The 144,179-nt window shown below is 46.2% G+C and overlaps 2 protein-coding genes and 1 pseudogene across 5 annotated transcripts in view; 1 reads left to right on the top strand and 2 right to left on the bottom strand.

The window, feature by feature from the left end:
* Nucleotides 1–36,951: 36,951 nt before the first annotated feature.
* LOC146184596 (uncharacterized) lies at nucleotides 36,952–104,289 on the bottom strand. Of its 4 annotated transcripts, XM_084609431.1 has the most exons (8): nucleotides 104,166–104,289; nucleotides 102,248–102,505; nucleotides 101,219–101,339; nucleotides 96,902–97,072; nucleotides 92,070–92,164; nucleotides 67,318–67,438; nucleotides 54,519–54,761; nucleotides 36,952–37,346 (listed from the first exon to the last, which is right to left on the bottom strand). In XM_084609431.1, exons 6-8 carry the CDS (start codon nucleotides 67,383–67,385, stop codon nucleotides 37,328–37,330), a joined length of 330 nt encoding a protein of 109 aa, XP_084465557.1. In that variant the 5' UTR covers nucleotides 67,386–67,438; nucleotides 92,070–92,164; nucleotides 96,902–97,072; nucleotides 101,219–101,339; nucleotides 102,248–102,505; nucleotides 104,166–104,289; the 3' UTR covers nucleotides 36,952–37,327. The 4 variants fall into 4 exon arrangements, 2 of the variants coding, with proteins under 2 accessions (XP_084465557.1, XP_084465556.1); XM_084609430.1 differs by lacking the exon at nucleotides 36,952–37,346 and having other exon boundaries at nucleotides 53,504–54,761; XR_014708897.1 differs by lacking the exon at nucleotides 36,952–37,346 and having other exon boundaries at nucleotides 54,626–54,761.
* A 7,286-nt stretch (nucleotides 104,290–111,575) lies between these two features.
* On the top strand, nucleotides 111,576–116,316 carry LOC146184595 (DNA (cytosine-5)-methyltransferase PliMCI pseudogene; annotated as a pseudogene).
* A 25,179-nt stretch (nucleotides 116,317–141,495) lies between these two features.
* LOC146184594 (uncharacterized) overlaps nucleotides 141,496–144,179 on the bottom strand; it is a 7,880-nt gene continuing 5,196 nt past the window's right edge. The window contains exons 4-5 of the mRNA XM_084609429.1: nucleotides 141,923–142,142; nucleotides 141,496–141,672 (exon numbers count right to left, since the gene is read on the bottom strand). Coding sequence (XP_084465555.1) covers nucleotides 141,551–141,672; nucleotides 141,923–142,142 — 342 coding nt within the window. The 3' untranslated portion in view covers nucleotides 141,496–141,550. The remainder of the gene's footprint in view (nucleotides 141,673–141,922; nucleotides 142,143–144,179) is intronic.

Genomic DNA, 144,179 nt, shown 5'->3' with positions numbered 1-144,179 from the left:
ACATGTTAAGGAGCACTGCGAGAGTGAAGCGTACTAATTCACGTTTGTACTCGTATCATTGTTCATGTGCTTGATGCTCGGGCATGAGGCGATTTCGTGATCTGCTATTTCGCGAGAACGCTAACAGCGCACACACCACCGCCGCTTCCGTCTTCGTCGAACAATAGCGCGTTGGCGGTCGAAACAGTCCTAAACATGGGAATAACCATAAGATCCAGTTTTTCGCTGATAATTTCGCATATTCATAACCGAAATGAGTCCGAATTGATCTACCCCGAGCGCGGTAGCAGAAGCCGTAAAGGCGCGAAAGTCGGCTCTTCGTTCAAATCTCGTTCGGAGGCAGGTTTGTCGTGAAGCGAGTCGCATTCCGGTGTGAACACTCCCTGTTGATCGACGATTGTCGCAGGTCGCCCCCTCCGTGACGAATCGAGCCGCGCGACCTCCGCGAGTCGCCAGTGTGAACCAGCCTTAAGGCTGTTAAAGTTTATGAGGCTGTTGAGGTCGACAACGACGAAGAATATGCTTAACAGCGTGCCATTTCCGGTTATGCTGGTTAAAGGGGCACCTGTTGGAGACATGGCTGCCATTGCCATGGAATCCCGGTCCGGACTCTCCATAACGGTTATAGAACAAGGCATACACCTCCACAAGGTTAATGGTGGATAACTGCATAGGCGTGCTGAAGAGCCGCTTCCGGTGCTTGCAAAAATACCAGACGCTCCTCTACCAGCCAGAGCGTGTAGCATGTGCCATGTTGCATAACTTCTTTGGATGTCTTCCTGCCTGCAGACGAGGCGGGTGCTGCTGGCTTGGACAAGAAAGGGTCACATCTGTGCACTGGCTACTTGGAAGTGGGATCACTATTGCCATGCATACCTCTAGAGAAAAGCCATACAGAATCATGTTGTGAGCCTGTTCCACAGAACCTGCCACCAGAGCTGGCTGGCACAGCTGCCCATGGTGCGGCAACAGCTGCGGCTGTAATCCCAGCCAACAATCGGCCGTGATATACCACACGTAGCTGACCAACTCATCACAGGCAGCCAAGTGCAGCGCCTTCTCGTTTCTTGTCTGTGCCAGAAACCTGTTGTGATAAAGATGAATTTTCTCGAACCATGCGTTCTCGAACCTCATCTGTCAAGTCAAATTTGTCTTCGTACCCCCCCCCCCTCTCATTCACTGTTGCATGCAACCGTGCATGTTGGTGTTTGTGTGTGTTCATTTGTTTCAGTACATAATTAACGTGTTTCACAACGAGGAAGCAATTGTGATGCCTATTGGAAAGGGAAAGTCTTACAGAAGTTTTTTATAAGCACGTGTATCCACTGTGCACCTTTATTTTCCTGCAGCATTTCACACGCTTGAGTATGCAGCAGTGAAACCAACTGCCTGCAATAGCACAGGCAGTTATTTGCACGTGCTGCACAATTAAGCTACACAGAGAAGACACAAAAGAATAATGTTTAGAGCCTGTAAGCTGGCACAGTACTCATCGCAGGTTTGACACACTTCAGAAACAAAATGAAAGTATTGTGCATAAAACTTCGACTCGGGGGCAAGACACAAAAGAATAGTTGCTTAATGATTACAGGCTTGCATAGTAGTTGTCATAGGTTTGGCACATTTCAGAAGCAGGAAACAAAGTATGGCACTGAACAGTGCAGAAACATGACACAAGTAGTGCTATGTACAATGTTTGCATAGGGTAGGCTCCATTGTGAGCCTTTCTGGACTAAAGGCCTGCATACACTGTTAGGACGCATAGGAAGCACTTGCTTAATTCTCAACAGTGTAATGACACATTGAATGCATAATATTGCGAGTTTTAGTGCTCACAGTGATTGTAACATAAGTAGAAAATCCCATAGGTATACAAACTGGCGCAAAAACATTACATATACATCAAGCAAATGGTGTGAGGCAGAAGGCATCGCTCAAAAGCAGAGCAACCCAGTCATGGAGAACAAAAAAAATACAGAGTACACTACAATGAACGCTACATCGAAAGCCCTGTCACGGTGGCACTGCAGTGAATGAAAGCTTCGGGTTCAGTCCCGGCAGGGGTGGAAGCATTCCCATGATCATGTTCTTTCCTAAACTACCCAGCTACATAGAAACAGATGATCATGCAAGGACAGAGCTTCATTTTGGCCCACACTACATGCTTCACAGTCGTCTTGTATTTCCTAAAGAGAAACAAATAGAACCGCAGAGCCTGCAGCACGTTTCTCATCGATACTAGTAGGCGCCGACCGAAAACACCTCCGCTAATTGTCTTTGTCCATTTCCGTGTCAAGCGCTCCATGAAATTTTATCGCTGCAGGCCCTGAACTTCGACTGCATTCTATTAGATTTTCAGCAAGCTCACGGCACCCGCACGGTACTTCGATTTCCGACGACGCTAAGAAAAGCAGCACCTTCTCGGGGAATCAGCTGTTTACTTGCAGGCCGCCATGTGCACGCCATGACGCCGCCGGCGCACCCTCGCGGCAACCAAAGTTACCTAATAGCAAGTATAACTACAAAAATAAGAAAGCTTCTACTTGAGCTTAATGTTATTCAATATTAAAAACAGTACCTTGCCAAAATAAACCTATGTTTGTTTTATTTATTGCGTATTAATTGCGTCGTGTTACAAAAAGTTAGGAGACGGTCCCTGCTCAGTTTTGTGCTACACTGTGGCAACAGCGGTTTCCGAGGATTCGTTACTACCGGGGCGGAGCCACTCTAAAACTGACTGGTAATTGGACGATTTCGTACTTCGTCACGATTTACATCCCAAGGCTGCGTCACAGCTCCGTAATTTTGACGTCACGCTCACAAACTTGTGAGCGGAGTCCGTAATTCGGCCCCGAAGGGCTACACACTTAACCTATCGCAAGTTTCCGCTCTTGTTTCTGAATTGCCTCGAGCAAGTAAACCTATACGCTTTGGGGAGCATGTAACTAGTTTATCATTTCTACTATCATTCTCAAGAAATTGCGAAGAATTTTCACTTTCTGAGACATATCCTGCAACACAAGGTTCAGTATATGAGCAAGACAGTGTAAAGCATTTGTCAAAAGTTTGGAGCCCGGAGAGTTTGCTTTAAAGCCGTATGTCTTGGCTTCTTTAACAATCTTAGAAGTCCTAGACACTGAAGAGGGTAGGACGAAAACTCTTCTTACCTTCAGCAAGTTTGGAAACCTAGGAATGCATTATGGGCCACCTAATATGGCTCAGAAACAGACCCCCTGGGCTCTAAACTTTTGACAAAAACTACACATACAATGTTCGCTGCTTCTCTTGTTGTATTGGGGCTTGCAGTCCACCGTGCTGTCCTCTCGTGTTTGCAGGGCCATCATGGCATTGCCCACAACTGCCAATGCTAAGATAAAAGGATAGAGAGCGTCATTGATAACAGCAAAAGCACTGACGGCTCTGGTTTCAGGTGTTATAAATCCACAGGCCAGCTGATTTGTTTCGCAGTTACATTGAACAACGCGAATGCAGATCGACTCTCGCTCCTTTGCAGGTGTGTCCAATGTCTCGTCCATGATCACGGTATGGTGCCCCGCTGACCAGAGAACGTCAAGAGCCATTATTTCATGTGCCCCTGATGTGCACCGAATCAATGCCACCAGACATCTTATCGCATATCTTCCAACAGATACCTTCGATCCGGTTTCGTCCCGCAAGAATGGAAAGTAGGCGAGGTCATTCCAGTCTCCCTAAAAAAAGGGTATTTCACAGTCAACCCTTAACTCCCACCCTATATCTCTTACTTTCGTTTGCCCTAAACTAATGTAACATGTAATTAACTCACATGTGGTAAAATTTCTGTTTTGTAGTTAGTTTCATCCGAACAGGCATGGGTTTATAAAAGGTCGCCCTTGCGAGCCACAATTGGCATTCTTCATAAATGATTTTAGTTCTAGCCTCGATAATAGCATTCCAGTTATAATGCAATATTTTCAGACTTCGAAAAACCCTTCAAGGTTCCTCAAAAGCGTTTATTTCCTAAACCTTCCCACGTTAATCTTGACCCGCAGGCCTATGAATGGATGTGTGCCTTCTTAACCAACCGACAGTAATTTGCTTATGCTAGTAACACTGCTTCTTCCAGGTCTGCCGTGCTTTCAGGCGTGCCTTAGTGCAGCGTCGTCGATTCCGTCATCTTATACATAAGTGACATTTAATCCACCATTCACTATTTGCTGTAGATCGACTGTTTTTTATCGCCGTATTAAGAACGCCGATATTTTTTAGCTCCAAAGTGACCTTTTTCGTATTGAATATTGGTGTAATACCTGCATGATTAGTGCATTTAAGTGTCAATATAACTTCGCTTATAGTTTCATTTCATCGCCTACACTTCCATCCAATGCCTAACTACGTACTCTGTGGCCGTTATTTCTTCCACGTCTGCATATAAGCATGTTGGAATTATTGTCGTAATGCCGTAGGCGACAAACGAAGGTTACACTGGTGGAAACTCTTTATTTGGCTGACTTGCGCCCGCAAGAAAATCCAGCAACATGGCGGCGTCGATAGCTGCAATCGTGCTGGTCGAACTATCAATGAATGTTGCACTCGTAAGCGCTCAAATTAACGTCGGCGAAGAGGCATCTCGATCAAGCCGTGAAATATTACTAGCACAACCTCGACCACAGTAGAAACAGACGCGAGTGGCCTCAGTCATTCAAGACACATCTCAGCGCACCTTGCGTAACAGCGAAAATGATGAAGCCGCGACTCGGCGACACTGAGCGTAAATAAACAAATAACACGAGACTCTTCCTAATTGCGATAAGGCCAGCAGCAACAAATATACATTATAACGGTTCTCGGCAATATCGTATGATCTTTGTTGGACCTCCAATATTACAGCAATAACTAACGAAGCTAGCCGTATGTGTTCTTATGACGCAGCTTATCATTACCCTCTTCTTCTGTTAAGCGCTTCACCTAAATACCACTGCTTCATCCTAAGCTCGAATATGCATGAGCAGTTTGGCACTCTCATATTGCTTACCTGAAACATCTGAATCAGTTAAGAACCGCGCAAATTTAGCCAATCTGATCTTCTGTCACTGCCATGAAATCTAAGGCTAACCTACCGGACCTCGAGACACAGCGCAAATTCCACAGGCGTAGCCTTTTTCACAAATTTTATCGCTCATCCCTCGCAGATTTTACACCAGCTCAATACGTCTCCCTTCGCACGAACCACGCCAAATCAGTCTATCCACTTCACACGCGTACTACTGCGCGCCTGAATTCTTTCTCTGTTTGAGCAGCAGTCCACTGGAATGGCCTGACTGCTCCACACTAGCAATGTTCATATTAAGAACATCGCCGAGAATATTGTTCGCTGACCCAAGTGTCATTCAAACCGCCGCAGTGGTGCAGTGGTTACGGTACTCGACTACTGTGCCCAAGGATGTAGGATCGAATCACGGCTTCCGTCCGTCGAGGTGAGAAGCTGTCCGTGGAAGTGAGCGGGGAGGGCAAAGTAGGGCCCCCCGCCGCCCAACGACAGCGCCATGCTCTGCCTACACCAGTACTTCTCATCCCGCCCTGTTAGCAGTAGCTCCAAGGGAAGGAAGCCAGGAGGGGAGGAGTGAGAGCTCCCCTAGAAAGGAGAGGAGGAGGGAGTTCAGTGCTTCGTGCTGGCAATGAATGTCGAATCCCCGCAATGTCATCGAAAAGCCACCTGCACTTGGTTCGAGAAAGCCGTGATTACAGTTCTGGAATGTCGTTGGCGCGAAGCTCCAGAGCATAGAACACTTTCTGCATCACCATGACCCCGCACTGCCATTTCCTGCCACGCTAATCACTGTAATAAAATTAACGTCGTTATCAGGGCTTTCCCTGCGTCTTTCATTTCCTTTTGCTTCCCAATTACACACGCGTATGTGCACTTCACCCCCATTTCCCAGCTGTTTTCGTTCATGGCCACGCGATGCAGATTCGAGGCTTCGTAATTCTTAAATGTTATAAGACCTTTCTTCCAGTTACAAATTCGTTTTGCACGAACGTCAGGCGAGAGTACTTATCGCTGAAGGTATTTGGAAGAAATGTAGGTCCTCTTATGCGTCGTTTTAAAAAGCCATTTCAAATTAAAATGTGCGCCTGTTTCCAAGTTGCTTTCTACGTCGCCCTTGTTCCGCATTAATATTACGAACCGTACACTCACCAATAATTTGCACGCATGCCGAGGCAGTGGTTAGAAAGACGTTTAAGGTCCCTGCGGCTACTCGCATTGAAGGAATGCGTAAGAATTGATCCACAGTAATCCCCACGTGGTGTAACGCTGCAGTACACTAGGCCAGCGCGACGCTTTTTTTACCGGTGCGCGTACTCTCCCAACCATGCCGTCACCGAAGCTAGCGGCGCGCCATGGCCTATTTTTGCCACTGTACGGCGGCACGTTGTTGCTAGGGGCGCTATGGCGGCGCCAGTAATCATGGCAACGTCGTCGAGCTGACGTCACCACGTAACTGTCTCCATTTATTCTTTTGCTTGCTCCTCCTGGCTATATATTGGCCTAATTATATTTTCTTTTAATTAACTTATACTCATTAATAACTTTTTGATCTCTATCAGCCATTTATTGCCACTTTTTCACTCTAACGTCAAAACATACACCGTTTTCCGGTTCCATGACGTCGGCTTGGACGTCGACATTAGCTCGCTCGGCTATTTCGATGTCTGATTGTTTTTCTTAACTAATGACTCCACTTCGACCTCACGATTTCCCTAGCGAGATTATTTGGTCCTCTTTCGCATACAATTCTTTTTCGTCTATTATCAGTTCACCTTAATCGTTATGACAAACTCTGGGCACAGGCTCCTTCAAACATAGCCACTCATGCTTACGCATTAATAACAATGTGAGTGGCAGATGTCGGTACTGGGCCGCTAAGGTAAGCTTCGGCAGGAATTAAGAAGCGGTCGTTGAATGGCCCATGCCGGTTGCTCCCAGCGACAACGCTGACATAACTTTCTGTGAGCTTACCAGGTGTTGAGGTGCGACATCAGTCACTCGCGGGATAAGGCCGTTTCACATGATGCGATTTCAGCCGCACAGCGACAGAAGGGCTTGCCGCTCCCGTCGCAGAGCGGCTGCGACAGACTTCCAACATGTTGGTCGCACGCCGCTCCCGTCGCAGCGATCGTTGCGAACGAGACGGGCGCCAGCTTATGGAATTCAGCCTGATGTGACGGTAGTGTACGGTAGTACGTAGTTGCATACAAAACGAAAACGTTAAAAATGTCTATTTTGCATAAAGTGTTTTATATTTTAATAAAAAAAAACATAAATTAAATACTGCATTTATTCTTACGCATGTTCTACCTTTATTGTTGGTAAAATATGATGATGCCGCCGCTCGTGCCGCACCGACAGAAATCGCTGGTGCCGCAAGCATGTGAAAGGGCTGTTGCGATTTGCGCCGCAACGACAACGCGACTGGACCGAAATTTTTCGTGCGCGTCGCATAATGTGAAACCGCCTATATGCAGCTGTCGCTTGTCGATTCTCGGCGGTTACGGATGTCGACGGAGCGCTCGATATTTTATCACGCGACGGTTGAGATCCCGACATTTGGTGGCGGATTTCAATTTCAACTAAAGCGGGCGCTCTTAAATCACATGCTGCCCTCAACTCCCCACCTTTTTTCGCCATTGAGCAGGGCTTTCTCATGAGCGCTGCCTTCAGATGCGCTCGTCCTGTACCCTGTCTTGTGTGGGTCTTTGTTCGCGCAACTTAAGATGTCTGAAGTACTGCACCAACTAGGCCGACAACACATCTTACTTCAGATAGGACCCTACGGATGCTGATAGGCCCAAACGCGTTGCGTAGGATAAGAGGTTTTTTTTTTTTTTTTTTTTTTTTTTTTTTTTTTTTAACGTGCCTTCATTTGTTTTCTTCGGCCAGCATCCCGGGCGACCTCTTGGCCGTACTCGGAGCCGCCAGAAACGGCATCATGCATGGAGGCCGTCGTAGCTTGTGTAGGTGCCAGGTTACGTCCGCCACAGCTCCGCGGTTGAACGCCCACGTTTTGTTTTTGTGGGTTGAGCGTCGGAAGAGCAAGCGGTCACTCTCAAGTAAGAAGAACCCGCTCTTCTGGGGGCGAACTCGGCGGGCAGCGTGGTGCATAGCGGAGAACGTCTCTGATGACATGCCGAGCTCCAGAGAGGCGAGCAAAATCGGCTCGTGATGGTCTCATGCGCGAACGATCGTGTGTCACATGTGCGGCCCCCAGTACCTTCCCAGAACGTACGGCTATAAGATACCAAGCATTTGTTGGCAGCTGCAGGCACGTTGAGTCGTTCACGCCGGAAAGTCTAGACAGGCTCCCCTCATTGGCGGCCCTCAATCTGTCTGGCGCTGAGCGCACAACCGTGCTGCCTCATTTCGTGCCGATGGGCTCCTGTGACGCTTCAACTGCCACGGGTCCATTCCATAGCGGATGGGGGAAAAATTAAAGAGCACTGCAGATTCTACATTGGAGTAATGCGAAAGCACGGATGCTGCTGTTCGGTGCTTCTGGTTGCTTCTAGTTACTTAATTCATTTCTTGTTTACCCATTTTAGTCTTTGGTATATTCAAATTGCGCGCCAATCCATTGCTATGCCCTTTTCGGCTCTATTTTCGTTTTCGTGACGTCACATCTTCTACGTAACATTAATTCACTTCTTGTTTACCCATTTTAGTCTTTGGTACTTTCAAATTGCGCGCCAATCCATTCCTATGCCCTTTTTTGGCTCGACTTCAGGTTACGTGACGTGACATCCTTGACGTCACCCTAACTGACTCATTTAACTATTTTAGTATTCGGTACATTCAAATGTGGCGCCACGCCATTGGCTAATAATGCCATTTTCGCCTTTACTTTTACATTTTTTAGATCTAATTATTTACCTATTAACTTATTGGCCTAATTATTTTTCGCACACAACGTTACGCCACCCTCTATCAATTGATAGCGCTCATTAACATCTACCACTTCTCGTGCAATTACAACTGCTGGGGACAGCTTTTAGATTTTTTGCTTGTAATTAAATACCTCATTCACTTATTGGCCTAATTATTTTTTCGGGCACATTATTACGTCACCCTCTATCGTTTGACACCACTCATTAACCTCTACCGCTTGTCAATTACTCATAATTGCAGCAGACACGATTTTGCGGACACGGTCTGCGCGGACAGAAATCTGTGAACATAGTGAAGTAATTTGTTTTCGCATTAATTAACGCCGGAACGGCTCCGTTACAGACTGTCATGCCGCAGTCGCGATGGCCTCACATCGAGGCCGTGGGGAAAAATTCACCGTACATTTACCTTGGACGAACAAATGAATTATCTGTCAATGTTAAGCTCTCCGAGCACTCTTCAGAGGCCGGTAGGTTCACCTATATGAAGGGGTGGCTATGGATTAGGCGAGTACGGCCAATTCGCTGACGACACATGACTATCTCGAACCATTCCCGATTCCTGCCCTGTGGATTTTGTTATGGAGCTCAAAGTCCCACTCCTTTTGTTTAAGCAAGGATGACGTGTAGTCTCTGGACGGTGTGTTGTTGATTCTTCGCTTAGTGCTCTATTCGCAAAGGTACTAGCTGTCCGGTTAGCTTCCTCGTTGCCACCTGTTCCAATGTGACAGAGAAAGCATAACTGATATTCTGTATTTGAGTTGAGTTGGAGTTCACAGCAAACCAAACAAGTTCGGCTGAGAAAGTAGCTAAGTTTGCGTTTACCCGTTCTATTGATCGCAAGGTATTTCCTATGGCCGCGTAGCCAACATGATCAGAGCTTTTTTTTTTTTTTTTTTTTTTTTTTTTTTTTTTTTTTTTTTTGTTCATCCGTAAAGAAACTTGCGATCCTAAAACAATGTCGTGAGGTCCATGAATTCCTGTTGAATAGCATGTGCAGCGACAACCTTCCTTTTCTTCCTTTCTGGGGAGCGATGAGGGGTACTATGTCTAATTTCGTGCGGTTTGAGACAAAATTTCGCGCAAAAGGCAGCGGTTACATACATCAAGAAACCAATTTCAAAGCTCAACCGGCCACGGTTATCTATACGCGCGATGCAGCCACCTTTACTATTATAATACCCTGGTCTGCCTAAGGATCCCATACGCCCATACTTAATTGCGCAAAAACACGTAACTGCCAGCGCAAAGCAGTTCGGAGATTTGGGGCTTCTCCTGTATTCTTTCCTGCACGTTAATAACCAACCGAAAGTGGGGAACGTTTAACCTCGCACCCATATGATTTCACATTATGTCCACAGCGCGCATAAATAAGTTTCATATATTGGCCATCGGTTCCTTTTTTTTCTTCTTCTTCTTCTTTCAGCGGAGTATCGTCAACATTGTAGTAACACTCCGCCTAAAGAAAGCTGCAGTGCTGTCATTTTTTCCTCGAATGTTAATTCGCCACATCAGCCAAAGGGTACATATACCCAATCGACGCAGCTCATCTTGGCGCATAGCCTCTCCCTGCAGCCTTCGTGAAAAAGTCCCGACGTAGGCTTGTCGGCTTTAAAGAGAAACACGACCCGAGGGCATAAAACGTAAGCACGCATTGCCAGCGACATTGTTAGTGCTTTGATCATTTCAGTAAAGATATCTCATCTATCCCTTTGCACCAAATAAACGCGCATCAATTTCACCAAAATAGGAAAACTTACAGCGCATTGCGTCCCTTGCGGGCAAATCTCAAGCAATTTTCAAAAATACAGAATTGCAAATACCCAGTTGCAGTTTGTTTCATACTCCATAGATGGCGCGACATCTATGAATATCATACTCTTACCACAAATTTTGGGTCGAGGTTGGACTTTACTTTGGGTGGAGTTTCACTTGTACTCATTGCAAGGGCGATACGGAGAGTGCGCAGTCCTCAGCAAGGGCTACGAGTGGCGCGGGAAGCGTGGTTTCAAGGAGGCTCCGCACGACTGAGTAAGTATGAACGCTTCCATGACGCGATCCTGGCATTCATCGCACGACGTTTGTTGTCGCGTTCGTGCCTGCCTGCTAGCACAATGCACCGTTTTCCTCCGCGCATGATCCGTCGTGATGTTGAAGCGAGTAACTCACCGATGTCGACCTGGGATACTATAATTTGGTTGTGCGCACCAATAGAATCCGTTGCAGCGCAGGATATTGTTTCCTTTTCACTCGTGCTTCGTATTACTCATATTTGTGTGTTGCCGGTTTCTTTCGGTGTTCAGTCTTGCGAAACAGATGGGGGCAGGTCAAGTGTTAATGCGAACGTCCCGATAAGCTTGCGACTGCGCACCGCGCCGTATTTATTGCCTTCTTTCAACATTAACGACCGTTATTTTCACATCGCACGATTACTTAGCATGCTCAATTACGAGCGCGCGATCGCCACCAATTAAAATAGGGCAGCTGATCGCGCCCAGCTAAGTCTCCGGCACAGTTCATGTTCGCTAAGATGCAGCGTAGTATAGCTTAGAAGCGTATGTGTAGATGAAATTTGTCTCCAATTGTTCGATCTATGCAGCTGTTATGCAGTACAAAATTGTGAAAGCAACGAAGCGAGCGGCGCGGACAGCAAGTTATTTCGAAGCTGACAGGATCCCAACATAACAAAGTAAACACGGCGACACGCAGACCGTGACTCGGCGTCTCGCGTTTTGCAGCTCGGACAACCGGCAGCCATCGCACGCCAACGACGGCCGGCGTTCTGGAGAGAACTGCGTCCAAGTAGAGGAGGCGTCCTAGTGGCGTGCAGGCATCGCCTACCATTTGGTAAGCCGGTGTCTCTCTCCTTTTTTTTTTTTTTTTCTTTAGGGCGAGCGTCCTACTCTGCTCATTTGTGGCGTCCATAGGATGTCTCCGCAGAATGTGTCCGCAGGTAGTGGCAACGAATAGTAGTATGATATTAATGGAAAGGCGCACTATCTGTCGCACTTGTTCCGTGGACAATTGCATCACGCCGTATACGAAAGGAGACACCGTGGATGGAAGGAAGGTGGAAGTGAAAGTGGAAAGAGAGCAAGAGGAAAGGCAGTGGAATGCTGCCGAGCAATTCCGACCACCTGGGAATCTTTTACGTGCACTGACATCACACAGCACACGGACGCCTCTCCGATTCGCCTCCATCGAAATACAGCGCCGGCGGTCGGGATCGTACCCGGGTACTCCAGTACAGTAGTCGGGCATGGTTAACACTGCACTACCGCTGCGAGGCGCAACGGATAGGCATAACGTGATTCATGTCATAATTGTGATGAAGTTGCTGCTTGTGCAGCTTCAAGGTGGATTCATGCCGTTTCTCCGCATTTATCATACATCTGCCAGTCAAGTTGGGGGCTATACTTCGCGAGGAGGATTCAAACCGACGACATATTTATCTCCGATTGTATGCCGTTAACTGTAAGTGCAGATTACCATCGAGAAGTGACAGATACTTCCTTTCACAAAAAAAAAAAAAAAAAAGACAATGAACCACTTTGCCAATCAGTGGCGGTCTCCAGTGCTAAACCGCTGAGCAAAGCCATGCCAAATGCTTTCTTACGTTGATTCAGGCGGAGTGAAGCCCAGAATAATTTTCTTTGCATCGCGATCAGGACTAGCCAGTAGGAACTGGACCAGCCCGCATGCGTTCGTACGACAACGTCTATGCGTTGAAGATCGCGAGGCGAATGCGCGCTTCGAGACGCCTTCCGATCCCACTCACTTACCTTTATTTGTGCGACTTGTGATCCTCCTTGCGTACGTGGCAAGTTCATGATCGTCGGCTCGCTAGGAGAAAGGACAACAGACTCCAATGCCAAATAACATTAAACGCTTTGAGGCCTGGAAGTGGCCGGAGAGTCCCGTTGTACGGTCTCGCGGCGCTGAGCCCCCTCACCTCTTGTTCCCCGGCCCAACTGCTTGCCCTCTGCTGGCGCGCTCACTGTGCGCAACCAGGCTCCTATAGTTCAGAGATGGTCTCAACTACAGCTGCCAAATACTTGGATTGGAGGAACTTTATTGGCCGAAAAGATCGATAGGATGAGATCATTGGCCCCCTAGCGGGGAGCGACTTCTCCCACCCAGTTCGCCAGCTTTGTTTTTGTGTTCTTGTCCCTCTGGAGCCTAAGCCAGCCCTCCTGTGAGGGTGCCGATAGGAGATGTTTTGGTGGTGAATTTTCCTTACAGGCTCTTAGAATGTCTTCTTCTGTTGCTATGCGACCGTGATGTAAGAGTTTTCGACCAATATCTGGGGGTCATGACTGTCCCAGTTTTGGCTCTAGGTAGGTTTCTGGCCTGTTTGCTTGTAAGGTCCCAGACACTCCTTGATCCCTTTCGGTTTGCTCGTGTTCACGCATATCGGTTCGCCTCCTTTCCCGCATTTCCTTGTACTCCGAAGTATGCTGCAGTTCTCAGGAGTGCGTGCAGATGGCCAGGGATGGCAAGGGGTGGACAGGGCCCCGCGGCCCAACGACTGCTAAAGGTGATCGTCACCATATAAAGAGCGCTGTTGAGAGAGGCTTAAAAAAATGTCCAGTACCTTTTATCCTGAGCAGACCGCGCGTGCAGTTTCGAAAGGGTGTAAATGAAGAGGAGATAGAGAACGGCAGATTACCGTGTGCGGCAAAGGTGCCATTTCACACAGAAACGTGGATTATATGGGCGTTTATGAAACATATCTTGCATATCGCAGTGCGATGACGAAAGATTATTCGGTTTCGTCGCTTTGGTTTCATTATAAAAAAATGTCTTACTGAAACAACATCACTCATATCGATGTTGTTTTGCTTTGGATTATGCAGGTTCGTCGGAGCTTACAGCAGGAACGATTTTCAGCCAAGGCCATCGAGCGTGAGATGGCGTCGCAGAGGGACCAAAGTTCTTACGCATCGCATCCCGCCACGGCCGATCCATTGACGCTGGACGAGCCTGCAGCAACCGAGGACGCGCGGCATTCCAGCGGATACTCCGGTATACCGACAATTCCTTTTAGTTACGAACCTATTGATTGTCAACCTCACATCGTCCCTCCGTTAGGCCAACGCCTCGAACCTTGTGAGTGTAGCGCGAGAGCCTGGTTGAAAGACTCCTCCAGCGGCGGATCTGTCTCGATGACTTGGGGCCTTCCGCACAAAGCGAAATGCTCCATGACGCCCCCGCCCCTGGACCTTTCCACACGTCACTGCACGGAATTAGAGCGAGTAGTGCCTTTTAACGCGTTTGAAGAGACTGAGAAACTGTTGATTATTCGCGACTTGGCGGAAAAGATGTCTGCTGAACACTCTACAGTAAGCCAGACTTGTCCAGCTATGGAACACCAGTTGTCTTCGTCCTCTGAAGCGGCGGCGACGTCCCCATTGAAACCCACTGGACTTATACTGCTGGCCGATGTGGCGACAAGCTCAGATCGTGCTCCTCTCTTCGATAAGAGATGTGAGGATGAGCACGCGACTTCACGAGTGCGACGGTCCGCCAGCCCCGAGGGGGCACCGACTTTTCGGGACAGTGATGCCGTCGTCACGTCCGCTAACAACGAAACGCCTCACCGATCATCGACGGAGGTGACTTCGAGGCAGTGTTGCGGTCACCGACAAAAGGCGAAGCCACGCAAACGTCCCATCACTGATTATCATAACTTCGAGTCTTCGTCCTCGGTGGCTGCGGCACTAGTGTCACCGCTGACAGACGCTGCAGACAGCTCAGTTCGCCCCCTCGTCTTCGCCAAAACGTCTGATGGTGAACGGGCGACTTCGGACAAGAGCTGTTGGGAGACCTCACGGGTGGGACGATCTGCCAGTCCCAAGAGGACCCCGCCGAACAGCAAAGCCGTCGCCAATTCAGCTAAGGAGGCCTCTCTACAGTCTTCAACGGTGGCGACTTGGACGCCGTGTTGTGATCGCCGAAAACAAGTGAAGCTGCGCAAGCGCCCCATAACCGAAGACACTAACTTCAAAACTTCGTTCTCGGAGGCAGTGCCACTAGTGTCACCGCTTTCCGATGAGGCGAAGAGCTCCGCTCGCGCTCCTATTTTCGCCAAGACATTTGAATGTGAACAGGCGGCTTCGGGCAGCAGCCCACAGAAGACTTCACAGGTGCGACGTACCGCGTGCCCCAAGAAGACCCCATCGAACAGAAAAGCTGTCGCTATGTCCGCTAAAGCATTTGAAGGTCAACAGGCGACTTCGGGCAAGAGCCCGCGGAAGGCTTTACAGGTGCGACGTTCCGCCTGCCCCAGGAATACCCAACCGGACAGAAAAGCCGTCGCCAAGTCTGCTAACGAAGGGTCTCTGCAGTCTTCGACACCGGTGACTTTGAAGCAGTGTTGCGGTCGCCGACAAAAAGCGAAGCCACGCAAGAGTCCCACCGCCGACGATCCGAATTTCAAGGGCGCCGTTGTTCGGATGCAGCTCCTGATTATTGACGGACAGCCGCAGCTGAAGATGGACCATTACTTCAAGATGGGTCATTCGTCTTTCTGACTTGTATCTTAATTTTACACTTTTTTTTAGAGCGACGCACACTGTACATTGCTGCGTACAAGAGAAAAAAAGAACGCAAATCACAAGCAGTCTGCAAGCCGGCAGACAGTGTACTTATACGAAGTTTGTTACCTTTAGCGTTAAACGACACGCCTGGTGTCGAAATAAAATGAGTGAAATGGAAAAAAAAACTGGCCTGGTGTATTTGTCTTCGCTCAGTTGCATCGGTGCTGTAATCGCTTATGTGGCGCAATGACAAGTGTAGTGTACGGTTATTTATTTTATCTACATACTGCAGCCCCCTGAGGTGCAGGACATACGGATCCACTCTTAGTTTGTCGGAGACATGTTGGAATAATTGCAGTCATAACTGGACCCATGTCATGGGTCCAGCAATGACCGCAATTATGATTGACCATATTCTGTGCAAGTTCTAAACTTGCGAAGCTATCAACGCTAATACCACGAAAACGAGCCCCTATGCTCGCTCATTCGTGTGGGTAATCGTAGGGGGGGAGATGTTTATCGATACACAAAGCCGAATAGTCATATCTGGAATGTAACCTCGAAAGCTTTTATACCATTCCTATATCCACGGGAGGGGCTCAACCGCTACGGCTCAGTGGTTACGGCTGTCGCCTACAGAGCCCGCAGACCTGAGTTAGACCCCTCTCGCGGAGGCCGTATTTCTGTGGAGGCGAAACGCAAAGCGCCAGTGTACTGTGCGTTCGTCGAAATTATCCGGAACCCTGCACGACGGATCCCCTTGTAGACTGAGTCGCTTTGGGCCGTTGAATCCGACAAACCATTATTGCCAAGTTCTAGGAACATGATAAAGCTAATTCTGCTGTTTAGTGGTATCTCCTCGATTTTTATACGTGTATATATTCAGCCTATGCGTGTTCGCGAAGAGATCCAGCGCTAGTGTCGCAGTCATTTACTGGGAGATAAGAATCTTTTCTTTTAGGAAAATAGGCTCTAATCGTTTGCCTTCCTCACCTCGTCTTGCAGCGCTGTTCTGGCACGAGCATTTGGTTTGTGCTTCGTTTAATATTTCTGGTAGAAGTCACAACGTGTAACGACGTTGTTGCTCGTTTCAGCTACAAGCAACTGCGACGGTTCGGTGCACGGGACAGCAGTGAGGCCAGCGATCCCGAAGGCGACTTCGCGCCCGCCGGACGAAGTAAGAGCGCACTGTCGCCTTGTGTTTTCTTAGTGGTCGCCGTCTCTGTATGTTGCCGCAGAGGCAGGGAGCGCTGGTTCAGCAGTGACTGTTACGGCGATGTATTTACAATAAAATTGGACAGGTGCATGCCCGAAGCCATATCCCTTGCGCTATATACGCTCGGGGAGCTGGGTCGAGACGACTCGGGATGCAATTGCGTGACATGGCGCCACTGCAGAAGCCGCGCTTTTGGATGCTGTAGGTGCGAAATCGGTTGCACCTGCGCTCGCAGCTCAGTCGCCGCTTGGTTTGTTGTGCAGTTTTCGAACCTTCGCTCGAAGGCCTCCGGATCTAAATCTTGTATAATCTGTTTCGATGGAGGCGAAACGGAGAGGCATCGAGGCATCCGTGTGCTGTGCGATGTCAGCGCACGTTAAAGGTCCCCAGATGGTCGAAATTACTCCGAGCCCTCCACTACGGCTTCTATTTCTTTCTTTCCATTTTCACTCCCACCCTCCTTCCTTGCCTTCGGGCACGGTGCAGGTGTCCACAGAACAATTGTGACAGGTCCTGCGCGTTTCCTTTCCTGTGAACCAATTATTATTATTATTATTATTATTATTATTATTATTATTATTATTATTATTATTATTATTATTATTGTTGTTGTTGTTGTTGTTGCTGTTTACAATTTGTCGTTAACGTTCACGCAGTTACGCCATGTCTCGGCTGCGGAACGTTTCCGTTGCAAGCATGCTGTCATATCAGCACGCACTCTTACGATTGCGACGTCCCCAAGAATCGAGTTCTCAAACCGTGCTCTTGCGTTGAGTTGCTTTCAGGAGGCTGTCCAGCGCACTCGTAACCAATTCTCCGAATTCGCCTTTAGCTCGAGAACGTCCTCTCGTTGTGCACATGTGGTTGCAAAGCGCGGTTCATAACTGCAGCCGCACCAATGTTCGAAAGTAGCCATGACCAACTGTAAGGTTCAAAATAGTTTGCAGCAGTTTCAAAACGCCCCTTTTCTTAAATCTCCTCGGAGCGAAACAGAACACAAATAAAGAGAACGATGGGGCCTCGTTATGACATAAGGAGGTAGGCAGCAGCCAGTGTGTGTGCGTGCGTGCGTGCGTGCTTGTGTGCGTGCTTGTGTGTGTGTGTGTGTGTGTGTGTGTGTGTGTGTGTGTGTGTGTGTGTGTGTGTGTGTGTGTGTGTGTGTGTGTGTGTGTGTGTGTGTGTGTGTGTGTGTGTGTGTGTGTGTGTGTGTGTGTGTGTGTGTGTGTGTGTGTGTGTGTGTGTGTGTGTGCGCGTGCGTGCGTGCGTGCGTGCGTGCGTGCGTGTCGACCACAACAAAAGATAGTGCTGGACGTCGCTTAATTGTTGTTTCTGCATTAACGTGAGAATAAGTTTCGAGTTCATCTGATATGTAAGTACCTCGAACAATTGAAGCTCATGCTTCGGGCTCGTAGTTTGGACCTTGTCACACACACTGAGTAGTGCATTTACTGCTTCTGAAGGGGCGTTGGCACCGACAATATAATTAATTATCCGATCGAGCAAGGTTAATAAAATGCTGGAGAATGGCGCGAATATCGACTACACTATTATTCCAAACAAATGCTCCACAGGGTCTGCGCTCGAACGTGAATTCATTACGCACTTAAATTTTTCCCCGTGTCTCACGGCAGTGCAACATATGAAAGGAGTGCTCAGATGGAGGTGCAAATTGCACCGCAAGTCACTGGAAATGACAGATGCCGTTTGTGAGCTCCATTTTGAACAGAAATAAACATTAAAAGACTACGTATATGCGCATATCATCAGCGGCCATGAATTAAGTTGCATACAACGTACGTGGTGCTAGCACCCTCTTTCGCAGGATGTACTAAAACCAATTGCTTCAGGAGCGATAACTCTAGAGCATTCCGATATCGGATCCACCAATGAAGCTGCAGTACCCGGTACCACAGCCAAGAACAAAGCAATAGTTGCTTCGCCGAGGTTTACCCATTTAGTTACTTGTGGGATGCAGAGCGCAAACATCGCCAGAGAAGTTTACAAAGAAATGCGCCGGGGCGATCTTGTTGCAAATACCTTGCTGGAATCGATCTTGTTGCAAATACCTTGCTGGAATAGGTCGCAGGTGCGGCGACGTGCTACATGCAAAGCTCCGCATGCAATCAGTACATGGAACTGTCAGCAATTGCATTATTTCCTTATCCTTCTGAGTCGCAACTCTTTCCACCCCGCTGCGTCGTTCGCGTATTGAATGACTGCCTCTCGTTCCTGGCAATTCTGAGTTGCTCTCTTTATCCGACGCCATCTGAGTTCCTCCATTTTTGCGTGTGGCATTGGGGTGACTACGAGTGCGGTGGTGACGTGGGAACTGTGTGTGTGCTTGGCGTGCTCTGTGCCGCCGCCGTAAACATTCGGCTACAAAAAAAAAAAAACAAGAAGTGGACACGATGGGTTATAATTCGCTGATAATCCACCCTTTCCTAAACAGCTGCCTTATTCTTCTAGAACGTCCTCGACAGTAGCTCGACAGCGCATTTATCCAAGGCAGAGCTATAGCGTTATAGAAAATTGGACAGTGGTCGATCGAGGGGGTGACAGCTCCAAGATGATGATGATGATAATGGTCTAGTGGTCAGTCCCTTTGTAACGGGTGGACACTTTGGTAAAGACCCGGTCGAAAAACAGATACTAAAGAGAAGAGAAAGAAGGCAGAAAAGAAACAACAACAACAAGGAAAACACCCAGCGCACCACACACTTTAAAGCCCCTCTATAAGCTAGAGGGATTTTAACACATTTGAGCAGCTAGTGCCCGTTATGTTCTGCAGCTCGGGGTACGCTCGCTCTTGGTTGCATGCCACGCACCAAAGCTACAGTGGCTACAATAACTATTCCAGCTACTGTACCAAAGCCCACCATATTGGGTCAGCCATCCCTTGGTGATGGTAACGGCCCCTGGTAGTGGTAAACCGTCTTGGGCATCCTCGCTGGGCAGAGGAGGGGCGAAGCTCAGCGCCTGAGGCAAAGTCGGTGGGGCGCGGGAATAGCTTGTCACATGCGAGAACCAGGTGTTGGACGTATTCATCGGCTCTACCACACACCCGACACATAGCTGCTTGGACTTCGGGGGAAGAGTCGTATCGGCGCCGATACACCAGTGTGCGCAGGGCTCCTGCCCGCGTTTCAAACAGTAGCGTGCTGCCGATGCCATTGTCATACTGGTGTTCGGCCCCGACAATTGTCTTGTGTTGACGGTAAGTAGTAGCGTGGCCTTGCATCCGTTTCAACCAAGCAGAGAATTCCTCCTCCTGGACACGACGGCGTACTTGCATGGTTCACTGTGATGCTGATTCGGCCGATACAGTGTTGCCACGTTAATCAGCTGGATTTTCCCAATAAAATTCATAAGTACCGCAAGAAAACAGATCCTTCGCATATCGTTAATCAATGGGATAGTTCTCCTACCGTGAGTTATTCAAGGCGCCTTCATAAGTACCGCAAGAAAACAGATCCTTCGCATATCGTTAATCAATGGGATAGTTCTCCTACCGTGAGTTATTCAAGGCGCCTTCGAGATGCTAGATGCCTTGAAGAACTCCAGCCACCCTAGCGAAGCTATCTGTGCAGGCTGACACAGACGTAGAGTTTCTAAAGCGGCCTGCGCTAATCCCTCCCCCCTAGCGACCCTGCACCATTTCTATATACTAAATTATCCCCTTCTCCCCTCCGCACCACTGAACCGAGGCATGGTCGTGTCCACGGCACAAGGACAAAAATCTGTCTCCTCCCTGGCCTTGGCTGCAGAGCGGCAGAAAGTTGTTCGGAATGTATCTGAATTCGTTTCGGGAATCAGTATGTAGATGAAGATATCACGCACTTGACTATGACAAAATGAAACTGTCCCCTTTCGACCTTCCTAAAACTGAATCCGAAATGCCACACTCTGGGCATTTGTGCGGAGTGCCACGCGCGCATTTCATTGGCTTTGCAACCAAGGCTAAGCAGGAAAGGGAAGACAGGCCGGAATTATGGTGCCCAAAAAATCTCAGCTCGGCGTTTTCATCGCGTGTCTACATATTTTCCCGAGGAAACATATATGTAACAGCAGTTTCTAGCGACAGCCGAAATTTCCCACGTTTTCAATGGCCCGAAAATAAATTTCCTATTTTCCTTTAGAGGCTTGAATTTCTCACAAAATGGAAAATTTCCCACGGCTCGGCTCGTTGGGACGAAAAGCCGTCGGCGTATAGTTGTAGTCGTCTACACCTCGGGTTGGAAATAATCAGGGCTAAGTAAAAAGAAGCGTAACTTGGTAATTTGTGGTTCTATAGTGATTGATGATTGACTGGTAGTGATAGGGGACGAAGAGTTAAGAAACTTAATTCAAGAAATGAAACAAAATTGCGAAAGGGGGTGAAAATTGGTTAAAATGGTCGCAATGTAAAGCCAATGCTTGATAATGCTAATTAAGAAAATTTAGAGTGCGTAATCGATCAATTAGGCAATTGAAACAATCTCAAAAAATTGGAAATTTGAAAAAGGGGGTTCAAAGGTATCAAAACGCTCAAAATGAAAAGCCAATGATTGACAATACTAATTATGAAAATTATGAGTGTAATTAATCAATTCAATGAAATAATCGAAAAAATGAAAAAAAAGAAAAAATTGGGTTCTAAGGGGCCAAATGCTCAGAATGAAAAACCAATGCTTGCCGAGGCAAATTAAGAAAATTCAGTGCACAACTTAACGTTGTCACCTAAAGTAAATAACTAATTAGCGACTGGTAACTAAGACCAGTATTTAGAGTACTGGAATCCTACTCGACATAAGCTATCTCGTTACATATGATGACGTAGCCTAAAGTTCAAGTGCTAATCAGGATTACCTAATTAACGGTTGTTAACAAAGACCGATAATTAGTGTATTACAGTCTTACTCGTTATAAGCTATCCCGTGATATCCGACTTGACGTTGTAGCCTAGTTATATTGTTAATGACAATTAACTAATGATCAGGTATTAAATAAGACCTGTACCGGAATCGTCCTTGACATAAGCTGTACTGTGATATACGAGTTGACGGTGTACCCTAAAGTGTAATTGTTAATGACAATTAATTGATTGGCTATTAACTAAGATCGGTAATTAGTGTTCTGGAATCATACTCGATGTAAGCTTTCTTTTGATAATGACTTACGTTGTAGCTCACAGTTCAATTCCTGAGCAAAATTAACTATGTAATTACTCGCTAACTAAAGCCGGCAATAGACCGATCCCACCGAGCGATCTGCCCATGCGCCGGATTTCCAGACGTTTCTCCTCCGCCATGTTAGTTGTAGTCAGCTGGTCAGCGCGCGCACATGCTCTGCACTCCTGTAATCACCTCTTCACACGAACTTATCGTACATTTCTCAGACTTCCCCGCCGAGAAAAATTTGTCAATATTTTAGAAAATTGCGCTGACTGTTACATGCAAGGCAAATGTTCGAAACGTCCTTTTGTTCATTTTGAAGGTAGCGCGAAAAACGAGGACCAAGAGTAGAAGGACACAACAAGAGCGCTTTTTCACAACTAAACTTTTTATTGAAAAGCACGGAATAAATACCCATCTCGCGAAACTAAAACACAAGAAACAAAAGTGATAGCATCAAGTACAGGAAAAGTGTAGGGCATGATACAGCTGGTGGGGTGCTTACTGACTAAGATAAGATAAGACGTAAAACAAAAGCACAAAAGCCTCATAGTCACGAAAGCAAACAAGTTTGTTCTTTTAGTATGGTAAAAAAGGCGGCAACATAGTCGGCACCGCATGTCGGAAATAATCGGGGGCTGAATAAAAATAACATATCATGGCAATATTCCAGTGATTGATAACTGATTTATGTGTGATAGGCGATGGCGAGTTAAATACTTGTATAACTAGTTATTTGACGAATTAAAGAAATGAGGAATGAACAAAATAATTTGAAAAAGGGCTTTCAAAGGTGTTGAAATTATCGGAAGGAAAAGCCAATGCTTGGTGATACACATTAAGAAAGTTCAAAGTGCGTAATTTATAAATTAATTCAAGTAATTGAAAAATGAAAAAGTGGAGAAAGGGGGTTCAGAAGTGGTCAAATGCTCAGAATTGTGACTGGCTGATAGAAAAACTTTATTGACAGATAAGGGAGGTTGATGCCCTCAGAATGAAAAGCCAATGCTTGATTATTGTAATTAAGATAATATAGAGCGTGCAATTGCACGCTCTATAATATCTTAGTCAATTATTTACTTCAATTATCTTAATGTATTATTTACTTCGAGAAATTTTAAAAAGTGAGGAATAGGAGAAAGGAATTCGAAGGTGTTAAAATGTTGAGAAATAAAAGTCAATACGTTATGATTAATAAAGGAAATTTAGAGTGCGTAATTAACTGATTAATTGAAATAGTTTGAAAAATGATAAATTCCACAACCGGGGCTTCGAAAATGTCAAATTGCTCTGATTGAAAATTATTGATTGATGATGTTAAGAAAATTTAGAATGTGTAATTGATTAATCACTCTATTTAAATAATTGGAAAAAAAAGAATAAAAAGAGAAAGGGGCTTAAATGCGTCAGAATTATCAGAATTAAAAGCCAATGCTTGATTATGCTATTTCATGGAATATGGTACGTGTAATTGATCAACTAATGAATTAAACTAATCGAAAAATGAAAAAGTGAAAAGAGGGTTCAAAGGTCTCCAAATAATGTCAATGAAAAGTCAATGCGTCAAGATAGTAGTGAAAAATTTTTAAAATGTGCGTTATGAATTTATTATTTGAAATAATTTAATACAATTAAAAATGCTTTCAATCGTATCAAACCGCTCAGAACGGAAAACCATTGTTTGCTGGTGCTAATTAATAATGTATAAAACGCAATAAAAACAAACAAAAAACTGAAAACAAATATAACAAAACAAAAATATATGAAACTAGTTTAGGTCTTGATGTACCATCACGATAATAGTTAATTATTTGATCAATTACGAACTCCAAATTTTTTTAATTAGCATCATCAAGCACTAGCTTTTCATTCTAAACTTTTACACTTACGAAGCCCTTTTTGTATTTTGTGTATTTATTTTAGTTCAATTAACTAATTGGTTTGGTTTGGTTTGTGGGGTTTAACGTCCCAAAGCGACTCAGGCTATGAGAGACGCCGTAGTAGAGGACTCCGGAAATTTCGACCACCTGGGGTTCTTTAACTTGCACTGACATCGCACAGCACACGGGCGCCTTGCTTTTCGCCTCCATCGAAAAGCGGCCGCCGAGGCCGGGATTCGATCCCGCGTCCTTGGGAACAGTAGTCGAGCGCCGTAACCACTGCACCACCCCGGCGGGGTCAATTAACTAATTGATCAATTACATTTCCTGAATATTTTAAATAGCATCAACAAGCATTGGCTTTTCATTCTGAGCATTCTGACAACTTTTAACCCATTTTTACAATTCTTATATCCCAAATTGACCAATTAATCATGATTTTATTAATTTGTCATCGCATATCACACACGAATGTGTTATCAATCACTGCAATCAAATATCAGCAGGATAAAAATTTTTTGCGGAGCCCCTGAATATTTTCGATACAAGCTGTCGACTACGACGATCACAGCGCCGAAGGATTTTCGAACGAACGAGTTGAAAAGCTACACTTAAAACCAGAGTTGCTTTTCCCTTGTGCTATTGTTATGGCGCCCAGGAACGTAACAGGCGAATTGTTTTTTAATGCACTCGGGCATACACACAAGCTAAAAACCATTCGGAAACGCGGCACGCCGGCACTCAGGCGGGCGGAGTGGCCGAATGACTACATCTACCAGCATGCATCGTGGCAGCGGCGGCGTCGTGAAACTGGCCGGTGGGATCGGTCTATTAGTGTAGTGCAGTCGCCCTCAGTATAAGCTATCCTACGATATATGACGATGTTGCATGAAGTTCATTTTTCTTCACCATCAACTAATTAACTATTGAATAGTTAGTGCCTGCCATAACTTTCGTGTAATTATATCCGACATAAGCTTTCCACTGATATATCAATTGTGGCACTTTGATTGAAATAAAACACAGCTACACAGCTACTGCGGACACTTTCCGTACAAACCGTCTGTACAAGACGCTCACCAGCCAAGTAATGCTACGCATTAAACAGTGCGTCGGCGAACGGTACTTCCGAATAAGATATGTCACTTCGGTTTAATTACAAATCTGTGATCTCCTAATGAGATAATACGGCCAAATTCTTTTACCTCGCCCTGGTTCTACATCTACAGAGCGAGCAACGCGTAAGCTGGGGACCAAAATGACGGCCCACAAGAATGACGGCCGTTTTTGGCCAATATAGGCTACCCTGCTCAGTCAAAAGGCGGAATTCAGGGGAATGTAGAGTGAGCGTCGATTCTGTGCGTTCCCAATCTTTGCTTTCATTCTTTTTCTTTCGGTGGTTTGGTGGGGTGGCTGGTATTCGAAGCGACGCAGGGACTCGGAGTCTTCGCGCTGAAGAGATCGTGCATTTCCTTCCTCATTGTGATGACAACATGCAAGAATACTGACCCTATGCGGGGCTGCAGATATATTGAGTACGTGCGCATCAATTATTGGCGCACATGCAGTTGTGTAGTGGCGGAAATTAAATAACTGTCAAGACTGAGAGCATTATTTAAGCGAGCGTAAACGTTCACGTTTGGAATTAAGCTGTGAAGTTATACAGGATGTTCTTATCTTATGGACAGACAAATTTTCGTCACTAGCCGTTTCACGTAAGAGGCGTAATTTAAGGTGTAAATGCGGCCGATTGAGCGAAGTACGTGCGCACAGAAGTCAAACCTTTAGCGCTACCTCCGCTGTCGCTCAGGCCAAAGCAGTCCATATCTCACTGATAGGAAAAAAAAAGCGATAGGCAACAAGCATGCATGCTGCTCCTTGCACGGTGGCTGTGCTTTGCCAAGGGCAGCTCCAAGCCGTCACTAAGCCGCACTGTCTACGTTGGCTAGCCTGCCCGCCTCTCCTTTCATCCTTTCCGCACTTCTACGAATAAAAAGGAAGAAAACGTGCGTGCTGCTATGTGGTTTGCTCGCAGGACGGCTATACTTGGTTTTACAAGATGTTTGCAGTACTGTGAAAGGCAGAGGCACTTCGGTCCAATCAGGATAGTGCGCACTACAATAGGTAATTGTGCTCCTGCGCCTCTCGCCCTCGAATTGACGGGGGTGACAATAGAAGTACAATTCTCTATTTTAGTGCGCAGGGGCGAGAGGCGCTTAGGAGCACAATTGCAAGGGCTCCTCTGCCCTTCGCAGTGCTGCAGATATCTTGTGAGACCAAGCACAGACTTGCAAGGGTGGAAGAACAGACTAGTTGGTAGCTCAACTTAGGAAAACAAAACAGCGCACTCCTGACACGCGGACAAAAGAATAAACTACAACATAGCGCTGTGTTGTAGTCTCTTCCTTTGTCCATGTGTCAGGAGTGCGTCGTTTCGTTTTCCTAAGAAGTATAGACGCTACCCCTCCTTCAGTTCGAAGCCGCACTCCGATGGTCAAGCGCCTCCTTTCATCCTTTCCGCGCATTGGACTTGAGAGACGTCTTGCAGCCATCCTCTCACTCCCTCCAGTAAAACGGAAAAAGAAACACAGACAGAACACGCAAAAGTTACTTTACTTTTGTGTCACGTGATTGCGCGCCCAGGATCTGCAAAAATCCTCCCCTGGGGTGGTACTCCGGCGACAGACGGGAAAATGTTTTTGCAGATAGTCGATGCGCAATCACGTGACATGTGAGTGACGTAGCCTACACGTCACGTACGCGTATCTCGCGGAGTCTTTTTTTTTTTTTTTTCCCTTGTAAGACGAAGCGCTCGCGGCAGTTTGTTTTGTCCGTTTTGTCAGAGCCGTTTTGTCCACGCCATGGCTCCTCCTCCAACACAGTCTTCTCCCCTCCCCCATGGCTCCAAGCAGTGCTGACATAACTATGGGCAGCAGAAAAACAGAATTTTCCTCCCTCGGGGGAATGAGTGAGCGCAGATTTTGTGCGTTCGCAGTCCTTCTTTTTCTTCCGGTGGTCTGGCGGGGGTAGAGCTGGTATTCGAAGCGACGCAGGGACTTCGAGTCGTGAGTCTGCTTCTTCGCAGCGCGCTGCAGGGATTGTGAGTTCGCTTCCTCACTACAATGAAAACGTGCAAGAGTACTGACCTTATGCGGGGCCTCAAATATATTCAGTACTTGCGCATGAGTTATTTGCTGACGCGCGAGCCCACAAACATGTAGTTTTGTAGTGACAAAAAACAAATAACTTTAACTGCATGAGAGCAGCGTACGCGCAAACGTTGACGTTTTTAAGCCGTGAAATTATACAAGATGTTACTTAGCTTACGGATACTTTACTATATATATATATATATATATATATATATATAGTTGTTGTATATACATTATTGAGGCGTAACTTTTAAGGTGCAAAAGCGGCCAAGTAAGCGGCACAGCAAATCTTCAGTACTCCCTCCGCTGCCTCTCAAGCCAAACCAGCTCATACCTCACAGCTAGCGAAAAAGAAAAAAGGAGGGCAGCTCCAAGCCGTCACTCATTTGAAACCACGCTGTCTACGTTGGCTAGCCTGCCCGCCCCTAAAGCCCCTTTATTGAGGGGCCTTACCCGCCCCTCCTTTCAACTTGCCCCCACTGATAGGAAAAACAAATACAGAAGAAACCGTGCGTGCTGTTGAGTGCGGACAGCATGGACGGCTAGATGCTATCCCTCCGCCAGCTCGAAGCCGCGCTCCGACGGCCAAGCGCTTTTCTCACTGCCCCAGTAGAATAAAATAAAAATAAAAAAACGTCGACAGGACACACACAAGTGACGTAGTAGCTCCACGTCACTTTTGTGTCACGTGATTGCACGTTCACGACCTGCACAAATACCCTCCCTTTCACAGCATCCTGCACCTTGGGCGGTTCCTCGCTGCTGTCACGTGCCTCGACGTCCCATGACGTCACCGCTAGATTGAGCGCGCGTCAGTAGCAGTGGTGGCTGCTCCAGCGGAGCGCGTGTGTCGTCTCCTTGTACGCTGCGCGCAACAATGCAGCGTAGGGCAAAGCTCAAGCTCGGACCTTTCCTAACAGACTAACCTTTCTTCGCCGGGTACTCTAATTAACGGTTCCAATGTCCTTAGTTATTTTTTTCTTCTTGCGTGCATTCGTGACGGAGCACAAGGACGCCTCGACCAATTTGATACCACTGGTTCAACTTACCGAGATGAAGCCGACCTTGCATGTATACCTTGCGGCGCTGGTTGTGCGCCCGTTGTTACTTTTTTTTCGTTAATTCCTAGCTCCTTCATTGAAATAATGTCAACATGGTTTCAGGTAGATGAAATCGTCAACTCCAGTCGTCACAGAAATTATCTAAAACGGCATTTTTACGTATAACGGAAACAGTTTGCACGCTTAAGGCCTCATTCTCACAGCCGGTTTTTCTCTCCTCCGTCGCCTCCGTCGCGCCGGCGCTCGCCCTAGAAGGGGAGTTAATGGTGCCAGTACTCCCCGAAATCGGGTGGCCGGCGCCGTGGGGTTGCTCCAAGGCGCCGCCGGTCCGGCGAGCGGCGGACTCCGCCCCACGAAAGACGGACCAGTGAGCGCGCTCGCTTCTCTCACGTGCCTCTACGTCACGGCTTGTGTGTCGCGACCGAGCGAGCGCTAGTGGAGCGGCCGCGCTGCCATCGCGGGCTCGCATGCAGACGGCGGTGCGCGAACACAGAGAGAGAGAGAGAGAGAGAGAGCGAAAATCGGGGGTTGCCCTCCTGTTTAGTGCCCCGCGAAGCGCGCGCTGACAAGAGAACAGATGCCGTTTCTTTTTTCTTTTTTTTTTCATTTTTCAATGCACCAGGTGTCGCAGCTAAACATGACCTCCTGCAAAACTTTACGATATTTCAGTTGTATGTTTGAATGGGTGTATCAAAATAAATCTTGCAAGTTCTGGCGACCCATTCCTTTATTGATGACAGAGTTATATATGTTCCTATAGTTTTCTTCGATTTCACTGACTGCCATGAATAATATTATAGATGTGCGCATTTATGCTGAGCTTGGATACTGGCTTGATATATATCCGTACCCATTTGTTGTTCCGTAGTACGTGCGGTGTTTGTACTGAGGCTGACATAAGAAGGCGTTCCAACCCTGAACTGCTGCGAGAAGTCGCCACACTAAAAGCGGAATATAAGAGACGGGGATTTTTTTTTTTTTTTATCTGAGATGCTGAGGTAACACTATTTTCAAGTAGTAGATTTGGAATTTCACTCCCTTTCATTTTGGAGCTACGCAAACAGTACCTCGTTGCAAATAGTTAATCTGATAGTTTTTCTCGCCAACCTAAGTCGATCCAAACGCAGAACAGGTTCTTGACAAATTGAAATCATGTAAAGCATGTGGCTCACAAGTTGAGCTAAGAGCCATTATATAGACACAACCAGAACCAAAAACAAGTACGGAGTGGCAAACAAGGTTCGAGGCAGTAAAGATTTGGATGGACGGAAAACCTGCTGGCTAGGCAGGCAAAGAAGTCAAAACGACTGCCGCACAGGTGAAGAAGGGAAAGGAAGAGGTAATGAGCGAGGTGAGGAAAGGAGCAGAGGAGAAAACTGAACAAAGAAAAGAGAGAGAGAGAAAAAAATGCAAACAGCGGGTAAATGGCGCGGCAAGGAAACTTCGTCAAGGGGAGGAGGTAAGCAAGTAAAGAAAAAGCATATCAATGGCGAAAAGAAATGTAAGAAAAGGTCGCAATCTCCCCGCAAGACAGAGAACCCTTAAAAAAAAAGAAAAAAAAAGCTGTGACGAAACTGCGTTTCAAGAGGAAGCCACCGCTTTTGAAGGCGCATTGCTTGCACTTGCAGGTGATAGCGAAATATTAAGCGCTACCTTAATATCACGAATGGTGGTATCGACAAGAACGTTTCATTGCTGGTGAACAATGCTTATATTGATAGCATTCTTGAGTTGCGTGGAGTTGCGTACAGCTACTGAAGCACCAAAGCACAAGAGGGTAATAAAAAATGCCGATTTTATTTAATTTTGCGATATGCAGGACGTCACATCTAACCTCGACTTCCGACAGATTTGCGTGAAATATTATTTCAGTCGGCGCCATTCTAACTTGATTTTTTAGTGCTTGTATCAAAACCATCTTGCCATGTTGTCGCGAACAATTCTTTTATTGATAGAATAGTTCATTACGTTTTCTGTGATTGTGCTGATTGCGAAGAATAATTTTATTGGAGTGAGCATAACTTTCTGCGGTTTAATACATGCTTGCTATAATTATACTCATTTGTTTTGGCGCAGTACGCGTGGTGTTTGTACCATTGCCAAAGCTGATATGAAAACGCTTTCTAGCTCCAAACTGCTCTAGAGCACGTGAGACAGCACGCTTTTTTTTTTTTTTTTTCCCGTACAGACGCGGACTACACGACTTCCACTGCTGCAGAGAGGGCAGCCGCCCTCCGTATTTTTTTTTTTTTTTTTCTTGCAGGAGAAAAAAAAAAAAAGCGCTCTGACGTAGTCACGTGGGAGCGGCGAAGCGCCGCCCGAACAGGTTTGACGGCGTCCGGCGGCTCTATGTTTGAACATCGCGCCGCTTCATCCGTCGTGCGGTGTCCCCCGCCGGTGCCGCAGCGACGGAGAGGAGCACCGGCTGTGAGAATGAGGCCTAACACCTTACTCCCTTTTATCTGCCTCACGAACAGAACAATGCATTGCGAATGCAATAAACGAAACAATGCCGCAACAAATTTCTTTAATTAGAGTGCTCCAAGGAAGCTCACGTAATACATTTTTAAATGTTGCGCCAAACATTCCTCAACAGTTCACGCGGATTGCCCCAACATCCTATATTAAGGTCATTACTATGTTCTTTCGAGCAAATCATCTCCATAAATGTTTGTACGGTATGGCTTTGCATATGCCGAAGATTCAACAGTGGTGTTTTCTGGCAAGAAGAGTTATTTTGAAACAGCGCTAGAACACGGACAGATATGAAGAGGAAAACACATATCGCGCTGAATTGACAAGTGAATTTTTAATCATGAAGCGTTTCTTTTTATAGGAAGCGGCAGATAAAAGTCGACAAACAGACCCGTCACACGCTTTAATACGTCATCCTCTCTCTTCCAAATGCCCTTTCCTTCGCTCAAGGTGCCAGGGACGTGCTGCTTACGCATGTTTCTTTACAATCTGCTATGTTTACTGTCTCAAAATTTTCTCTTGCTATTTGGTCTCGGTTTCGGCCTATTACTTCGGTCCTTTGGAAGCACGGGTCATACTGGCAGTCCAGATAAAGGTCGAGTCTTGTCGAAAAAAAAAAAAAATATAGAGCAGAAAAAAAAAACGGCCTGCTCTTTTTTTTTTTTTTTTTTTTTTGTGCTCAAGGATCCTACCATTTAAACATCGTTCCGTTCGACGAACGTATGTCTTTCCGCATGTCAGCGGAATCCTATACACAACTGCTTCACTCTGTCCGTGTTCTAGCGCTGTTTTAAAATGATGTTCAACCAACTCGCCCTACGAGTCGCTCTGCTTAAATAGAGTTACCATGTAAAATGAGCGATATGCAATAAATGAGTCGATGCCAGAAAATTACGTCAAATTTCTCAAACACAACCTGTAATCACCATGCCGGAAACTAAATATAAGTGTTATATAGGTTTGTAGGCAACACGAAGTAGCAGTCAGTAAAGCAGACATTTCTGCGAGTTAAGTATTCATTTCGCTCACAGTGCACCAAGACGGTTTGTTTTGCTTGTTTGGTTAGTTTTTTTTTTTTTTTTTCACCTTCGTCTTTCGTTCCGCTTTGGTGGGCTGTGACTCTGAGCGCAGTGCATTCAATCGTGGCGGTACTGTGGCGTTGAGTAGTTTACAAACTATTAATGTTGGCTTGATCGTTGCGTTCCATATTAATTTGATTCCTTGCACTTTCGCAACATTTAGGCAAATGCAGAATGCGTTCGCTTATTTCACGGTGTTTTTGTGTCTCATTCTTTTTTTTTTTTTCTTGCCTCATATTATTTCTATGTACCCTGGTTCCAACGTCCTAGCTGGGCAGAAAGCCAGCGCTCGTGCTCTGTCAACAACACACTCAGAATTTCTCGCGTCGCATCTTGTTCGTCGTGGAGTGCGTGGCCACGGCGGCCTCGGCGACCTATCGAACGATGAGTGACTCGCCTGATCAACAGCAACTAATCTTCCAAAAGTACCTTTTGAAAACTTTTTTGGAAAAGCTTTTTGAAAGATCACTGGCCGCTGCAAATGTAAAGCACGCTGTATTAGGATATATATCGTCTTTAATATAATGAAGCACCACTGCTATAACGTCGCACGGTAAAAAGGGCCGTGGTGGTACTTGTGACTTTGGAGCAGTGCTATATCTATACTGTTTTAAACGCTGCATGCCTTTATTGGATGTATCTCTAGTTTTTTTTATGCGGCTCTTGGAAGTTTTCGATATTTTGTTGGGCCATCCATCTACAGCAAGGTTATTTTTATGCTGTCTCGTCGACAAACCCACTTTCCCGTCGTGGAATAGTATAGGGGGTACTCACATGACGTCACAGCTGACGTCAGTATGCAGCCGACGCCTTCTTTGCGTCCTGTTCTGACTAGTACTAGTACGGGGCGGCGGTTAGCTTAGCTGTTCGTGCGCGTCTGTTTGCTCTGTCACTCTGCCTCTTGCCAGCACCATTGTTATGAAAACTCAATCGTTATCATGAGTGACAGTTCGATTTATCGGCAAAGTGTGCGCGATGCGGACAGAGATCTGTACGAAACAACAAAACTTTGGTACCGACCCGTGTGCAGTCGATATGCGCAACTGCACGGTAAGCGTCGGCCTGTGTCCACGCATAAATATGTGCGACATTCATGAATTCCTTGTCATACGGACGAGCTTCGTCACAAGAAACCAATCGCAAGCCTACTGACCACTCGAAGAACGCAACTACGTTACAAGCGGCTGGGTTTAGAGCCGCGGTTGAAGCAGACGAACTCGCTCTTTCTGCAATTATGTGCGTGCTGTCCAACGTTTATACCAACTAAACCGCTGCGTTTTTGTAGCTGATATTCTGCATAGAAATAGCGTTTGGTAGTCAGTATCTATTATACAAAACTTGTTTGGTGCACTTGCCTCAATCATTAATAAGTCGGATGCTTGCATCGTCTGTGGCGGAAAAAAAACCGCTGCCACAGGCCACAGCCCCACAGCGATGACACCGGTGGCGCCACCTCGTTGCCTTGCGGGCTCGAAATAACTTTTGCAACAGATCTCTTGAAATACAGCGCAGTTTTGGCCAAGCTAAACTTGATTTGTTATTAGAGATAAACAAGTTTATAAAGATCTTCAAACCTTCTGCAAAACAAGTCTGCCCGCCTACGTTCCTTCGCAGAATCTGCATGCGGTCTACTTTGATTAGCAGCCAACACAGACTATGCGAACATCCAACTTCTTCTGATCGAATGAGGCAAGTACGGCAAACACAAAGTTTAGCGAGCCCTCTTTGAAGGATTTTATTGCAGCAAAACACGACGAGGGGGTGTTAGCGGCGCGCTGCATGCATGCGCATGACTGGAAGCGATACATTGCTGCACTGCTCTTTTACCGGGAATGTGTCCTCCGAGTGCGTGAAGAACAGTCGTGCACGGATAGTGACAAGAGCTGGCTGCTAGGGCACATCCAGAAGATTCCAGACCAGCCCATTTTGGCATACATTTTTCATATTCCATGATACTTGTGCGGTTGAGCCGTGCCAGCCATACGTGACGTCACATCTCGATGAGGTGGCTCGTTCGAGTGGAGTTCGTGTGTACTTCCGGAACCTTAAAATGCCGAGGTCGTTCGCGCAGCTCTTCAGCTTCCGTTGTTTACACTGTGCACGCGTCTATAACAGTCTACGATAGCTCAATAAACAACATATGTAGCTGCGGATGCCACTGCTTGTAGAACCGCACGACAGCACTTGATACGTACGTTCGCCCTGTTCGTTCCGTGGACACAAAAATGGCTGACTGCGCCTCAATTACCCACAATGCACCGCGGACAGCGGGTCAGTGAATACCCCCCATAGGAGGCACATCAGTTATGATCTCTGTGTTTGTGCTAACATAACTTGAGGTGGTAGATGTGAAAATTCATTTGGGGGCGTCAGCAGGTCGAGAAACGCGCCTTGGATTTTGAATTCCATAATGTCGCAGTGGACCCCAAGACTGCAAAAATTAACATTTACGGATGCTGGAACATTGAAATACTATAAAGTCTGCTCCGTGCACAAAATATATAACCGAATATCCTGAGTCATCGCCCTTAATCCAAATATCGAGCCAAAAATCGAGTCACCGCCAGCCCCTAGCAAGCATAAATCCCGGGCCTAAGACGAGCTCGCTCGTCAGTTTTCTTCGCTAACGACTTGCTTTCTTATCTGCTTTCGGCATGTGGCATTTTGCCTTTTGGTCTGTTTCTCTTTGCTTTTTTTTCTTTTCTGTGTTTGCTTTTGAATCAATGTTTTTCTTTATTTTTGTTTTTCCTGCACTCGCTTTTGGGCACAGGCTGATCGCAGTCATGGCTTCGAGTTGGGCTCTTCTGGAGCTTCCCTTGGATTTTGCAGACAGTAAAACATCGTTTCATGAGCCTTGCGAGGTTAAGATCCCGTGATTGAGATTGTCAAACTGCACTAGATGCAAAAAAATATATATAGTATGCATATTCTCTAGCTTTTTTTCTCATTTTTTTGCTCCGGATGTTTGAAAAATGAACCTCCTTGGCTTTATGGCTCACTTAATTTTTTTTAGTGGCATATCATGCCTTGTGGTACAAAATGCTTAGTTACCAAAATACCCGGATTCCTAAAATATGCCAAGCGCCGGTTATAGGTGATCCTTGCTATATTTCTTTTGGATCACATTCATATAGTCTAATGTTCACATCTCTTCACTTTTTTAGTTCCGAAGCACTTTTTAGTGCTTTTTTTAGGTTTCTTATCTATTTAACGGCTTCGAAATTTGAATTCGAGCTTCATAGTGCAGGCTTCTTTCCTGCGAGCCGCTCCAAATATGAATTTCACTGCTCTAAAACTAAGATTTTGCTGCTCCAAAAATTGCTACAAATCCTATTTCAGCTGTTGCACCCCTGTACTGACGATGCATATTCGAGTTTTGAAGAGTAGAAGTTTCAAGTTAGTTAATATTGCCAAAAAATTCCATCATAAATATGCAAGTGTTCAGTTTGCATTACTTATGTAGTCCGTATGTGTTTGCCAGACAAGGTTACTAGAGATACGTACACCAAGGTATTTGCAAGAGGAAATGTGTTCGTGGATAGTCATTAAACGAATTATTCGCAGTGTGGTTCATTTGATGCAAGATGGGAAACCTTCACAGGCTTGCATTTAGTGACAGTAAGCATTATTAGGCAAATTTTACACCATGATGAACTCTTATTAAGGTTGCATTGCAAAGTGATGTGGTCTGCATGACTTGTTATTCGGCGATAAATAATGTGATCATCGGCAAAAAGTTATATGGAAGATATGCTATTAGGCAAGTCGTTAATCTGTATAAGAAAGAGCAACTGTCCCAGCACTGATCCCTGTGGAAGGCAAGAGATCACATTACAAAAATGTGAGCTATGGTCGTTAAACGTAACAAATTGTGTGCAGTAAGACAAGAAGCATTCAATCCATTGCAAACCACTTTTACCATTCATTTTTATATTCTGAACTTTGCTCCTGCCTTCTTTTCTAACAATCATGAAGAATGTATTGCCAGTTTTCTTTTAACGCTGCATGCTTTGCATCTACCGTAGTTTTTTTTTTTACTTTGTGCATGCATGAAATTCACTTCATTTTTTTGCTTTTTTTTCCTCAGGCAATTTCATAAAATGTCATTGTCTGAGGGCTGAGTCTTTACATAATGAGCAAGCTCTCATTTTTTTCTGTGGTATTTTTGCCTGCGAGAAGGTTCAGCAGAGAGGGGCAAACTGCACCACTGCTAATGGATGTCTACACAGCGAATATGGCTCAGTGTAATGGCTGTGTTTTGCAAAGCATTCCATTTGGTGCGCAATGTCTCAAGTGGTTGAAATTCTCCTGGAGCCCACCTCTAGTCACCTTTTTCTCTCTTGTTTCACTCCTTCCTTCATATTTTCTCTCAAGATGCGGTTAAGGGAGCCACAGAGACATTTACTATGTCTTTCTTTAAAACCAATATTTTTGCCTCAGGCACTCAAATTAGACTTATGAAAAAAAACTTACTGTGCTTATTCCACTCGTCTGGTTTTACATTTGCCTTCTTTGGCAACTTAAGGCTTTTGTGTTGTGACGTCACTAGCAACAACATTACAGACATGAGCACAGACATGAGCACATTATTTTGGCAGAGCACCACTCTGTGTGGCTTGTAAAAGCATGTGGTACTACAGCCCACGGAAGATACTTCCTGCACATACCACCAGCCAGTGTTGACACAAGAGGCCGGGCTCCAATTATAGCCTTACAGAGCTTTTGTGATAGGCTAGCTCTAGGTGTACCAGTGGGGACAAGACTGGTGTAGGCTACGTGCCACTGAATTCCTCACTGCTTTTGTAGTGACTTTCGATGCTGTCATTGGACAAGAATGTAATAAAGTAACAGCAGCAAATTCATATGTTTCAAGATAAAAATAATCGCCTGCTTGCTTATCTTGGCAGATCTTGGCAACTGGTGCTGCTGCCAAGAAATGGTGTGGCAGTGCTGTGTGAAGCTTCTTAGCAAATTCTACATTTGCTCCCAGCACTACATGTCAGTATGACATGCACTTCAGAAACCTGTGGACAGATCAGAATTAATGGTGTAATTGGCATAAAGCAAGAGTGTATAAATAATGGTAGAAGTAAATCAGAAAAGTCATTATTTTGTTGGCAGCAGTTTTCTAGCCTAGAATTATCTTACAAATTCTACTTTCATCCTGCACTTCACAATGACTTGTTTTCTGGTCTGCAACCTTCCTCTGTCATGACCATGATTGCAAAGTAATCTGCATAACATGCTGCTAATTGGTTTATGATTGAACATTCATGCCAGCGTAATAATAGATTGTAATAGCTGCAGTAAATAGACTGTAAAACAGCAAACATTTATAACTTCATGATATTTTGCTTGATTGAGTCGCAAGTTCTTGTGGTGTGCAGAGTAGTGGGTAGAAAGGGGATACATATGTCTTGGTTGTGTGTCCACACTTGATTGGTGCAAACAGAAGCTAGGGCCTTGACTTTGCCTTCTAGACCTTTGTGACTAGGGGTCAGGTGGTAACATGATCTTGGTGCAGGGTGGTGCCCAAAATGTGTAGGACAAGTTCATGGCAGGACGAGAACCAACCTAGTGGGAGGCGACTGTATTCAAGTGTGAGACAACAATGATGGAGATGAGAGCACCTAATGTCACTAGTGCAGCATGCATGCTTGTGCCTCTTGTCTTGTCACACCGTGGCGAGGCTCTTGTCAATGAGGCTGTGATAGACACCCTCCGTCGATCTACATGAGTTTGGTGCGTGTCCTCTGCTCTACAATGGCCCCATGAGTGCTATGTGGTGGGCCACCTTGATGGCACACTGTCGGTGGCTCACAAAAAGACATGCATTCTCTCCCAGGCCATTTTTCACTGCCTCCAGGACAGCCTGTAACAAGAAATACCACAAACTGAAGAGCAGAACTGTTAACAATGCAAGCAGATCACAGCCTAAAATGAGAAGCAACAGGTGAAGCTGACCTCTTGAGAGTTTAAAACCTCATTACTCCTGGTTCTCTTCAGTTAAAGAATTTAAAACCTCATTACTGATGGTTCTCTTCAGTTAAACCAAGTCTTGAAATTTCGGTTGTCCACCGAGCTTCCAGTGCATTTTATGATTGTTTGAATAGAGCTTTCAGTTCATTTGAATGTTTTTCTCCTGCTACTGCAATAGTTATAATAGGACTACTACTTGATGAAATGGCAGGCTGGTAGGGTAGCATATGCGCTTCTGGCATGAGCCCAGTGGACCAACAGCTGAGCAACCGACATTAGGGAGTATCCCCTAATTATGAAAGAATAGGTTCATTGCAGTAACCACAAGTGACAGTTGCACAGACAGACACCTCCCAATTTTACGCGTTCACCTGATATGCACGTAGTAAAGAAAGGACGCCTGCTCGTGTAATGGTTAGCCTGCAGATAGTGCAATAACAACAACATCAGCGTCGCAAAAAACTGGAACAAAATTTGTGCGCATTGAAGCACAAGGACGGAAGTTAAGAATTATATAAAAAAGGCACCATAAAAAATTAAACCTTACAAATGCATAAATCCACATATGATGACCAAAAGCTGGCACTTTGAAAACACTGCACCTATCAAAGTATTTGGCAGGGTCCAATGACTGTGCATCCCAGCTAATGGCAGAGAAATGGGCAGCACAGAGGATGATTGTGGAAACTAGCTACGCATGGTAGGCAGCAACTGCGAACCATTGGTGGATGAATGCATCTTATAACCACCCCATGCTTTAAAATGAATTCTGTAAAACTTTTGATGACTGCACTTTAGGAACATTGAGAGCAACACTCTTGGGGCAGTTGCACGTGCTGCCAAGATGAAGCATCTTTGTTGGAATGCAGCACATATGTGGGCGAATGAAGACACAAATGAGTGCTTCAGCAATCTCGGGAAGGTCATAAAAATACCTCGCCGGCATTGCTGAATATTCCATTATCCAGTAGTAACTGTGCTGCAGAGAGCACCGCCCACAGGCACACCAAGAGTGGCTGAATGTGGGCATGGGTGAAGCCTAAATCTCCTGAAATTCTGCAATCCCACAAACAACTGAGGAATTAGGAATTTTTTGTGGAACTGTGTGCCAACAGCTATATTCCCATTTTTTTTATATACAGTGAAATCTCGTTACTACAAACACCACATTAGCGATTTTTTCAAATTAACGAATTTTTTAATAATCCCCGGCAGATTTACTATGTTTTCAATGTAAAAATATTTTAGAATTACGAATTTCAGAATAGCGTATATTTCAGAATAACAAACATATTTTATTTCTTCTTCTATAATTTTGGAACATCAGTGTCACGAATTCGGCTAAAATTAACAGCGCCGCAGCTCGCAACTCTCGCGTGAAACAGAAACCGCCGTTTCTGTGTGTATGGTCCGTGGGCTGTAGCTATCATCATCAGCACATCTAGTACCAGCTCCTAGCGCCACCACGAAGCTGTGGTTTATTACTCAGTAGCCAGCAGGCCTAGCCGCCTGCATTTTTTTCTTGTGTGTCGTACGCGGGAGAATGTTTTTGCAGGTCGTCGATGCGCAATCACGTGACACATGGGTGACGTAGCTATCTACATGTCACGTACGCGTATCTCGAAGAGTCTTTTTTTTTTTTTTTCTTGTAAGAGGAAGTGCTCGTGGCAGTTTTGTCCACGCCATGTCTCCTCCTCCAACACAATCTTCTCCCCTACCCCATAGCTCCATGGCTCCAAGCAGTGCTGACATAATTTCCTCTCCCGGGGGAACGAGTGAGCGCAGATTCTGTGCGTTTGCAGTCTTTTGCTTTCGTTCTCTTTCTTCCGGTGGTCTAGCGGGGTTAGAGCTGGTATTCGAAAAGACGCAGGGACTTCGAGTCACGAGTCTGCTTCTTCACAGCGCGCTGCAGGGATTGTGAGTTTGCTTCTCACTACAATGAAAACGTGCAAGAGTACTGACCTTATGCGGGGCCGCAAATATATTGAGTACCTACGCTTGAGTTGTTTGCACACACGTGCGCCCACAAACATGCAGTTTTGTAGTGACAAAAAGCAAATCACTTTAACTGCATGAGAGCATCTTGCGTGTAAACGTTGATGTTTGGAATTAAGCTGTGAAATTATACAAGATGGTACTTATCTTATGAACAAACAATTTTACATCACTACATATATATATATATATATATATATATATATATATATATATATATATATATATAGTTGTTTCCACGCGAACAGCAAATCTTCAGCACTCTCTCCGCTGCCGCTCAGACCAAACCAGCCCATACCTCACAGCTGGGGAAAGAAAAAAAAAAAGGAAGAAAGAAAGAAAGCGTGCACACTGCTTTGCCGAGTGCAGCTGCAAGCCGTCACTCGTTTGAAACCACGCTGTCTACTTTTGGCTAGCCTGCCTGCCCCTCTTTTCAACCTTTCCCCACTAATAGGGGAAAAAGATACAGAAGAAAGCGTGCATGCTGTTGAGTGCGGATGGCTAGAGCGGGAGCCCACTATGGGTGGCTCTCCAAGCAACCTCTCCTTTTGTAATAAATGCTTTCCACCACCACCAGCAAGAAGCTGCGCTCCGACGGCCAAGCGCTTTTCTCACTACCCAGTAGAATAAAAAAGACAAGAAAACAAAAACATTGGCAGGAAACGCAGAAGTGACGTAGCTCTACGTCACTTTTGTGTCATGTGATTACGTGTTCAGGATCTGCAAAAATATCCTCCCTTCTCAGGAGGAGAGGCTATTTTTGCAGGTCCTGAATGCGCAATCACGTGCCACAAACGTGACCTAGAGCTACGTCACTTCTGCGTGTCCTGTCAACAGGTTTTTTTTGCTTTTGTTTTTTTACTGGGGTAGCGAGAAAAGCACTTGGCCATCGGAGCGCGGCATCGAGCTGGAGGAGGGAGAGCATCTAGCCGTCCGCACTCAACAGCACACACGCTTTCCTCTGTATTTTGTTCCCCCTATTTGTGGAGAAAGGTTGAAAGGAGGGGCGGGCAGACTAGCCAACGTAGACAGCGTGGTTTCAAACGAGTGAAGGCTTGGAGCTGCCCTCGGCAAAGCAGTGTGCACGCTTGCTTCCTTTCTTCGTTTTTTTTTTTTCCCCTAGCTGTGAGGTATGGGCTGGTTTGGCCTGAGCAGCAACGGAGGGAGTGCTGAAGAGTTGCTGTGCACGTGTACTTGGCTCAATTGGCCGTTTTGCACCTTAAAGTTTACGCCTCAATTATGTGAAATTATATATATATATATATATATATATATATATATATATATATATATATATATGTAGTGACGTAAAATTGTGCATCCATAAGATAAGTACCATCTTGTATAACTTCACAGCTTAATTCCAAACATCGTTTACACGCAAGATGCTCTCATACAGTTAGTTATTTGCTTTTTGCCACTACAAAACTGCATGTTTGTGGGTTCAAATAACTCATTAGCAGGTACTCAATATATCTGCAGCCCCGCATAAGGTCAGTACTCTTGCACGTTTTCATTGTAGTGAAGAAGCAAACTCAAAATCCCTGCAGCGTGCTGCGAAGAAGCAGACTCGCAACTCGAAGTCCTTGCATCGCTTCGAATACCAGCTCTAACCCCGCCAGACCACCGGAAGAAAGAGAACGAAAGCAAAAAACTGCGAACGCACCATGAACGCATAGAATCTGCGCTCACTCTTTACCCTGGGTATAGTGAACTAGTTCACTGTGAGGTGTGGGTATAGTGAACTAGTTCACTATACTCCAGGGGGATGAAAATTCTTTTTCTGTGCTGCCCGTAGTCATGTCAGCACTGCTTGGAGCCATGAGGGAGGGGAGAAGACTGTGTTGGAGGATGAGCCGTGGAGTGGACAAAACTGCCGCGAGCGCTTCCTCTTACAAGGAAAAAAAAAAAAAAAAAAAGACTCCGCGAGGTACACGTACGTGACGTGCAGGCTATGTCACCCATATGTGTCATGTGACTGCGCATTGACGACCTGCAAAACACTCCCCCGTCGCACGTCGGGCAGTCGTTAGTGCGTTCGAGAGCGTTGGAATTTTTTCTTTTTATGCCGCGGATTATCTTATTGCGAAGTTTGTGCTATAGTGATTATATTAGCCAGCGAAGTGCCAAGAAGATATGAACGCAGCCGCTTTCACTGCAAGAAATCGACGCAGGGAAAAAGCAATTCGGCTCTACAGACAGGTAGCATTGCCCCATCGACCGCCGCAATCATTTTGAAAGACCGAGACAAGATTTTCAAACTTCAGGGAGCATTGATAATGAGGTCATATCGAACTTTTTTTTTTTGCACATGGACAAAGTTTGTACTTTGATCACTTGGTGCAACCACGCATGCGACGAGGTGTTCCGCAAAGTGGAAGGTGTATGTGCTGTAGTGATGTAATGTAGTGCACGGTCGTGTTTGCTGCATGCGGCAGAAGAAAATAATTGATTTCTTCAAATAAATCAGCTTTGGAGTTAGTGCAACATTTTCATTTGAGGTTTTGCTTGTCTACACACATGCCCACTGCCAAGGTACGTCATTTGCATACGTAGGTTTGACCACTGGCTTATAATCGCAGATTAACGATATTTCAAAATAACGATTGATTTTTTGCGGTCCCACAGGATTCATTATATCGAGATTTGACTGTATATGCCAATAACATCACCATACAGACCACCACGGGAAACGATGGACAAATAGAAGGCACTCTCCAGCAGGTAGCCACCCACATACCATACGCTCCACTATTGGCTTCACCTGCTCCTCAACTAAATCAGAACTCCTAATCATGCACCCAACACCTCGCACCCTCCCTACAACATCCATCAACATAACTCTGGAGGGCCAGCCTATACCAGAGGTAAACACCATATGTATCCTTAGGCTCCACTTGCAAACACTGGACACAATAGTTTCACTATCAAAAACTTAAAAGCACAACTATACTGGCACATCTCATTCAGCGCATCTCCACCAAACACTATGGGCAAGATGAAATCTGCTGCCTCATCTACACCTTCTTACTGAGCTGCTTTTAGTATACAGTTCCATATCTAAAACTATACCGTTGGGAAATATATACCTTAGAAGCCCTCCTCAGGAATGCATACAAAACCGCTCTCCATCTCCCTCCTCATATTTAAACCTCAAAACTCCTACAACTAGGACTCCATAACACTATGCATGAGCTCGTTGAAGCTCACAGACAAGCTCAATACTTACGGCTCACTAAGTCTGCTACAGGTAGACACATACTTGATAGACTGCATATCTGAATACCCGCCAACCACCCCCAGCTTCTCTCCCTCCCTAAACCCATACTCCACAACCTCCTAGTCAAACCACGTACTCCGACTTCCCGAAGTCAAAACACACACCCTGATTATCACACTGCACGCGACCTCCACAAATAATATGGTTCTAAGGAGCATGCCGTATGGGTGGATACGGTTTGCACAGGAACATGCTCTGCAACGGCGGTTGTGGACAACACGGGGTGCCCACTAATCTCTGTCTCCTCCCTCCCACCCCCCTTCCACCTTCACTCTAGAATCAGCAGAGGAGGCTGCAATAGCTGCTGCCATTTCCCACACTGAAGCTCGGTGCATTTCTTTCCAATTCCAAAACTGCACTGCTAAGCTAATTTTGCCGCAGGCAGAATCCATGAAACCGCATACAGCATGCTAAAATCAGTTTCTCCTGAACCATCTGGCCATCTGGAGCTGATCTGGCTGCCTGCTCACCCGGGAAATCCTGGCAACGAGGCCACTAATGTCTTATAAACCAGGCGGCGGCTGACTCGGGCCTGGACGACTCGAGAGAGTGCATGCATACCTCCAGCAAACTGACGCAGGCCTATCGAGCCAAGCGTCAGCTCTGCCCCCACCCCACCCACCTGTTACCATCTACCACCAAATCCTATGGCGCCGCCTGCAGACCCGAAACCTCCCCACGCCCTACCTGCTATCCCGCATGCACCTGGGCGCCTTCATTCCATCTTGTTCCTTGTGCTTCCATCCCACCTCTATCCTAACACACATCCTGCGAGTGCCCTGCTGATCTTCCCACGCCGGGCTCGGAGCTCTCCACCTGGAACGGGAGACCTTACTGCACGCGACGAACCTGCATCAGCAGAAGACCGGCATCACACGGGCCGCGAATGTGCTGCAGCGACATGGACTGTCACGCATCTAGTGCAGTGAGGCCGTGCCTAACCTGGGCTTGCGGCTCACACCAGTGGACAATAAAGTTTTCTCTCTCTCTCCGGCTCAGTTGCCAAACACCAATCCACTGAGCCACCGCTTGCTTGAAGAAGAGCGCGTTTATTCTGGCACATGGCACACCCTGGCACACTGCACGTGAGGCGAGCAATGATGATGATGGGTATATACAGGAGAAAGAGGTTAAAGTTCACACACTGCGCTCACTACATACTGTGGGCGATTCCTCTGCCCGAGGGATGCGCAAGACAAATACGCAGCGGGCCGTGTAACAAACATCTTTATCTCACTCCAGCAAGAGGTCGTCCAAGGCGGTGCGGGGGGTCGTGCGGGGTCGTCATCCGGGAGGGCAGGTAGCGAACCGCGGGTTGTCGCGGTAGTGAAGAGCCAGAAGCGAAGAGAGTGAGGCACCAGCGTGAGCCTTTCTTTATACCCTCACGCGGGACCGGTTATCCCGCGAACGAGTGGGGAGAGAGAAGGGTTAAGCGGCGGCGCATCGGTAGCCACGGGAACTTTGAATGTGGCTGGCACGGTCCCCACATCTTGCCCCCCCTCAACGTCCGACCCGGGGTCCAACAACAGCCGGGTCATGTCCATGTCCGAGCCCGGCGTGCAATATGAAGCCTTTTCGCCTGGCTCTGGCGGGACGCCATCTCAGCTGGTCCGTGCGGCGGGAGAAGCAGCAGGCATGGCGGGACTGTTCCGGCTAGTCCCTTTCCGGCAGCGGCCACATCCTCGGGGTCACAGCACAGCTGGGCCCGGCCGCGAATACGCCTGGCGGCGGCCCTGAGCTGCTACTCCACATCGCTGTCGACCCCTTTCCACGTGGCGCCGTGCTGGATGCACTGGGACCTCTTTGCAGCAGGCGTTTCCGCCCCGGGCTCACCTGGCTTCCTGAGGCCCGTACTCCAAGTCGCGGAGGCAGTGCTTTGAGACGACAATGCGGAATGCTGCGGTTGGCAATATCAGGCCAGGAAGGAAAGTGCACGCGGCGTCTGTGGAATATTAACAAGAATGACTCAACAATGGTGTGCCGCGAAGAAAGGCCAGCGCGGCGAAGGTGGCGCTTTTTTGCTTCTGTCCACAGGTAGAGCTATATATTCTCCTCTTTGAAAGCTAAACATCTGAGAGCCTGTCTCGTTGGGTTCGGTAACGATACTGAAAAATGCTATCTGCACAAGAGGCAACCTTTATTCTGTGTACCTAGAGGGCATTTGCTCGTCACTGGCAAACTTGCAAAGGAAAGAAAAAAAGGCTCCAGCGACGCACCTCCGCACGTGCTGATACTGCGGCTCAACATAGGCTTTAAGCCCCCTACCCGGGACATTCCTTTTGCACCCTCCTGAACACCCACTCTTCCCCTCTTTCCCCCCATCTATCATCCTCTCATCGCTATTCAAAGCCTTGTGTCAGCCTGAGGAAGAAGCCGAGCCGGCTCTTCCCCCCCCCAGTAATAAAAAAAGAAAATTGTCTTAGACTGCCTTCTCTCTCCCCCCAAAAAATCCTGGCTAATGAGCCTGCTTGGCACTGTGCTAAAGTCGCCGCGAGGGCTCAGCCAGCAGATCTTGGAAAAGGATAAACATGTGGAGATGTTAGTACAGTCGGACCTCGATATAACGAATCTCACTGTAACGAAATTCGCAATTTAACGCATTTTTTTAATTTTCCAATCTCTGCCCTATTGAAAACCATGCGTTTTCTTTTTTTTGCGATTTAACAAAGTAATTTTATGCCGCACTTAAGATTTAACATAGTCCTTGCACATCGCATGCATGCATCAGCAGCCACCTTAATTGACAATGGCATGAGAACTTTAGCCGAGACAGACCGCATTTTGCATTTCCCTGACATCGACATCAATTTCAGGGGAAGGTTCAATAGGTGAAAAGTAGACTTTTTTTATGACAGTTGTCCATCCTTCCACCCATCAGTCGTCAAAGAAAGCATGCGGTCAGACGCGGTCAAGACGCGAGCTTTTAGCATGGTTCGCTTCAAAAGGCGTTTACTGCTACACATGTTCCAATGATTTTATGGCATTCTACAGCGCCCACTCCAATCGCTGCGTGATAAAGGAAAGACAAGGCCCACCCTTGGAAGTCACTGAGCAACCGCACTAGCCGAGCAGGCCACCACCTGCACTCCTGTCTAAGCCGCTGGCAAGCTGCCAAGTTTACCACCCATTCACCTCATCACTGGAACTGACACACACAGAACACACACAGTGAAGTCTTTGCTGCGCCTAATCTTGGCACCCTGCTAAGAATTATACTGCACTGCGACGGTGCTTTTTTTTTTTGCGAAAACAACACTACGTTAGGTCTGAGCAATTTCGCGGAGCCCCGGAGCACCCCAACTGCACATGCACGAGGAGCGAATGACGTCGCAAGGAGCACAGCTGGAGAGCTGCGTCGGAGCCGCTGCCGACTCCTCCCCTGCGCGGGTGACTCAAAGGTGCCACTGTTGCCACGCCAGCTGCACATGCACCAGAAGGGAGTGACGTCACACGGTGCACAGATGGGGCGCCGACTCCTCCGTGGTGTCTCTTGAAAGGAGAGTCGCGAAAGCCTACCCTTCCTCTCTTATCATTTGCTTCTCATCGTTTGCCTCTTATTGGCGTTCGTTGCAGTGCTACATATAATTATAATTGGCTTACAGGAAAGGAAAGGCGCAGTATCTGTCACACTTTGTCCGGCAAGTGTGTTTGGACAGTACACCACGGCTCCTGTCGCGTGGAGTTCACATAGATGCATTCAAGTCTCCTCTGGAATGCTGACGGCGCCCCAGACTGCAGCGCTCCGTTTGGCCCCAGCGGCTGTTACGCTCGGAGGGCCACCCTCTCTATGGAAAGCGTGCCGCGTTCATTACACCTCTCCTTCTAGCCACCCTATTATAGTGGAGGGCTACGGAGTAAACCTGGAGATCTTTAATCTGCACAGACATCGCACAGCACACGAACGCTCACGAACACAGCCGCTGGCGATCGAGTTCGAGCCCGGGTACTCTGCCTAAAACGCTGATGAACTTTAATGAGTTCAACGGAACGCTGGCCGAGTTCGATGCAACGCTCGGTCACCTGCAGCCAAAGCTTTCGCTCCACATTTCGTTCAGCAGCGTTGAAACCCTCAAATTTTATATTTTTCATTTTTTGGCGGCAAAAGTGGGAGGCAAGTTCATTACATGTGTAATAATGGTATGTGTACGTAAGGCCTGAACAAATGCCGTGCAAAAGTAGCCGTGCCAGCATTGGTGGTACGCTCGCTCTTTGCTCGCATGAAATAAAAAATGATGCGTTCGCGTCCGTTTGCTATCACCCATTATCCTCCTGATGTACAAAACATGTGGTGCCCTTGTCAGTGCTATTATTGCTAGAATTTCTTACTTCCTGAATTCATAATTTACAACTGCCCATCTACTAGCACTGTTCCACTAACCTTCTACTTTATTTGAGCAGCTAGAACATGGCAACCTCAATGTAACAAAATTCGCGATTTAATGAAAATTTTGGCTGAAAGTAGGGCTTCGTTATATCTAGGTTCGACTGTATATCTGAAAATAGCACTTTGGTGGGCCACCAAGGTCAGCGCTGCAGACTGCAATAGTGAGGGTGCGAAAACTGAGGGGCCTGCTAAGAAAATTTAAAGAAAAAGGAAGCAAATCCTCAACAACAAATGTGAGAGAGAAGTTCTTTATGTAAACAAAGTGTACTGAAACATCAGCCACAAGTGTTGCTGTTATTGCGGCTACTGTCACCCCTGCTGGCACTTTTTTGCTGCCTCTAAAGAAACTAGATATCACGCAAGGTTTCCATATGTTTTAGTGATTTTTTTATTATCCAAACTCAAGTAGAAATATTACCACATTAGCTTTAAAAAATGTGTTGCCTCTACAATCATTTTAATTTCACCAGTTTTGACAGCACTGAGCTAAGCCCATCAAGCCACATTGACAAACACAAACTTTGGACGACAGTGTTTTCCTTGATACATATGTGGACTAATGCATTAGTTATCACAGTGGGTTGATTTAAGAGGAAGCAGGGGAGTGAAGGGAGGCAGTTAAATAATAAGAATATGCTTTATGATAAGAGAATCATATCAAAATGTCACTGTATATACAATTACAGACACGCCATTTTTTAAAAAGAAATATATGGAAGAATGGCACAATGATCGTGAGCAACATTTAGCATACACCAGGCCTGCAGAAAAAGAAAAGCAATTGTTGCAGATCAAATTAGAACAGTGAAATTATTTAGTTGGCACTTCGTGAAATTTTTCAAATATTTTATTTTTTCGCCTTGCATACTCCTCCTCACAAATGTTTATCACTCCCTTTGCTTGTTCCTGTCATATCTTGCACACCCTGATATTTTGGGTACTCAAGTTAGCCTAAATTTTTGCTAACCCAAACAGAGCATGTACAGTGCAGTCCACTTATAACAATATTGAGAAAACCTAAAAATCCGATCGTTATAACCGATTATTGTTATATCTGGACCGGCGAGAAGAAAAGAAAGATGAAAAAAAAAAAGCACGCCCACGTATTTTCCCATGCATGCGGGCTTGCCTACTTACTAGCGATGAGTAAATCAGGTTGAACAATGCTAATCATCGCAAAGAGCACTAAACACTTTATTACAGCATACATCAATATCCATAAAATAACTTAAGCATACTTAAAGAAGTCGGAAAATCGCATGAAACTGATTAGAGACTGGATGAACTGAAGGACATCCCCAGCCTTGATGATCATTAAAATCGTAGAGTGCGAATGTCCGTATTTTTTCACAAGGCTTCCAACCTTGAAACCTTGCAAAAGTCCCGATAAATCTGCCGTTTCATCTTGTGAGCTATCACGCCGTCAGCGCCGTTAGTGTTCTAGAATTGAGAAGTGTGCCGTCTTCAGCGCGCGGCAATGGGAGTGAGGTGATCGCCGGAGCGATGAAAAGCGTTTGTGGCACTGTCAGTCGCAGGAGTGCATCAGAAGCGCGCGCGCCGCAGAGAAAAGGCTCAGGGCGTCTGCTTCTGCGGCTCGTGTACTGCGTTAATTTCGTTGCATCACATTATTTCTCTGTCGTACTATGATAAGTTGTTGATGGTTGGCCAAGCAGGATAACACGTGTCTGCAGATAGTGCAGACACAGTTCCAGTTCGTCTCCTTTGGATCCTGTGTCTTCCCCTACTGAACACTCTTTTTCGGGTTTTTTTTTTTTTTTCTTTCCGCACTGCGCGCCCTTTCCGATTGATGAGCTTGACCGCTTGGTTCACGAGGGAAGGTTCGAGAACGCCGAAGCTACATCGAATGACCTTCGTCCAGATGATCATAAATATGTCACTATAGGCACAGTTATAGGTCGCAGCTTATATTGCAATATATGCGGCTTGAAAGTTCAAGCACAAATCAAAATGCAGTACTTGTTTTGTGTATTTCATTTCGAGCAAATCATGCACGCAAAAAAAGAAGAAAATGAATTCATCTCAAACATGGACCACGGAGGTTTTCTTTATCCATCCGCGGAGCTTGCAAAGCTCATAAACACGCTAGAAGAGACATTTTTTTTAGTTCAAGAATTATGATTAATGCAAGCAGCATCTGTTATTTGGCTATGTTTTTTCAAAGCGCAGAGGTTCCCGAGCCTGGATGCCCTACCCATGACAACACTTCGCATAGTGAAGTTCTACGTCCAGATGCAATTCCATTTTTATGTGGTCACTAAACCAAGAGCAGAGCTCTAAAGCAGAGCAGATAAAGCATCTGAAGGTGAGGTGATGCAAATAATCTTGTTTGAGGGCTCTATTTAATGACTCTCTCTGCGTCTTGTGTGCTTTCAAATTTAGCAGCTTAATTCATTCATGTATTGTAGTTCAGTGATATTTTCATATAATTCAGTAGCATTTCATATGTTGGTATCATATTCTTGAGCTATTTATTTATATTCACTTAGGTCGCGAATTGTTTACCCTGCTGCTTTTTGAAGTCGTCTGCTGTGTGTTTTCGAGCATTTGTATGAGCTCTCGCTAATCTGTTGCGTATTTTTATACAACTGCCTGTTCATATTGTTACGGGGATGTACTTAATGTGACAGCACTGCGATGGGCTGAACTCGACGCTAAGACTTCGGTAGCCGTGCAGAATCTACTCCCTCAGCGTCGTTCTCTTTTTCAACGCTTCGTCGTGCCCGCGTTCCTCGATCGTCGTCTTTGTCAGAGAGCGCACTTTGGTCGCGCGTTTCCCGGTAACACTACCCCCCTCGGCAAAAGGCACCGTCCCGGTGCGTATTAGGCGTGCGGTGTGGAGGGGGAGTAATATGGCTTGAGGCGGGCGACATGTACAATTTCGGAAGTAGGTGTAGCAGTCGGTGACTTCGGGTGGAGCGGTGCAATCTCATAGGTCACGTCGGTCACTAGGCGTAGTACACGGTAAGGACCCGTGTAGTGGGGCAAAAGTTTCTGATACAATCCCACACGACGGCACGGAAGCCAGAGCAGCACCAGAGATCCGGGAGGATAGTGCACATCGCGGTGGTGAGCGTCGTAGCGGCGTTTTTGAGCTTCTTGAGAGACGGTGAGATTGTGACGAGCAATCTGGCGAGCAGCGTCGGCTCGGGCGATGGTATCGCGGGCATAGGTTGTGACGGGGCCAGCGGCGGGAAGCAAAGTGTCGAAGGGCAGTAAGGGGTCTCGTCCAAAGAGAAGATAGAATGGAGAGTACCCAGCAGTGTCATGACGCGAAGAGTTATATGCAAAGGTGACAAATGGCAGACTAATATCCCAGTCGCGATGACTGTCGGATACGTACATTGCGAGCATGTCGGTGAGTGTGCGGTTAATACGCTCCGTAAGGCCGTTCGTCTGAGGGTGGTACGCAGTGGTGAACTTGTGCCGAACCGAGCAAGAACGAAGTATTTCCTCAACAACTCGGGAAAGGAAACAGCGGCCACGGTCGGTAAGTAGTTGACGGGGAGCACCATGATGTAGTATGACATCGTACAAAAGGAAGTCAGCAACGTCTGTGGCGCAGCTGGTTGGAATGGCGCGAGTGATCACGTACCGCGTGGCATAATCGGTGGCCACAGCGATCCATTTGTTTCCTGACAAGGACTCGGGGAAGGGCCCTAGGAGGTCAAGGCCAACACGAGAAAATGGCTCAGTCGGGATAGCAATCGGCTGCAGGTGTCCAGGTGGCAGCACAGGGGGTTTCTTCCGGCGTTGACAGAGGTCGCAAGCGGCTACATAACGCTGGACAGAGCGGTAGAGTCCAGGCCAGAAGAAACGCCGGCGCACGCGGTCGTATGTGCGTGAGAGGCCAAGGTGACCAGCTGTAGGGGCGTCGTGCATTTGTTCTAGAACGGCAGAGCGTAGGTGTTGGGGAACGACGAGCAAGTGCTCAGCGCCATCAGGTCGCATGTTGCGGCGGTATAGCGTATTTCCATGAAGGAAGAACGACGTTACGGTCAAGAAAGACCTCGGTGATAGGGCAGGCAACATAGTCACCGTCAGGCACAGGCGGGAAAGGTGACAGAGGTAGGTAAACAGCAGAGTCAGGGGGCAGGCGAGCGAACTCGGTGGAGCGAAGGCGGGGTGTAGATGGAGGATATTCTGAGCAGACAGGTAGGTCCAAACGAAGAAGGCCGCTGGAACAGTCGATAAGGGCAGAGTGGGCCGTTAAAAAGTCAAGGCCGAGGATCACATTGTGAGGGCACTGGTTGAGGACGGTGAACAAAACAGGGATGTGATGACCGGCAAGGGTGACTCGGGCAGTGCACAGCCCAGTGACGGCAGCAGTACTGCCATCGGCAACACGAACAGTGGGCGAAGCGGCGGGGGTCTGTACTTTCTTGAGGCGGCGGCAAAATGATGAGCTCATGATCGAGACTTGGGCACCAGTGTCAATGAGGGCAGAGACGGGAACACCATCCACGAGCAGGGAGAGGAGGTTACAGGGCGAAGAAATGGGCAGAGGATTTCCAGGTCGGGGTACCAATGCAGCGTCACCTCCGGGAGCTGCATCGGCTAGTTTCCCGTGAAGCGGCCGGCAGAGGACGGCGAGGAACTGCGGCTAGGAAGAGGTGAACGGGAACGGCGGGCTGGCGGCGAAGGAGAGCGACTGGACACAGGAGGAGGCGGAGTGGTATCGGTGCGGGGCGGCTCATTACGAGGCGTGAAACGGCGGTGACCGTAATCGGAGTAGCGGTCAACGTAAGGGAAACGTCGAGGTGGTGATGTCCAGCGGCTGCGGCAGTGGCGAGAGATGTGGCCAACACGTGAGCACGTGAAACAGATCGGCCTGTCGTCAGGGGTGCGCCACTCCTCAGGATTGCGGTATCGGTAGCGTGGCGTGTAGGTGTTGCAGGGTGCAGCGTGGGCGACCATGGGAGGGATGGGGCTCGAACTGTGGTGTTCCACGTTGTGGCTACAGGGGACGCCCAAGTTAGCACCTCTTGACGAACGACGGCTTGAATGAGAGATATCGTCGCTAGGTTACTGTCCGAGGAGGGTGGGTTGGGTGCAGCAGGAGCGAGCGCTTCCAGTTCCCGACGCACGATGCGGGTCACATTGTCAGTGTTGGAAGGCTGCCTTAGGGTCGGCAGATCCTCGCACGTGGAGCTAGGGGCAGTGTTGGGGAGCCGATTGAAGCGATGTGCAATGCGTTTGTGTTTGGCCTGCTCGAAATGTCGACAAACTTGCAGAACGGAGTCAACCGTAGAGCAGTCTCGACAGAGTAGAAGATTGAAGGCATCGTCGGCTATGCCTTTGAGGATGTGCCCCACCTTATCAGGTTCTGTCATGTCTTTGTCGACTTTTCTGCAGAGGGCCAGAACGTCTTGTATATACGTAATATAAGGCTCGGTAGATGTCTGGGCACGTGTGGCGAGGTCCCTCTTGGCGGCGAGTTGGCGGCCAACCGGTTTTCCGAACAGGTCACGGAGTTTTTGTTTGCAAACATCCCAAGAGGGTATATCTGCTTCGTGTGTTTCGAACCACACGCGTGCCGTGCCAGTAAGGTAGAAGATGACATTGGCCAGCATCAGCGTGGCGTCCCACCTGTTGTGCTGGCTAACACGCTCATAAAGCGAAAGCCAGTCCTCGACGTCGACCTTATCTGTACCGCAGAATGTGCCAGGGTCACGGGGGTGGGCTACGACGACAGTTGGAGTTGCGGAGGTTGATGGAGCCGCGTCGGTTGTCATCGTGACGGTTCCGAGGTGACGGCCGCTGCGTAGATCCAGTGTCAGATTGTGTCGAACCCGCGACCTCCACCAAGATGTTACGGGGATGTACTTAATGTGACAGCACTGCGATGGGCTGAACTAGACGCTAAGACTTCGGTAGCCGTGCAGAATCTACTCCCTCAGCGTCGTTCTCTTTTTCAACGCTTCGTCGTGCTCGCGTTCCTCGATCGTCGTCTTTGTCAGAGAGCGCACTTTGGTCGCGCGTTTCCCGGTAACAATATGTATCCGCCCACATTCAAATAAGTATTCAACAGCCCCGACATAATTTCTGTCTCCAAGCAATCTTCACATATCTGTATTTACATGTGGCGCAAAATATTAAAGTACGCTAGCCTAGCCTAAGCACCCTCCCATTCGCTTTTCAAAAAATATACGCGAGCGTTGATGGGGGACCGCAATCTAACCCGAATAAACCGGTGCATCCGATAATAAAAATCTATGTGATCATAAATATACGTTAGACATTCGTCATTGGACCTCCCATTAACATTTGAGAAATAAAGCACCGAATACGTTCAGGAAATTTCTTACTGTTGATTGTCATTTCAATCTGTATCCGACTCGACACCAGAAAAGCAGTCAAACACAATCCCGCATAGTCACAGTATGTTCGTAAATTCCCGGCAGATTGAAATTATGACAGCACAGTTTTTTTCAACTCCTGATTCTCCCCAAGCTATTTCTGTGGAAGAGGCCTCGGATGTATGTGTCTCGCCGCTTATACATAAGTTCCCCGATGACGGTTGCTTTTATAGGGAACTAGTTCATTCATTCATGCACAGAATCGGTTTAATACATTTAGACAAGCGTGTGGGAGCTAAAGCGACACAATTTATTGTTGCGCACCTTCAGCGTCCGAAGAACTAGCGGTGATGGAGACAGTTCACCCAGCTGTCTGCTCAGCGCTCATGCGCTCCTCCTGCACGTAGCGCCCTCTCTCCTGTCATCGCTGAAACGTCAAGCTCGCTGGCGGCAGACGGCACACTTCTCAATTCTAGAACACTATACCACTGTCCGTCAATGTGGTCACCTCCATCTTACACGGACACAGAATCGGCGATAGCGATGGCGATACGGCTGCAGCAGCACCCTTTCCGCAGCTGCGATTGCGATGATAATAGTGCTCATTTCCTTCCGTTTTCGCCGCATATGTTCAGTTTTCAAGTCATTGTCTTCTTAATATTTTATCTTTTATTGAATATTCAGTCAAGATTTCGTGGTAAACACCTATTGAGCAGCGATAAAGCTATCGTATCCAATGTACCGCCGATAATCGATTGTTATATCTGGTTTATTTTTACATAAGGGCAATGGGAAAAATGATAAATCTCAAGAATTTGATCGTTATAAGTGATATATCGCTATATGTGGTATCGTTGTAAGTGAACTGCACTGTACACATTCCATACAGCGATTAACAAGGTCCTGCCATTTGCTCCTAAGCCTGCTGTACAAGAACACAACCATGCACTCTGCACAAGCAAGGATGTTTAGTCTGCCCCTGAGGCTTCACTCCCATCTTTCATATATACCACCATCGAAGTCTCATGCAGAAAAACACACATCACCAAGAGCCTCAGAGCATTACGCATAGGTATGAAGGTCACCCACTGTTCCATGAGTGGTTCATTTTGAGCCAGCACTGAGGTGGATGCACCAACGGGAGTTGGCCGACAATATCGTGCAGCACGGGCAGCATCCTCCAGCTCTTCATGGGTGAGCACCCCAGAAGATGGGTTGAGAGCGCACACTACGTTCTTCTCGAGGGTGCGGTCCATCGGAGAGAGTCGCAGCCACCACACAATGGCACAGGTGTCCCTCATCCACTGCACGCACATCCACACCATCCAGGTACTGCACAGGAACAACAAGATTAGCATGTCAAACTTTAAAAGTATTTTCGTTCAGCAGCTGTCTTCTGTCAAGTCAATTCTAGCATCCATATTATTTACGTGTACATGCCAAAGATGGTGCGTAATTATAAACCCTGTTGTTTGTCTTTTCATCTTCAGCAGAAGTCTGCCTGACGTCTCAAACATTAACCCAGGCTCCGTGTACTAGACGTGTGAGAAGCAGAGTCAGAGAAGCTCTCGTAGACATGAAAGCAAGAAGAGCCAATATGGGGAGATGTCATGCATACTATCTAAGCAGCCAGTATGGCTTCCACGCTCTCAGCTGGCACAGGCCATGTGCTCAACCCAGGCCATTTCCCACCTTCCATGCTCTGCTCATTTGTTCCTCAACAAAACAGTGACATAACAAGGCTACCAAAATGAAAGTGATAATATGGTAGTCTACTGAAGCCAGTTCTATTGAACACATCAAGCTTCTCATTCCAATGCCTACAGGCATTTAAGAAGCACCTTTAGGCAAACTCGTAGGCCACGACGGTGCTGCATGATAGAGCACTGCACGGACCGCATTTCGTGGCCTGGGCTTCACCTGAGTCCAAGGACCCAGGCCTGGCCCGAGCCCGTGCTCACAGTAAAGCATGAGGTGAATTGGTCAATGTCTCTGGTTGTACGTGAAGACAAACTGACATTTTTATTGCTGCATATATTTGAAAGACCTTCACATCTTGTCTCGTTTGTCTCCTCGTACGTCCTCCTAGCTTTATCAGGCTCCGATTTAGGGGTTCCTGCCCCCCTGCAACCTTTGTTAACACAGTACACTCTTGGCAACATTCAGTTAATATTTGAACTAAAATTTTGGTTCTATTAGCATCAAATATGTCACATGCATTCCCCAGTTCAAGCTCCAGATAAGTCAAATAAATTTTTGATACCTTTGGGCTGAAATTTTTAAGAGTCTATTGCATCCAATTTGTACCAAGTGCAAATGAGATAAATTATTAAGTAATTTAGGGTCTCCAACAAATTGCTCCCATATTTGAATGTGCATATGTAAGATGTTAATAGACTAGCATGAATCTCTGGGAGGAAGGTGGGACTCTTAATGCACACATTATGACAATCACATGTTTCAACACACAAAAGCCATTTCAGTACATCACAGACGTCAGGTAGAAAGGTGAGTGATTGCAAAGCAAGAAACGTGTAATGGTTGTGACAACTGCCCGCAACAATTAAATAAATGCAGTTTTCACTTCGGCAAGAGTTCCTCAAAAGAGAGATTTCAGAGGCAGCATCCAGCGCATCCGTTGCATTGTCCAGAAATAGAACTTTGGGAGTCTCCACCACTGCACGGGCAATTGCTATGTGCTAGAGTTGTCCTTTGCTTGGCTGGCAGCCTTACACACCAACCTCACTTTCATAACCCTGATAATGAAGGGGAAACATAACAATTACATCAGACCCCTTGTAATCATGTAAAAAGTAAGCACTCTGTGCAACATCTCAGAGGTGAGTTATACCTCTGTCACATGAGCAGATTTAATTTCATTCGAATCGAATGTCATTCGATGCATCGAATGTCATTCGGTTTCTTTCGGTGCTACACGGTAAAATATAATGTCATTCGCAAATGGTAGCAATTACGATCAGCTACAAAAAATGCTGCACTTAAGGAGCATCAGTGCGCATAAAAGGCATTTGAAATCACTATGTAACATTTTAAAGCTGATCAAAACATTTCTGTATGATAATTCAAGCGAAAAACATTACTTTTGGCTGTGCTGTACCACTTTAGCCATAAAAATCCAAGCCAAGTATCGAGTCACCCAGAAATCCGAAATACGTAAACAAACAATATGGCTGAACACAGCGGAGCGCGGATACACAGTGCGGAGACGCACGGAGACACGTACAGCATGCAATTGGCGTCCAAACTGTGAGGCGCTCAGTCAAAACTTTAAATAGTTCCGAGATAAACATACGGGGAGATGTGGTTATCAAGGAACACAGAGCCCAAAATGATCGTGAGTCGCTGCCATTACTGGACCACTGCTGTGACCGAGAGTAATGCCGTTCCGCGAGTCTGCAGTGCTAACAATTTTACACCAAAATTAACAGGTTTTAAAACAAAACTTTACAAATATAATTTTTAAATTTCAATGTGCGCAGAATATGTTGTTGCGTTACTTGTTTCTGCTGCGTATCTGGCGTCAAGGGTGCACATTCGGTTCGCGATCGAATGCGAATGAGTTCTCCAAACTCATTCGATGAAGAATGTCATTCGAACCTAATGACATTAAATTTTCTCGTGTAGCATGGGAATAATGACATTAGATGCTAATGTCATTCGATACGAATGACATTAAATTTGCTCGTGTGACAGAGGTATTACTGACTGTGTACAGCATGTTCAGGACATGGTGAAGATTGTATAATGAGTTTGAACATCCATGCAGTTTTGCAACAGCAACATTCCTATCCTATGCAAATTACTTAACACCTGCCGGTGTATAATTTTCTTTTGCATTTTCTCACATTCTCTGCCTGTAGTTCTACCAATTTCAGTTTACGATTCCGGTAATCCCCATTTCTACCAGCCATAACTTTTCTTTGTCTGCTGATGCTGAAGTGACTGGAAGTCAGTGTTCCCTTTTCTTTTTTTTTTTTTTTCAACACTTCTAAACCTCAATGCTTTGCATGCTTCCTTGATGGCCTGCAAGCTGTTCTTGAATGAGCATGTTATTAAATTCACATATGCAGACCACAGCTGCCACATACCCTCCAAGATGAAAAGGCTGCAGATGTCTGACAGACACCTAAAATAAACTCAGTGCTGTTCTTTTCCCACAAATGTAGAGCCATGTTTAAAGCTCTGAAACAAAACATGTCACACATGCCGGACATGTATCCTCGGGCACTGAAATAAACCTACACATAAAGTATTCAAGAACAAGCAACCACATAATTTCATACAATTTGCCTAAAACAAGAAATAAATGTTTAGAACCAATATATGATGCAATACAATGCTGCGGTATTGTTAAAATGAAAGCACAGGATGAATGCAAAATTGAACCTTTCCATTCTGAATAAAAACCATTAATACTGGCGATAATAACTGCAATTTTAAAACAGTGAGTGCCAAACATTTCAGTGAATCTCACTTGTCTTTCTTTTGCCAAAAACTTTTCACTCGCACAACAGAAGAGGCAAAAATAGTGTTTAACATCAACTTTCTAGTATGTTGTTGCTATAAAGAAATGAGCAACACAAAAGTTTGCATTTCAGTTCAGTCTTGCAGTGATGAAAGTCTGGGATCACCCAGTTTCCACTCCAACAGAAATGTTCAGATGTGCTAAAATCAAACCCTATTGCCCGCTTTTCCTGGCCGAAATATGGCAATATCCAGAGTGCCGCAAAGCTTGCCTTTGATGTCACACACCAATTCGCATGGTCTTGCATGATGTGCCTTTGTTTGGTGTGACAAAATACGTGCTCAGTGGTCTGATCTAGTGGACGTGCACCAATGTTCCCTCACCATCGTATGTGAAATACCCAGCTCCTCTACCCCATTCGGGGCACAATGCACTGCACCACCTGAAGCTCTGTCATGCTTCCTCAGAGCAATCTAGATACATGGCAAAAGCTTTGAGCGATGTTAACCTTCACAAGGAGACCAACCAGCCCTGTCGGTGGTGTCACTGTGTGTGGTTTTAGCAGCCTTATGAGATGCCTTTGTCATGAACACAATTTGCTTCTTTTTGCCTGCCTGTGCTGCAGAGAAGTTGTATCTTCACTGCTCTTCATTACAGTCCAATATTGGCACCTATCTGTGGATGCTTTGTCATTCTGGACATTTGCATGTCAGTATGTTGTAGTACCTCATAGAAGTTAAAAATACTATCGAAAAAAATTTTTCTTTTTCACTTTCCTGGCTATGCACAGAAAAACGACAGGAAGTGGTATCGACAGAGCAAGCATTGCAACAAATTGCCAGCTATTGTAAAGAAGAAATAAAAATTTACAGGACACGACTGTTATTATTCCTGCACATTGCTGCAAACTATTGCAATCATATTTCTTGCTGCTAACAGGTGCAGGCATGCGGCCCTATCAATTTGCTTGTAATGTGCACAGAATTATCTAGGCCAGTGTTTCTTACATGGGGGTCCAAGAAGATTTTCTGGGTTAACAAAACCCATGCCCCCCTTTAAAAATGAAAGGTCGTGCTATAGCTGTCGCCTGGCTAGACACAGTTTTCCAGGGTTAAAAGCATGGAGGTGCAAAACTCACTTTAGTTCGTTAAAGAGAAAGAAACACGAAAGTAGTGCGAAAATGGAGAGGCACACTTGAGAGAGAAGGTAAGTGAGAGTGTAGATGCTGGCATTGTTGAAACTCGAGCTCTGGCAGCACTACTGGACGAGGTTGCAACACAAAGCACCTTGGGTGTGTGATGAGCGAGAGATCTAGTGTTGGCAAGAGTCAAAACCGTTCTAGTGGCGCGCATACTGCTTTCAGCGCTATGCATACCAGTGTCAACGTGTCACCTCCTCACCATGTCCTCTGCAGGCCATAGCATGATGGCTTATTAAGTGCACATTTTTATTTGGAGGCCAATTTAGCCTTGGCTCATTCCCAATTCCACAACCTGCTCCAGAAACTGCGGAAGCAATCCGCAAATAATATCACCCCCTCCCCCAACGCTGTGGTCTCAAGGGACCTGCCACCACTTCCACTGTCTGCAAGGAGTCCCTGACACATCCATGGCTGAGAACCACTGACCAAGGCAATGCCGTGAACATGTCCTGTTTGTGCATGCTCAAAGCGACTGGACATGGCTTCATCATTTTCTCTGTCAAGCAAGATATCTCGATTTATCTCGAAAGATTGCACCCATTCGCATCTTCTTCCACACTGTTCCAGGTTGTAGTCACCTTCGTTGGATTTATCCAGGATGCTTTTTTTGCTGACTTTAAATTGAGTGCTGATGAGTGCAATATGCATTTAATGTTCATACCACCAAGCACGCTTGTTGCCATCACCCCCACCGAGTTGCTTAGCTCCTTTGTGGGTGCAGGTCAGCCCAATAAAAAGCTCGTGAGTCTCTTTGTTTGTTGGATTCGGCACTGTCACCATCATGTGGCAATTTTAAAGGGACAGAACACTGGAATTTAGGTCTCGATTTTTTTTTCGCCGCAGTGGAAAGATTGAGGTCTCAAATGTTAGATTACATAACGGTTTTGTAATAAACACTAGAAAATTTTTACCGGGAATTTTTCGATCAATGCGTGCACCCGTTTTTATGTAGTCTGATACTGGAAACCATGAGCAGCGACCGCGATGACGACTGGTGGTCGACAAAAAAGACGTAGCGAAAACAAATATAACTTTCACTCGCCAGACAGTAATTAGACATTTTTTTGCGTAGAGTAACGTCCTTTTCAGTTTCACACTCAATGCTGTTACGGCACAATAACGCACGCCCTCGGCAACGAAAGTTTTTGTGGGCACTGCCATTGATTCATTCACGAAATTGCGAACACTGTGGTGCCATCTAGTGGCAAAACCTGAAAGCATACCTCTCGCGGTGAGAAAGCAGGGGTGGTTTTTATTTAAGGACGCACTGGAGAGAGCGCAAAATATAATAAATTATGGCAAGCACTCATAGAAGAAAAAAGAACAATGTGCTGTTACGAAAATCAGCGATATTTTGCTGACATGTAGTCACCTGGGGGGCTACACTGAAAGTACTAGGGTTTCTCCGCTAGATAGCACCTCGGTTGTTTTTATACGATTTTCAATGGCAAATTAAAATTGTAAAGCCTCTTTTCTTTGATATTGTAGTGCTCGATCTGTATTATATGAGGCAAGATCGTTTCATCTCCACCATGATCTCATGACATATTTTGGTCAGTGATCTGTCCCTTTAAGGGAGCATGCACCTTGCATGTGAAGGATGAAATTTACCTTGAAAAGGTTGATAATGAAGTCATGCACGCCAACAAGTTTGGCTGCCTGGACTACTTCCGCCATCGTGGTGTCCTCCTAGGTAAACTGGGCGTTCTGAGCTACAGGGTAGTTAAACAGAATTGGCTGCTCACTCACAAAGGTTCACGTTCGAATGCAGCCAGCGCACACTAAGCAAGTGCAGATTCACAGTCTAGAGCAATCTGTGTTCAAAGAAGAATAATGGAAAAAGAAAACTCTTGCAGCACCTGCCTTTGGCTTCTGTGAAGTTCGGTGAATTTTCACACCATTCGGTTTCGCGTACAGAGCGTACGAACCGAGATAAATACTTTGAGATGTGCACCTGTCCTTGGTAACGGCGACTACCAATTTGGTGGAACCGCGGACGCACGACGGAGACACGATGGCAGCTATATTGTTGCCGGCGTCACCTGCCGCCGCAGAGCGCTCGTTCCCTTTATGCAGTGTTCAGTGTTGAATGTCATATTAGGGACCAGTGGACGTTTTCTTTCAGTATGCATTCTCGTATTGCTACGTGCGCGTCTTTCCCTCTGCTCATGTGCATACTGCCTTTGTGGGGTAGCAGGTGTGCGGTGGCTGATCAGTGCGCGATGAGGCGCAATGGGTCATTGAGCCACAGGTGCGCAGAAGAAACGCTTGCTCAATTGGGAGTTTCCACGTGGCGTTTGGCCCCTCAGTGAGTTTTCTGTTTTTGTTTTGTTTTTTACAGAACTTCACCTGTTCACGCGGCATACGTTGGTCCCGCATGCACGTGTGCGAAATAAAACAAGGGAAAGCAGAGATTTGGAATGTGGTGACGTCAGTGCCGTTCGTATGTTTACTTGGGACCTCTCCTTTCCAAAGTGTTGTTAGTTAATATCCTTTCCCCAGTAGTTGATTGGTGAGAAAAGTTGCCTGATTGCTGATTGGTTGCTATCCCCGCCAAGGGTGGAGACAGATGGCTTAAAAGTAAGCGCTCTGGATTAAACCAGGACTGATTTCATCCGACCAACGGGTCAGTCATGTAAATAGTTTTCTTCTTGCTTGTGTCTTCTTGTTTTATTTATATGTAAATAAATAGTTAATCTTTCTGTCATGCCATCAAGTAACGTGATTGTTGCAAGTCTGAATCTTAAATTTATTAACATCGATATCATCAAGTGTTTCCTCACCTGGCCACCTGAAGGGGAAACACAACTGGCGCAGTCGTGACAGGATCGCAACGTCTTTCTACTTGAGGCATTTGACGGAAGGTGAGAAGAACAAGTCGGTGGACAATCTACAGAGTAGTTCGTCCTAAAGGAGAAAACATGAAGCTGCGTCAAGAAACGTCGAGAAGCTTCGTGATCACCGGTCAAGTTCGAAAGGACTTCGGAGGCTCAAGTCAGCAAGGAGCTGAAGGAGCCGGGCAACAAGCCATCGAGGGTTCGAGACAGCAAGCTGCTGAAAGGAACCAGGCGTCCACATCGAAAGGTTCAAAACAAGAACCAGGCGACCAATAGCAGCAACGTCCAAGGCGGTGAGCTGCTGAGGGACCAGGAGCAGCTCGTGGGCATTTACCTTCCCGGGAGCCCGCTGTCATCACGGAGAGTGCGACAGTAGTGCGGTCGACAGAGTATCGGAAAAGGTAGGACACCTTTTTGCTTTCTCCGAATTTGCCATGTCTGTGTAGTGGTTGTACGCTATAAGTAGATGCAATGACTAATGCAGGGATGGATGCCGCAGGGAATGGTCTAGACCCTATTGTGCAGCCTGCGTCAACGGAGCCAGTGTCAGCGACAGAGCAGGCACTAGGAAATAAGACGCGAGCATTGTTGGCAGAAAAGAGGCATAAGGCTCAACTATTTGAAATTGAGAAGTTAAAGCTCCAAATTGAACTAGAGAAGGTCAAACTTGCACAAATTCAAATTCATGCTTTCGAAGGTTCTGAACCACCTCAGCAAGGAGAAGAGGAACCAGAAATGCAGATTTTAATCCAAAGTCCTAACGTCGGAAGCAAAACTAAACATACAGGCGTGAAGTGCTTTGGTTGCCAGAAGTATGGGCACATCTCCATTCACTGCCCAAATGCACAGCAAATACAAGAAGCCGCAGGCTTTAAGCAGAACGCGGGCAATCTTGTAGCACAAGGTGAAATGCTCGTCCCTGATAAGCTAGACTCCGAAATGCAGAGGGAGAGTAGGCCCGATAAATTGGTAAAGTCTGACTCCCTTACCCGCGTAAGGTTGGAAATCAGGGATAATCTAGAAGGAGCTTATGTAGACTCAGGAGCTGAGATTGCAGTGTTGAGGACGGAGGCTGGACATGTATTGTGTCAAGATGACTGTTCTGGTAAAATAGAACTGAGAAGTGGTTTTGGAGAGATTGTGGACGCGGACTCAGCATATGTACCGTTGTCTTTAGTACCAAGAGGAGAAACAGTCAATCAGCAGGTGCCAAAAGTATGTGCGGTAACTGCAGAGCTAGCCGAAGATGTAGGTGCGTTGCTCGCACCCGAAACATATTTACTGCTTCAAAAAGTCGAGAAGCAGCAGGTGGCAGAGGCTAAAGAGAGGGCCTTCCTTGAACAAGAGGTATGCTCTACGCACGGGTTGGACAAGGGCAAAACAGAGGCTGCACTCGAGTTTGAGGAAAACAAGAAAGCGGTGCCAGTAGTATTCCCAGCTGTCGAAGTAGGCCAGGAACAAGTAGTCTCTGAAACTACGTTAAGCTTCCAAGATTTCAAGGTGGAGCAGCGAGATGTCTCGTTAGAAGTTCATAATGAAAAGGCTGAGGAAGCGTTTGGTGAGGAGAGAAGAGCAGTCACGTTGCCGGAGATATTTCCGCCTGATCAAGAGGTGCTTCCCTTAACAGAAGAAGCCTCGGGGATAGCGGTAGAAGCATGTTTGTCCCAGTCAGTTGAAGAACTGAAGCCAATTGCATTTTCGAGCGAGAGATTCATGCGAGCTCAAACAAATTTAGGTCAAATTGAAAGGGGAGATTTTGCAGTCGTGTGGGCACTTGCGAAATTCGATACGGGACAATTCGGGGCTAAAGTGAAGATTGCGAGAGACCACAAGCCGTTCAGTTACCTAACTCATTCAGCGCCCATTAGTGTGCAGTAGATGCATTGGTTGCTTCTATGGCAGATTGAGCTAGAGGTTATACGTCCCCATTGTCTGGAATGCGACAAACAACCGCCCTAGGAGATGTTTTGTTTATTTGCGCGTTTGCTCTGCTGGCAGCTGCAAACGAGTTATGTGATAATTCTTTTTTTTTTTTCATCAGTATGTGTATTAGCTGTGTGGTAGTGTCTGACTAGCTCGCTGCGGCAGTCACTGCGGAAAGTGAAGGTTAGGGGCTAGTTTGACAATTGGCATACAGAGAACGGACATGGCAGGTTCTGGAATGTGCTGACTGGTGTCCTAGCCTTGTGTGTGCGGAACGAACGAAGTCTGTGTATGCGCACAGTGATGCTTGAAACTTTGTGACTGAACTGAAATCTTACACTGACAACAAGTGTCCGTGTGACATTCTTGGTTGGGAGGTGTGAAGTTCACTGAACTCTCGGTTTCGCGTACAGAGTGTACGAACCGAGATAAATACTTTGAGATGTGCACCTGTCCTCGGTAACGACGACTACCAATTTGGTGGAACCACGGACGCACGACGGAGACGCGATGGCAGCTATATTGTTGCCGGCGTCACCTGCCGCAGCAGAGCGCTCGTTGCCTTTATGCAGTGTTCAGTGTTGAATGTCATATTGGGGACCAGTGGACGTTTTCTTTCAGTATGCTTTCTCGTATTGCTACGTGCGCGTCTTTCCCTCTGCTCATGTGCATACTGCCTTTGTGGGGTAGCAGGCGTGCGGTGGCTGATCAGAGCGCGATGAGGTGCAATGGGTCATTGAGCCACAGGTGCGCAGAAGAAGCGCTTGCTCAATTGGGAGTTTCCACGTGGCGTTTGGCCCCTCAGTGACAGTTTTCTGTTGTTGTTTTTTTTATAAAGAACTTCACCTGTTCACGCGGCATACGTTGGTCCCGCATGCACGTGTGCGAAAGAAAACAAGGGAAAGCAGAGGTTCGGAATGTGGTGACGTCAGTGCCGTTCGCATGTTTACTTGGGACCTCTCCTTTCCGAAGTGTTGTTAGTTAATATCCTTTCCCCAGTAGTTGATTGGTGAGAAAAGTTGTCTGATTGCTGATTGGTTGCTGTCCCCGCCAAGGGCGGAGACAGATGGCTTAAAAGTAAGCGCTCTGGATTAAACCAGGGCTGATTTCGTCCGACCAACGGGTCAGTCATGTAAATAGCTTTCTCCTTGCTTGTGTCTTCTTGTTTTATTTAAAGTGGATGCATGCTAAATGAAACCCGCATAAACGAAAACTCCTTTTAAAATGAAACGATTTCAAAAAAAGTAATTGGTTTCATATACAATCAGTGCAGAGTTGCGCTCTGACAATCGAAACCTCATTTTGCCTGCAACACGGATAAACGAAACCGAAACTCTGCATGACTCGTCTTTGTTGATGTCAATATCCAGATCCAATCCAGTACCTTGCACGCCTTTTTTTTTTTTTTTGTGTGTGTGTGCGGGCACCGTTTTGCTCTGTTCCGTGGCTGTGTTTGGTGGCTGCGTTTCGTGACTTCTTTCCGGCGTGCAGTATGGAAGAAGCTGCTAGAAAGCGTCCCCATAATCCGTTGTCTTTAAAAGCCAAGATGAAAGTTCTTGATGATGTCAAGTGTGCCAAGGAGTCAAAAACTGCTATCGCGAAAAGGCATGGCATGCCAAAGTGCATGCTTTCAAGGATTCTGAAGGATCGTGACAAGATTGAAAAAGCATATAACATCGGCGCTTTCCCCCCGATAGGAAAAGGATGCATCTGGCCGAACATGAGGACTTCGAGAAGGCACTTTTCCTGTGGTTCAAGCGTGCTCGAAGTTCCAATCTACCAGTGACCGGGCCTCTTTTGGAGGAGGAGGCGAGCGACATTGCACTACAGATGAAAATTGAAGACTTTAAATTCAGCAATGGCTGATTAAGCCGTTTCAAGAAGTGCCACGGCTTTGTTTTTCACACAATAGCAGGTGAAAGTGCCATGGTAGATAATGATGTTTGCTCTGACTGGCAGCAGCAGAAGCTTCAAGACGTCTTTGCAAATTACGAGCCGAGCGACGTCTTCAACGTGGATGAACTGGCGCTTTTTTACAAGCTCTTAAGGGTCACAACCCTTAAACAAAACTGCCAATAAATTAAACAGATTTCCTTGTCCCTGCCGAGTTTTGATTAAAGAGAGTCTACTGTATATGTAAATAAATAGTTAACCTTTCTGTCATGCCATCAAGAAAACGTGATTGTTGCGAGTCTGAATCTTAAATTTATTAACATCGATATCATCAAGTGTTTCCTCACCTGGCCACCTGAGGGGGAAACTCAACTGCTTCTGTAATTTTTCCCAATGGTTTTTTTTTCACCAGACAAATGCAAGAGCACATAGCTTGACTTCGGAACTGCATGTGCCACCGGCATTTTGCAAATAGGAGCCACGCATTAAACCAGCCATTCTCAGCATGCACCGATTAACCAACACTGAGGAAACAAAAGGAAATGCGTGAGAGTGAGCAAGCTCCTTTTACGCAAATTTAACACCACACACTATATGCTAACACAAAATGAAGGTCTCCTAGCCATTAATGAAGGTCTGCTAAATCAGACTTTCAGAAATTTACCCCAAAGGAGTTCATCCTGCATTAGCCATGTTTCCGCCTGCCTTGAAACTGCTGATGCAAACCCTAGCACTGACATTTCTGCTTCTGTTGCAAATGCCTCCAGCTTAGCATTGATAAAGCGTCATCGTAATACCACTTCCAAAGAAAAATAAATGCGTAAACAACATGCCTGACTTATGAAATGTGTCACCGAATCAGAAATGAAAGAGAATGTCAGCCATATTGAGTGTTGCGACAAGACTTTGCATCACGCAATTTTTGTATTACACAAAACCAGCTTTTGAACCACACAAAAATAGTAATAACACTTCCAAAACTAACTTCGAAACTGATTGCGGCATGTGGTGCATAGGTGACACATTGAAAACAAGGTTTTGTATTCCCAATGTTTAACAGGCAGATGTTGCAGAGGATATCTTTTTGACACTCCAAAGTGAGGACTACCGTATGGCAAGGTAAAGCTGTATACATATACTGCTCGTGGTGTGAAGGCATATGCCGCATATACCTACAGTGCGGTTGAGGACACAACATTCGGAACATTTATCTCCCGTCTTTATTGCCTTGTTGACCTTTAAATGCCATAGTGAGCTACCTACAGCCTGTCATTGCATACCTCTAGTTTTTAATGTCATATCTTACCTACAGCTTTCACATGAACTTGTGGCTAAGATGGTCACTGCAAAAGACCCCATTATACACATATGAACAGCACACTTATAAATGAAAGCCTCTCAACTCTAAACATTAGCATCGTATGTATAAACTGGAAAGTGTTAATAAAAGTACAAATGGCAGTAAAAGGTGAAATTGTATCCTGGACCTGGTGCTCATCGAGTGCTTTTGTTTCAGCTAGCCTAATGGTATCGGTCAAGGGGACTTACCTGTCCACATCAAGGGTCATCACAGAAGCGCACAACCAGAGTGAGCAGAGTGGCCTTCCCCGAGTCATCTGTGCTCCACCACTTGGCCCTCACTTGCCTCCAAGATGACATCACGCAGAACCTGGCAGTCACAGGAGCAAGCATGAGTGAATAATAAAATAACTACGATCACCTCTTTCGCCAAATGCTTTTCAGGATTCATTAAAAGCACAGGAAATCTAAAACAATTGCAGCTCTGTTTAAACATTTTCAGCAAAACATCCTTGTTTAAGAGCAATGGCCTTCAACTAGAAGGTGGCACAACTGATACTATTTCTGAATTGGTCATTGAGCAACACTCACTGCAGTCCCATATAGTATTTCTGTTGTAAGGTTTGGCAAATCATACTAGGCCAGTCTGTAATTTCTTTTGGACTTCAGTGATTTTATTCACAGTTCTTGGCATGCTGTTTAGTTCTATAGGATTTTTTCGGTATCCTTTAGCACTGGATGCCTCCAATCTACAGAGGGAACGGTTGCTTTGAAGTGTTTCACTATCCTGAAAGAAGTTGGGTAACACAGGTACAATGACACTTCTCTTGGAGACCTCAACTGTCAGTAAAACTGTCCATTAGAGGGCTGCCAGTGTAGAGTGAATATGGGCATCTAAGAGGGAGTGATCTGAGCCTCTTCCAAGTAACATGAAGTGGTGGAAGAGCAGAGCATGCTTTGAGGAATGTGACTAAAATACTCCGTTAGGTGAAGCAGAACCTTCCGAACCCACCAGTGATGGCCCCAAGTCAACCTTGCAAATGAATATGTACTACAGATTGTAAAGTCAGGCACATATCCTTCCTTCTTGATGTATGTATGGTAGGAAGCGCTTGCTCAGTGTTAAAAAAGAAAGGCTATGAAATTGATGCAAGTTCTTTCAATTGTGAGGATTTGCCCCTTTTTTTTTCAACTCCAAGCAGCTTCCACCAACTACTATGTTTTCTAGAATGTTTACACAACCAAAATGTACCAGGACGTTAACAGCATGCCAAAGGCATTTCTTTATCATTTATTCCATGCTGAACGGTGGCTCCAGAAGGTCTATAAATAGTGCAAAATCACGGAATCTGTCTCTTCCAGTTTTCTTAAGAAGATTCTCATACTATTGATCTAGGCAGAGAAATTCTCTCTTATAAAAATATCTCTTATAAATCTTCTCACTTGGCTGCAAGCGAAATGTATCCCCCAGGATTATGGCAAGGTTCTGCCCATATATACAGAGTCCGTGAGAGTTCTTCAGGCCATGGGGCCTTCTTTTGAGCCTTGTTGCAAAGAAATCAGGACATTCCTGATGACCAAAACCTTCGCTTCCCCCTTAACGGTCTTCATAGCTTCATAGATGCTGAAAGTGGTCAACTATACTCCTCCAAAATCAGATCCTGTGACCCCAAAACTTCTCACCAACCCTGTACGCGTGAAATTACTCTGCGAACAGGCAAAAATTTGTGCGTTTCAGCTGCAAGTAGGACTTCGTTACATCGAGGTTTGACAGTATATGGCAAAGTTGGCAAACATCTTCAGCAAACGTCATTACAATTTGACTTCCAAGCTGTACGCAGCCCTTTACGAACTCATTCCGACTTCCATTATGGCTCTCAACTAACTGACACCAAACCAAGCAGCTCACGTCCGCGATGCCCGTGAAACCTGCCAAGTGCCGCTGATACTAGGTCCACGTGACAACACAGAGAAGTTTCGTTGGTAGTTCTTTAGCCCTGTGCACCAGGGGTGCGCCGTCAGAGACGGTATACCGTGCTGCAGCGGAAGTTCCTTGCGCCAGAGACGCCCCGTCGGAAACGGTATGAGCGAAAACTTGAGGGCAGGAGTTGATGAGAAGAAAACTGAATTTTATAGACACAGCAAATATTTGCAACATTTACAGCAGAGATACAGGTTGGAACCGGCTAAAAAGGAAATATTCCCACCTCTGCATAGCCGACGATGCCGAGCATCAAAACCTAGTCTGGAACGCCGGACCGAGCCCTCAGGGCTTGGTTTTAACCCCCTTAGGTCCAGCCCTAATTTCCCCAACGACCAATCACAACCAATATCAACCTGATTGGTTCGTTCCGACGTCCAGCGCCCCCTTCAACTTTAAGAGGACTAAACCCTCTCTCTCATAAAAAAAAAAGGAAAGGCAAAACTCCTAGGGTCACGTCCTTCCATTGGGCGCTTGCATTGAAGAATGAGCGTCTCACCTGCCCCCGCGAGGTCGAGACAGCGCGCTCAACCCGGTGTACAAAAAAAAAGGAAAAGAACAGAGCAGTCCTGTCACGACCCGCCTGTCGTCACGAGTGCAGTGCCATTGTTAGGCATTCGCCACAGAGTTCCATCGGGGCCCGCGCTAATCTGTTGTGCCCGTCGGTCCCTTACGTGCCCCTTCTAAGATTCTACACAGGGCCCAATGACGCCGTTTAGAATTAATTCCTGCAAGGGACCGATGAAGCCTAGCGCCACTGCCCAAATGCAACCACAACGCCAACAACATTACATACGGACAAACAATACTCACATATTGTGGGGGTACAACAACAATCAAAATATGCTCACAAGCATAAAAAGCAAAACAGAACTAAAAGGTTACAGTGATCCCTTCACACCAACATCCGTAGACAACTCTGCCCCAATGGGCAGCTACGAATATGCGGACAGTCTACGAAACCACACTGCGTCCCACTTCCACATGCAGTGTTCACTAGTTTCGCACCGCACACTCGAGTCTCTTGATCACTTCACACAAACACACGACACAAGTTGCGCCTCACACAAAGTTCAAGTTCATGCGCAGGCATCAGTTCTCGTGTTCGCACACACCGATTATCCTCGCGAACATCCACACATACGTGCGCACACTTGCAAGGCTTCAGCACTCATTAGCGCCAGCGTTTCGTCCGTGGACGCCAACCTGAGTCTCCCCAACCGCACGCCCTGCCGCTGTGTGCGCTCGAGCCGGCGTGCGAGCTGGTGTCTTTGGCCACACTCGCAACAGAGTGAAACCTCAACCGCCTGTATCCCCCGGGGTCGAATACCTCCTGGCTATCATTAGAGCCTAATCCCTCACCACGTGATGCTCCCGAGGGCACGCTCTGCACGTTACGCCGCGACAATGCATCTTGCGCCTTGCCCTGTTCACCCCCTTTGCATGGGCTAACGAAACCCGTGCGACGCTTGACCTGGCGTAATGAACAGTAGATAGCACGGTACCTCAGGCGTGCTTGCAATATGTGAGCTATGTACCTGTCTACTTGCACTTTACCCCAATGGGCGCCTTTTGCCCCATTCCCTTTGGCACTAACATTCTGAATGCCATGCCCTGCTTGACAGGCATTTTCCGGCTCCATGGCAACATCGAACATTGAAACTGCAGGAGCTACCTTCCTTTCGCCTGACTCGATATTGTCTAGCGACAATGCTTTGTCCTCGGATAACGCGGTCAGGCTTTTGTCGGGTGCGTTTGAAACTTGCACAGCCCTCTTTAAGTTCTGTCCTATTGACCCGTCTCCACTCGTAGCATCGAAAGGGGAGCTCCTGCTGAGGACAGTAGTACAGGGCCCTTCATGCAATATGCTAGGCGCAGTGCACCGTATTACCTGCAAGGTATTTCCACCTCTCGCTAACTCCACGAGGTCACGTCGGTTGTCCGTGATAGGTTCTCGCTGTTTGAACCGCTCCTTCTCTGAGCTTGCCTGAGGTTGTTTTTGTGGCAAAGCCGAATCTGTTTCATGGGAACCTGGCTCGCATTTTGCCAATTCCTGGCCGCTTTCCCCTTTATCGCTTGGCGCTGGAGAAGCCGCAATAAGCTCACTCAAAGAGCAATTGTTTTCCGGCCCTGGTGGTGTAACTAGTGGCGCTATGCTGGGCATTTCTGCACCCACTGCCCTCATCCACCGTGTTGCTATAGCGATCTTCCGATCAGCTTCATGGTGCTCTGCGATTGCAACTGCAATCGCGCGGTCCAAATCGAGCATACTGCACTCGAAACTAAGTGCATTTCCTCCCTTTAGCCTCTGCAATTCTGCCTGCAGCCCCTTTAATAGCGCCTGTTCCGCTTTCAAAATTAACCTTTTATCCATTTCCACTTGTTTTCCTCTACCGAGGTTTAAACTCAGAAATTATCCATGCGGACCCACGCACCCTTAAAACGGCCCAACCGGCTCGAACGCAGACAGAGACGCGAACAATCATCATCATCAGCCTGACTATACCCACTGCAGGGCAAAGGCCTCTCCCATATTTCTCCACTTAACCCGGTTCTGTGCTAGCTGCATCCACTTGACCCCGGCGAACTTCTTAACCTCATCCACCCACCTAACTTTCTGCCGCCCCCTGCTACGCTTTCCTTCTCTTGGAATCCAGTTTGTTACCCTAAGCGACCATCGGTTATCCTCTCTTTGCACTACATGTCCTGCCCATGCCCATTTCTTCTTAATTTCCACTAGAATGTCTGTAACTTGAGTTATTTCTCTGACCCACTCTGCACGCTTCCTATTTCTTAATGTTACCCCTACCATTTTTCGTTCCATAGCCCTCTGGGTTGTCCTCAACTTAAGTAGAACTCTCTTGGTTAGCCTCCACGTTTCAGCCCCATAGGTGAGTACAGGTAAGATGCAACTGTTGTATACTTTCATCTTGAGCGATACCGGTAAGCTGCTAGTCATAATCTGCGAGTGCTTGCCAAATGCGCTCCATCCCAATCTTATTCTTCTTGTTATTTCATTTTCATGGTCCGGATCTGCAGTTACTACCTGTCCTAAGCAGACATAATCACCTACTACTTCCAGTACTTCGCTACCTAATGTAAACTGCTGTTCCTTCCCGAGGCTATTGAACATTACTTCTGCATATTGATTTTCAAGCCTACCTTTCTATTTTTCCTGTCTAGGTCATCAATCATTATTTGCAGTTCATCCCCCGAGTTGCTTAGCAAGGCAATGTCATCAGCAAATCGCAGATTACTGAGGTATTCTCCATCTACCCTTATCCCTAACTGCTCCCATTCCAAGTCTCTGAATACCTCCTCTAAGCAAGCTGTGAATAGTACTGGGGAGATTGTGTCTCCTTACCTAACACCTTTCTTTATGGGAATTTTGTTACTTTCTTTATGCAGAACTATGATTGCTGTGCAGCCACTATATATATCTTCCAGCACTTTCACGAATGGCTCGTCTACCCCCTGATTTCGCAATGCCTGCATCACCGCCGATGTTTCAACTGAGTCAAATGCTTTTTGTAATCAATGAATGCTATGTGTAAAGGCTGATTATATTCTGAGCATTTTTCTATCACCTGATTGATGGTATGGATATGATCGATAGTAGAGTACCGTTTCCGAAAACCTGCTTGATCCTTTGCTTGATTGCAGTCCAAGGTTGCCCTGATTCTATTAGCGATTACCTTAGTAAATACCTTATACGTAACAGACAGTAAGCTAATTGGTCTGTAATTTTTAAGGTCCTTATAGTCCCCTTTCTTATGAATGAGGATAATGTTTGCATTCTTCCATGGTTTCGGTACCGTCGATGACACCAGGCACTGCGTATACAGAGTGGCCAGTTTCTCTAGCACGATATCCCCCCCGTCCTCTAGCAAATCTGTAGTTATCTGATCCTCTCCAGCTGATTTCCCCCTTTTCATAGTTTCTAATGCTTTCTTGACCTCGTCCTTCGTCACTGGTGGAACGTCTGACTGTTTTTCCCTGCCACCAATCTCGTTACAATCCCGACTACTTTGGCTGCTGTAGAGATCTGTATAGAACTCCTCGGCTACTTTGACTATCTTGTCCATATTCGTGATGACGTTGCCCGCTTTGTCCCTTATCGCATACATCTGGTCTTTGCCTATTCCCAATTTCTTCTTTACCGCTTTAAGGCTTCCCCCGTTCTTTACAGCATGTTCAATTTTCTCCATGTTATACTTCCTTATATCAGCCACCTTGCGCTTATTGATTAGCTTTGATATCTCGACCAATTTGATCTGGTCTGTTTGATTGGAAGCTTTCATACCCTGGCGTTTCTTAATCAAATCTTTCATCTCTTTAGACACTTACCGGTATCCTCTCTAACTATCCTACCGCCTACTTCGCGGTACTGCAAACAATGGGACCGGGAAAACTCAAGTTTTCGATGTGTTGATCCCCTTTTACACTCTCTGGTGTCGATGTCCGCCGCCACCTTCAGTGGAGCCTGCGATGCACTGCCGCTCGCCTCGGGCCTTGGGTGCGTTGCTGCCGACTTGTGTAGACCAGTCTCTGACTGACGCGCTGCGTTTCCTAACCGGCTGCAGTCCAGTGTCCCTGGTCCGTTCTTCTGGTCCTTGCTGCTACCTCTCCTGGCTTCCTTTGCTGCCGCTTCTCGCCGCCTGCTCCTCCTCAGTCTTCTCCGCTGCCTTACTTTGTCTCTACTTAGCCCGTAAAGACATCCTGTACGACTGCGCCAGTGAAGTTCCTTGCGCCAGAGACGCCCTGTCGGAGACGATATGAGCGAAGACTAGAGGGCAGGAGTTGACGAGACGAAAACTGAATTTTATACACACAGCAAATATTTACAACATTTACAGTAGAGATACAAGTTGGAACCGGCTAAAAGGGAAATATTCCCACCTCGGCCTAGCCGACGATACTGAGCATCAAAACGTAGTCCGGAACGCCGAACCGTGCCCTCGGGCTCAGTTTTAACCCCCTTAGGTCCAGCCCTAATTTCTGCAACAACCAATCACAACCAACATTAACTCGATTAGTTTGTTCCGACATCCAGCACCCCCTTCAACTTTAAGAGGACTAAACCCTCTCTCTCATAAAAAAAAAGGAAAGACAAAACTCCTACGGTCACGTCCTTCCATTGGGCACTTGCATTAAACGAGTCTTACCTGCCCCGCGAGGTCAAGACAGCGCGCTCAACCCGGTGTAAAAAAAAAAAAAAAAAAAAAGAGAAACGAAAAGAAAAGAACAGAGCGGTCCTGTCACGACCCGCCTGTCGTCACGAGTGCAGTGCCATTGTTAGGCGTTCGCCACAGCGTTCCATCGGGGCCCGCGCTAATCTGTTGTGCCCGTCGGTCCCTTACAAACACACTGAGAGAGTTATAAATTTTCGGTGTTCTCTATTGCCATCTGTCATCTGGAGTCTACAACGCATGAAGATGGAGATACCCTACGAATGCTGCGCCACCCCAGGATTCTGACAGCTCTGGTTCGACGACAAAGTGAGCAAGTGAGCTTGCAAAAAAAACCCTAAAATAAAAGGGGGGGGGGGGGGGTACCTATATTAATGAAAATATGGTATATTTTACTGGTATGGCAGAAGTACGTATTGGCAACTTTTCAGTCTGGATGCAGGATACAACTTGAACCTTGTTGGCAGTGTGGAGATGTCGGAAATAGTGCCAAGTAAAAGGATTTCACCTGCATATGTCTGCCACAGTTTGTGGAAGGTGAAAGGCTAAGCATGGCCCTGATTGATTGATTGAAAGCACTTGAACGGGTTTGGGGAATAAGTCTGCCACAGGAGTGTATATCTGTCAACCCCATTATGAGACTGTGCTTAACACGACCGCCCCCTTAATATAGCAATGCATGCATGACGAGGAGTTCTAGCTTCGATATTTCAGGGTGGCTTTCATTTCTGAACATGCTCTAGAATCAGCCAGCAGCGTTCAACAAGGAGCTGATGCAGTTTGACAGCCCTTGCCAGGACTCAAATCGTAATGCACGCTTATTGTCTTGTTTGGACTACTATGGTGACCGACTGACACAGCAACCTTAACATAAGTGGTTTACTTTCGTTCACGGGCCTCAACATGCTCACCTCGCACCCCACATGGAGGTCGTGTATAACAAAGGTGCGTTCCCACTTTGTGCACATCAGCTGTTTCTTTACTACTTAATGGATACCTTGAGAGAGCATGCTTATTTCATGTGAAAGGCCGACTTAATTATGTGCTTTTACCTTTTACAAGCTGCGTATTTTGCAGTGTGGCCATTGAAGGCCTTGGCTGACCGCTTGTTTGTTTCATCACTTCCGTTCTTTTCTGTCTGAGTAATTGTTTGACTATTAGCCTGTTTAGTTCTCGACTGCCACTTCTACATATATACTTGCAAATGTGAACACATGGTCTAGCATTATTTGGTTCACTGTGCATTAATTTTTTGTCATTCCTGAGGATGCAAGTTGCTTTGTGCATGCTCAAAACTTCAAGTAGTTTGTGGAACGAGCGAAAAGAACGGCGACCACAAAACAAAACATTGACTAGTTGTTTTTGGTGATTCCACTATGTCACACGTGTACGAAATAATTGCCACCACGCATCCTGGTGGCATCTGCCACTGATTTCCATTTATTTATTTCTGTGCACATCGGTACAAGTGCTTCTAGACACTCAAAGTTTGTGTTTCTCGTGGGTTATTGTACGTGCCCCTCTATGTGCGATCCAGAAATTCATCTGTCGAAAACCAGTTGCTCTATACGCCTTCATAAGTGCACCTTCCTTCTTTCTAAAAATAAAAACATAACCTGCCCTCCTTTTTCAGCTTGTAGTTACAGAACTAAATATGTAACTATGTTCTTACATATTTACATTTATATGTTACAAACAGCACGTAAGAGATGTTTTGTTCGGTTACGTCCCTTTATGTGGAGGTTTTAAATTTAAAAAAATGCTTCCACTTGCACCAGATTGTGGGGTACGCAGAACCCCCACAACCAAACTTCCTCCCCCACTGAGCCATGAGAACAAATGCATTGGTTATCTGGCGCCAGACGAAGGGTGCTGCTGGCCCTAGTGATGCCACAGTACAAAGCTCAAGTTCCTTTGCATCCAAGCAGCTGCTTTCAACTCAATAGAGCGAGATTTATCAGAAAACCATGCACTTAAATTCTGACGTTTCCAGCGTGGCCATGATTGGAGGATTTGTTATGAAGGCTGCCAGCAACAAGATTCCGTGCGGTGACTGCGCTCCACCGCTGCAGACATCAAAAGCCAACACTCCCTTCCTCAGACTCGTAACCCAACAAGGTCGCACTGGCCTTCTCTAACCCAAGTCAGGAGCATCTCAAGCTCCTCATACGTCTTCAGAGGTTTGTTGACCACATTTGTCAACCACGTGCTGCTGCACATCCCTCGTGAAGCCACTGGGATTATGAGTACATAAGAGTGTTGAAGTGCTGCAGGAACTGCCTATTCTGAGTTGTGCGCATAACACGGACATCGACCACCGCAACAGACTCCTGGAGCTAGTAGCCAAGAAATTTATGGAGACCCTTTTCAGCCACTATGCTCTCAAAGCAACTGAAAGGCATATTTTTTATTTTATTAAAATACGCTAAAGGCCCGAGCGGGTATTACTTGGGGGTGGGGAAGGTGGGACAATAGTAAAAACAATGCATCAAACATTGTGACAAGTATATAGTCGTTAGCTAGGAACACACTGTTGAAAAGCTAGCGCTTCAACCACTAAACTATAATAAAGACAAATGGCACCAAACATTCCTGTTTTTTGGAGAGCAGTGGTTTAACATGATTACAAAATAAATGCAAGGATGAAGGCTACAGCTCGAAATGACTGTTTAGACTGGTTACAAACCTTTCGTAATCATTGAAAGATGCAATGGTGCCAAAAATTAGACTACATTGACGGAGGGCGAGGAAGAGGAGAGGCAAATGAAAGAAAAGATTAGTTCAAGCAAAGATAGATTCCACATTCAGTTGGTGGTCAATGCGTGAGAATATGTGATGGGGCAATGCAAAAGAATGACTATAATATAATGTGCAGAAAGACAGTACGGAAAGCATTCTCCCTCTTTCAAGAAGAGGTAAGCTGAGGGTTGTTTTTATTTCAGTTACACTTGTTGATCACAAATAGTTTTTAGTCAACGAAACAGGCGGCTTTATTTTGCAGAGACTCCAATTTTGTTACTAGGTATGCTTGATAGGGTTTCCAAATCAAAGAGGCGTAATTCTATTTGGAGCGAACTAATGTAGTGTATGCTAGCTTTGTGTCTAAACTGACTTAATGCAGGTTGCGCCGGAGAAACCAAGTGTTTAGGAAGCCTTGTTGATAACCGTATCTATGTGACAATTCAATAAAATGTCTGATGCTAAATGCACACCTAAATACATTATGATGGGCACCGATTCAATATGCACGTTGTTCAAAGTGTAATGACATGGTTCGGTGCTAGATGTTGTGCTAAATCTGACAAGCTTTGTGTTTGAGGTGCCATTGTGTGCACCAATTGCTAATCTTATTAAGGTCTGATTGTAGATGAGTACAGCCTGAAAGATCAGTAATCTGTTTGTATACCACGCAATCATCCGCTAATAATCTGACCCTGGAATGTAGGTTATTACTGATGTCATTAATATAAACTAAGAACAAGATAGGCCCGAGCCCAGGCCCTTGCGGCACTCCAGATTTAGGGGGAGTGGGACGAAGAATGGCTATTAACAAAAACTGATTGAAAGCGATTAGCCAAAAAACTCCTTATCCAAGAAATAACCTTACAATTTGTTTAAATTCTCAAACTTCTTTATTAGACGAATGTGTGGGACTTTGTCGATTGCTTCGGCGAAATCTATAAATATGGCGTCTATTTTAGAGTGAGCATGAACAGCGTGATGAAGGTCAGTAAAGAATTCAAACACTTGTGTTTCACAAGATCTACGAAGTAGGAAGCCGTGCTGATTGGAAAAAAAGGAAGTTATGCTTCACCAGATGACCCATGATATGGCAGAGGAGATTACTTGCTCTAGCAATTTACAGCTCATGTTGGTTAAACAAATTGGTCTGTAATTTCATGGCTGAGAGGCATTGCCAGATTTGAAAACGGGTATGACACGCGCACTTGTTCAGTCGTTTGGGACACAACTTGTATCAATGAATTGCTGAAAAATAGCAGCTAAGATGGGGCATACTGCAGGCTTTGCTACTTTGAGTAATTAAGGATATATCCCATCAAGGCCGGGTGCAGAGCTAGCAGGGAGACAGTTTATGGCAGAGGACACACCTTCTGACATGACAGTATGTCGGGCATGGTTTCATGCAGCTTTGGGAATAACAGGTCAGTAGGTAAAGGGTTCTCATCAGTGAGCACTGAGCAGAAAAATTGCCTAAATTCCTCTGCTACCTCAGGTGAAGTAAGGAGCTTTCTTTTCTTAGTTATTGGCACTGACTAGTTTGAACCATACTTTGGATTAACAATGTGCCAAAATTTTTGAGGATTGTTCTGTAACAGATGCGAAATGTCACTGCCATAAAACTTGTCCTTTGCTATTTCAATTTCAGTTTTGCACAGCTGCGCATAAGTGCGGTATTGATCCCAACCGCACTGAGATGCTGACTTTTTTAGCTTTCAGATACAACCTTTTCTTTTCTTTATACATCTTTTGACGCTCACTGTGAACCATGTGCTCTCTGCAGATGTGGTGATGGTGACTTTAGGTACATACTTATTTACAGATTTACACGGCGCAAAGAAACCAGATACTAGAGAAGAAGACACACAAAACAGGACGGGTGCCTGTCTCGTCCTGGGTGTTGTCTTCTTTTCAAGTGTCCGGTTTCTTTGCATTGTGTTAATTTGTAAAAAGCTATGAACCAACTAGCCCTGACTAAGATCCTCACTGTACGTACTTATCTTCTAGACAGTTAATTTGTTATCAATAAGAAACCAGTTTTCATTAACGTCCCACGAACAGAAAGAACAAAAACATCTACAGAGAACAATGATATAGTTCATTAAGCAGCATATCAGTACCTGCTCTGGGATAATCAAATATAATTTCATTCGCTTTTTCTGGTTTGTTTCTGGCTACTGTGGAATCTCTCTGCAAAACTTTGTGGCCACTGAGACCATCCAACACGTTTACAGACGTTTGGTCCAGTTGCGTTGTCAGCACAAGATCCAAGACTGAATCGCCACAGTAGTGGTGGAAATCATTTGGTACAAACTGAAAAGTACTAACACATCCAGAAAATTCTGGCATTCACACTTTCTTGTGCTGTGGAGGGGCCTATATGCCTGTCAATAATTGGCTAAGTGAAATTTGTTCTGCAGGTAAGTTAGAGATTCATTCAGCTTGTCAGCGAATTCCTAGCAACCCACAAAATTTCCGGGCATGATCCTGTATCAACAACATGCACTTGCAGGCTTTTCCTTACTGCAATTAATTCCCCACTGCCGCGCGAGGTAATGCGATCGTTTCTAAATAATGAAAACTGGCTGGACAAGGGTAGTTCAGTACCAGCAATATCGGACAATAACCAGGGCCCGTATTCAGAGTTTGCGTCGTTATCAAAAGTATCGCTGCCTCCCTGACCTCGAGTCATCTGATTGGTGGAAACGCCGGAACATCGTGTTGCCACCTCTTCCGGTTCCGTAGTGGCAACACCCGGTTCCGGCGTTTTGACCAATCAGATGCCTCGAGGTAACGTGAGATAGCGACACTTCGTAACGACGCAAACTCAGAATATGGGCCCAGGTCTCTATGCCCAACGCAAGGTCTGCTGAGCATGCTTCTACATATGAACACAAATTATCTTGTTTTGCAAACAGGTCTTGTTGCCTTGTATGCGTGCGCATCAGCTGGGAGGGCTATATATTTCGCGTGCTGTCTCCTGATTAAACAGTTGGAGTAAGCGCCAGTGTTGTCCTCTTTCTTGTGTTGTGTCCCTGTTGCGCTAAAAATCATTTATTATGTTTAATTGGTCCTTAAGCTCAATTTGTGGAACCAGCGAAAAGAACAGGCACCACAAAACGAAGCATCTACTAGTTCTTGCTGTTTTTGGTGATTCTACTATGCCACACGTGTACTATGCCCCCATTGCCGCTACGTGATAATCCTGGCGACATCTGCCACTCACTCACTTTTTATTTATTTGTGTGCACATCGGTACAAGTGTTTCTAGACGCTCAAAGTTTGTGTATTTCTCGTGGGCTAGTATTATATGTGCCCCTCTATGTGCAATCCAGAAATTCAATTCACCTGTCGAAAATCACTTGCTCTATATGTCTTCACTAGTGCACCTTCTTTCTAAAACGAAAAATACAAACCGCCTTTCTTTTTCGGCTTGTTGTTACAGAACTAAATATTTTATTATGTTCTTACATATCTACATTTATACGTTACAAACAGCACATACTGCAAAATGCCAAGCAAGCGCCCTCCCTCTCAAAAGCCAAAATTACAGAAAAAATGGAGGGGGGCACTTTCCTTGAATGGTATCAAAGTTCAACATGACAAATTTTTTTCCCTCCAGAAAAAATTAATGAGTGCAGTGCACATGAATTTAAAGTTTCATTTTTCTTCTATCAGGCCTACGGGCTTAGAAGTCTGCACCAAGAGATCAGCGAGATGCCGCCGAGTGTTCTCGCTACGTCGAATGCAAACTCAACACCCGCACACGCTGACGTTTCCTCTCGGAGCGCTATTTAAAAATGTTGCTGGTTGTCTTATTTCTTTCGGTGCCAGCTCCTTTGGTCGTCACTCGCATCGGATGCCTCTCTCGCAGTGGTCATCCGACGCCAGCAGTCAATCTTTAGGCGTGTGCACATCCGGGCGAGTCAGCGCCGTGCTGGTAACATTTTTGTTTGTTATGTTTTTGAGAGCTGAGATTGGACTGGATAGGGCTGGCAGTGTTGCGTGAGTGAGGTATATGCTAAGGGAAGGGAGTGGCGTGTCGAGCGTTAGAGGGGTGGGGACGTGGGCGCTTTGCTCAAACAGCGTGGAAATCTGAAATTAGCAGCGAAGTTAGAGGAGGTGCTTGCTGGGAATTTCACAGTGAGCGATGTTTTGAATTATCATTCGTGGGGTACGTTCATTATGTCGAGATTATGTGCAGGTCTTAAATAAGAAAAAATAATGCTCCCACTTGCACCAGTGGGATAGGCAGAATAAACTCACCCCCCCCCCCCCCCCCCCTTTTGATTAGGTGAGCCATGAGAGCAAAGGCATTGGTTATTTGAAGCCCGGGGGGGGGGGGGGGAGGGGCACTGGTGCTAAGGATGCTCAAGTTCCTTTGCATCCAAGCAGCTCCTTTCAACTCAGCAGAGCGAGATCTATGCCAGCATGGCCATGACTGAAGGATTTGCTTTGTTACGAAGGCTGCTAGCGAGAACTTCCATGGGGTGACTGCGTTCCACTGCTGCCGACATCATCAGATTTGTCGCTTGAAATTCTTTTTCAAGTTGATAACTGAATATTATAATATTGACACAACACAGGTAATTAGTTACTTTAGTGGTTATGTTACACGCATGCGACACTCTCTTTCCATAAAACCGTTGCTAACGAGAACAAACTGCTATAAATATTCCATTTTCCAAAAACTATCACCAAATGAAATGCCCTTCCTGATCTGTCCTCATCCCTATTTGAAGCTCAGCTTACACAATCTGTGATCATCTGAGTACTCATCTCTAGGTCATTTGAACTGGTTTCATGCTCCAATAAAATCCTTTGTACGTTGGGCGCGATGAACATATCTGGTATTGTAGTAATGATGTAGCGTGTAGGTGTGTGTAGTATTCTAATGCAATAATTATTCAGTGTAATGCTGGAATTTTGTTTTTGGTAATGCCTTGCCTGCTATACTTCTTTTCGTCTTTTTTTTTTTTCATTGTTATTGTGCAAATGTGCGAACCCACCTGCTATGGTCTTGTATTAAGGACTGCAGTGTTTATATATGAATAAATAAAATAAATAAATAAATCAAGAGCCAACACTTCCATCCTCAGACTCAGCACAACAAGGTCGCATGGCCTTCTCTAATCCAAGTCAGGAACATCTCAAGCTCCTCACAAGCCTTCAGAGGTTTGTCAACTACGAGCTGCTGCACAGAACCTCCCTCGTGATGTCACTGGGATTATGTGTACATAGAAGTGTTTAAGTTTTGCAGGGGCTACCCATTCTGAGCTGTTCACAAAACATGTACACTGACCACCACAAGAAACTCCTCGAGCTTGTTTAAGTTTAGCAGGGGCTGCCCATTCTGAGCTGTTCACAAAACATGCACACTGACCACCACAAGAAACTCCTGGAGCTAGTAACCAAGAAGCCTCTTTTCAGTAATATGTTCTTGGAGCAACTGACAGGCACATCACCTCAAGGTATCAAAAGCAGAAACTGTTGTCCAGAAAAGTACTGAAGATGTGATGTGAAAGAAGGTGCAGTACATATGAGAGTTAAGTTTACTACAACTATTTGCATTCTTGGAGATGTTAGGCAAAATAGGATAAGAATATTTCTAATGATACACTGTTTGTGAGATAGATTAGCAGCCAATAGTGGTATAAAAAAAAATAGAGGACAGAAAAAGCCTTGGCTAATAATACAAACCCCAGGAGTAGGTTAATATTAAAATCTACTGCCAAGTAGAGGTTAGTCTTCAACACGATTGAAAGGCAATGTAATATGTTCCAGTAGAAAGGACACGTATCTGTGGCTACCATATCCACCTCTCCACTGTCACGAAATGTAGACAGCATGATCTGTAATGAGATCGGAACCTCGAACGATCTGTTGGCAGACCCTTGCCAATGATGGCAGCGTAGCTCCTACAGGAACATGACCGATGCAAGAGGCATCTTACAGAGGAGACAATGACTTAACGATGGTGCAAATCATAACTATATCACTGATCTCCAGACAAGCCAATAAAAAAGCCACTTATTTTCTTTTTCTTCATGTTGAAAGTAGAGAACAAAGAGTGACGACAGACTCCCACAGACACCAGGTATAGTACAAGCAAAAAACATGAAAACAAAAATGAGAGGTGCAAGTGAAAAATTCCTGGCTTAATTTTGTGAAGCACCATCTTTAGCAAATGACCAAGGCACTTGAGATAAAGTGATGTCCTTATCATGGACAAATGGGATGTGAACTGCTTTAGCTGCAGTCCCACTCTGAGTATGAGTCACAAGACTGTTGAGGGTTCAATGAACATAACTCACACACAAAACTACACTAAGATATCAAGAAAAAGACTCTTGACGACTTTTACAATGAAATTAACTTCTGCACACCCAAAATGGTTTCGTATGTAAAAAGTGACTGCCGGAGTGCCATTAGAAGGAAGCACCACTGGAAAGGCATGCACCCCTGCAACGGTTTGGAAATTTAGCGAAGTGAAGTTCGATAAATGCGAACACTGTGAGACTTTTGCAGCTTTTTCATGACGATTCTCCGACAACTAAACCCAATAAAAAATTAGATACATACACAATTGACTGCTCATACACCAATACACAATAAATTCAACATGAACACTCATTAAAAATATAAAAAATAAACACACAGCGGGGCGCTAAGCATCATAATCTATTTCCAAAGTTGACAGACCCTCTGATGAGAGCATCCAGCTATTATTGCATGGCTCAATTTTCGTGCACATGAAAAAACGAGCAGTGGTGGAACTGCTTGTAGCAGCTTTTGTAGCAGAAGAAATCGCAGTTTGTAGCAGAAATTTCAAATTTTGTAGCAGGAAAAATGCCATTTTGTAGCAAATATTTGAGCTTTTGTAGCAGAAAAAAAAAGGTTTTGTAGCAAAACTTCATGTCTCGGTATGCTTAAATAAAGATGGCTTGTTTTATTTCTGGAGCCCAAGTGCTCAGATGTTTATAACGACCATAGCCATGCAAAAACAAGCTTCAAGCTAAAATGCAGTGTAATCTGCTGTTCTTTCTTTAAAAAGCCCCGAATTAAGTAAACATGAAGTTTTGCTAAAAATAAAGCCGTTGTTATTCAGAGCGAAGGCGTAACGAGATACGAAAAAACACTGTAAACACTGTAGCCTTGGAAAGAAGGTAGCTAGCTGTCTTAATACAAAAACTCTCTGTAGGAATTTAGAACTGCCGCTTCTTAAAACTAACTTTAAGGCACTATTTCTTCTCTCGTCTTGATGACTCCGGCTTGGACAGCGCTGCTGCGATCCTTCCCTCTTCATTCTTCAGAAGAGCTTGTCCACTCGCAATGTCTGCAAAATTTTTAGTCTTGATGCCATTTGAGAAAAGCAGCTCAGCATTGGTGATCATATTCCTGACCAGCTTGATCTCTGTGATGATGGTGATTGTGGCGAGTGTGCGGGTGGCTCGAAAGGAAGTGAAGTGTGGCCGCGTGCGGGGCGGGCCAGTGCGCGTGAGTTTGTTCCGACAAGCGAACGGGTCGGACGTTCCTGGGCGTCGCTGGCGGCGGAGTTCATCGTCCTGGGCCTGGCGTACAAGGCCGGCTCGCCAGCACCTGCCGGACACCTGGTCCGGGTCTGGTACTGCCCAGCTCCATCGTGCCTGGCCGCCACACTTGTGCTGCCGCACTGGTGCCGCACTTTGCAGTACCTGGGCGTGACGTGGTACCCCGCGGTACACCGCAGTACCCCGGACTGTGAAGCAGACGCCGGACACAGACGCCGGAGCGTGGCCTGCCGCGCTACCGAGTCCTCGGGCGACTGGCGTGAACGGAGCACCGGCGGACTCGCCTGCACCGGCATCTAGTCCACGAGCGGAAAACCAGAAGTAGGACGGTTTTGTGTTGGGACATATCCTATTAGGATAAGCTAGGCTGTATGCATGTCTGTTGCCAGTTACGTTAATTGGTCAAGAAAAGAAAAGCGTCCGTGTGTCTGTGAACCTGCTCTGCTACCTGCCCAGAGCTCCTGAACGGACCTGGGCCCATATATAACATCACAATTTGGCGAGCCTGCCAGGATCCTAGAAATTAGTAGATTCAAGGAACTAATCATTCAGAGAGAGGGCAGAGAGTCGAGGACGGGTTCACACGCATCGCGACGTTTGAGCAAAGATGGACCTAGAGCGTCTAGCCGCGTTGGGCGCTCAGCTGGGTTTCTCAGGCTCCGAGCTGAGAGACTGGATAGATATGGAACGCGCGGAGCAAAGGGCCGAACGTGCTGCTGAAAGAGAGCAAAGTCGCATAGCCGCGGAGAGAGAGAAAGAAATCTTGGAATTGAAACTCAGACTCCAAGAAGGAGCGAGGAGCAACACGACAGATGATATCGAGCCCATAGTGTCAGCGCCACAAGTACAGCTTTTCAACCCTCAAAAACTGCTACCCCTATTTGACGAGCGACGAGATGACCTGCATGCCTATTTGCAACGGTTTGAGCGTGTGGCAGTGGGACAGGACTGGCCTCAAGATAAATGGGCGATGGCCGTAAGTATGTGCCCAACTGGGGAAGCCTTGACCGTGATCGGCAGGATGTCAGCTGCAGATTCATTAGATTATCAAAAGGTCAAAAAGGCTCTTCTGCAGCGCTTTAAATTCACGGCTCAAGGTTACCATCAGAAATTTCGAAAAGCTCGAGCAGAAGATGGCGAGACGGGAAGGCAGTTAGCCGCCAGGCTTTCGGGTTACTTCGACCATTGGATCGAAATGGCGAGTGTTCCCAAGACATTTGAAGACCTGCGCGATCATGTGATCGGTGAACAGTTCCTGCGGTGTTGCCACCCGAAACTCGTTGTGTTTCTGAAAGAACGGGAGTGCAAGACACTCGACATCATGGCAGACGCAACTGATCGATACTTGGAAGCTCAGAACTATTCGAACATCGGTAAAGTCCCTGACGAAGAGAAACCTCATATCAAGAGTTCCGTCAGCCTGCCGAATAAACCCCAGTTGCGGTGTATGTTATGCAATCGTCCAGGACATCGGGCTTCCGATTGCCGCACGTCCACTAGACCGGTGATCAAGTGCAACTCGTGTGGAAAGGTCGGACACAAGGCCGAAAACTGCAGGAATCGACACCAAGAGGAAGAACAGAGTGCCGCATGCTCTGCAATTCAGGCTCCCAAACGTCCTGATCATCTTGACTGGCATACGGCCCGGAGCCCATCCGACTCTAGCAGTTGGGCGCAGGTCAGTAAAGACGCACCCCAGAATTCAACAGGAAGAATGCCCATTGTAGAAGGGTTTGTGATGGGGAAACAAGTGTGCGTGCTTCGAGACACTGGTAGTAATGTCGTTATTGTCCGCCGGGGTTTGGTCCCAAAGAACTGCTTCACAGGGCAGACCGAGAGGATAGTACTTGTCAATGGTACGGTAACCCAGTTACCGGTGGCAAGAGTACCAGTGGACACGCCATATTTCAAAGGCGAGGTGACCGCGCTTTGCATGAAGCGGCCCTTGTATGATCTCGTGCTTGGGAATATACCAGGTGTCAGGGCCCCAGATGATCCCAATCACGACTGGATGACCTCAAGCAGCCTAGAGCTTCATACCTCGCAAGATTCCCGAGAACAGGAGCGACCTGTGAATTTTAGACGATGTGTTGCAGCCTTGGCCAAGCCAACAGAAAAGAAAACACCGCTGTGCGTGCCACCCATTCTTCTGTGTGACATGACAAAGGACCAGTTAGCAGAAGAGCAGCAGAAAGATGTATCCTTAAAACGGCTCTTCCTTAAGGTAGATAAGAAATTCCGATCAGGTAAAGGTAATTCGTACCATTTTTGTGAAGAAGAGGATATTCTTTATTGATATTACTGTATGACATCGGGAAGGATCTTCAAGCAGGTTGTTGTTCCACAAAAACTCCGGCAATCAGTCTTACAAATAGCACATGAAAGTATTATGGCCGGACATCGAGGGATCAGACGTACTACTGATCGTATACTTCAGGACTTTTATTGGCCTGACATACATGGAGATGTTAAACGATTCGTTAAGTCATGTGATAAGTGTCAGAGAACAACACCGAAAGGCAAAGTTGGCATTGCCCCTTTAGGCAACATGCCACTGATTACCACTCCTTTCGAACGAGTGGCCGTCGATCTCATAGGACCTTTCTGACCTACGTCTGATAAAGGAAACCGATACGTGCTCACCTTGATTGACTTTGCAACACGGTACCCAGACGCCGTCGCCCTTCCAGCTATTGATGCTGTGCATGTTGCTGAAGCGCTCGTTGAGATGTTTTCCCGCATTGGCATACCGAAAGAAATGGTGACCGATCAAGGAGCCACGTTCACCTCAGAGCTCATGAGTGAAGTTGGTCGTCTTCTTTCCCTCAAGCTTCTGAAGACATCACCTTACCATGCCATGGCAAATGGTCTTGTGGAGAAGTTCAATGGAACATTGAAAACTATGCTGAAGAGGATGTGCCAAGAAAAACCTAGGTCTTGGGATCGGTATCTGGCACCGTTACTGTTTGCATACCGAGAAGTTCCACAAGCAAGCCTTGGGTTTTCTCCTTTTGAGTTGATTTACGGCCGTCATGTGCGAGGACCACTAACAGTACTGAAGGAGCTCTGGACCAATCAGCATATCGATGGAGATACTCGGTCAACGTACACCTACCTCGTCGAGCTCAGAAACCGTTTGGAGGATACGTGCCAGATTGCTCACGAACAACTAGCACGAGCACGTCAGAAACAGAAACTGTATTATAACCGGAAAAGTCGGCCCAGAAAACTGTTACCAGGTGACAAGGTTCTGATTTTGTTACCGACTGAATCCAATAAGCTGCTCATGCAGTGGAAAGGTCCATACGATGTGATAGACCGTAGAAACGATGTGGACTACATCGTGGACCTAGGACATAAAAGGAAAATTTTTCACATTAACATGTTGAAGAAGTACGAAGAACGAAACCCTCCGACTATTCATCCAGTCTCAGCAGCTGCTGAACTCGACTCCACCTCACTGGACATAGAGACACCTGAAGAGGACTCAGTAGAACTACCTTCTGTGAGCTTGCATCGAACGCAGTGCGCAACGGACGTCAAGTTGGCGTCAAGTCTCTCGGAAGTGCAAGCTGAAGAAGTGCGTGGCTTGCTCCAAGAATTCGAGGGGATTTTCTCAGACTTGCCGGGAAAGACCACAATCACAGAGTGCGCTCTCAGATTGACATCTAATGAACCCATACATATTTCGCAGTACCCTATTCCATTTTCTCTACGTGAAAGTGTAGAGAAAGAGGTGCAAGAAATGTTGAGGATGGGGATCATTGAGAAATCGAAATCCCCCTATCATGCTCCAATAGTAGTCGTAAAGAAACCTGACCAGACACTTAGACTCTGCATCGATTTTCGGGAGCTGAACAAAGTATTAATTTCGGACAGCGAGCCAATACCACGCATTGAGGAAGTTCTTACTCTTGTCGGCACGAAGACTTGCTTTTCCAAGTTTGACTTCACAAAAGGGTACTGGCAAGTGCCAATGGCCTACAACAGTCGTGAGAAAACAGCGTTTTCTAGCATGTCAGGACTGTACCATTTTCTATACATGCCGTTTGGAATCAAAACTGCCCCTGCGGTGTTCGCGCGACTCATGAGGACTGTGCTGGGCGATGTGAAGAACGTTTACCACTACTTCGATGATGTTGTCATCGCCACTGACACATGGCAGGAACATATGGAAACGCTGAAAACAGTATTCGCGAGGATCAAGCGGGCACACTTGACCATAAAACCGAGCAAGTGTGAAATAGAAGAGCCGTCTATCTGTTTCTTAGGTCACCGTATTGGAAACGGCAGGGTAGAACCCCTCCTAAAGACCTTAGACAAGATATTAGGGGCGAAACGGCCGACAACAAAGAAAGTTATGCAGTCGTTTCTTGGATTGACTGGTTATTACCGGAAGTTTATTCCTCATTATGCCGAAATCACCAAGCCCTTGACAGATCTCATCAGGAAAGGACAGCCTAATGCCATTTCTTGGCAACCAGTGCATGAACATGCGTTCACAGTCCTGAAAGCAAAACTCAGTGAGACTCCTATTTTACAGGCTCCTGATCTCTCGAAAACCTTCGTGCTTCGTACAGGCGCATCCACCATAAGTCTCGGAGCAGTACTCTTGCAAACGGGCAACAATAGTATTTTACAATCTCTTCCTGATTCTGACATCTTTTCTGGGTGTCCTTGTCCTGTACATCAGGCTAACGTCGAGGCGCCTTCTTCCTTCAAGATCCGTGCTGACTGGAGGGAAAGGGGGAAAATATTTTTGCAGGTCCTGGGTGGGGATTTTTTTTTCTTTCCTTGAGAGAGCCGCGCTGCTGGCACTGCTCGGTCAAAAGGGGCCATGCGCAGTGTAGAGTGAGCACCTCCGATTCCGTGCGTTCGCAATCTTTGCTTTTTTTTTTTTTCTTTTCCAGTGGTTTGACGGGGTGGCTGGTTAATCAAAGCGATGCAGGGACTCGGAGTCATGAGTCTGCGTCTTCGCAGCGCACTGCGGGGATTGTGAGTATGCTTTCCTCATTGCAATGAAAACGTTCAAAGGTACCTACTGCCTGTATGTGGGGCTGCAAATATATTGAGTACCTGTGCGCTGAGTTATTTGCATACGTGCGCACCCACACACAAGCAGTTTTGTAGTGATGGAAAAGAAGTAACTGTCAAGATTGATGTAATCTTCTAAAGGGCGCATAAATGTTGACGTTTGGATTAAGCTACAAGATGTTTCACTTAAGGGGTTGACCTTAAGGTACAAAAGCGGCCAACAGAGTCCACTGCGCACGCACTGAAGAAGCATTCAAATCTTTAGCGCTCCCTCCGCTGCTACACAGGCCATCACAGCCCATACCTCACTGGTACGGAAAAAAAAAGGAAGCAAGCGTGCATACTGCCCTGCTGTGCTTTGCCGAGGGCAGTTCCAAACCGTCACTCGTTTGAAACCACCTGCTCGCACATCCTTCACACACGCACGCACACACGCGCACGCACGAAAATTAAGCAAGCATCCAGGGCAGCTCGAAGCCATCATGCATTTGAATGTGCTTCGACCCTTCAAGGGCCAGCCTGCCAACCTCTCCCTTCCCCCTTCCCGCGCATTGGACTTGAGATATATATCTTGCAGCTCACTCCCTCCCAGTAGATTGAAAAAAAAAAAAAGAACACCAGCAGGAGACGCAGAAGTGACGTAGACAAACGTCAATTTTGTGTGACGTGATTTTCCGTTCAGGACCTGCAAAAATATTGTTCTGCCTTGCAAAGTTATTCAACGACGTTTGGTGCAAGCGTGGCGCTGAAGTAAGCAAAAAATCGATTTTGTAGCAGCATGTAGCAGGATTTCTGATTTGGAGCAATTGGTGCAGCAGTTCCACCACTGCAAGAGGTATGCCAGTTTTCGGTTCATACCATGGCTATGCTGCTTTTTTGTCCACTGTAAACTTTTCAACAAACCCTTTTTAAATGAAGACGCAGACGCAAAAAATCGATATCAAGTTTTTTCACTTGTTACAACCATTTTTGCCAGGCATAGTGGCCTTACTCAGGAGCAATAAAAGAAATGAAGAAAAGCGGCAACCCTCCTGAAAGCCCAAGAAAATAAATACCAGCTGTGATGTGACATAGGTAGACCCGCAAGATGAGAAGGGAAGAGAAAGGTAAGAGAAGAGGACAGGCAAGAAGGTTAGGCATAGGTGTTTTTGTGAGCTACCCTGCACACAGGAAAGTGGGAAATGTGGATGAAAAAAGGGAAAGAAAACAGACCAGAAGGGAAAAAATTTTAAGTGCATGCATATAATCATGCATTTATAACTGGCCCACTGAGGTCAACAGGCTTAGTTTACTACGGTCACAATCCATGTGCTATGAACCAGTTGACACATGGTCCAAGTATCCTAGTTCTAAGGAAGGTCCAGTGTCCATTTGGCTTCATGAAGACCCCAAGAAAAAGCATGATGCCTCAAAGTGAGGTTAGAACCACAAGATATATGCAATGGTTTCCAGGCATTTGCAACTCTTGCATGCCAGGCTGAATCAACTGCAGTATTCTGCTATTCTCTGGCATCACCTGTCAAAATGGGATTTCAAGCGTATATTGTTCTGTGTGGGTCAACAGCCACTGTTCAAGCAAGCATGTCTCCAGATAAAACTGTGCTGATCCATTACATGCATGAAAATATGTCTTTCAACAGCATTTTTTTTTCAGCCAAATTCAGTAGCCTAAGCAGGCTTGTTTCTAAGGTGAACCCTCCTTGGTGGTAAATGTCAGCCTTGTTCCCCAGGCTGTTTAAGGTTCATTTGCATAAGAGAAGTTTCGTATTGCTCTGGCCCTTTTACAACCTTCTCACAGAACACTTGCCCAAGTGGTGGCCGCAGGTCTTAGAGTGGCAAGCCAAATTATTTGGACATTACGACTTTGAACAACATCACAGACAGCAAGCACATTTCTAAGTTCTCTTGAATCATGTGTCTTTTAAAGTGCTTAGCCTGCCACTTATAGGGATCAAAACTTTCTCCAGCTTCCACCAGGGAAATATCTTATGCTTTATTTGGTCCATGAACAAGCTTTCAAGTATAGAGGTTGGATATGGCAGTCTCACAAGTGACTGCATTCATTTATCCCCTTCACAAAACGTGCCCTAAAGTTCGGTCTCATTGATTAACACCCTCTACCCTGATGCATATGACCCAAAGGGAAGAGAGCGAGTTAAAAAATAAAAGTTAAATCGTCAAGTGCAAAGAAAGTTAACAACACAATGCGCACAAGAGAAAGGTGAGCCACAATGCCAAACTAGGACAAATAAACACATAGTAATTGCATGGCATTGACCAGTCAAATATAGTACCTTCTTCACTCTCAAAGTTTAGGGGATAGAATTCCACTTCAGCTAAAGCTCTCTACTTTGTGTTGTCATTTGGCTGCCTTAATTGTGAGATATTTTCTTGGCTTGTTAAGGCGCTGGGAATATCTAGTTATGGTCAAGTGAGAAAAGAAAAGGAAGGTTGAAACAAAGTCCTTTGTTTCATTGCTTAATATTAGCCAGAGGCATAAAAACTCACTCTGCCAATGACGGCACACCCAGCTGCCACATGTGCCACAGTGATGCTGTTCAGCTGAGGAAGAGCACTGCCCAGTGAGAATGAGCCCACCACGACTGCAAAGAAGACAACAAATGGCAGACAGGGCTATTAGGGACAAGTCAACATCCCTCACTGAGCAGGTGGGAAGCAATAGCAAAATTAAGCCAATGAATGCCCTGCTGGGGTCCAACCTCAATGCTGCCACAAGAACGGAACTGTACCTGAAGGTAAGCATAAAGGGATTAGGAATGCAAAGCACTTTCAAGTACATTTCGGCTGCAAAAATATAAGTTCAAATACCACCCAAAGAGCCCGTGTAGCAGAGCACAGTTGAACCAGGATATACCGAACTGGAATTTTTAGAATTTTGGTTATACTGAACTCACAGATTATCCCCTTGAAAATCCTATGTAAAAATATAGAAAGGCTACTTCGTATATTGAACTAACTTCATGAATTCTAATTTCAAGGGGGGGGGGGGGGGGGGGCGGCAGAGGGAACTGCCAGTACCTTGAAGGAGTGCAAGCCTATAACAGCTTCTTTGACTTGTCCAGTAAAAATTGATTTTGATTTATTTTTTTAGTCGGCAAGCCTAGAAAGCCACGATGGGGATTCCTTCAAGAATGCTGGCACCCTCCCAGCACTCCCCCCCCCCCTCCCTGCAGGAGTCAAAACACTTCATGATGTTATCGCCACCAGCATCTTGGTACGCTGGCATGGGAATGAGCTGTGGGCTGCAATGATCATGGCACGAAACGAAGGGACCCACAAAAATTTTGATTTTTTTTTTTTCAAATTCTCAGCAGCAAAAATAATTAGTGGGCCTATTACGCAAGGAAATAAAGTGTCATTTGTCATGATTGTAAGAGGTGTCATGCAGGTTTTTGTATATCAAATTATCGATATCCGAACTATTGTGCACTCCCCTTGGAGTCCGATATATCAGGGTTCGACGGTATAAAGAATGAAATAAAATGAACATCTGATTAAACTACAATTATGGCATCACTGAATATCTGTTTCTAAGTTTTTAATGCTTTCTTTTTACATGTCAACAAATCACGTACTCTTCAAAATGAAAGACTATAATGGCATAAAGCAAAGCAAGAGTTATCAAAGTGGATTCTGCAGAACGCTTGGATTTCTTGGAGAGCTTTCTGCATCCTCCAAGCAGCTAAACCCATGCACACCTAAACCATCACACCTTCAAACCACTTAACTGTAACCACATCATTACTAATCATGCCATATGCATATTTTAAGTGCTCACATCAGACTGCTTCTCTGTACATCCAGCCCTTATGAATTGAACTCAGGCATTTTTTCAGAAGTCACGTGCATGCGAGCCCCTTTTTGCATGCATGTCAGGAAGGAAGGGATGGAAGCTGACGCATGCATGGTTCCTCAGCACCTTGTAAAAGCCACTGGGACAAAACTAAGGATAGAATTGACTGAGAATCCCTGATGTAAACAGTATATATGTAAATATTCTGCTTCCGTGCCGAGACATCAGGAACTGCAAGTATGTTGTCTTCAAATACTTGAACAGTTCAGGAATGTTACTGTTGGGAACATACCTCTCCAAAAGGCACCCTATTTCCTTGCATGGTGAATGTACCAGCTATTTCATTTGTTCAACATAAGCTAATATACTACACTAGCCTGAAAAAGTGTGTTCCCACTCCTGTAATAATACCAACTGGGATTGACAGTATTCTAAGATGAAATAAACAGATAAATAATGCAGCCCAAATTTTTCTGTATGTGGTTAAACACTGGATGCCTTCATTATGCTTCAAGCATAGCACATGAGATCTGCACAGGATGAAATACCAAATATGCAAGCAATAAGAGCCGTGTACTTGACAGCCAGGTGCATTCTAAGACTCTGTCAACACATCCAATGTCGCATCTGGGCTTACCAGAAGGCAAGCTCACAGGTACCATAGAGAACCACAAATGTGAGGCCAAATCCAAATGTATGAAACATAACTGCGTTGTGCAGTAGTGTTGCCTGCTTCTAGGGCGGTCATGTTAAAGACGATAAAGGAAAAAGAGCAAAGCATGACTAATTATGAGCTAGCAATACTAGCAAGCACAAGGGTGCAACTACTCAAAGTGAAATCAGCTCTTGCCAGGGTGCAAATGTCAGTGCATTGCCTTGAGGGACATTTACACAAATTTCACCATTCCTGCATGCATGCTTCATCATCTGCACCTAACCTCAAGAAAAGCACTCAAACGCTCATGCACACATATGAAATGGGCTGTAATCATGAGTCAAAGAAGAGCTGTAAGTACATGAACAAATAAACAACACAATAAAAGAGTACCGCCTTCTCAGAGGCCTGGATATATCACACTGCTCTGAGCAGTGTGATAGTGGAGAGCAGTGGAGGCATAAGAGAGAAGACATTGACTGTTGCAGCTCATCGTGCCAAGCACAAAAGCCAGCTACAGGCTGGGCCTCGCCCAGCACCTCCACAGCCACAGCCCTATCCTGTGCATGTTTTTCTTGCCCCTTGGCAGCTGAGTAAGACACCATCTGAAGACTACAAAACGTGCACACAAGATCTGCCATGCTCGCAGCTAAAACCTTCTTTCACCTGGTGCTTCTCAAAGCAGACCTCCTGAAAGCATTTCAAAGGTGTGCGGCTCAGTGAAGGCTGCTAAGTTGAAATCCTGGTGATGCTTGTGCTCACTGATGTAATTGCCCTTGAGTCTGGTGATTCTTTGATGCCTTTTCCTCAAACATAGGAAGTTCAGTAGTTTGATTAGCCCCATGAACCTTCGATCCTCCTGAAGAGCAAAGTGATGAAGCTATAACGAATCAATAATTTGCATTCACAGTTCTGCTGCATATCCTTACGTTATACCAGAGATTACAATAGGTGGTACGTCAGATCTCCCTGCACTAGGTGAACTAAATACAAGCTCATACAGCACCATTTCAGCAGCCCAGCGACACTGGCATCAAGCAAAAACAAAAACCCACTATGGCACCGATCGCATGCAGCCTTTCTCTGGTACGTCTCTCCCACCATTGTGGCATAAATAAGTTTGGCACAGTTGATATAAGCCTGCCTTGCCATTTGCTGCTGCAACACAAAAGAAATGGACTGATTTCCACTCCCACAAAACGATGCTGTTGCAGTCGTAGACGTTCAGGGTGAAGATGAGCATAGACACTACAGCAGTAACAAAGCTAGACATAGTGAGTACTACAACAATGTTGGCAAATTTGCGCAATTGGCCAATGTATCGAATGCCAAATTAGGCCTAACCGGTCTTTTAAACATATGAGGAGCACTATCCCATTCTTTCCAGATGTAATAGGTTTAAAGGATTTAATGTTTCTAAGCTACTGAGGCTATGAGGGATGCCGTGGTAGAGGGCTCCGGAAATTTCGACCCCCTGTGGTTCTTTTAAGATGCACCGAGATTGCATAGCACAGAGGTGACTTACTTTTTGCCACCCTATAGACGTGGCCACCATGGCTGAAATTTGATCCAATGTCCTAAGGTTCAGCAGTCAAAAAAGCCCTAACCACTGTACCTTCACAGAGGGGCTCTTGCCACATAATAAAAATAATAAAAAGATTGTGGCTGACTTTGGTACTGTTGAATGCGGAACGTAGCATGAGCGCAACCAGCAGACATCATATGAAAAAACACAGCCAGAATGGCTGTCTCTCCTTCTGGAACCTGTAAAATTACCTCCTATTTAGAAAATTGTAAAACTACAAATGCTCCACTGCAATCAAGACCAAAATAAGAAAAGATACTGTTTCCCTGTGCTCTCCTTTTTTTTACTGATTGTTGGCTTCATATGCATGTATGAAGCCCATCAATTGCTAACCCTTGTCTTCCACCTTCAGGAATGGGATGCCACGATGTGCCCATGTAATCTAAAAACAGTCAAAACCTCACAGGACACTAGAATGTATATACCATGGTATTCATAATAAATGAACCAGAACACATGCTGCGAAGCATGAGTGGTCATTTTGGAAAAACTTCCTCGCTCTGCTGTGATGTCATCTCGAGGGGTCCCCTGACTGGCAGGCAGATGTATGCCAACGAGAGGCTTCTCACATCCTCAAGGTGCAAAGTCTTCACCTCCTTCCTTTCAGTACCTGTACTCACTTTCTCTAATGCACAAGGAACATTTACACCAAGACCAGGACTTTTTGATTTTGCAAGTTGGGAAACTGCTTCAAAAGGTGACTAGTTTTAGTACACATTTTTTGGGTACTATGGACTGTGGCACCATCTAGATGCAGTCAATAAAAGCTATCTGCTATCGCCGCTATTGGATTCTGAAAATCGTTTCGTTTCTTTTCTCTTTTCCCTATTAATTATCTCTATGGCTCTTAAGTGTATTAGTTTTTGCTACTGGCTCCCTTCAACTAATCTTATCTGCCAGGTGGTTGTGCATTTATCAACTATCTGAAAGTTTGCAACTTAGACACAGTTTAATGGCCCCAGACATCGCCACTAGCCGTAAACACCCGAATTCTGACCCCTCCAAAGCGGTATTTTTTGATACATGGGCCCTATGGGAGGTTTCACAACTTAAACTATTAAACAGCTCTGAATGAGACATCTCAGTTGTGAACATGCCTCGTGCATTAGGGAGAGTGAGGATAGTGAGTGACAAGCATTGATGAGTTAATGAGTAAGGAAAAAAAATTACATTTCCCTGCACCACTTCCTGTTGCCCACGTGCACCTGTGATTCTTCTATACAGCGCGGAGATTAATTGTGCACACAAATGAAAATTAAAGATAAAAAATTCTGAAGGAAACTCACAATTCCAAGAATGGCCGAGGCAAAGGCAAGCAGTGGTGTGACTGATATGATCGCGAGAGTGAGCTCTCAGCTCTCAAGGAACTCAGTGGCAAAGCTGCTCACAAAGGTGGCAGGTAGTGAATGAAGGGGCCCACTTTGTCTCCAATACAATCGCGTAGGAGCTCCATGTTTCTGAAAAGATAAAATAAATGAATGAATCTTTTGTTGAAAATGGAAAAATAACATAAGAAAGTGGAGGGGAGTTCCTATTACAGGAATACACTGGACTCTGCCATCTAGGCCCTCAGGTGATAAACAGCCTCAAGACTGCAAGGATGGCTATTAAAATGTTTCGGCACATGCATCACAATGCATGAACAAGCAGAGTAACACTGCACAGATGAGAAAAGTCATCTGGGCCTTCCAACAACAATGTGCACACCAAAGAAAAAAAATTGTCCAGCATTACCCGACCCAGATGATGACAACTGTGTAAACTAACGATCTTGTCAGTCATCTGCCTTAGCTTACGAACAATCTATCTTAGCCACATCTATGTCCTTCGACCCTCTTTCCTGCCACATACATAAACACACACCAAAAAATAGCTGTGGTTTAGCTCTGGTTAAACCTGGAAGGAAGCGGAAGCTTCTTTTGCCTGGCTACGCATGTGGCTGATTTATGGGGGGCACTTAATCTCTGCCTTTAAGCGTACGACTCCATAGTATAGGCTAGTCTACCAGCCCACATATAAAGCCCTGCTTTAACCAAGCAGTATCAACGTGCCTGCGTGGCCTAGGGGTAACGTGAATGCCAGGGCCTTAGCAGGCTGGGTCTGATATCACCTTCCCACATGAAAGGAGAGGCCGAGTTGGCAGCTCCAGCCAAACGTAATGTCAGGCAGCCTTAAGTCAAGTAAGTGCGCGCCATGTCAGCTGCCAGCTGCCACTGACCCTACCAACACTGACGCTACTGAAGGCTCAAGCTGACTGGCGTAGTCAAGCTTCCGCTTCAAAAAAAAACAAATCTACTGGATGAATGTCTTGAAGTTATCCTTGGAAGGTGACAGATATATATGTAATATACCACTGATTCACAGGAAGGGAATGGCACAGGATCGGTCACACTTGTTTCTGTGGACACCTGAACTCCACGCTATAAGGGAAGGAAGGAAGGTAAAAACGAAAGTGGAAACGAAAGTGGAAAGAGCAAGAGGAAAAGCAGTGGAGGGCTCCGAAGTAATTTCAACAACCAAGGGATCTTTAACGCGCACTGACATTCCACAGCACAAGGACGTCTCTTCCTTTAGCCTCCTCAAGAACAAAAATGACCTTGTGAAGAAAACTGTCAGTAGTGTTAACAGTTTGTGCCTAATGAACAGTGTCCAGGTTCATAAAAATTTTATACTTTTTGCCTGCTGATGTTTACATGCCCATAGTACCAATCAAACGATGATTAGTAATAGCACTGTAAAGCAAAAAACTTTAACCTATGGATATAAAATGCAGTCTCGAGAATATGAGCTTCTCTCTCGTTATTGTGATGCCTACAACAAAACTTCACAGGAAGTGAACTGTTTCCTTACAGCTACCTGTGTTGACTTGTTTCCCACGTGAAAGCACAGCAATGAAGTATAATATTTTTGGTGGCAAATTAATTGCCTTTTCTTCTACCTCTTTTGCTACAGAATACAAAGTTTGTATACAAATAGTTAGATAAATACAGTGCACTATTACATGCAAAACGTTAATTCTGACACCCATGACGTTAAGCGCTCACAGAAAAATTGCAGTTCAGTGTTCACATTTGTTCTTCCTTCAACAGCAGAAATCACCATAACCATTATGAAAGGTTCTAAAATATCCTTATAGTATTTTCTAGCAGAAATCAGATGCTCAGAAATAAAACAAGCATGAATTATTTCTTTCCAGAATACAGATTCCTTCTGCCTACAAGTAGAAACGCCTGAACACCACCAGTGTGCACTACACAGAAAAGTGTTAAGTACGGCGGCAGCTAGTTAAGCAGAAGGAAAGCAGCCGCCTTGCACCATGCAGGCATGAGGCCGGAGCCATCAAGCTGAAAGCTATTGAGGACGGCGACAGCAAGACACGGCTTGAGGCAGCAACAAAGACGAACCGAAGAAGAATGCGGTGTTGTTTGGTCAGTCATCGACTGCGGTCCATGAAAGGGCCGTCGGGAACAAGACGGCTCAAGAGGCACTGCACTGACCGGTACTGCCAAGGCGGCCGCGCAGGCATTCTCCCTTCTTGCACATGCAGACGACATGCGTCGGTTCCTTTGATGCAGGTGTGCACACAGAACATACGCCACCGGCAGACACCGGGGCACTTCTTGTGCCACCATTTGGCACCGCCTCAAAAACTTCCTCCTGCCCACCAATTCCAAAACCTTAGGAAGGGTGTCATCAGAAGTGAGAGAGTGTGAAAGTGTGCAATACTGAAGTGATCAAAAAACTCCCTAGACTATGGGCCCGCTCTTCACCTAGGGAGACTATGAAAGAAAAACTATAAAACTGTGAGGATGCCGGTGCATTGATGTTCTCGGTTCTAGTTCTAATTCTTGGATCTTGATGGACTCTTCAAAAATTTAAATAAACAAAGTGTTCTTCGTCCTTAAACTCCATACTTCTTCACTCAGCGGCACTTCTTTCCTGGGTGGAGCAGGCATCAATGCAGCCGAGGATCCGTCGAGCGGCACCAGAGTCCCACCTCTAACAACAGGAAACTTAAGGCACTGAGAGGAGTTATCAGAAAGGCAAGCATAAGGGAGCCAAAAGAGAAAAGCATAGGTATGTTTTTTGTTTACCGTTACAGTTGAACCTCGTTATAACAAAGTAGTACAGGGTGCAAAAATTTGTTCATTATATCCAATATTTGTTTTAAAAGTGTGCGCCCAAATTCCTGCAAAAGAGTCTACTAATAAAAGAAAACAATACGCACACTAATATGGATAACACAAAGGAGTGAAACGCACAATTTTTTAATTAAAAGCTATGTATAAACACGAAATCTCGCCTTTTGTTCCATGTTGGAGAGCAAAAATGAAGGAGCCAACGGACTGAGGGAGTGCAGCATGCACGGGTCATTCGGAGCGGCAGAGGCACAACAGAGGCTCACGATATGATGAGGCAATATGGATGACATGCCACAGTCACATGCCTGTCAGCCGTTGCATGGCTAGACTCGAGTGGTGGTGGTGGGGGAGCTGGCAATCATAGTTTATGCTGGCCATGACACGGGGGTGTGATCTCGAAGGCTATAATCCATTGGCGTTAGTTTTTGTTGTAACCTCAAAATGACACGACATGCAAACGTGCGGGCAATTCAAAAATTGTGTTTCTTGATCTTTTTTCCAGCTCCTTAACGCATTTTTTTGCTGTTTGAATGCAAGAAAGCTGCTTCGTTATAACCGATCTAGTGTCAAATTTTGAATTTTTCATTTTATTATACAGATAGAACTCCCATAGAAATAAAGCATAGACCAACCACACTTTGAGTTTTAGTTTGTTTTATCCAATAATTCCCTATATCTATGTTCATTATAGCGAGGTTTGACTGTATCAAGTATTAGTTAAACGCGCAAATAACTGACTAGAAAGTAGAAGAAAAAACAACCACATGCTACCAGTGGGATACAAACCCACAACCTCCATGCGGTGCGTTCTTATCTGTGCCGTGACGAAGCCCATCATTTTCCCTCCGTGCACGTGCAGAAAGGCAAGTGTGTAAAGAAAATAATTTTGTTTACATGTGCCAGCGAATTACAATGCCTCCATTCACTTCTTCGAAGCCTCTGACAGATTATCTGCCACCCCTTTCTCTCCAGCTTGCAGCATTTCTGCTTGGATATTTTTAGTCACTAATATCCTTCAGCTCCAAATATTGTGATCAATCAGCCGTTACATCTTCCTTGACATGCGCTGCCCCTTGAACAACTCCACCACCACTGAGGCAAACACTTGAAACGCACACACACGGCACAGTGAACTTGAAAAGTTGCACGTGTGCAAAAGGAAAAACAGCGCAGAATTCTGTCTGTTATGCTCTTCACCCTTTTCATCAAGTTCAGGAAATTAGTAATTGCAAAGCCATGCTTTTTGTACCTGTATTTTGCTCGCACCACCTAACAGTGGCTACTTCTGATGCTGGAAAAGCATTCACGCATAGTGTTGGTGCAGTTTCATAAAAATGTTCCGTTCAGGGCAGCATGCACGTAGCAGGTCTTATGGTACGCAGCACTCTGTTCCAATGAAACTCCATTTTAAAGCAGTTTCTAAGAAACCGAGTCAATTGATGTTGATCCCACTGAACTTACCCACTTATTCCTCGGTTCAGCAGTACAGTGCCTGTCGAACCATGATGCACTTTCTCGCAAGAGCGAGTAGAACAACTCTTGCCGCAGTCTGTACAGCTGACCATCCCAGGCAACACCATACCTGTAATCAATGAACACGTATACTTTTGTAATAATAAATGCCACAAAAAAAGAAAAATTTAACCCAACAAGAAACCTTCTCCAACACTGCATGGCTGAACATAAAAGTACACATACCAGAAAAGAATAGATACTGTATATCAAGTGGAGGTGTGCCATTTTCTGCCATCTTTACTCTTCACCAACTAGCCCAACTCCAGATTGTTTACAAAGATAGAAAGAAGCCTTAAGAAATGGGCGGAGCTTAAATGAACTGCACCAAGAACATTAAATGCTTATCTTAAAAGCACTGACAGCTTTGCTGAGAAAATGAACCTACACTCTCAGTTATACCTGTGACACAATAATGAAAAGAGGGACAAAAAAAAAATGAGAGCCCCTTGCATGTAATATGCCAATAGGCATATAGTTCCCAATAGTAGATAATTTAGGACTACATCTAGCTTATTGCTTTTAAACATAAGTCCAAAACGCCACAGCGCAAGAGAATAGACACTAAACCAATATCTGAGGGCGTAGACTAGAATCCTTGAACAAAGCAGCAGGTGAGCAGTCAACCGTCTAAGGGCATATGTAGGTAACAAGAGCAAAAAAAGACTAAAAAAAAAAAGAAGTGCACATTTGTTTTTCTGCAGCACTGGCTACCAATGTTGGCCTATCCCATTATAATTTATCTGATTTGGACACTATAGTGACACAGAAAATGGGGAGTTTATATAGATTGATTGACATTCTCACATACTAATCTTTCATGTCCAACACCTTGGTGATACTGGACGATTAAAAAAGGCATATATGCAAAAATCGAATATGATAAATTATTCATTTGTAGCCTAAAACTAAGTTTTGGTATAAGAATAAATGAAACTTGCATATGTATTAAGCAATGATGACATAGGTGAGGAAAACCTTGCTCATCATTTTGCTGCGCTCAAAGATGGTTACGGTGTCAAACATGGTCATTGCCGCACTGTGCTGTATTGCTTCCACAGATGTCTCGACAGGTGGCAGAGTGGTAAAGTTGGTGCTGCCACCATCGTAGAAGGCGACAGCTTGCTGCTGGTGTATGAAGGCATTCGTCATGTGACCAGCCTGGCCAGCCGGCAGAACGGCAGAGATGGTGCCGAGGAACAGCAGGACGATGTCTTGTGCAGTGGCATCACAAAACTGCAACACCAATGCGACAATTTATAGGTAAACACAGGTGAAAGTTCCAAACTGGTTCAATCTAGTTTATGCAACAGTTTACAGTAGATTACAGCCTAAATCAGTTGATGCAAGCTAGCTAGAATAAACTGGGAATTTCTTCACACACCAGTTAGAACAAACATGTTATCTTTCCCATGGTGACAAAATATGGAAAGGGCACACACATATGGAAGTATGTGTGTGCCCTATATGGAAAATATGGAAAGGACGCTACGTGTGCGAGGCTATTTATATACAGTCATGTAACTATTGTAAACAAATGCAGTGGCCACATGCGTGCAGGCATTTGTGGACAGTGCTCGGACACTTGTGTGCAAGCGACGTGAACTCGTTGCGCTTTTGTATTTTGTAAATATGCACATAGCTCCCTCTGTCCTTTCTTCCTATCGCTCCCCTTGGTACTTTCCCTGGCTATCCTCTCTTTCCCCTTTTCTTTCCTGCCGGCCGCCGCTCAGGTGTTTCAGTTTTTTAGACAGCAGTTCCCGCAGCCGGCCACACACTTTTCCTTCTTTCTGATTATTTAATGATAAAACCACTACCACCACCACACAGATATCCAAACAGGAGAGCATACACTCTTTGAGTACAGCTTAGGAAATACTCATAATAGTGTTAACTAACTTTTGAAACAGTGAAAAGTGAAACAATGGCAAATTTTAAGTGAAATCCAAAAGATAGAACTTGACGATAATACGAGATTTAATCTTGCAGTAGCTGGTGGAAATAATTTTCGTTTCCAAATTCAGCGATAGTGATAACAGCTGCCAGCTTGAAAGTTTGGTTTGGTTTATCAGGTTTAATTTAACATCCCAAAGCGACTAAGCTCTGTAGTGGAGAGCTGCTTAAATTTCGACCACCTGGGGATCTCCAACGTGCACTGACATTGTACAGCACACGAACGCCTTGCTTTTCGCCACAATCGAAAAGCGCCCGCCGCGGTTGGGATTAGATCCCGCATCCCTTGGGTACAGCAGTCGAGAGCTCTAACCACTGCGCCATTGCGGCGGGCCTGCACCCATACACCCTACCCGTTCGGAATAATAAATGTGTTGAACAACAACGGGTCAAACTTGAAAAGAGGGAACGACTTCTTAGCTTAGTAATAACATTTCTTGTAAACAAGAACTCTGGCCCAGAACCATCACGGTAATCGATCGGTACAGTGCACGATTAAAAAAAAAAAAAAAAAAAAAAAAAAAAAAAAAAAAAAAAAGAAAGAAACAACAGACTGGTACGACAGTCAAAGCAAGCAGACGCAGGCAAGGATTTGGGGCCACTCAACGAGTTCTAACCTTGTTTCAGCCAACAACAGGAGACAGAGATTATGCAGATAGGCGCGATCGACAAAACGACATGAAGGCGACAGTCTCCTTCAGTTGACTATCACAGCTCGGTCGGCTTGGTACTAACCAGTGTAATGTTCTAATTTCTAAATGACACTTTTTTGAACCCTGTACTCTCAAGAAGAAAAAAGTTGACCAAAGAGAACAAGTGCCGCTTTATTTTATTTAATCGTGCCATATATAATTTAAATCGTGCAGCGAGAACGCTGATGCGAACGTTTGTTATGCAGTCAAAAATTACACGAAATACAAACTAAACAGCCAATGCAACTTACCAGTTTCCAGTCAGAAAACTTCTTCAGACGCCGGCATTTGACATAGTACGGAACGCGCCAAAATAAAAACCACGAGGACCGCCACTGTTGCTTCGCTCGTTTGTGCATGTTCTCTGCAGTCTGAGTGGCGTCCTTCGTTGCTATGCGACGTTACTCTGGCACGAAGAATACTTAAAGATAATACCAATAATACTGCTGAAAGATAGGCAATATGCTGTAAATTAAATATAATATACAAAGTATATAAACCTGCAGTTGTTATCAACGTTACTAGTAACGTTGACTGTTATCTTAAAACCATCTTCTTAAATCTACGGTGGAACTCACAACATCCGGTCGCTACACTCGCTGCTGTCACGTGACTGAGCGGAGTTTGGCATCGTCTGCTGCGCGCTGCCGAACAGCCTTTCTGTTTTTGTTTCTTTTTCTTTTTTTTTTTTTTTTGCGATTGTAAGACGAAAACCTTTCTAGGCTCATGAGACGAAATCCCGTGCGCGAGATCTGTCATATTCAGCGAGATGTGTTCAGCATTACTTCCATCTGCAATCCCACACTTGAACGCGCATTAAGGAACGCCACGCGACAGGATCGATGGTGCACCATAAAAACACACTTGCCGGAGAAAGTGTGACATATACGGCGCCTTTCCTTTCCTGTAAGGCAATTATAATTACATGTAGCACTGCAACGAATGCCGATAGGAGGCAAACAATGAGAGGCAAATGATAGGATATGAAGGGTAGGCTTTCTCAGGACATCTAAAAGGATTTTTTTTTTTTTTTTGTCAAAGTTCAAGAACGTCTTGAGGAACTTCGTAACATTCATACTGTGCCAGTCATTAATCATACGTAGTTATATGCGTAGCTTATGTATAAAGTTTACGAGCATGAACCAACTATCTCTGCAACGCACTTGCAGTTATAGCTCAGGATCAGCATGTTATGATTTTTTCCACCTTTTTTATAATTTTTTTTCATCAACTGTGTGCGTAGTGTCATCAGCCTACTCGGAGCGAACGGAAAATTTGCCTTCGACATGCAGCTCATTTATGCCAGCACGGGTGTATTCTTTGGCATTTACAAGCCTCGTCAACATATTTTTAATAAAGTTACGCGCGTGGCCATGCAGACAGCGGGACATTTTCATTGGATAAGGGTTCTTTTGATCCGTATCGCGATAACTCCCCTATTCTCAAAAAGGTAGTCTAATCTGCATCAGTGAACACCTCAATACGCAACGCGGCATCAAAAGCGGTGGAATGTGATTTGGCGAACACGACTGCGCCGGTGCTAACACGAAAAAGGTTAATCAAGCAATCGACTCACAAGGCGATTTCTATAAGATTGTAATTTTTCCAGGTTTCTAATAATAAAGCGCCTGAATTAACCCAACTGTATAGGCAAATAAGGTGAAAGCTGCCTCATGTGATTTCAAGAAAAAATAGGGTATCATTGTGCCCATGGTGTATTAATCAAGAGGGGCGTTCAACGATAACTTTTCTTTCTTTTTTTTTTTTGTAAAGTTGACAAGCTGCGCTGTTTTGGCGAAGGAAGTCCAAGGAATGAACTACGCGCATAGGAACCGTTCCTACCATCCCGCCCATAAGTCATGCATTGAGGGTACTGCGATTTCACTGCAGGAAACCGCAATAAAACAGCACTGTAATGTGTGTAAATAAAAATAAATTGTACCTACTGAGTCAGTTTTCTTGTAATTCATTTCGCCAAACATGCAGACTTTCTGCCTTTCTTTCTCTACACGAGACAGTAGACTGTCGGCATGTGGCCATTTGTGTATCATGGAGAAGAGAGTTTTGGCTGAAAACGTAAAACATAACGCATTTGTTTCCGTTGCGGATAACTATAGCGACACGTTCATATAGCATCTGTGTATCACTTGAAGAAGAAAGGTTCCATGGTCGGGTTTGGTTTGGTTTGGTAAAACTTTATTTCCCACAGTAGGGGTCCTGGAAGACACTCGGCTGGGCGCCAGGTGTAGAGGTCGGGTGGAACACAAAACCTGTAATTTCCTGATATGCTCATATTAGTAGAGTTGGCGAGCGTTTACGATTTTCACTTAAAGACGCATGTATGCATGACTGCGCGCGGGCAGAATGGCTGATGCGCACAATGCAATAAAGAAAGAAATGGCGATACTTAAATTGGCACGGTTTATGAGGCTAGTGATGATGAACTATCATTATAAACGTTGGAATTATTTCACTAGCGGCGCTAATTTACGTCCTAGAGTTAATGACGGAGCACAGTTAAACTTCTGTGATTCGGAAGTTGCCAAGACGAGCGTTTTGCCGTTTACAATTTATTAATGAATATTCGCCAACGAAACTAATAGATAAAGCTTAATTTTTCACTGTGATATTTATATATATTGGACATGAAACAACATTTCAGCGAAACGAAAAAACAACTGTCCTTTCCTACTCTGTCACAATAACTGCCATTAACACTGCAGCAAATTATGACTTCTATTTAATTCAATGGCCTAAAGAGGGGAATCCCACTTTTCATTTTAAAGATTTAAAAATCGAGATTTAAAAAATCCACCTTGAGCTCTGTTTCACAGAATGCGCGATCGTTCTAACCATCCGGAAGCTGAATCAGATCTGCACGAGCAAAATAAGCTTCGGGTCCTTTAACCCGGGGATCAAGAAATGCTCTTATCTTTTGACGATTTTTTTTTTCTTTTTAACGTTCGTACGGCGTGCTTCACATTTGCAGCGGCCAGTGACCTTTCAAAAAGCTTTAGACATCGTCGTCGCTTTGCATGAACCCTCTCCAAAAGTCGCCTTCAAGATGCGAGCCTTGAAGGTACTTTTGGAAAATTGGTTGCTGTTGATCAGGCGATGTCCTCGTTGTTCGATCGGCCGCCGAAGTCGCCGGCGCCAGGCAGTGGCGGTGAAAGCGCGCTTTCAAAAGAAGGGAGGGCACGAGCGCCGGCTATCCGCCCACCTACGCTGAACCAGGATGGTCCTCCAATTCCCCCCATTTTTTTTAGCGAGAACACGGAATGGGCGATGGATGGACAAATCTCATTAACTTTCTTCCGCACAACATGTTTGAGAACCGGTGAACGTTGTTTCGTGAAATAGCACGATGCAGCTTGTGGATCCCGAAGCCGCATTTCGAGCAGTGTGAACATGTGTGTAGCATACGCATCGCTTCCTGTCTCGGCGCCTCGAAGAATTACAACATGCGACATCACGTTGGGTGAAACGGTCACTCATTGGCATTGTACCTTCCTTTATTTTATTTTTTTTTTGTTGCCCTGTTTCCGGCTTTGCGTGCTGTGCTATAATTCAGGTCATCGAACCAAAATAAAGGAAGAACCTCTCAACACGCTCTCCGCTGAAAAGCTCTAGCGACCGCATGAAGCCCAGACAAACCAACAAATACGTGTCCAAAATAAATGCGGAATATTTATGTTATCCCTTGACTAGTTAAGTGATTTAGGCCCATTTAATAAGCATAAATATGTTCATCACTACATATGCAGGTGCACACAGTGATATATGTTGTGTGCCGAAATGTTTCCCTTATGAAAAATATTTTAGGACCCACATTTTGCAAAGAGGGAGTCTTCACGGATATTCATACAACATTAGAGAACCGATGTTTACTCGTTCTTTCCAAAATATTGCAGAAAAAAGGGCCGCAATCAAAATTTTGTTTTGTGCAATTAAAGAAATTTCTGGGTACTGGTGCGACTAGCACTATAAGCGATTCTCATGAAGCTGTCACTGACAATACATCGAAACAATATGATGCCCCAAAAATCTGACCCAAAAGCAATCGACATCCATGTCGAAAACAACTTAAAAGAAAAAAATACATTCTTTACCATCTGAAATGTTGAGAAAGTGCAAGGTAAGCAAAATAAAATTGGACGCAACCATAAAGCAAACAATAATAGTTTGTAAACTATACTAAAAGCCGCTGTACCGTCACGACTGAAATCGTTTCGCTCACAGCGCCCCGAGACGGGTCGAAAGATAAAGGTGACAAACCAGCTAAACAAAACAAACCGTCTTGGTGCGTTTCGAGCGAAACGAATGCGTAACAACTCGCCGAAATGTCTGCTTTACTTAGGGCTATTTCGTGTTGCCTACGGTATATAAGATTTATACTTAGTGTGTGATGAAATGATTACGGCGGTAGGGAAAAACAGTCAGACGTTCCACCAGTGACGAAGGACGAGGTCAAGAAAGCACTAGAAACTACGAAAAGGGGGAAATCAGCTGGAGAGGATCACATAACTACAGATTTGCTGAAGGACGGGGGGGATATCCTGCTAGAAAAACTGGCCACCCTGTATACGCAGTGCCTGGTGTCATCGACGGTACCGGAACCATGGAAGAATGCAAACATTATCCTCATTCACAAGAAAGGGGACTCTAAGGACCTTAAAAATTACAGATCAATCAGCTTACTGTCTGTTACGTATAAGGTATTTACTAAGGTAATCGCTAATAGAATCAGGACAACCTTAGACTGCAATCAAGCAAAGGATCAAGCAGGGTTTCGGAAACTGTACTCTACTATCGATCATATCCATACCCCCAATCAGGTGATAGAAAAATGCTCGGAATATAACCAGCCCTTATACATAGCATTCATTGATTACGAAAAAGCATTTGACTCAGTTGAAACCTCGGCGGTGATGCAGGCATTGCGAAATCAGGGGGTAGACGAGCCGTACGTGAAAGTGCTTGAAGATATATATAGTGGCTGCACAGCAACCATAGTTATGCATAAAGAAAGTAACAAAATTCCCATAAAGAAAGGGGTTAGGCAAGGAGACACGATCTCCCCAGTACTATTCACAGCTTGTTTAGAGGAAGTATTCAGAGACTTGGAATGGGAGCAGTTAGGGATAAGGGTAGATGGAGAATACCTCAGTAATCGGCGATTTGCTGATGACATTGCCTTGCTAAGCAACTTGGGGGATGAACTGCAAATAATGATTGATGACCTATAGACAGGAAAAGTAGAAAGATAGGCTTGAAAATCAATATGCAGAAGACTAAGGTAATGTTCAACAGCCTCGGGAAGGAACAGCAGTTTACATTAGGTAGCGAAATACTGGAAGTAGTAGGCGAATATGTCTACTTAGGACAGGTAGTAACCGCAGATCCGGACCACGAAAAGGAAATAACAAGAAGAATACGATTGGGATGGAGCGCATTTGGCAAGCACTCGCAGATTATGACTAGCAGCTTACCGGTATCGCTCAAGAGGAAAGTATACAACAGTTGCATCTTGCCTGTACTCACCTATGGGGCTGAAACGTGGAGGCTAACCATTAAGAGATAGAAAGCGTGCAGAGTGGGTCAGAGAAATAACTCAAGTTACCGACATTCTAGTAGAAATTAAGAAAAAGAAATGGACATGGGCAGGACATGTAGTGCGAAGAGAGGATAACCGATGGTCGCTGAGGGTAACAAACTGGATTCCAAGGGAAGGAAAGCGTAGCAGGGGGCGGCAGAAAGTTAGGTGGGCGGATGAGATTAAGAAGTTCGCAGGGGTCAAGTGGATGCAGCTAGCACAGAACCGGGTTAAGTGGAGAAATATGGGAGAGGCCTTCGCCCTGCAGTGCGTGTAATCAGGCTGATGATGATGATGAAATGATTACAGGTCGTGTTCAAGAAATATGACGTAAATTTATTGGCATTGTGTCATTAATTGCATATCGACCAGTTTATTTGGTAAGTATGCTTGCCAGGAAACACCACAGCTGAATCACCGGCATACCATGCGTACGAACATTGATGGAGGTAATTTATTCAAAAATAGTGCAGGGAAGGTCTTAGCATGGGAAATCTACGTGAACTGTTGAGAAATCGTTGGCACCTTATAGAAATGCATTTATGTGCGTTTTCTTGGAACACTGTAATTAAATAAATCTGATGTTATATATATATTTTTTTATTGAACTAGCAGTGCATGGTTCGTCCAAACTGTCGCAGTTGTACGTAAAAACATCGATATCACGTCATTAGCGTAACGGCTGGATTTGACGATTCCATCGACCTGAAACCATGCTGGCATCATATTTTATTTAATAAGCAAATAATTTACAAAACAAAAATTACAGGGACACTTAAGCTCTCCCGTTAAGAGTACGAGGCGATAGCAATTAAGCGCTCAAGGACGATGTTTTTTCAACATTTAATTTCTTTTATTTTTTTTTTTTTTTTATAGCTGGCCGGGCGATGATGCCACCGCTAAACTCGGACTCCGCTTCTCGAAACTTAATACGTCCCAGTGCGGGTTCTGCGAAACGTGCTGTCTGCATTCGATACAACGCCGGGGAGCTCCACCGTTAGGGCATGACGCAGCAGCGTTTCACAAACAGGGACAATATTTTTGTTCACATTTTTATGCACGGGTACCACTCTACCGATACTTAGCATCAGCAAACAATTGGCTTTCCCTTCTGAGTGTTTTGACATCTTTGATTCTACCTTTTTATATATTTCATTATTTCAAATAATTAATTTGTCAATTTCACGCTCTAAATATTCCTGATTACCATAATCAAGCTCTGCCTTTTCATTCTGAGCATTTGATACCTTTGAACTCCCTTTTTACATAAATTTCTCATTGCCCCAATTATTTCAATTCACTAAATATCAGCTACACACACTATTTTCTTAATTAGCCTAAGCAAACATTGGTTTTCTATTCTGAGCAATTTGACACCCACGAAGCATCTTTTCCCAATTTTTATTTCGTTTCTTCAATTAAATGCGATGATTTCATTAACTCGCCTATCACACGTCAATCAATTATTTGTATCACATGGCAACCACAAATTACCACGATGCAATTTTTTTGCGCAGCCCCCGATTATATCCGACACGCGGTACCGAAAACTACTACTACTACTACGACGCCAACGGCGTTTCAGCCGAACGAGATGTATAAGCTACCACTTTAAAATTGTAACAATGGCTTATGGTGCCTCGAAAATCAGCGCTGCCGAAGGCATCGAGGCACCGTACAATGACCGTGCAGCCGAGCCGCAAGGTGCATGCACGGTCGGTTTCATCGCGGTTTCAACCGTAATTAATAAATGAAAAGAAAAAAAAAAGTTGAACCAGTGCTATTAAACTGGATTAAACGTCCTTGTGCCTCGTCCCGAGTGCACGCAAAAGCAATAACAACAAAATAATAAAAAAGGAGTCTGGAATTCGTTGACTGGAGTGTCCGGCGGAGTCACGCTGCGTTGCAGCGCGCAGCGAGAAGCAGACGACACTATTCCGCCGCCGCGCGCGGCCAACGCCCCCTGTACAGTGCTCTACCCCTGCTTCTCCTGCATTAATCCGGTGGCTTTGCTCCAGGGTCCAGCGATGACGTAAGGGCTCGTGTATGGACACGTGACGCTCCGGTGCAGAATGATGTGAGTTCTGTCTCGCTACTCTCGTCCCCTACATCGCGCCGGCCAAGTGTTCCGCGCGGGAAACAGCGTGTGGTCGTGTAAGTGTAAGCATCACCAGCAAAATGAAAACCGTTAACGCGGCACCTGTGTCACCGGCAAAGCTGGATACAAACGGCAAGCGCTCTTCCGACGAGGAATGCAACGGTACGGGCCGCGCAAGCGACGAGCGCGAAGAGAACGACGACAAAGAGGATCTACCGCCGCCGGCCACCAAACCTAAAAGCAGCAAACGCAAACGACCCGTCGACGGCAAACGCCAACGCACCTTGACCGAGCTGTTTGAGCAGATGGCAAAGCGTGTCAAGAGCGAGGACGGCAAGGCCCAGAGCAAACAGCAACCGGTATTGGAGGTGAGCTTCACACGCTGTCCCGACTGCCTCCAGGAAGCCGCGGAGTTGCGGCTGTTTGAAGGGGACCCGTCGGATGCAGTTGACGAGGTGCAGGCGCTGGTAGACAATCGGCTGAGCTTGCTTAAAGACGGAGGCGCCGACAACGGTGGCAACAACGTGATGGATACCCCGCGTCATAAGATCACGCAGTTTGCTGTGTACGATCGACACACGCACCTGTGCCGCATCGACGCCGGCCTGATCGAGCGCGGCGTAGAGCTTTACTTCAGCGGCTACGTAAAGCCCATACACGCCAAGGACCCATCCTTAGAAGGGGGAATATGCACCAAGGCGCTGGGCCCCATTGAATGTTGGTGGACGGGCGGTTTCGACGGCGGCGAAAACGCAGTGATTGCTTTCACCACTCAGTTCGCTGAATACGTGCTCATGGCACCCAGCGAGGCGTACGCTCCTTTCATCGAAGTCATCAAGGAGAAGGTCTACATCAGTAAGTTGGTGATCGAGACTTTATTGCGGGACTCCAGCAGCACGTACGAAGATTTGCTCAATAGACTCGAGTTGACACCTCCGCCCCAAGGTGTTGCTAAATTCACCGAGGACTCGCTGTTGCGAAATGCCCGATTCGTGATCGACCAGGTGCAGAGCTTCGACGACGGCTTCGATGGCGACGAAGCTCTTTTGGTCGCCAGTCCCTGTATGCGGAGCCTGGTCCACCTGGCTGGTGTGACGTTGGGTCAGCGACGAGCAATGCGCCGGAGATGTCGCGAAACGTTGCGCAAGAAACCCGTCTGCACGCTAGCTACGACGACACCGCTCGTTCGAGACGTCTTCGAAGTCCTGTTCGAGGGTCAGACTGACGACAAAGCGGCCAACACGACGGCTCGCCGCAAGCGGTGCGGTGTTTGCGAAGCCTGCCAGTCAGCCGACTGTGGCAAATGCAAAGCATGCAAAGACATGGTGAAGTTTGGCGGTACCGGAAGACAGAAGCAGTGCTGCGTGGAACGGAGGTGTCTTAACAAGGTCTTGGAGGAAGCCGAAGAGGACGATGGCGACACCGAGGAGATTGAGCTTTACCTCGACCGTAAGGCTGTGGACACAGAGGCGCCCGTTACTCGTAGGACGACGAGACTGGGCGACAGCGACGTCCGTTGGGTAGACGACAAACCGGTCGCTTTCATTGACAATAAGTCCTACTTCTCGCGAGCCATCGTCAACGGCTCCGAACTTTGCTGCGGCGACTTCGTGCTGGTCACTCCCAAGGAGCCAGGCACACCGCTGTACGTGGCTCGAGTCGTCTACATGTATGAAACTCCTGCTGGCGAGAAACTGTTCCACGCGCACTGGTTCTGGAGGGGCACGGACACCGTTCTCGGTGAGACTTCTGATCCTCGCGAGGTGTTTCTGGTCAACGAATGTGAAAACCAGAGCCTCAGCACCGTGAACAACCGGTGTACCGTGGTGCACAAACCCGCGCCGCAAGACTGGTTTACCCGCGGCGGCCTCCACAGTCTGGAAGATGAGTGCGCGCTGCGTGGCGAGGACGATGGAAAGTCGTTCTTCTACCAGAAGGCCTACGAGCCAGTGACGGCACGGTTCGTCGACCCGCCAGTGTTTATCGCTCCTGAGGTATGCGACGTGACGCATTCCTGCACCTCCTGTCGTCACGCCGAAACCGAGAAAAAACTACAGATCCCAATTCCCGGAGAGGTAATCGAGGAAGAGAACGGCAGGCGCAGCTACGCAAGCATCTCGTGTCAGGGCAAATCGTTTTGTATCGGCGAGTGCGTCTTTCTGGAAGCGGATGCTTTCCAGTTCGGCTTCAAGACTAACAAGAACAAGGGGAACGCGAAGAAGGAAGATGTGGACGAGGATATGTATCCTGAATACTACCGCAAGCCACGTGAATACGTCAAGAGTTTGAATGCTGATGTGCCTGAACCGTTCAAGATTGGCAAGATCGTCTCCATTTACGGAAGGCTGAGCAGCGGCGGCTCCGATACGTTCAAGCTGAAGGTGAAGAAATTCTATCGTTCGGAGGACACGCACAAGCCCAAACAGGATGCGGACCTTCGCCTTCTCTACTGTTCTGAAGAAGAAGCCATCGTCGAGCTGCGCCAGGTGTGCGGCAAATGCTACGTCGTCTACGGCGAGAACCTGGCGGAAGAGGTCGAAGACTACCTTTGCCGAGGTCCCCACCGGTTCTACTTCACAGAAGCCTATGACAGCGAGACCAAAACGTTCGTGGAGCCCTCACGCAACGCTCGAACGATGGGCTGCCTCGGAAAGGGAAAGGGCATGAAGGGCCAGCACAAGGCCATCAATATCAAGTCGCCAGAGGAGTTTTATGTGACACAGCGCAAGCTACGCTGTCTGGACGTCTTCGCGGGTTGCGGAGGGTTGACCGAGGGCTTCCACCAAGCGGGCGTCAGCGAGACGTGCTGGGCCATCGAGCGAGAAGAGCCCGCAGCCACGGCTTTTCGGATGAACTTCCCCGACGCCACCGTCTTTACCGACGACTGCAATCGCCTCTTGCGCCTCGTCATGGATGGTGAGACCGCCAACGAGCGCGGGCAGACTCTGCCGCTAAAGGGAGATGTCGAGTTGCTCTGCGGAGGGCCTCCATGCCAGGGTTTCAGCGGCATGAACCCCTTCAGCTCGAGGCAGTATTTTCAGTTCAAGAACTCGCTGATCGCGACATTTCTCAGCTACTGCGAATACTACCGCCCGCGCTTCTTCGTGCTCGAGAACGTGCGCAACTTCGTCTCATTCAAGCGCAGCATGGTTCTCAAATTGACCCTGCGGTGCCTCATCAGCATGGGTTACCAGTGCACCTTCGGAGTCCTGCAGGTGGGGAATTATGGGGTGCCGCAGAACCGCCGCAGGGCCATCATCCTGGCGGCGGCACCAGGAGAGAAGCTTCCACTGTATCCCGAACCGGAGCATGTGTTTGTGCCGCGCGCCTGTCAACTGACTGCCGTGGTGGACGACCGCAAATACCTGTCCAACTGCAAGTGGTCCTCGTCCGCGCCTCTCAGGACTGTCACTATTGGCGACGTCATGTCGGACCTTCCCGAGATCCGCAATGGTGCCAAATTGGACGAGATTTCCTATGGCGCAAAGCCCTTGACTCCGTTCCAGACGACGCTTCGCGGAAGAGGTGCTGTGCTCCGGGACCACGTTTGCAAGGCGATGGCTCCTTTGGTCGAGGCGAGGATACGCCACATTCCCCTCACACCTGGCTCTGACTGGCGCGACCTCCCCAACATCGTCGTGCAGCTCTCGGACGGCGTCACGTATACCAAGAAGCTGCTCTACACACATCACGATGCCAAGAATGGCAAGTCATCGACCGGTGCTTTCCGAGGCGTTTGCCCATGTGCCTCAGACAAGCCCTGCGACCAGGCGTGCCACCAAGGCAACACGCTCATCCCCTGGTGCCTACCGCACACGGGAAACCGGCACAACCACTGGGCCGGACTCTACGGCAGGCTTGAGTGGGACGGCTTCTTCAGCACAACCGTGACCAACCCGGAGCCGATGGGCAAGCAAGGTCGTGTCCTGCACCCTGAGCAACACCGTGTGGTCAGTGTGCGAGAGTGCGCGAGGTCGCAAGGTTTCCCGGACACATACCGGTTTTTTGGCACCATCCTGGACAGGCACCTGCAAGTTGGCAACGCCGTACCACCGCCCATGGCACGAGCTATTGGACGCGAGATCCTGAAGTGCCTCGCCAACAGTGCGGCTAACTGAACGTGTGTGCATTTCATGTTTACTGCTTCAAACCCAATCTGTCAGGATTTTGTTCGAAGTGAGGGCAGTGTATCTTGATGCCATGTTTCCTCTTAAAGTCATTGGTGTTCATTTTTATATCTCCAGTATACAGCGCTTCTCTTTATTTCGTGCGGTTCTAATTTCTACTATGACTGGTAGCTTTTTTTCACGTTGCAGCTACTGTAACTGCTCCATGTGCCGACCTGAGTTGAAAATTGCTACAGGGTTCAGCAAAAGCCATGTTCACTGTTCGTATTCATGTTTGTATATGAATGTTTTTTGCAAGTTGAGTTATTAAAGGTTCTCTATTGGTTTTAAAAAAGTTATTATCTTCTGGAAAAATGCTCAATCCTTGTCAGAAGTGAATCTAAGCTATTCGTTTTATCGGTCATGTGTTGGTCAGGGTCAGTGGTTGATACTTTGCTATTGCATGAATACCGGACCGTGCATATTTATTTGCATACAATTAACTCGAATGGGAGGAATACGGTTGAAGCCTCTGCTCTGTAGCCGGCATAGTTCCACTGATGCGTGGATGCGAAGCAAAGTGCTTTTTGTGTCTGCTATGCTGACGGCATTCCCATTGTTGAGCTCTTTTTTTTTGCTCTTTTTTGTTGTGTTATGTTAGCAAAATAACTCAATTCTTATTTTTTTTTCTGTTAACCTGGTAGCCTGCGGGTTTTACGGTCGCTCGATGAAGGGCTGGCATGACTTGTACAAATCGGTCGCCGCCGAAAATTTTTGAAAGGATCTTACTAGCTTGTAGGGAAGCCCGCTTTTAATTTCTTAATATGCGTCTTTTGAGCTTTTTTTTTTTATAATGCATTTATTCGTCCAAGGAGTAGGCGAGATAACAGGTCGGCCCAAGCCAAAAACCTTGCAGGTATCTAGAGGGCTTCGGCCTAACAATGCGGGATATCAAATGAATATTGCTGTCGCATTTTCACGATTCAAAACACTTCTAATTTCATAACATTCGCAAACCAAAAGTCACTATGTGTGTGCGTGCGTGCGCGCGTGCAAGGAAAGGCGCGTAAACAGGCCCGCCAGCACCGCACTACAGCCGTCGAGTCCGGAGGTAGCGCGGCCTCCGCGGCACGATCTCCGGCTTCTTCCGTTGCTGCGCTCCGACACCACACAACTGGGGGCACAGAGCGCCAAAAGCCGGCCGAAAGCGACCCCGACGATACTCACGCTGCAGATTTCACAGGCCCACGTTGTGTCTGCTCTTTGACCACCGTAACGGAAGTCGGAAACAGTTTGAACAGCTTCATGTTCAGACGAATTTTAATCCCGTTTGACGAAGTTGTTTGCAAAATAAAATTATATCTCTCGCGACCGTCTCGTCAAGTTACCGCCATCAAAAGACGGGGAGAGGGCATTTGAGATTTTTCGAACCTAAACAAGCCCTCCTTACTTTCGCCATTGCTATCGTCAAAAAAAAAAAAAAAAAAAAGAAAAACTGTGTGTGTGTGCGGGGGGGGGGGGGGGTAGTAACCTGGTTAACTATTTCCCGATAGTTATAGTATTGCTGTTAGGCCCCCTGCTGCAGTCGGAAGTTTGCGGCCAGCCATTTGTAATAGCGGTGCCAATTTCTGGAGTATTCATAACGCGATTACCCTCGGCGTACGTTACGGCTCAATAAATTTGCCCACTTCGTGGCGATACGCGCACGTGTTTGGTGATGGTGATGAGAGAGTCTTTTTAGCGGGTAGCCACATTGAGAAACAACATGACACCCCCGCGCACGTATCAGATGACTTTTGCTTTGGTGTGGGCTGGGACCAGCTTTCACGTAGGCACTGAGCTGTGATCCTCACAGGAGGCAGCATAAATTGCGCCAACCTCAAGACCTCTGTAAGACCGCGCGCAGTCGCAAGGCAGAAAGAACACACAGTAACCGCGAAAAGATAGACTGGGACGCGCGAAACGGAAAAAACGAAGGGAAGAAACCCGTGTAGAAATTAGAAAGATTGATATATTAGCAAAGATGGAAATGAGAAGGCTCGAACTGACAAAGCACGAACTGTATTGAAAAAAGCGTTAGCTGAAGCAGAAGCCCGAAACGTAGAAGCTCAAGCTGGAAAGCAGAAATAGAACAAACCACTCGTAGACACCCGATCGCAGCGGACTAGTGCGTCGCCTCTCAAAGTGGACGGCTGGGACGGCTGAATTGTGAGCAAACCTGTATATACCGATTCGGCGCCGCGGTGAAGGATAGACCCGACCGCCGAGTGCGCTAAATTATTGAAGAACTGTAGCTGCACTACGACTCGGACCACGTTCCATTATGGTTAGCCACGGTAGAGAAGCTGTTCGCGAGGGATAATGTGCCTGAGAATAGATGGGTCCAGTTAATCGTGCCGGTTACGCTCAAATGATTCCAGTGCCGTCTGCAAGGCGTCAGCGTAGAGGAATTACATCTGTATGGCTATCACGCGACCAATGCAGCTGGGCTCGCTCACACCACACCGCCAATCTCAGCAGAGCAGTGGCAAACGGCAGCGAAATTGAATAGACGGCCCCTCAGGCGCGGAGATGAGCTCACGAACGCGAAAGAGCGGTGACGAAGCAGCCGCGGCGTCCGACGCTGCCGCGAGCTCTGAGCCGGTCACGGTGAGACGGCCTTCTGTTGGCGCGTGCGAAGAAGCATCGTTGGGCGGCGCTGCGGCTCCTGATGGGCAACGCCATCTGTGGCAGAAAAACACACACTGGGACGCCGCCGGCTCGGCTCGCTGCCTTCGCGACGTGCGCCGCGCGCTTTCTCTGGATTGAGCACGCGCCCTGACGCGCCCCCGCAGGCGCATCGCGACATGCCGCCTGCATTCCTTCTTGATGATTGGACAACCTGCTGCGTATTTCCATGGAGGAAACGTAATTATAGGCGAGAAAATTTTTATTCACGTCTGCACTGTAGAGCAGACGACAGACGGCGATGAGTAAATATTGATTGTGAATGCGTTTCCCACGTTAGCGAAAACGTAGGAAGTTTATTTCGAGGTAAGTCGGCTATGTAACTATATTGTCGTATATTGTCACGTAGCCGTTTAAGCCCGTAACCAGAAGTTGGTTTTTAATAAGGGGTTGATCTAGCAGGCACAGGAGAGCAGGTCCAGAGAACCGAGTGACAGCAGCCGACTTCAGCAATTCTTCTCATCGAACGCCACGGGGCCACTTCCGAGTCTGCGCACGAGACTCTCGATGAGCAGCCGCCTAGCGGTAGCTGTTGCACACGCTACATTATAATATATTTAAAAACTGCATAAGTATTATCAGTACTCTGAAATAAAGCTGCTCGCTTGTTGATCATCGTTTTGGCCTGTAGCATGAGATCTATATACGGTTTTGTTTTTATTATTACGACGTTACTAAAGCAAATCTTGCAGTAGAAGAATAAGCCATAGTCCGAAGGAGGAGATGTTTTTTCAAAGGCACGAACGCTAGCAGTCTCAAAAGCGCATGCGTGCTCCGCGCGCTGCACGCGACATAACCGGCTCGCTGGCTCGGAAAGAAGGTGAAATCCAAGCTTGTACTACAATCGTGCTTCATTTCGGTTCTTACTAAATGGTCGTGCTTCATTTATATTTGGTTTGCATTTACGAAACCTGTGACGCGAATAGGGTGCTCCTTGCGAGTAGTGTCAATCGAGCCATAACTAGGATCGCTTTTGTATTACACTTCCAACATATTTTTGTTATGAATAATAATAATGTTGGTTCATTTATTGGCCAGTTTGCGGAAATCTGTAAAAGCGGCTCAGCCAAGCATGTTTTCCACCCCGCCCCCTTCCCCACACACAAAAAAAGGCCTCTTTTCTAGATATTTTCTTGATCGTAGGGCACATTTACACATCATTGTCGATCGCGGACGTCGCACGCAGGATATCTGTTGATTTGGTTGCTTTCAGAGCACTCGCAAAGCAGGGAGAGAGCACAGAAAATCGGCAAAGCAAGACACGCGCGGAGCGAAGAGCAGGATAATCCTCCACCCCCTTCACTTCGTATACATGGTGTAAAACCATTGTACTCTCTTGATGCCTCTCTAAGACGTCTTTGTCAACTGTCGAACATTTCTGAGTTTATGGAGAGGGGAAAATTGGCCCTTTTCGTTTCCACAAAGAACGCGAGACTTCTCAGAGTGCTGTCATGCGGTTGGAAAACAGGTCTTGTGGAAACGCTTGCAATGAAATCTGCAAAGTTCCACACGTGAGCCTCGTCTTTTGGCGCTTCGCCTACTATTGTGGCTACCCATGACACAATGCTACTTAGTACCTCCGTTTCGCATCAGCGGAAGCGTTTTTGTATCGCCAAATAACCGCCAGGCGCAACTCGATCGCCGCACGTGCATAGGAAACTAGCGGAGCGTCTGCTCCGGCGACGTCCCATCGTTTCACATTTCGCCACCATGCCAGGAATGCGGCGCTGCCATCGCGCGGCGAAACTTGAGCTTGGGTTCCCTAATGTGAAAAACACCGCGCCTTAGCGATAGAAGTGTCCGCGTGCGCTGATATTGCCTAAGACGTCAGCGTTCCGTCAGGTGCGTCGAAAAGCGCGCAGCAGCGAGGGATCGAAACAAACCTCGTCGAGACGAGGTGATCCTGGAGCGTAAAGCTGTAGCATGTGATCAAACTGACACCGTCGAGATAAATGCAACGAATGAGGGCGGAACACCAGCAGTGATCGCAAATGGCCAGCAAGGAGCCATCGCTGACACTATAGGATGGAGACCGCAGGGATGAAACGCCCACTGCTGCGAATGCGATCTCGTTCACGATCGGAAATGACCAGGTCAGAGCCGCTAAAGGCGCGGGGTCAATCACCTCATGCAAATGCGAATTTGAGACGCTCCTCAAGATGACGAGTGCCTCATGTGAAAATGAGCGCGTACGTACAAAGCCAGACGATGCAGCGCACCTGCCTATAGACGATTTTAGCTTCGATGCCTGGGCGCAGCCATTTTAATTTGATGGTGGCACCCCGTATGAGCCAAGCTTGGGAAAGTCCGCTCCGGCTCCTCTTGACGCCATCTTGGGCTGTGCTGTGCGTGTTGATGCTGCGATACGGCAGTGTAAAAGTGCTGTTTCGCGGTGCTCGTAAAAGCTATCTGACACCTTGATTTCTATTTCGTGTCTTATTTGAGCGCACCAGCAAAACATATGCCGTCCGTTTGGCATGGCGGCAGCAGTTGGAAACAGCACTAGCGCCCGGAGCTACTGCAAAGGACTGCGCTCCGCTCCCGCAGGCCGAACTCGTCAGAGTCAACTGTGAGGATGTATCTGTTGTAACTTTCACGATACATGTATTTGCAATTATATTTTATAATCGCAATTGTAACTGTGCACACAAACACACAGCGAGGGAACCATATACAGGGCAGCTACCAAACGCGGGATGCGTGATATTATGCTTTCCAGTCATCGCCGCATTGATTTAACGTGAAGTGCGACCCATTTCATGTCGTGTATTTGCTCTCGACAGTGGAGATTTATATTCGATATTGCGCTGCTTTTATTTCGCACGGACAGCGTTCACCGCGATTACGCCGCTAACCGCTGCTATCGCGTACCGAGCTTGGCGAATGCATGCGTGTCTGCGGTGCGTCGACGACCTATAGTGCGAAAAGCATATAATCGAACTGTCCGGCTTCAATAATGTATAGTTTCAAGTTAAACCACGGTTCAAGAACAGCACATTAAAGAAGTAGAAGTATCCTCCGTCGACGTTTTTATGCAGCCTTGGTCCGGCGGCGCAGCAACATCGTATTCCCGTCCCGTTGTAGCAGCATCGTTTACACGACGTATTGTCGAGAAAAACGTTGAAAAGCTTGCGCTCTCAGCTGCGCCATGAACGAAGACGACAAATTCGCAGCACATACAGCAGCGCTTACGAAAGCGGCGCCGCCTGCTGGCGTGGCAGACAACGGCACTCTCGCCTAGCGCTACTCCCTAGTCGTCGCTAAGCCTAAATTGTTTCGCATCGAAGGCACATACGACGGCGCCTTGTAATTGCTCAGCGCTAGAGTAAATGGTCTCTCGTGGAACTGCCGTACTGCCGATCCCATTGCATCAGTAAAATAAAGATGTAAATTTCGGTAACGCCTTAGCAGATCCAGCGTGCAGACGATAGTCGCACGCCGCACCAGCGGCAGCTGGCTAACTTGTTCGTATTGCAATTATCAATAACACGGTATGAGTCAGAGATCCGCAATTTTTTTTTTCTGCTCTTCTGGCGCTGGCGATAGAGATCCACCGTCATCCTTTTGTTTGGCGGGGGGAAAATACAGACAATCTACAGTAAATAAATCAAAATTATCGCATGCCTGCACACATATATAGCCACCATGTAACAGTGGAAGGTATTCAGAGCCCTTGACTCCTTCCCCTTGTTCAGGCCGGTAGAGAAAACTCGCTATAGTACTGAATGCGTCATTATATTCATTTTCATCTCCACACAGCAATTGTGACCATCTACGACGAAAGGTGGAGAGTGAAAGAGTCACCAATACAGGATTCATACAGGTAATCTACGTGGACGGACATAAAAGTGCTAAGCGTGTAAGACCGAGGTGGATCTTTTTGAGCACTTTAAGCTGTGAAGAGAGATGCCCCGAATTCGAGCTGTCCTTGAAAAAAAAAAATCCCGGTTCCACGTGACGAGATCTTCTAGCAAGCTTTTTTCGTCTAGTTCTGTTCACCTTATCATCATCGCGCAGGTTCGCTAAGCATGCAGTCTGTGTATTTCTAAATAAAATCACTCCTACTTAGACTCATGAGCTCAACTGGCTGCTTTATTTGGTCATTTTGATCTCAATTCAACTGGTGGCAACGGTTTTAAGGCGAAAGCCTTCCTATGCTCATGGAACCAGGGCTGGTCAAGATAATTCAAGAAAGTATCTTCGATATCGATACTCGATACCGCGGAAAATTGTATTTCCGATACAGATAGAAGATAAAGAATCGAAATCGATTTTCGATACAGATACTCGGTATACTGCGTCGACGATACTTCGATGCATCACAAAAATCCCAACGTAATAAAGGTGGTAATATGATCAGCCACGTTGAGGAATTTCACCATGTACTCTTTAGTGGATTCCTATAAGGTAGTTTTCCAGAAAAGGCCTGAAACGAATCCGAAGTTATTGAAGCTCCTCTGTCTGAGCTTCTCGTCTGGCAGTGCACACATCAGGAGTCTGAGCAATGTAAGCATTGAACACGGCCGGCTCCTATATCTATTATTCCTCTATTATTTTTATAAAAGCACCGGAACCAATTCGCTTTTGGAAAATGTGCGCTAAACAATATGATCACATGCTGACACAGAAATATGAACCTCTGGAAACGTTAGGTATACGGCTCTAATATGGCCACCTCACTGAACTTTATTGCCGATGTCACGTCGGGAGAGGAGCATTGGAACAGCGCAGACGCGTGATACCGATGACCTGCGCTTTGCTGCACTCGTGTGTTTGGGCGATTCGCACCGGCATTTCGGGAGCGGCCTGCGTAGCCCCGAGGCTTTAAACAGCAAAACTACGGAAGTTGGGCGATGGCACCGTGTGAGGAGACCGGTGCAGAGTTATAGCAAACGAGCTTTCGGGAGTGCACCCCTGCTCTGTGCTGTGTTTACACGAAGCTCCCGCTCTGGCGCCAACGTTTGTGTGAGTGCCTCACGCGCAGGCGTGTGATCGTCCGGTATTGGCGTTTTCTTGCCTTGGCCAAGATTAGTAAACTTCTTTCAGTCTTCCGGCAATCGCCATTGCAGCCGGCGTATCAACAATTCGGTGTGCCTGCAGGCGTTTTCTATTTCCGCTGATAGCGGAGAGGGTAGTGAAGGTTGTCGGGCACATAGAGTCACTCTAATCGGGCATGACATGCAGCATCTTTGACGGGGCAACCTCTGTTGCAAGGCAGCTCATAATCCCTTTTCATTTCGCCGATCTTGTCAGCAGTTCCAAGGACAAGAGTGAGAGGTATAGGACCAACATACCAAACCAGCGCGTCGTTTCTTCTGTGGCCGGAGGCCGCTGCTTGGTGGTTTCAATAGAACGGAACGACGTCAAGAAAAGTGCGGATATGTTCCGACAGAACTAGGCGAAAAACGTTGGCAGACAATTTCTTCACGTGGAGCCGGAGGTTTTTTTTTTTCTCTTTTTTTTTTTTTTTTTTTTTTTTAACCAAGGACAACTGAAATTCTAGGCTTGTCTCTTCTCACAGGTTCATCGAAAAACGCCTCGGGGTTTACTTTTCAGGGTTTACCGAAAATACTAATTGCAAGGACGACCGGCATGATTGTGCAGAGTTGTAGGATAGCGCTGACACCCCGAAATGGAACTATATACTATACGACATGACCACCAATACCCACGCACACAACCCCCATCCCCTCTACACGTGGGTTTACGTTATACTAGTACGCGTGTGCCCTTTTTCTCGGTAGTCAATAAAGTTTAGGTCAATTAAGCTGTGATGCGCGCAGTTCACTTTTTTTTTTCCGAATATCTCAGCGAGTCAGTCAGCCGAACCGCTTTCAAATTGGCTTCCAAGAATGCACACTAGACTCCGCAGTGATGGCCCGTTTCCTTGCCTAACCACTTGCCATACAAGGACCGACGCTGCGTGCAACGCCGACGCCAGGGACAAACTTCAATCGCCTGATGGAGGAGAGGAAGGGTGCAGTGACGCAGCGCAGAGAAGATCGTGGGAGCGAGCTGCCTTTGCAGAGCGCACATCCAGGCCTTGAGCATCCGTGTTGGCATTGGCGCGACACACCTCTATGCTTCTGAAAGGCACGAGCACAGTCTTTTTTTTTTTTTTTTCTGAATACTGTACAGAGGCTTCATGTTGTCATTTCTTGCTATCGCTGCCTTTTACACTTCTCTCAGTTGTGTTTTCGGCCGGAACTATGCGCACATGCATGTTGTAAACAACACTGAGGTGACGTAGCACCGAGAGAGAGAGAGGTTCTTGCTACTTGGGTCTTAATATGTCAACGGGATTTGACAGCGGACGATGTAGTCGGTAGCGTTTTCTGGCCAGCGACGAATGAAAACCGCACCGTGAATCCGGAAAACACAACCCCCAATTTTATCCACGAACTTATTTACGCGGCGCACCCAGAGAGCGCAGAGCGATACACCATATCGCTGCCTTCCTTTTCACATCGAGGAAGAAATTCATGAACCCACCTCCTCCATTTTCCAGTTAATGGACCACTGAGCGTCTACAAGCAAGCGGAGCAGAGCTTCACAGTAATGACAACTGTTTTTTAAGCGCCTTTCATCTGCGTATTTATTGCGCTTATGCAGTTTAGTTACAATTTAGTTTCGTTCCTTAGACTTTTAGTTAATCGTCTCTGCCTGCACGGTTGTTTATTGGCATCACTGGATTGGAGGGGGGTCTTCTGCCCAGGGCCTTGTCTCCGACGGTAAGAGGGAGGGAGCCCGTTTGTTCTAGCCTGCTTAATATATGGAACCACAAATAACGGAACTTCGAGCAATATGTATGAATAAAGAAAAAAACAGAATGAAGATACGAAGCACCTCGCCTGATATGATATTTTTTAGCTGTGGGGGCACTTTGCCGAACTGCAAAAACGACGATGGCCCTTTCTTGTGAGGTGATCTACACTTGCTTAGGGATTGGAGTTTTTTTTTTTTTTTTTTATGGTTTCATGCGTGGTTCTCCATCATGTGGCAGTGAGCAACATCTAAATAATGTCATGGGAGCAATAGCTGGAATAAAGAGGAAATTTTCTTTCCTTTTTTTTTTCCACTGTCGTGACCGGGGTTCCGGTCGAGCCCGTGCAGATTCTCCAGCATCTGAAAGCAAAAACGGACCTGGCGCACGACGCCGGCTGCGTTTAGATGGAGGCGAAACGAAGTGGCGTCCGTGTGCTGTGCGATGTCAGCGCACGTTAAAGATCCCCAGGTGGTCGAAATTAGTCCGGAGCCCTCCACTACCGGCCCCCCTTTCTCTCTTTCCACTTTCACTCCCACCTTCCTTCCCTTACGGCGCGGTTCAGTTGTCCACAGACAGATACTGCGCTCTTCTCTTCCTGTGAACCAATTATTATTATTATTAGCGCACGCCGGCGAGCGATCGCGACCAGAGGCACCGAAAGGGCGGCGAGGTGAGTTCTGTCACTCCTTTTCTCCCTCTTGGGACCTGCGTCACCCAGACTATCATTGCCTCCTTGTCCGGGAGTTGATGGCTACAGTTGTGATCTGTTTGGTTTGGTTTGTGGAGTTTAACGTCCCAACGCGACTTAGGCTATGAGAGACGCCGTCGTGGAGGACTCCGGAAATTTCGACCACTTGGGGTTCTTTAACGTGCACTGTGCCACCGAACAAATGCATCACTCTCGCACTAATCACACCTTCTTATTTATTTCGATGTAGTTAAAACAAAACGGGGTATATTAACGGGGTATTCTTAAGCCTGCCCTGGTTGCATAACTTTAGTTCAGTCCCGTATATATGGCTAGCACAGACCTAAGATCGACTGCGGGAGCGAATTAAGCGGATATGCGACCAGACAGGTTAAACTCTCCAGCGCAATTTATTGGCAATTTTCACGGAATTGGCGCCACAGTGAGATAATAGTCTAAGCAGGATTGGCAGCACGCGCAAAAGCTACTCAAGCATTCGCGGCGAAGCCAAGGGCGCTCACAGGCCGACCGTGGAGGAGGATGAGGGATGCTCGACGACACAGCTCGATGGCTCATCGCGCGTCGCCACCGGCACTGGCCGGCGGTTATGGAGAACCGCGCCAAATCAGACCCTCCGGACTCGGAAGCGTTGGCGCCACACAGGCGAGAGTCGGACCTGGATTCGAGCAAGCACACGCGGTGTTGTGCCCGTACGATCCACCCTGATTCCGCTCAACCGAGCGTCGGGCTTCTCCTGCTGACACCCTGTTTGCCTGATCCGGTGCTGCTTCTCAAGACAGCAGCGCATTGCCAGGAAGCATCGGGCGGTCATCATGATCAGACGTCTGGAATATGCCAGAAACCCGGTGGCCGGTTCCCTGGCGGCGAGTCACTTTCGCACCGCGGGAGATTTGAAGCGAGCGATCAGCGCGCTCGCTGATTGGACCTCGTGGGCCGCCGTCACGTGCTGCCTCCGGATTGAACAATTTGAGTGCTAACGTCTTTCCACGCTATATTAAGCGAGCGCACTGCCTCCGGAGAGCGAGACGTCAACGAGCATTCGTTGAGTGCCGTGCCGCTCGCAAACGCGTCGACTGTGCGACTACAGTTGTCTCTAGCCGTTAGTCCTCGGCCCCCGTGCCGTTTTACTGTAAATCTGCCCTGTACATAATTTATAAAGACGCCTTTGTTCACCTCTTCGACGCTGACTCGGTTTCATTGCTACCACCAAGGAAGCAGGATCACGAAAAGTGTGACTACGGGCCATACTCCGGCAGAACAACGGTGCGCCGCGCGCGCGTCTCTAGCTAGCAAAACAGCAGCACCGGTCGCGTATTTCGTGTCGCTCTGGGAGGTCCTCCTCTCCTTAAATGACCCCGTCATCCTGAAAGCAAAGCGACGGTCATCAAACACAGCAAAAAACTATACGTGCAAAAGCAGGCACTAATGAGCCGTCAGCTTTTCGCTATAGGCAACCTGCAATGGAGTTTGCTGCGACATGTGACGCCACCTGGCGGCCGACGGGAGCTAATACTGAGTCGGCGCAGAAGCAGACGCCTTATATGTTGCGGCCGCTGTGTTCCTTCTGCGTTCGCGTTTTGTTATCCCAGTGAGTGTGATTTACTCATTTAGTGACTTCAGTGGTCTCGTGTGATGCTTCGACTACTACGGATGTGAACAAGAATAAAAATAAGCGCAAGGGCGGCGAGAAAGACTACCACAATCACGAAGGAGACCTAAGCGTACCGCTTGCTGGGAGAACCTGGGGAGAATGATGAGAGAAGGAGATATTGGCTGCGAGAGAGTAATGTAACTGAAATTTGTTTTGTTATGGGGCCATTGGCGTACAGACGCCAAGAAGCTAAAATAAGACGATTGCCCGTGAGCGGAGGAAACGGTATAAACTTCTGACTCGGGGAGTCGCACGCTGGTTGGGGCACACTACTCAGTACGCGCTGTAAAATTTGGCGTGTACTGGTATATGCTGTGCAAGATCGAGTGGCATACGTCCAGAAAATCAACAAAGCCGTGCAGCCGCAGCATCGTATTCCAGCCGCATTTCAACGGAGGCGAAATAAAAAAAAAATGTTTGTGGATCTGTGAACCGGATTTCTAATGCGGTGTCTATTCGGAACCACAAAGCCAAAATATCTTCAAAACTTCCAATTACAGATTTCAATAAGCATATTTATCTGTAAATTAGTTCTTAAGGTGCTGAAAAAGTTGAAGTGGCGGAGTGTAGAGGCCCGTGATACTGTGTACGCTGATAATGGAACTTCGTTCTATTGTTCCGCGCCAAATATTTCTTGCACCGACTGCTCAAGCTACTCAAGAGTCTCTTGTCTCAGACGATAGAATATTTCATCATTAGTAACAACAGTAAAAAATTCTAACTCTTAACGACCTCCGTTACGAAAGCTTTGCCGTTGAGTGCCAGCATTTCCCGCCGGCTTTCCCCAAGCTTGAGGTACGGAGATACAAAATGCATGCCAGTTATTGTTGTTGTTAAGGGCTTTATTTTTCCAACGGTGTGCACCACGAACAAAAGTGTTCGTCATGGTATTAAACTTTAAAGCAAAACCGCGAGGAAATTATTATGCTGCTGTAATCAAACAGCAAGAACAAAAAGGAAGAAACGGCGATCAATCTCTTCTCAGGTTCTCTCTGCACTTTCAATGTTTGGGTATGAGGTGTGAACGCAATAGGTGAATGAAAAGCTACGTTTACAACATTTTTCATTCATTTAATTATTTCTTAATTCATCATCACATATCCGACTAATGCCCTGAGAGAATAAATTTCGTTAAAAAAAAATTCCGTCTACTCACGCGACATTCAAAGCTGTGCGCGCGGGTGTTCCGTCGCGAGCGGCGCGCACTTCGCGGTGACGTCGACACCGTTCACGTTTTAAACATGAGCATTCTCGAACAGGCGGTGTCCTTTCGTCAGTATTGGTTTTCGGAAGTAGCTATCAAGACATTCGATTGCCTTAAAACTGCAGAAAATGAGAGCCGAGATGCTTCTAGCCGTACAACGCGAACGCAACCCGACCGCGCCAGCCTACTCAGATTACTCGGCGCCGCCGTTGGCGGCGCTGAACGCTGCGCTCCACTAGCGCCGCCTGGCCACTGCAGGTTGCCTATACCTCCAGCCTCTGAACGCATTCACGCAATTACATTACTGAAATTACTAAAATTACAAAAACACAGCGCACGCGACCCACACTCAAACACGGCATGTGCATACAACCATACACAACGCAAGAATACAAAAACAGTCACTCGAAACAGAATTATACATGCATACAGAATCCTAATTTACATTTGTAGAAAACGGTCATGTTCCTGAGCCGTAGCACAGGTCAGAGATCACTTGGCGGTAAAAGATGGGCATAATTTTCCGCCAGTGCCGCGATATCTCCATCGGAGTCGGCAGCCGGGATGGGATGTGCACGAAACAAGAAAGAGTTGAAACCCGGGCCGCTATTTCCATGCGGCATTGCAAAGGCGCTACCTCCACCGCCTTGCGTATTGCCATTCCCTGAAAACTGCAGCAACGGAAGTGCCGGGTAGCGTTACTAAAAAATAAAACACAAAAAAAGGAAGTCAATAAAGCTATATGTTTTTTCAGTATACATTGCAGTACATAAACTAAAATGCATGCACAATAAAATAGTCTGCATAGTTAAAATTGCTTGCAGTAATACTCTGATCATGCCAGTAGCGTCCGTCGCGCCATCTTTAGTACGTTTAATGAAAACGATAAGAGCGCATTTAAAGGCCGAATTTCCCGTTGCTTCTGGGAAAGGACGAGCCGAACAAATTTGTTTCTTTCCGTACAAAAAGGAGGGCTTGGTCTGGCGCATTTATTTTTGCGACAAGTTGTCTCGCGTTTCATGTACCTTCGTGACCAAAATGATGTCTTCCTCAGAACAGTAATCCAAGTTCGGCTTGGTCGACTCCTTCCTAATTTTCTTGTCAGTTCGTGTCTCAATGTAGGTGGTACAGTAAGAGGGTACTTGCGAGAAGTGGTGCTCGCGTACAGATTGCTGCATGTGCGCTTTTCTATGGAGTATTTGTGCAATGTTAAGCGGAAAAAATTGTATGCGGACTTAGTGGACACAATGCTTCCTGTACCGATATACCGTTTGTCGCACTGTCCAGGCCCAGGAGATGATGTACTCAAGAGAGTTAAGAAGATGCCAATATCACCACCAGTCAAATCATTTTTTTTTAAACTCCACACCAGCACATTATCAGTCAAAACATGGATGCACGCTAAAGGCCTGTTCGTCCCTTGGTCAACAAACTGTTTCTTGTGTAACAGACCAGAGACGATAGAACACGTGTTTTTGGACTGTTGGGATGCCATTTTTTTCTGGGATGTGCTTCAGAGAGCTTTAAAAAAAGAGCTACCTCTAGATGCATATGGCATACGATTTTTACCTTTTCCTAATACAGAGGGGTTTCCCTTTGATACAATAATGCTCCTGGGCCTCCACAGCTTGTGGAAAACCAGAATGCAGTTTAACAATGCAGATATACAAGTCAATCCTGTACGAGAACATTTCATACACAGTGTTGTGCGGTTCAGGGAAGTGCATATGACACTCCCCGAGCAGCCACAATGGATTCATGTGCTTGACAGTTTGGTAAAACTGAAAAAGTTTTAACCCGCCGTGTCACGCGAAAGTGTGCTGGCAAGTTTTATTGTTCATCGTCTTGTTTTGAATGTCCAAGTCGGCAATAAAGAAAAAAAATATCTGTGGCGCAATGGGTCCACACCACACCACGTTCCTGTTTGCAAGATATGTGTTCGACTCCAGTAGGTACAGTTTTTTTTTATTTTTTAAAATCACAACATTTAAATAAATTACTACCGCACTTCCTGGGGTACGTTCCCATTTAGGATACATAATACCAAGTTTTTGTTCCTAAAAGCAGCAAAACCAGCCGCGAACGCAGCCAGGATGTGACGGTATGGCAACGGTTACACTGTACAATTACCTTCACAGTAATCAATTCCTGTCTTCAGTGAGTGTATGTTACCTTTAGGTCGCGTTCAGAGACGCCCTCAACAACAATCGCCTTTTAATATGCTTTAATCTCTTTTTACGGATTTACGCCGCGCCGATTTTTCAAGTTAACTTATTCAACGTCGGAAAGATGGCGCGAAGGACGCCACCGATGCATTACGCTCTTTACAGTAAGTAATTTTAGTCCATAAGACTATTTTATTAATATTGCACTTCACTTTCCGTACTGCGCTTCATGCTGGAACAAAACGTGAGGTTGCGTTTTATTTTTGAGTGACGTACCCGGAACTTCCGCTCTTGCAGTTTTCGGGGAACGGCAATACGCCCCCCGCCTTAGAGTTCCCGCTTTTTGAGAACATCGTTGTCTCTCTGACACTGCCGACAACCCCTCTTGACGACGCCCCCCCTCCCCCCCCCCCCCACCCCCACACACCCACACACACTTCTCCAAATCCTTCTCTCCTCCTCACACCTTTAAACGTTTGTGAGGGTTGGGAAATAGTGAGTATGGAAAGAAGGGATAATAATATGTGGATAATAATACCTTCTGGATAATAATGCGCGGGGCCCGCTTTCATCACCCTTTCTCGCCTTATCTGAAAGGAACAAATTATTTCACCCCGAAGTGTTTATTTCTCATCGCTGTTGAAAAGAAATTAATGAGCACTGCAGAATCTACATCGGAGTAATGCGAAAGCACGGATGCTGCTAGTTGCTTCTGGTTGCTTCTAGTTGCTTAATTCACTTCTTGTTTGCCCATTTTAGTCTTTGGTACACTCAAATTTCGCGCCATTTTGCGGACATGTTCTGCGGACAGAAATCTGTGAACATAGCGAAGTAATAAGACTTATTTCAAATTCGCTGAAGGACGCTTTCGGTACTTACAAATGCCTGTCGCCTTCGATGCATGCGTTTATTGTGCTGTCAAACTACAGACAGGCCAATTTGAATGAACACTTGTCGGCTGTTAAATGCGCCGTTGCAACGTAATCGTGCACTGAAGCCGTGGAGCGGCACTGCAAGACTGCGCAAAAGCAATGCTCAGCCATCGCGATAAGCGGGCACTCGTGGTCTTAGCCACGAACACACTGCGCAATATGTGTTCGATAAACATTCACTCCTTTTGCCCTCAAGCGCCCTCCACCTCCAATAGCGAAAAAAAAAAAAAAGAAAAGAAAGAAAGAAAAAAAAAAAAACGCTGGTCGCCAAGGCGCCCGCTAAAAATATTAACTCCAGTGCCACTGCTGACAAGAAGGGTGGGGTGAGGGGGTATTGTGAGCCTGCACGGGGAAACACATGCGTGATGCATGGGATTTCGGCACTGCTGGGACGACACGCGGAAACCGCCAACAGGTGAAGCGTGCTACACCCGCAGGAATCGGCTCACTCGTCAAAGCCGCGCTGCAGTGGCGAAGGTCGCCGGACATCCATGGCCGAGAAAGTGGGCGCCAATCCCCAGGGCTGAGATGTAGGCATCTCTGCGCTGAGGGCTCTTCTGTCGCGTCACTCAGCCAGGAACCCGCGCACACCTCGCTCGCAAGTGGCACGTACTTGTTAACTTGACGCATTTCGTAAATAGTGTGCACCCGCCCCGAATCCAAAGAAACGCCACGACTGAAGGCATAGTGCGTTGTATCGGCGAGAGGTAGATTAGCTCATATTAGCAGCGGAAAGTCAGTGTTTTCTTGCTCGACCAGTCCGTCCGTAAGAGACCCCACAGTTGCACTAAGACGTAAGGAGCGGTAACGACGAAAATTGAGGACAAACCGATGCCTCGAGAGCGGCGGAAAAAGAAGGCTAAAAACGGGGGAAAAAAGAAACGAAACAAAGAAGCAGAAATCAGAAGACATGAGCGAAGGATCCGAGAGCTCAAGATGGAGCTTCAAAAGATGCAAGGGAGCGAAAAAGCAGACACCGAGAAGATAAAAGCAAAAATCCCAATAATCGAAGCTGATATTTAAAGGCTTAAAGAAGAAGCTAACCGAAGGAGACAGACGGATGATCGCATCGAACTGCGAAATGTGACCACGAGTTCATACCCGGATGACTGCGTGTGTACAGGATTAGACCCAGTCATACAGTTGCCGGGGATTATTGAAGAGCTACCGGAACTCTTTCCATTCTGGTTCGCCGAAGCAGAGGAGCTGTTCACGGACTACCGTGTGCTGGACCGCAGACGCATCCAGCTTCTCTTCTTCGTGATCGGACCCTGTAACATTTCCAAAGCTTTAGCAAATAGGAATTTGATAAATATGATGTGATGAAGCCGGTGTGGATTAGAATACTTCACCTCACGACACCCCCAGATGTAGTAAAGCCCAGAGCGCCGCGTAGCTCAGCAAAGCAATAGCATAATCATCACCATCAGCCTGACTATACCCACTGCAGAGCGAAGGCCCCCCCATATTTCTCCAATTAACCCGGTTCTGTGCTAGCTCCATCCACTTGACCCCTGCGAACTTCTTAACCTCATCCGCCCACCTAACTTTCTGCCGCCCCCATGCTACGCTTTCCTTCCCTTCGAATCCAGTTTGTTACCCTAAGCGACCATCGGTTATCCTCTCGTCGCACTATATATGTCCTGCCCATGCCCATTTCTTCTTCTTGATTTCCAGGAGAATGTCAGTAACTGGAGCTATTTCTCTGACCCACTCTGCACGTTTTCTATCTCTTAATGTTACCCTTACCATTTTACATTCCATAGCCCTCTGCGTTGTCCTCAACTTAAGTAGAACCGTCTTCGTTAGCCTCCACGTTTCAGCTCCATAGGTGAGTACAGGTAAGATGCAACTGTTGTATATTTTCCTCTTGAGCGATACCGGTAAGCTGCTAAGTCATAATCTGCGAGTGCTTGCCAAATGCGCTCCATCCCAATCTTATTCTTCTTGTTATTTCCTTTTCATGGTCCGGATCTGCGGTTACAACCTGTCCTAAGCAGACATATTCGCCTACTGCTTCCAGTGCTTCGCTACCTAAAGTAAACTGCTGTTCCTTCCCGAGGCTGTTGAACATTACATTAGTCTTCTGCATATTGATTTTCAAGCCTACCTTTCTACTTTTCCTGTCTAGGTCATCAATCATTATTTGCAGTTCATCCCCCGAGTTGCTTAGCAAGGCAATGTCATCAGCAAATCCCAGATTACTGAGGTATTCTCCATCTACCCTTATCCCTAACTGCTCCCATTCCAAGTCTCTGAATACTTCCTCTAAACAAGCTGTGAATAGTACTGGGGAGATTGTGTCTCCTTGCCTAACACCTTTCTTTACGGGAATTTTGCTACTTTCTTTATGCAGAACTATGGTTGCTGTGCAGCCACTATATATATATATATATCTTCCAGCACGTACGGCTCGTCTACCCCCTAACTTCGCAATGCCTGCATCACCGCCGAGCAATAGCATACAGCGGCGAAATTTAATAGACGGCCCCTCACGTGCAGAGATCCGATGTCCAGCGTAGAGCGGCCCCGAACAGCGCTTGCAGGGAGCGTGTCGGGTGACGCAGCATCCGCAGCCTCCGATGCTGAGGCGACCTTCGCCGCATTTAGCGAGTCAAAAGGTTTGTACGAAACAGTGCCGGTCATAACAACAAACAAACACCGTGGAAGCCTTAGCGGAAGCGTCAGCGTTCCGTCGTGCACCGGAAAGCGCGTAGCAACAAGAGATCGAAATAAAACTCGCTGAAGACCAGGCGATCGTAGAGCCAAGAGCCCAAAGCTCACGGTGAGGCTGACTCTGACGCGTTGCGGTGAAAAACGCGACACCGAATTTGAATTATTCTTGAATTTAAAAAATAAAATAAAAATGAAACCCGGTTTCACGTGAAGGGATCTGCTACCCTGCTTGTCTCCCAGTTCAGTCGGAACACAGCCGAGTGTTCTTGGAGTCGTTTCTTTCTATTGAAACCACCAATTTTTCTGTCCATTTCCTTTTCCTTCTCTGCTTTCACATCACTACGTCATCACTTGAAGGGCTTCGCACGCAGTAGTGCTGACGGAGTACGAGACTCGTCTTCTTGCCCGCAGCTTTGGTAAACTACGCGGTAGAGGAGCAGTCGTTGCAATGTTAGAGCGCATACAGCAAAGTTTCAGCAATTTCTTCACTCGACCGCAAACAGCTGCAGAAGGGCGTGTTCGCACGAGTAGTTCTGTTCGGTTTATCATCGTTGCGTAGGTTCGCTGAGCATGAGTCTGAGTATTTGTAAATATAATCGCCGCTTTGGTCCAGTTCAGACTCACGAGGACGTCCGGCTGCCTTATTTTTTTTTTATTTGGGAACACAGCGCGGAACAAGACGCAACACAAGAAAACGAAGGTAGACAGGACGGAGCGCTTCGTTTTCTTCGTTTTCTTGTGTTGCGTCTTGTTCCGCGCTGTGTTCCCAAATATGGATTTGAACCAACTAGCCCAACAGCAAGTGTTGCCTTATTTAGTCATTTTGATCTCAACTCAAATTTGATTGGTGGCAACGGCTTTTGTATGCCTGGGTTGCTTCACCAATCGTTGCCCCCTCCCGCCTGGCAGCAGACATCATCAGGTGTCTGAGAAATGCATGACAGTTAACACAGGCGGCTGCTGTAATTATTCTTACCTTTTTTTTTCTTTTATAGAAGTTCCGGCACCATTCCCGCTCCAATATATTACCTTTTCGAAAAATGTGCTCTAAATAATATGCTCGCATGCAGAAGTATGAACCCCTGAGAGCGTTATCGGGCTCTAATATAGCCACAAGAGCTCTCGCACGTTTGAGTCAAAGAAAAAGAGGTTCCACCCTGGCATTTCGGAAGCGGCCTGCGTAGCCCCGAGGCTTAAAACAGCAAAACTACGGAAGTTGGGTGATGGCACCGTGTGAGGTGCAGAGTTATAGCAAGCGAGCTTTCGGGAGTGCACCCCTGCTCTGTGCTGTGTTTACACGAAGCTCCCGCTCTGGCGCCAAAGCTCGTGTGAGTGCCTCGCGCGCAGGTGTGTGATCATCCGGTATTGGTGTTCTCTTACTTTGGCCAAGGATAAACTTCTTTCAGACTTCGGGCAGACACCTTTGCAGCCGACTCTAGCGTGCGGACGATTCGGTGTGCCCGCAGACGTTTTCTTTTTTGGCTCATAGCGGAGAGAGTAGTGCAGGTTGTCGGGCAGGGCTGCAGAAGCAGCTCACGATCCCCTCTCATTTCTTGTCAGCAGTTCCAGGGACAAGAGTGAGAGGTAAGAGCAATTCCTACCAAACCAGCCCTTTCGAGCGTATAGTGCACAAGGCACTGTCTCATTTTTTTTCCCTCATATTGTTTCTATGCGCTACGAACGGACAGGTTAATGAGAATTGATTAATACTGTTACCTGTTCCAGTAACCGAAAACCCCTTATAATTGCAAAGAACAAGATTTTGTTCGGAGCCTTTTTTTTTTCTTTCTGCAGTAATTTGGAAAGAACGAGTAAACATTGGTTCTTAAATGTTCTGTGAAAATCCGTGATGATTCCCTTTACGCGATTTGTCACACCTAAAATATTCATCATAGGAGAAAATTTTCTGCATGGAACTTGGGCAGGCCTGCATGTGCCGTATATATACATGCATATGTATACTTATTTATTAAAGGGCCTAAACAAGCCAAGGGCTTATATAAATATTCCGTACCTATTTTGCGCACGCATTTGTTGCTAAATAAAATGAAATACAATAAAAGAAAATCACCAGCCAGTCTTGGATTTCATGTGATCGCTGGAGCTATTGAGCAGCAGGCGCCGCGGGCATTTAGTCGCCCGCCTCTGCTGCAGCGTTGCGGTGAGCGTGTTGAGAAGCGCTTCCTTTAGTTTGGTTCGACGACCTCAGCTTTGGTTCGATGTCATCAACTATTGCACAACAGGCAAAGCCGGAAACAGAAAAAAAAAAAAAGAGAATACAGGTACCATGCTTATGGGTGGTCGTGTGTGGAGATTCTTCGAGGCGCCGGGACAAGAAGGGAAGCACATACACACATGTTCGCACTGCTCCACAAGCTGCACCGTGCTATTTCACGAAAGAGCGGACACCCCGTTCACCGGTTCTCAAACATGTGCGGAAGAAAGGTAATGAGCTTTGTTCCCCCATCACCCTTCTGTTTCCTCCCTTAAAAAAAAAAAAGAAAGAAAAAAAGGGGGCAGGAGGAGGGGAGTTGGAGGACAACCCTGGTACCAACGTCCTAGCTGGGAAGGTAGCCGGCGCTGGTGCTCTCTGTTCTTTTTGAAAGCGTGCATTCACGGACTCTCTCCCAATTTCTCGCGTCGCATCTTGTTCGTCGTGGAGTACGTGGCCACGGTGACCTATCGAACGCCTGATCAGCAGCAACTAATTTTCCAAAATTACCTTGAAGACTCGCATCTCGGAAACGGCAGTTGGAAACGGTACATAAAAACCTACGACGATGTAAAGATTTTCGGAAGATCACTGGCCGCTGCAAATGCGAAGTACGTTGTACTGGTATATATCCTCTGCTTATGTTCCGGTCAGTAAAACGGCTATTATGTGTACTTTATAAACAATTCGCACCCTCTACGTAAATGCTTGTTAAAAATTACAACAAAACTGGTCCTGAGCCAAAACTACATATGTATATTTCTATATTTGCCTTGATGCAGTCTAAATGTAACGAAGTTCTCCGCCCTTATAGTCTGACAAAACTAGCGCAAAAAAAAAAAAAAAACTAATAATAACCAGAACTTCGGCAGCACGCAGCGTAGAAGCAGACGACACTCGCACTCAGCTGACGCCGCCGACCGGCCGCTCGGGGCGCGCTCGTCCAAGGGGTCACGTAGAGGCAAGGGACAGCAGCGTGGGACCGCCCCCAGGACAGGATGCTGACTTTGATCGTATATGATCATATGATCATTGGATCACTCAATGGCTACCCAACATCTTCCACCCAAGCATATCCACTGGCTCACATATATAGCGTACATCCAGCCACTCTCATTGGCTATCCAATACTTACAACCAGGCTTACTCACTGGCTTTTAAGAACTGCTATCCAGCTAGGCTCATCGGTTGCCCAACATTGCCCACCCAAGCTTGTCCACGGGCTTTGCATCATTGGCATCCAGGCAATCTCATTATTGTTTAATATTATTTTTTGTGACTGTTTTTTTATTTGATGGGTGTTACAGCGCAAAGGCAGCTAAGACCATCATGCGCCAAACACGGGATTGAGTTTGTTTTTGTGCAGGTATTTTACATGCAGCTAATAATATATATACAACATCCTGAAATTTGTATACATGCATTAAAAAAAAAGCCAGAATTGTTAGTTTCATGGATATTTATTAGGTGCGCATGTGGTACATAGTGAAAAAATACAATAGGCAGAATTGTTTCAGACTTCCGGACTTCATCTCTGGTTATGACAAGGTGTGGGCAGATCCCAGGTTGTAGGAAGACGCCGCATTAAAGGCAGCTTCAGGTGTCTGCCAAGCCAGCATCTCTAGCATGCGCCTTTTGCTCTCGGTTATAAGGTCAACAGCTTTCAGCAGCCCTTTCCGATGTATGCTCGAGCAGCTTGCATGTCACCATCTTCCTCCGTACAAACGAATGCGAAAATAAAAATAAGAGACAATATTATGCAGAATTGTTTTTTTTTTGTTTTTTTTTTTTTTTTAGTACAGCTTGGGAAAACTGTTCATGAGCAGTAAAATTTGCCACAAAATTAGTTTGTACAAGTCAGTGTGCTGAAATTAGAATTCAGGAGGAATGCATTTTTTCGGCGCAGTAGAGTTGAAGCAAAAGCTTTTCTTACTCTCGGCGTACATAAACAGCAGATAAGCACATTCCGTTAATCTTAATTATCAGGTGACAATGACTGACAAAATAATTAATTTACAGTTAATACGCCGCATTGTATAATAAAGAGATATCTTAATGCTCGTCCAGCACAGCCCTGCATGCAGCGTCAACCGAAGCAGCCCGAGAGGAAATTGGCACGCAAAGCTCCGTCCTAGTGATCACAAGTCTTTACTCCTGCAGGGAAGTGTAGCAACACGGGAGGCAAATAAAGCAACAAATTTTCTCAAAATCCTACTCCGTTACAAACATATATTTAAAATAAAGGGTTAGTGGTATTCACACTGAGCTGCAGACTGTTCCGCGAGACAGGACGAGGCATGTCGTGGTTCTACTGTTTTTTAGACTTTTTTCTCCGCGTGCGCGCGGAGCTGCAGCACACAAACCGCCAGGCGCGCACCTGCGCTGCAAGAGAGCAGAGGGAAGATCGAAGACAGAGAGGCTGAGAGCGTGCGCCGGCGTCAGTCGTGCGAGCGCGGCAGCGTTGAGCGTATGGTTTCATATGACACCACAAGTTGGAATTCCGCCGGGGGTGACTGAACGCTGCTCAGGCGTGGGAACGAAGGATGCGTACGCTACCACGGCGAAGGCTGGCGTCGCAAATAGCCGCCTGTCTAACACTGCTAGAAAGAACGTACGTCTTTGCCGAAAGTAACCAGGCGGCCTGATTTGCTCCTTCGCCCTGTAGTTAAGCATTTTACAAGACATGCCAAATTATTATTCACCTGTGCGGAAACAAAGCCCACCATTCTTATCTGTAAAGACCTTTTTTTTTTTTTTGCCTTTTCATATAGATCAAGGGCTCCAAACAAGGTTGAAAAGGAAACCCAGCAGCTAAGTTACTTTTGGTAAACAGGGCACGTTTTTTCTAAACTGTTAGAGCGAACGAACGCAATTTCTAGACTGAAATACCCTCGGTCTGGTTGCAATGTCTTATGATAGTATTCCTAAACGCACGGAGAATCGTCCCAGAATACTGCATAGGAACAAGCATTTAAAAGCGTGATGTTAGGCTGACTTTGCAAAAATATTCGAAGGCAGGTCATGAGAGTTATACACGCGCCGCTCATTTGATTTTTGAACATTCTTGTTCTGTAATACCATTATTGGTACCACTTATATTTTCTCAAAGGAAGCCTCCAGCCCGCCAATGGTGCCCACCAGTTATCAGGATGCCTGGGTTGATTAGTTTAAATGACTGATATTGAATTCAGTCAATTTCTTTCTGGGGTTTTTATAGGATTGGAAAAGCAGAGTACACAAGTATAACTTCATTGGCTACATATTAAAGCTCTAAAAATAAAATTATTAATATGCAGCACAAATGAAATATGCAAAATGATAATCGGGAATGGCACTTCAATATGTAAGAAATAAAGTGAGATAAATACTGCAGTAGAATTAAGCCATGGTTTATCTGTCGCCACCCACAATGCCACGCTGCAGACACGAGACCGTATTACTCGATGGATTTTCGAACGACGTCATGACCAGGCCTGGGGTTCCCCTAGGAACTGAAATGAGGATAGTCAAGTTTCTAGGGAAAAGAAGGACGGGTGTTAAGCATAAAAGAGAAGCAGTCGTCACTTGGCTAAGTGCAAAAACGTAGTTGCGAAAGGCGTGCCTTTAAAAAAACGGATGGGGATCCATTACAGGGTATGTGTGGGGAAGATAAGTGCTCATGACAATCCGCCAACACAGTGGCGGGATGGGCTCCTTATGCTGATTCGCTCCTGAGCTGTATCGGACTTATATGACAGTGTGCAGTACTCAGTGGTAGCGAAAATGAACATAAAATCATGCTATACTGGGAGACGTGTGGGCCATAGTTCGTTGTTGATCGCGTTTAAAATAGTGGAACAGACGCAAAAGACGTAGAAGAAGACCGAATAGCGAAAAATCATCGCACTGGGTGACCACTGCGTAGGAACACCTAGATTCCCCAGCATTGTAGGAGAAGGACCTCGCGTACATTACGAGGCCTCAGCAACGCGACTGACGTAAGTTTTCTGCCTTGCTTGCGTACTGATATGTGATCGGGGGTTCGGGGGCTTAGGTGCCTATGGGCTTCACCGCAGTGAAACCATGAGGAGCCGGACGACGGAGCACAAGCAGTCAATGAGGATTTTACATGGGGAGATGTACAAATCGAGAAAAGAAAACAGAGTTCTCGGCAGAGACAATTTTCGCCGTTATCCCCAGTTCCCTAGCTGGGGAAACAAAGGTCGATATGAATCGAGCCATGGAGGAAAAAAAAAAAAGATTTAAGCAGGGAGCGCGCAGCAGTACCCTTGAAGCCTCGTCATAGAAAATAAAAAATAAAAGGGACGAGTCGGTTCCTTCCTGATTAGACGATTAGACCACATGATAGCGTGCGATGATATCTACTACCGCTGCGCACGCGCGCATGCTCGAATACAGCGCCGCGCGGGGTCCGCCAAGCGTGCAGCACCATGGAATCGCCCTTATAAAAATGGGAACATCCTTTGAGTTCAATGTGAACTCAAAAAAGTCAGAAGGAAGCAACTTCCTCTGAACTGAGAATTGGCTACTGATTTTGAATTCACAGTGAATTAACTTTCTCTGACCATCCTGTGAATTTCCTGTGAATTTCCTTTGAGCTCCCAGGGAACAGACCGTTGTCAGTTTGAGTTGAGTTCACAGGCAGTGGCCAATTATTGGTTCAAAGGAAGTTCGAAGGAATGATGACTATGGGATATTTGGTGGATGCTCGAAGGAAGTAGGTTCAGACTGAAACATTTGTTTGTATGAGCTTATATTTATTTGAATAGATGTACTTCCTCTGTTTAGGCCTTGCAATTAGGCCTGCTTTCGAAGACCCTGCGACAAAAAATTGGATCCCTGTCCACAATCCCAGTGCAAACTTGCGCAACTGCCGGTGACCACCTTGGCTAGTACTCCATTGAGCAAGCAGGTGTAAGCTGCAAAAAGAAAAAAAAAAAAACATTAGAAGCATGACTGAAATGAACAAGGTAGAGTCCATCCAGCCTTCCTTAGCTTTTGTAAATTAAATAAACAGAGCACGGACAGTGTGAGCGCCATGCAGGCACCACAGCACTATGCATTAAGGCAAGCATTATGGCCCTGACCATCACTGAAAAGTCAGCTGTTTGGACAATATTTCAGAATGCTCTTGCATCACATGCACAGGCTATGAGCTCGAGGACTTACAGATAACAGCATCCAATTTTGGGCAGCCCAGTGCCTTTTTTGGAGCTTGTTCCTTGCGGGCATTGCAGACACGGCCATAGAGTGAGCTTTCTTCCAGTTCTTCGGGTGAGAACACAACCCGCACCAAGTTACACGCAAACTTTGTTGCTTGATTGCCCGCACTGAGCTTCATGCGGTCAATCAACTGCTGATTTACCATAATATTGCTGCCAATGTGCACCTGCAAGAACAAAAAGCAAATATCAGTACTATGACCAGTATTGTAACATACAACAATATTCCTTGATATGCAATAAGGAAATGAAGGGGCTTTACAAACAACAAAAAACTTAGACCAGCTTAAGAACATTCAAAGAAACCCCAAAATGCATAATTAAGGTCATTTGTTTGCAAGTAAAAATACACATTCAAGAAGCCGTACTTTAACATGTACAACAATGAAGGCATACGAAAACTATTGGATGTTTTTGACACCTTCCCGAGCGGTGTTTTGATCTAATTTTGAATCAGGCCAAACATCTTTTAACATTTTTATTAGTGTAACCTGACAATTGTGTAATATGTATTTAAAGTAACTAGCCAAAAAGAGGGCACATAATGCCCCGCAAAGGATTGAGCGCTAATAGTGCATTGCTATAGCAGAAGAAAAAACAAGAAATAAGAGATTTTTTAACGACCTAATTTATGCTTGCATTTCAACAATAAAAAAAAAAAAAAAACAGATTTTAAGTCAGAAAATAAAGGGATTTACTCATCATTAACATTGCAAAGGCCATTAAAAGCCAGTTTAGACAGAGCACAGTGCCGACATTGTCACCTCCTGTTTAAAAATACTAACATCCTTTTCGTACATCAGAAGCTCAACCAATTAAAGAAACTGCCAATGAAGGTTTAGCAAAAGCATGCACTCCCTGTTCTGTATGTGCTACTTTGAGGCAACATTTAGTTTCCAGCTTGCACAGGTAGCTTTCATAATTTAACCCCTCAAGCGCTTTGGACAAGCAGCTCGTCCTTGCAAAGATGCCCTCAAGCCATTTTGGACGAGTGCTTGTCCTTGCAGGATAGATCCTCACCCTGAGAGTTTTAGGTGAGTACAGCGCTCCTCTGTGGCTTAGGTCATGCGCCATTTGACAGATGGTACCATTGACCCGTTAACTGCTTTTTGTTCTACAGCTTGAAAGCCTTTTAAGCAGCCTTAATGAGAAAAATGGTGCCTGGTAGAGGCAACGCATGCACTGTTGGCCCGTCATCGCGGGAAAGAAGCTTTTCTTCGTTGCCATCCTCGCCATCCGAAGATGGCTCAGACACCAATTTTTGCATTGTTATGGGAAGTGAAGACGACAGTGATGACATGAGTAGTTCTTCCGACGAAGATGATGACAGCTCAGACGATACTATTGCGAGTTCTGTGTCAGTGGATGAAAATTGACAACATTCCGATGAAACCCCCTGGGCTTGCATTCTTGGTCGTCCCTTGTAAAATATTTCAAGCTACCTCGCTATATGTTACTCGACTAGATTGCTGCTTATTGGCGGGCAGTTGATTTTTCACGTAATGAGCAATAAACTTCACTGCGCTCATTTGACTTAGTTTCTGGTTCAAATATTTTTGTCTCGGATACCTCCTTTTCATTACACTACCAATAGAAACCAGCAGTAAAAATAAAAACTAAAGGGACACTTAAGCTCCGCCTTTAAGGGTATGATGCGACCAGTGTAGGCTACCACCCAACATATAAAGCCCTGCTTTAACCAAGCTGTATCAACATGTCTGTGTAGCCTAGGTGTAGCAAGCCTGACTCAGCATTGAAGAGCACTGGAATGTTGATTCGTATTTCACCTTCCCACCTCAAATGAACGACCGGAGTTAGCAGCTCCTCCTAACTTTTGGATATCATGTGGTCTCGTTAAGCCACACAAATCATCGAAGAATGTGTGTTCGGCCATGCCACTTGCCAGCGCCATGCTCTTGATGTTTCACTCACAACACAGACAACAAATTTTCATGTAATGGGGCCTTTAACAATATCGTAATTTTAAGCAATTTTAGCTAGAAATCTCGAAATAATAGTGCTCAAGGGGTTAAAGTGAAATTGAACTATTGTTGGATCAGCTTAAGAAGCCACAACTCCTTCTCAAAGGAGACCCTCCTGGCAATACCATGGTGGTTAATTGCCTTTGACTTGCCAGAGTGACATTGCAGGTGGCTGTCAGGTGCAAGTGGATTATATGCGCATTAGCTTGAATACCATGATGA

The sequence above is a fragment of the Amblyomma maculatum genome, chromosome 7 (genome assembly GCF_055883805.1).
Source record: "Amblyomma maculatum isolate TAMU_Amacu chromosome 7, ASM5588380v1, whole genome shotgun sequence".
Taxonomy (NCBI): domain Eukaryota; kingdom Metazoa; phylum Arthropoda; class Arachnida; order Ixodida; family Ixodidae; genus Amblyomma; species Amblyomma maculatum.
This window is presented reverse-complemented; position numbering and strand designations above follow the sequence as displayed.

Bases quoted from the DNA above. Each gene is read 5' to 3' on its own strand.
- LOC146184596 (XM_084609430.1), bottom strand. From the start codon at position 67,385: ATGACTCGGGGAAGGCCACTCTGCTCACTCTGGTTGTGCGCTTCTGTG. The intron at 54,762-67,317 runs GTAAGTCCCCTT...GTTCCTGTGCAG, and splicing joins ATGACCCTTGATGTGGACAG to TACCTGGATGGTGTGGATGT.